This window comes from Pinus tabuliformis, chromosome J, assembly GCF_031772625.1.
Source record: "Pinus tabuliformis cultivar Carrire ecotype Pingquan chromosome J, CPIR1, whole genome shotgun sequence".
Lineage (NCBI taxonomy): Eukaryota > Viridiplantae > Streptophyta > Pinopsida > Pinales > Pinaceae > Pinus > Pinus tabuliformis.
In genome coordinates, this window is record NC_142295.1 from 863,976,728 (window position 1) to 864,120,906 (window position 144,179).

Below are 144,179 nucleotides of genomic sequence, written 5' to 3' on the forward strand. Positions count from 1 at the left end.
AGAAGAAGAACTAGAATAATTAAGTATCACAAGATAATGTCATAATAAGAGCAATAAACTAAAGTAAAACCCTAAGTTGTTGCCTAATGGATTTCTGAACACATCGTCGCGGAGAGCAATCATGTCTCCATGTGTCACTAAATTTCCCAACTATGGAATTTCCTAAGCCTTCTTTCCAGTGACTAAGCATTTTGCAGTTCCAGTGAGAAACCCTACTTCCTTGTCCCTCCAAGTTTCCCAACTACGCAGTTCTCTTCACCAGCTAATCTCCCTACTGCAAATTACAGAATTTCAATTGACATTAAGGCCTTCCTTAGTCCTTGTGATGCCCAACTGCGAAATCCATGCCTCCTTTCCCTTGGGCACTCCTCATGATACTTCACATGTCAGCAAGATCAGTTCCTTGTCCCATGGACTCCCTCAGTTTGCAAGAAGCCCTGTCAAGCCCTACTAAAATATGCATTGTGTAGTTATAGTAAACAATATGGATTCCTTGAGTTCGCACATCCCTTAACTATGGAATTCCCAACCTCTTTCTCTCAACACCCTTGCATGTTGCCTCATTTCAATCAGCATCTTCCATGAGTAAGAGGATGAAAAATAGATGGTTTTTGGACTGACGTTGGCTTGGCATGAGTGGTCTCCCTTTGTAGGTATCATCATTACAGCATGACAGGGTAATGATTAAGAGGGGCCATCAAGGAAAGGCTACAAGAGAGCACTTGAGAAGAATAAGTAGAGTATGCACCATTATGAAGAACATAAAATAATCTTGGATCAAGACAAAGAAGCTAACTTGGAGGATTCAAACATTCACCTAGACCTTTCAAGGGTGAAGATAAAGAACAAGAAAATATTTATCATGAAGAATTAAAGCTCAAAGCAACAAAGAGAGAAGCTTGGTACTGCCACATCATCATGAAGTTCCATGTCATCATTACCAAGTTATGGCTTGGATAAGTGTCATCACATAGTATTATCTGTCCATGTATCTTTCCACATCATCATGTGGAATGTAATGATGCATTTTCAAAGAAAGTCACAAAATGTAAATGTGTGGAAGTCCAAGAGTCACATGTGGAATATGAAAAGTCACACGTGCACTAAAGATGCACTATGAAATGTCCAACAGTCTTTTAAAAGTTCAAAAGTCACTTGAAAGTCCAAGAGTCATGAGGATATGAAAAGTCATTTATCTTGTTATAAATGCACCCTCATAACTCAAACAAAGGGCTTTTGGAGTCATAGACTTTGGAGAGCTAGCCTTGGTTTCTATAACTTGGCATAAGAGAGAGTATCATTATTTGGAGAAGAAACACGTGGCTTAATGTTCCACAATTGGAGCTAGTATCTCACCATTGTAACTGTGTATTTGTATCTTTCACCTAATAATTAGAAGCTCATTGAACCAAAACATTTTCATGCATGTATCATGAATATTGAAGACTATTCTTTAGATGTTTGTGGTATATCTTATGTTCATTGGTACTAAAGAAACTAAAGTATTTCATTGGATTTGGTACTTATCTTGTTGAATGTGTGTTGTACATGCTTTAATGATCATTATGTCAATGTGAACTATTTCGCTAGATAATCAACAAATCTTTCCTTGCTCTCATGTGCATGTCTTAGAATAATGTTATTAATTTCCTTCTATAGACTCACTCTTACTTCCCTCTTGTGAAAGTCTCCTTTTACCCATTGCAATTGGTGTTTCACAGTGTCAACTTTCTTGTTGTTTTCAAAGGTTTTGTGCATACTCTCTTGTGTTATTCATTGGACCCAAGGAAAACCTTAGAGTTATCGTAGTCAGGCTGATACTTTGTATGGGGATTTTATTCCAAAAGTTGTGAGGTCTAATTGGGACTTTGTACCAGGGAGGCCTCCTTGGTTGACACATTTATAGCACCATCAATAGTTGGTGCTAGAAGGAGGGCTAGATGACAAGTTTTCCCATTTAGCCTGTTTTGAATCTCTTATTTTAAATGGCTCATTCCAAAATCACACTTCTAGGGTGTTTTTCCAATAGATCCATTTGTAAAAATCCTTGACAAAACTTTTTATGACTTGTCTCATTTGAGGTTTGATGCTTAGGGTGATGCATCCATAGTCGTTCATATCTTTCATTTTTTCAAGTTTTGTGAATGTTATCAAATCGATTCTAAAGATGTATCTATAATACTTTTCTTCCTCACGCTTAAAGGTAGAGTTAACCGATGGTGTCATACCTTACCATCTGCTTCCATGCATTCATTTGATCAATTCCTCAGGGAGCTTCAGAAGCATTTTCTAGTACGATCACCGAGATGTTATTAAAAGGATTAGTCAACTAAGAATGGACCCTAATGAATAATTTGAGGATTTTTATAATATATTCCTTTACCTATGTTATGGGTTTCATGAAGAATATATGGATTGGATTTCTTTAAGCAAAATTTTGAGCGTTAGGTTCACATCTCTTTGGAACAATGTGAATTTGAACTCCTAGATCATCCTACTCCCCCAATTTTTGTAAACTGTGAGACAGCTCCAATATCAAAGGAGGAACCTCCTATTGCCTTTTTTCCTTCTCCTCCTGTTGTAGGGAAAAGTATCCGACTCGGATGACCCTAACCCACTCTAAGGGTGACAGTTCCTTAGCAACAATTGTAAAACAAACTACTGAAGGTTTACTTCTTTATGAAAGCAAAAGAGGATGGAGAAAGCACTAACCGTTGCCTTGCGCTTAATGTCGAACCCAAACTCTCCTCTTTGGCCGCTTGCTCCTAGCTCTTTGTCCTTCTGCTCACCCAGCTGCAACGAGATCCTACACAATGACAAAGAAGGAAACTACAAGAGGCATGCAATCATAACTGGTTCATGGATTAGTGTAAACCAAACATGCAATCATCACAATACATAATTGAAACAAGAGCACATAGAAGAACCTCAATAGCTTTTATTAATGAAGAAATAAAGGTTCTGAGAGGATTACAACCATTGCAGGCTCCAACCCAGCAACACCTCCCAGCAGAAAGAATTGCTCTTCTTCACCTCTCTCAAACAATCACCCAATAACTCAAGAATGAAACCAACAACATATCATTACTTTGCACAAAATTCCAGCCTCCTGAGCTCATAGGAGAGAGCTCAATATATATATGAATTGAGAAAGGATGAGTCAGCTTGCAACTGATGTGTAGCTGCCTTGTGTCCTCTCTCTCTTCAGTTAATCTTCAGTTGATCTTCAGTTCTTGAGTCCACTTGGTGAACCTTGCTTCCACTTGGAGAAACAAAGCCTCTGACTTATCACAAGGCGAAATACCTGACTCAAGTGTCATTTTTGGAAGATTCCAAAGCAATGACTCACTGTGCCACATGTCCAAACTCGCCCAACGCAGGTGGGCTTTGTTCTACCTGCTTTGCAACGCAGGTACACCATGGAGCAGTTGTGTTTCAGCGCAGAAGCCTAGTGGAGCACCTGCTTTGATTTCAGGATTGCTTGTTTTTGAGTGTTTTCAGGTGGAGAACTGATCTGAGAGCTGTTGGTTTGCTGACCTTGTTCCTCTAGGGGTAGGAACATCATGTTTAGGGAACTTTGGATCCCTTGGATTATTGACAATTCATGCTTATTGCTGTAAGGCACAAAATTGTCTATAACACCGCCTCCTTTCTCAGTACCAATCTGGGTGCCTAATTGTCATGATGTTGAAATGGGGAAATATGAGAATCTAATCGCTGATCTGTCTCTTCAACCTTCATCCACTTTTCTTGATTTAGATCCAATGGAGGAAACCTTCAAATGGTTTATGAAGCCTAGGGTGAAGACTAATCCCTCTATTCCATGAGAATATATTAACACCCATAACACCTTTCCAATTGATTTTCTTGATTAGTTGCTTTCAAACTCTTATGATTCTTAGTTTGCTAATCTAAATAGTGATCAAGTGCAAGGTAGTCACATTTCATAGGTAGAGGAGTAGAAAGGTTAATATTATTTTGACATTTATTCCCTTTTTGAAGATCCTCTATGTCAAGACAATGTTCCTTCATTCTTAGATGAGTTGGAACCTATTCATCTCGATAGTAAGTCAAATGAACTAAATTTCCCTAATCAAGCTACAGTCTTGGTCAACCATCATTCTGATGATGATGACACTATTGATGTATATGATGAATAATGACGCAGTGCATCAACTGATCTTTCAGTTTCTCAAGTTTGAAAAATTGAGATCTTGAACCTGATTCAATCAAAGAAGATGTTCTTATGGAAACTTCCTCTTCACATCATTGTCCCTTATGCTCTACTATTTGTAATTCATCAACTTGTGAAGAAGATGGTCCATTCTCTTTAAGTGCATCATCTAGTGAGTTTAAGCATGAATTGACACACGGTGGTTAGTTTACCCAAGATAAATAATGAAACAATCAAATAATCAAGTGTCCATTCCATCCCTTATCATTTCTAGTCTTGCATGAAGAAAATTCTTTTGTTCATGTTACTCATAAGATTGATCCAATCTATCCATCCTTAGATGTTCAATTAGAAAAGTCTTTTGAAATGGGTAATTTGTTTGTTTAAGATGAAAATTCCAGTCAAATCAGTAATAGAGATGGATTCCATCCAGGCAGTGGTGATCTTATTAAAATTACTTGTAGTATTTGTCCACATACCATGCATGATCTAATCAATCTTTACAACACAATTCTGCAATCCTTGAAAGTTTTGGGACTTGTTAGGAAGTCGAGGCACTTAAATTATTTTTGATGGTTATGTCCATTTCTCACAACTGTAAAAATTTTCCTAAACAAAATCAGATTTTGATTTTCTTGCAAAATTCTTTTCTTTGCATGGTTTCATTGGATAAAAATTCCTTCTTGGAATAATTTTCAGTATTTTGGATATAGTTTTTCCAATTTTCAAGATTCAATTTTTGATTGGATAGAACATTTTGTTTCAATTGATTCATCCTCATGGAAATTCCTTGTATTTAGCTCATTTTTCAAGTGTATTTATTTCATGAATGAATAGAGAAATGAAGATGACCATTTCAAAGATTATCATTGGATGAAATATGCATACCTATTAGATTTTTTTTACATAATCAACTCCTTATTTTTCTTGTAAATGTTATAATGCTAATCATTTTCTTCATGCCACTAAATGTTCTCTTGAGTGTTAATGAAAGCCTGATTTATTTGGTTATTCAAGTTCATCTTTTTGATCCATTACATCCTGACTCGTTTAATGTATTTACCATACTAGCATTTATTTTCAATTCTTTCGATGATTGTAACCAGTTACAAGGAAATGGTTTGTTACATTCAACGCATGATGAAGATAATTATATTATTCAAATCATTTGTAAATTAATTTGTTCAAACTAATATATATTTGTTGTCTAGTAATCAAGAATCACATGCCTAAAACGGTCTATTTGATCATGATGCTGATGCTAGTAATTGTTATTCAACTAATCATTTTCCCACCAGTGTATTGGATGGTAACTGTTTTGCATCAATCAATATTTTTGGTTCATCATCTCACTATTTAGATAATTTTCAAGTAGTTGAGGCACTTCAACCTTCGTTGATGGTTATGTTAGGTCCTCACTATCTTGAAAAGCCTTTTGGACATTATTAGATTCATTTTCCCTTACAAGATTCTCATCCTGATTCCAAGCCATTAATTAAAAATTCATTTTCTTAAGTATTTCGAGGTTTTCAAGGGAATTGTTTTGAATTTTATGATATCATTTATTATTGGTTGAAAACCTCGTACTTAGCAAGCCCTTTTACTTATAACAAGATTGGATCTTATCTTTTTCTTGCTAAAGTGGACAACATTGGTGTAGATGCATTCACAAGAAGCTTTCAAACTTTGTTTGATTATTCTTCTCATCGAAAATGTAATATTGCAGATTGGTTAAGGTTAGTTGTTATGGCACATCTTTCTGCTGACATGAAAGACCTTCAATTTTTTGTGCAAGTTGTTCAAGTTCTTATCCTTCTTTTTGCACATAATTTTACATATTTTTTAATTTCTTGTATCTTTGTGTTTGCAGGTCGGGAGAAGTTATGGTGGCTACATTAGAAATTTCATTACACTTAGCCCTAACCTTCTAGCCAGTTAAATTAGGAGTAGGTTTTGTTGCATTTTATTTTCCCTTGCACAATGATCTTGAATTTTCTCTCAATCTAGTCTCCGCATTTGTATTGTTTTCTCATTTTTGTTTTTCATGTTGCTTTATAGTTTAGTTCTCCGTATATTTTTTTTTTAATTAATTAATTAATTAATTTTTTTTATTGTTTTCTCATTTTTGTTTTTCATGTTGCTTTATAATTTAGTTTTTTGTATTTTTTGTATTTTTATTTATTTATTTTTATTTTTTATTTTATTTTTTATTTATTTATTTTTTATTTATTTTTATTATTAATATTATTATTATTATTATTATTATTATTATTTTTTTTTTTTTTTTTTTTTTTTTTTTTTCTGACTTTGTCATGGCTTTTCTTTCACGTTTTATTTAATAAGACTTTGCATGAAATATACTCTAGTTTGTCTCAAAATACAATGTGGCAAAAATTGGAAAGGGAAACTGTGATGACAAACAATGCCTGAATAACCTGTTATCCTCTTCTTTGTTTTAGGTTTATATATCTTTAAGGTCTATCGTGTCTGAATGGAAAATATGATTTATTCCAGATGAAAAGACTTTGTTCGAACTACGAAGCTCACATGTATATGAGGATCTTCATTCCTGACTCAACCTTGTATTAAATGGTGTTTTGACCTATCAACCCAATCAAATAAAGGAGGGAGAAGATAAAAACTTCAAATGAGCATATTAACTTGAGTTATCATTCAAATCCATTAAACATGGAACCAACCTCTCTTGCAATTAAATAAGTCAGGATCCATCTTCCACCATCAAAGTAAATAAGTGCCTTTCACATTCTATTAGTAACTAAATAAAGAGGTGAAGAAGAGAAAGGCTTCTTACACAGAGAGGTGAAGAAAGCAACTTCACCAGGGTACTGAACGAACCTAATAGTAGCGAATTGATGCTTTTGATTCCTTGACGTGACTCCATTGGAGTGTGAAATAGGATTGCTGGTAGCAAAGCAACACTGGGGAATGTTCTTACTCTGATTATCAAAAGCTCGACATACTTATTATCCTTCTCCTCTATCGAAATAGTTGAGGTTTGACTAGTCTTATGTTGATGTGTTTCAAGTTGAGTAAGGAATAAAAGAAACTATATCATTAACCAGGATATGTGGCAAAGCTGGGGTAATCTACATGGTGAATCAACACTTCCTAAGAGACTGTCACATTTCACTTAAGGATAATGCCTAAACAAAGAAGTTCGAGTTCTACCAGTGTGTCACCAAGTGTTGTCGCTACAACAAACACCCTCCAAAATTTTTCCTACACTTGAATTTTGGAGCTTACTTGTGATCCTATGATATATCATTCATTGATTTCTCATAGTACCTTCATGTTTGGTTGATGTTTCTTAACTTTTAGAGTCACTTTGTTACACATTTTCAACTTTTGATGCATTCACAAGTGCTCTTCTTCCAAAAAATCCGACCAATATTTGTGTATATGAGAGGGTAGTGATTACAAAAATCTGAAGATAGAGAATGTGCGGTCCTTGTTGATAGTAAGTGCATAATCCAAATTTTGACAAATCCCACACTATTGGTTGCAATTGTATCATCTCTCGGGTGAGTTTTCTTAACTATCGATTTTGTGCGCTTTGATTTCTATCAATTTCGCTTTCATTTTTCATGACTGCCATTTTTTATTGCTTTCACTTCTACAAGTGAATATTTTGATTCCTCTTCACTATAGCATGTGTCACCTTCACTTTCTTAATATTTTCAAGTGACATTTCATGTTTTCTTACTATCACAACTCTCACTTTTAATGATTTTCACTCCTCCATGTGACACATCTTAGTGCACCACTAGAGGCTGCTCTAGCATTTTATTTTGTAGTAGTCGATCATATATATCATAAAAATAAGTGTTATACACTTCCCCATAACTTAGTGCATTGATTGATTGCAGTTGAAACTCTTGTCATTACTTGTATTTTAAGTGTCGCAATGTGACATTTCAACTGTCGCACTTAGAAATAAGTGTCACTTTACTATCAATTCAAGGTATGATTGTGATTTTGAGTCCTATTACATGTGTTGACGTTATTTTAGTGTGACAAAACCGTTTCATGACTTGATTTCATGTCGTGTTCTCTCTTACCTCACTGATCCCACACTTGGCTATTTCAGAGCCTTCATTGTCTTTGGAACTTCGTAAATCTTTAGAAAACCTTCCTCCATCATGGAATTGTGCATTGCACATTCCCAGAACACAATGAAGCCCCTCTATCTATTGAAATTATGCACTACAAAATCCTAGAAGATAATCTCCCTCCATCAGCACATTGTGCAACCTTAGAACTTAAGCCCTCAATCTGGCTACCTCACTCTATCAATTATGCATCCTATTTTGCCAAAAAATGCACATTGTGCAATCCTAATGGGTAGCCAGGCCTCCCTATTTCACTAAATTTCCCAATTGTACAGTTTCCTAAGCCTTCCCTCCAGTGACTATGCATTGTGTAGTTCTAGTGAGAAACCCTACCTCCTTGTCACTCTGAGTTGCCCAAATGCACAGTTATCCTCACCAACTGAGATCCCTACTGTACATTATGTAGTTCCATTCAATAGTGAGGCATTCATCAGTGCTTGTGATGCCCAACTTCACAATCCATATATCCTTTCCCTTGGGAACTCCTCACTGTAATGCACTTGTCAACAAGCTTATTTCCTTGCCCCCTGGACTCCCCCACTATGTAATAATACCTTTCAATCCCTCATGTACTATGCATTTTGTAGTTCTATTTAGTAGTATGGCATCCCTGAGTTCATACATCCCAAAACTACGCAATCCCCAACCTCTTTCTCTCAACACCCTTGCACGTTGCCTCATTTCAATCAACATCTTCCATGAGTAAGAGGAGGTAGAATAGATGGCTGTTGGACTAATGTTGGCTTGGCATGAGTGATATCCTCTACAAGTATCATCATTACAATAGGTCAGGGTCCATCAAGGAGAGTCTACATGAGAGCACTTAAGAATAATAAGTAGAGGAAGTACCATCATGAAGAACACAAATGAATCTTAGATCAAGATAAAGAAGTTGACTGGGAATGTTCCAACATTCATCTAGACCCTTGCAGGGGTGAATATAAAGGACAAGAAAATATCTATCATGAATAATTCAAATTCAAAGCAACAAAGACAATGGCTTGGCATTGCCACAACATCATGAAGTTCCATGTCATCATTACCAAGTTATGTCTTTTACAAGTGTCATCACATAGTCTTATGTGTCTTGCCATATCATAATGTGGCATGTAATGATGTATTTTCAAATAAAATGACAAAATGTAAATATGTGGAAGTCCAAGAGTCACATATGAAATATGAAAAATCACACGTGCACTAAAGAGTCACTACGAAAAGTTCAAGAGTCTTGTAGAATTTCAAAGGTCACTTGAACATCCAAGAGTCATGAGGGAAGCTCAAGAGCTATGAGGATATGAAAGGTCATTTCTCATGTTATAAATACACCTTCATAACTCAATTAAAGGGATTTTGGAGTCATAGAATTCAAAGAGCAAGCCTTGGATTCTCTAACCTGGCATATGAGATAGAATAATTCTTTGGAGAAGCAAGAATTGGCTTAATGTTACACTATTGGAGCTAGTGTCTCACCATTATAATTGTGTAATTGGATCTTTCACCTAATAATCAGAATCTCATTGAGTCAACACATTTTCATGCATTTATTGTGAATATTGTAAAACAATTATTTAGATGTTTGTTGTATATGCTATGTTAATTGATACTAAAGAAATTGAAGTATTCCATTGGCTTTGGTACTTATCTTGTTGAATGTGTGTTGTATGTGCTTTAATGATCATTGTGTCTATGTAAACTATTTTGCTAGATAATAAACAAATATTTCAATGCTGTCATGTGCCTCTCTTAGGATAGTACTATTACTTTCCTTCTAGAGACTCTTACTTCCATCTCGTGAGAGTCTTGTTTTACACAATACAATTGGTGTTTCAAAGTGTCAACTTTCTTCTTGATTTTAATAGTTTTGTGCATACTCTCTTTTGTTATTCATTACAGCCAAGGAAAACCTTAGAGTTATGGTAGCCAGGCTAATACTTCGGATGGGGCTATTATTCCAAATGGTGTGAGGTATAATTGGGACTTCATACTAGGGAGACCCTTGGTTGACGAATTTTCAACACCATAAAAAATTATTATAAAATATATTTACACAACATTCCATAAATTTATATTAGTTTGTCGCTAGAGAAACGAAACCAATAATAATGATTTAAAATGTTCACGTTATATGCCAAAAAATATACCATTTAATCGATCTTAGCACTAGATAGACTAAAACAAAATAATATGCATATATGATGTGAAAACCTATCATAACTGAAAATAACAACCTCATTACTGATAGCTAAAAAACAAAACATAATTCTATGAATCATATCAACCATATAGAGAGATCACATGAATAGGATGAGGATCAGAGGATCATTATTTGCACCTATCAGAGTGAATCTATGGTTACTTAGCCTCTTTGTAATAATTGAGAAAATTTCATCTAACTTTTGCACTTTTTGAAAAACCTCATCAATGCACTGTAGTAGCTCTTGTTGAGTCTCTGAACACTCCATTAACACTCATCTCACTAAAGTTTTGATTTGATAATGGAGGTTTATTGTTTGCATGAATTGATTCTAACGAGACTAGGTATTTCTAATATTAGGAATCCAACTACGGGTTTTAATTTCCACATGATAATCATGGATGAATTTTCTACAGAAGAAAACTTCATCCTCCATAGCTGAAATTTCCATCGAAATTTCAATCAGGGTGAAAACACTATTTCTTCATATGGAGCATCAAGCCTCCACCTAGGCTTATGGTTGTGGAGAAACCCTAACCCACCTACCACCATGCCTCTTAGAGGGAACTCTATGATGCACCATCCTAATGAAGGGAAAAAATCAATGATATATGCCCATATTGTCATTAGGACTGAGGTAAAACCTAGAAGGAGAGATTGTTGGAGAGTAGAAATAAAACCACTTTTCACTAGTAGTAAGCTATATATATGGAATGAGAATGAGAGAGATAATGAGTTAAAAGGATATCAAAAAAAGAATTACAGTCATATAATCAGTAAATATAATCATAGGTTATATATCATTATAAGCTCAACATTCATACAATATCAATAAATTTTGAATCTTTTCATCTTCTATTAAGATATATCTTTATCTCTATTCATCATCATCTTTGTTCTCTATATGCTAACATTAATATAAACTCCATACAACAAATCAGTGCCATGGAATTTGTACTTATATTTAATTCAATTATACTCTAGATTTCAATAATAAATAGAGGATAAATCATATCGTTGCTAATATGATCAAATCTATTATAACCAAGGCCCTTGCAACTTGATCCAACCTATTGCATTAAATTCAAGTAGTCTATATCTATGTTTGGTCTCCATTTTATTTTAAACTCCTTATAAAAGATGCAATTTCTTTCAAGATTTTTTGCAACATCAATCGAAGTATTAATAAGTAACAATTATAATTTTAAATTCATCTCTTCATAAAATAATACATATTTTTCAATGTTATAAACCATAATAAATTATGTAATTACAAATTGATGAGTGAGTTTTGTTACGACATTTTATTGATGTTTGTAAAGTGAAGAAACTCTAAACTTGACATAGTTATTATGTTGGTTAGAAGGTTTACCTAAAATATTTCAATTGAAAACTATGAAAAATCGAACATTCTACAGAATATTTCTAAGACTATGCCAAAAAAAAAAGATTTGGATAAGGTAAGGTTAAATATTTCTTATCTTATCATTCCTATTTGGACCAATCTATTGAAGTTATTAATGTTTGAACCTACATAAAAATACCAGAAAAGCTATTGATACTCAATGTCTAGAAAATGGTTAGCATGTATTTGTAATTTAAATAATTGATGCACACACACGCACTCAAGAAGATGGATTTAGAAAAAACATGAAAGGTTCTATTCTCCTTTTCCAGCATTTGTGATGAGATAGACCTTAGCAAAGGTCTTCTTGACCACATTTAAATAAGCCATAAAATTTTTAAATGGACCCAAGTATTAGATTGTGGGAACACGACTTTTTTGATGTAGAACATAATTTCAAATAGGAACATACATAAATCATGTCGCTAGGAAAAATAGAATCCAAAAAAATAAAAAATGGGTAGTCCATCAGGAAAAGGGATGGCATGTAACATATCCACACCTCTTAGAAGGTGAAGAAGAGTAAATTATGGAAAAACAACCATTCCAATACGAAAGTAGGCGCAGATGAACACTAAGGAAACCATGCAAATGAAAGTTTTGAGGATAGTTTCAAATTTTCTACCCACATTTAGCTGGGAATTGTCACAGCTGATATAACATACCAAAAATAATCTTCTGATTATAAATATCAATAAGTGACATGATTTTTTTCATCCAATCTAAAATACATTTATTTCACTATAATTGCTTTTCAATTTAAAATACATTTATTCACTATAATTGATTTCATAACTTCAAGAATTGCATATATTCTTTAGATCTAGTTCTGGTACCTTTGGATCTAGTTTTAGTACCTTTAGATCTAGTTCTGGTACCTTTGGATCTAGTTTTAGTACCTAACTTTGGATCTAGTTTTAGTACCTTTAGATCTAGTTCTGGTACCTTTGGATCTAGTTTTAGTACCTAACTTCAAGAATTGCATATATTCTTTAGATCTAGTTCTGGTACCTTTGGATCTAGTTTTAGTACCTTTAGATCTAGTTCTGGTACCTTTGGATATGTTAAAATTTCATCCTCTTACTATTAAGACAAGGTATCTATTTATTTTTCATAGCTTTATTCAACATCTACTTTTATTTCCTCACAATTAATAACCTTATGTCTTACTCTGCAATGTATTAAGTTTGGATCTCACTTTTAATAATATAGTAATTATAATTTCCATTCTATATAAACACAATGTGTGTTGTTACAATGATTAAGCCTTATCATAATTCGATGAACCACTTCTTGGTATGTATAGCCATACCTCCATACATATATTAACCTTCAATAGATTATGTATTTTAACCATGATATAAATCTCTATTCCCATGTGTGTGGGATATATGGTGTTGGTTTTTAATAGAGCTCGTGGCCCACCATGTACACTTGGCACTACAAGACATGAGCCACGTAGTCTTATCCCAAATGTGTCCATGTGACTTCTTGTACCAACACTCTTTCAATGGTGGAATTCTATGTTGTAAGATAAGAGGGTTCACATCAATTAGGTTTAATCAAATTGACTTACCCTACTCCTTCCTTTTTCATTCGACTTCATTTTTCTTTTGTATCAACCAAAGTGTTGCTTTGTGGTTTGGCCATGTATTATCAGTCAATATTAGATTTTTATGGCCATCTGGGCCTGTATTGCACTTGTAATTCGACACCAAGAAATGCTTGTAACCTCATGGTTCATTCTGGTCTCATGATAATCAAAAGGTACAATATATTTATCGGCTTTCATTATATTTGTCAATTGTTGTTAAATTCTTCTGCCAGTGAGAGAACTTACTCGATTTTTCTAGAATTTTTCAATTTTCTAGTAATGAGAAGAAATGATATCACTGCTAGAAACTAATGCACTTCCACCACGTCACTTGGGGTTCTAATTTCTGATTTAGGGGTAAAATTCGATTCTATTCTTGGTATTTTTTTATATTTTCTTGTCACGGTCCTTAAATTTTGATGAGGGTTTTTCTAATAAGCCCATACCTTACACAGTGTGTGTATGGAGTGTTTGTCCAGGTTGTTCGACTAGTTATTTTGATAAATGGAAGGTAATATAACTCTAGCTCTTTCCTTTTAAATCTTTGGCTTCATAGTTGTATCATAAATTGTTGTTAGGGTTCTTATCCTTCTTGAGTTTCTAGTATTAAAAGTGTCCTGACTATCTTGACTCCTTTTCAGAAATTGTAGACTTTGGATACTATGGAAATTACCTATATTATTTCAGAATAAGGGTTTTTATAAATGAAGTGAGGACGTCATGTTATTTTTAATTAACTGATTAGAATGCTTTCACTAGTTTTGGTTTTTTGCACTAAGGGGTTTCCTTTTACAAACCCTAGTGCTCCTCTTTAATACATATATGATCTAGTAAGGCATTCGATTCCATTTGCACCATAGTTTAATCTTCTCCTTCCCTCTCTAGATTTCTTGTAACTTATGCATATAGGTATTGGAGTAAAGGGTGGTTTCGCTCAAGAAAAAGTATATTTTTTTCTACATTTATTACTTTTTTCATATCTTTAAATTTTGTTTAATACTGAAGGGTCTAACCCTGGCTTGTAATTTGTTGTCTATACGCCTTGACTTTTGGCTTAATGGTAAAGGATATTTGCTCGCCTAGGATTAAAGTTTATTTTTCAACACTGTGAATCCTCCATTAATGTCTTACAGGTCAACCTTCTTTCAAATCCCTATCCTCTATAGGCCTACGTTGAGGCACATGGCCTACTGAATCGGGTTTTCAAAGCCATACACAAGGTTTCCTTCAAGTTCATCTTACTTGTTTAAGTTCAACCCTATTAAGGTTAGATACAAACATTCTAGCTATGGATATTTGTTTTAATTGGATATTATGGATTGGGTCCTTAATTGTGTTAAATTGTCTTTATAATTTGGATTGATATTCCAATACTGTGTTTGTCAAATTCGTAATCTCTTTCCTACTTGACATATATAATATATTTTCACAAAATATATAAAACTAATTATATTTGACATACAAGAACTGGTTACTATGTCATTTTGGTTTGACTATTATGATACATTTTATTTAAGTGTTTCTGTATTCTATACTTTTCGAATGATTTTTTCAAATTCCCTGGGAATTTATTTAAGTTATCCATCAATAGAATTTTGCACTAGTTATTTTATCATTAGTTACACTCTGTATCACTATCATATCCAACTAAGTCAACATGATATTCCTTTACTATATAGATATTATAGTATTTATTTTTATATGTGTATTTAAACAAGTTAATTAAATCATTTTTTGTATTCATATTATATGAAAGATACATTTCATAACTCTTCTATGAAATTCCTCCATTAATGGAGAACAAGAGCTAACTACTCTACATATTAACTTAGTTCCAACACTTTGCTATGATATTACACTATTTGTCATACCTGTAACAATTATTTGGTTACCTAAATTTCTATATGGACAGTATGTCTTGGTGTAATTAACAGACAGTAAAGGATTTTCTAGGGCTTACTAGTGTATTTACTTTATCATTTTGTTGTTGGTATCCTCTTATGCTAATCCTCTTTGTATTGATCACTAGTTGTCTAACTTTAGTTCATTTATCTTATACAATTACTTCTATTGTACCTTTTTTAATTGTGAAGAACGTAAGACTACTAGGGTCTATACGTTGTATAATTAGTACAGGATTAAAGGAAATATATTTATATTCATATTTATATAAAACACTTTGTTATCTATTGACCTTTCTAGCTAGACTTATAAACATAAATTTATAATACATGAAGGAATAGGAATACATGGAAATCTCCAAGTTTCTTTTCTGGAAAGAAATAGATCCACAATGTATATAGATATTCTATTCATTTACCTTGAGTTCTAGTATGATATAATCTAAATTGATGAAATTATTACTACCTTACTACATCTCTTTTCTTTTCAAACGATACCATACTCTTTAAAATTATTCAAACTACCAGTAGAAATACACAAATCATAACATCCGATAATATTTCAATAAAACCTCCTTTTCTAGGAGGGGCTTTCATTTTCGGTCATTATAATAATACCCTTCAATTATGAACCACAACCTTTGTTCTTTCATAAGTAAAATTTAGATCTTAAACATGGTTCGTAAATTATTTGTATCTCTGCACAATACCAAATTTAATATTTGATAAATCCAATACAATTAAATTCAATTATTTGTGCATCCTTTATTCATATTCTTAGATCAAATATTAATTGCAGATTAATCCATCACCATTCCCATCCCTAATAATTTCCTTCAACAATTTTATTCTTCATGGGTACATATACAAATTGTATGCAGATAACAATAACATATAAAAGAATAGATAACCCCTGCATGCCGAAATTATAATATGTATACTGAGCATAAGTATGCATAATTTCTTCTATTCTATCAACACATATCATTGCATGATTATGAATCAACAATAAGAATTAGATATAATTTTATTTAACTGTCACTGCTTGGGGAATATTCAAGAACATAACACATTCCACCCAACCATGAAATATCTCCAATAGTTTCCCTGGAGCTAAGATCTTCTAGCTTCTAGGTATCAACAACCTCTTCGGTTCCTATGTGGTTTTTCTTATAGATTCTTCCCAATATATCTTTAGTAGCATCCTGCTTTAAGGTCTTCTTTCCCTTTTCCTAGACTTTTTAGTTTTAATTTTTGAAAATGATTATTTTATTTTTCTTTAAAGCACAACTTTCTCTCCCGCTATGCTTTATTCTTCATTTCACCCCACTTAGCATTTCTCTCCAGCTAAGTGATTAACATAACATTCTCTCCCATTATGTTAATATTTTTATTTTAACAAAATTTTCCTAGGGATTTTTAGGAGACTTTTAGGCAATGTCCAACATGTGTAATCTAACCACTAATCAACTTTTCTTAAGCTAGCAAGAAGTCTTCTAATAATCTAGTGCTCTTTCGCGAATATTTTCAAACGATTTATTTATTAACTTAATAATTAAAACATAATTACATCATCACACAGTTCCCATTTTGGCTTCCATAGTCATTAAATCCAACAATAGTTTAAAAGCCTAAAAATAGCCAATGTCTAAAAAATAAAAACATAAGGATGTTGCATCTTCCCCCACTAAAAATAAACATCAACCTCGGTGTTTCCTTTCAATTCCTTTCCTCTTGGAACTGTTATAATCCTATACCAATAGGTGTCATATTTCATGATTGACTGGTTGAGCTCTGTAATATGCTCATCCCTTTCCCTGTTGCAAAGGTTTCCATATTATCAAAAAATCAAAAAATGTAAAGCGGGTATGCCCTGAAAGAAAAATCAAAGGGTTAAAAGAATAAAATGGTCAAAAAAGTGAAAGAAATGAACCCCAAACAAAGAAAGACCAGGAAAGTGTGCAAGTCCAAAATGCCACTACTTTTCCATTTTCTGCAAATAAAGCATTATGTGCAGCTTGTTAAACTTTTGCCACAATTGATGAATGGCCAAACAGCTTAATCTTGGCTGGTTCATCTTTGAATTTCCTGTTTTAGAGATAGAGAATAAAATCTGACCAAACTGTTTAATCTTGGCAGATAAGTAGATAGGTAGAGAAGCAAAGGAGCTCAACAGTTTAATTTGAGCCCTTGGATGTAATAAGTGCAGACTTAGGTAGGCTTACCATGCAAAGAAAATAAAAGTTCATGAGGGTTTGCTAGTCCAAGTGTGCCAAAAGAAAGAAGGAAAAAATGCTAGGCAAAGTAGGCGGGGTAGGTAGATTGGTGTTGCAGAATGATACTTGTGATGGATCATGTCTCTCAATGTGTTAACTTTCACTTCCATCACAAGTGCCAGGCAGACATTTCATCTTGGAGCAGCTCAAGCGAGGCAAGATTTCTTAACTAATTCCCCTTCATGTTTTTTCCTAATCATTTACTAATTCCCCCCCAAAGGTATTAAGATCTGCGTAATATCACTAAAATCACTCATCTCATTTCATAAACTCATTTCATTAAGTAAATCCCTACTTTACTTGGGAAAATACATTATATCACCTCAAAACCCCTTTTTTTGTTCATCCTAAGCTTAAGTTCTTTAACATTATAACTTAGCACTTTTCTATTTCGAATTCATATTAACCATTAACTTTTATTATATTAGCTCCCGGATAAAATCTTACCCATCCCCGTATTATTCAATTACATAAAAAAACCCCAAATGCTCTGTATTCCCTCCCCGATCGATTATGACCATATCACTGTTTAAAAAGGGATTAATAGATTTATTTGAAATTTATTAATAACCTTTCCCCCACCGCGCAGTAAAGGGATTAATTAACCTCTGGTTAATTAATAACCAAACCATCCTAAACCAATAGAAACGTGCCTGATATATTAAATAAAAAAGTTTATTATAAACCGGGCTCGCTGCTTAAAATCCCGCCATATTCCCTGCCCGTCTACCATCAGATCTCCGCCATCCATCCGACGGTCGACGATCATTTCATGACCCCCTTCATCGCCGAACGTTAACTCGCGGGAGCCCGGTGATTTTGCTGCCGTACTAAGGACACGCGTCGCACTCCCGCTATGATCGCTCACCTTCCACCCGAAACCACTTGACCCCAAAAGCAGTGCGGGCCAAAACCGCTTACCCACGCCCCCTGTTGATGTCATCTGCTGACGTCCTCCATCCTGTGCTGACATCACCACCATGTCATCTGCCCCCGTACTCTCGCTAACGTCATCCATACTGTGTACGACATCCGTCCTTCAAATCAAAAAATTCCCACCAAGCTTCATTTTGTCGAAAAAAGGGTAAAAAAGGTCATTTTGCTGTATTTCTCTGCGTATTGCACTCTAGGCATAAAAATCGACTGAGGTCGCATTTCCAGTTTCCGACCATAAAGACTACATCGACGAGCTCGCAGACTCCGCTAACCCGCCATTGTACAGTTTCTTCCTCTTCAAACATAGTTTAAACCAAACAGAGGGACTTTTGGGCTTGCAGAAGATAGAAGTGAAGATATACATGGATACTTGCTACCCTGATCAAGTGGACCTTCAGAGACATGAATTACCAGATCAAAGGTGGTGAGAAGACACGTTAGAAACTTTGTTTTACCAGAACACGATGGACAACGATGAACAAAGGAAAGCAAGTTAAAGTGTAGCAGAGCAGAATTAAATAAAGTAGATTAGCATTAAAGAGTATCAGATCACAAGTCAAAGTGTATCAGAGCAATTAAAGTGTATCAGGTCAGAATTAAAGAGTGCATTTAAGACAGACAGTCAGCGTAGAGTTATTGCAGAGGACAACTACAAGCCGAACCCTAAAGGCCTACTTCCAGCACAACATCAGTTAGCTGTTTCTATTTTACTTGTAAACTCTTATTAGTTAAACCTAGATATTATCTCACCGCTGTTATGAGATATTTGTTGTGCATATTTTGTTGTATAAATACCCCCTCCATTAGAGTATTGAGGGTGGTGTGTGGATTCCTAGACTTTGCTGTAATACTGAAATTTTGGAATAAAGAAGCTGTTGGAATCAATTGTTGTTTGGCCTACTGGATAAATAATTGAAGCAGAGGACTTGTCACAGAATTCCTGAATCAACCTCCAGACCAATAAGTCCTCTATATCTTGTGTTTTACAGTTTTCTTGTTTTTATATCATCTGTGTTTCATAATCTTAATGATAAAGAAAATGACTAATTTCAGAATATGCTTGATTGCACTCTGTTTTTAGTCTTTATTGTTCTCTGTGTTTTCTTCAGAATTAGAATAAGCAGTGAAATCTTAATTGCTCTTGTTTCCTGATTCTTTCATGTTGATTATTTTCTAAAAAATTCTTAAAAGCCCCTTATCAGTAATCATCCATTATCTCTCTTTCAATATGTTGAAGGATTGTTAACTGCCCTTCACCCATTTGAGCCCATTCCATCTGTTTCCAGTCTCTATTTGTTCCTTATTTGACTACCTTTCTCTGTGGAGCCATCCTCTGTTAAGAAACCAAATCCAGAACGACATCTTCTTTGACTACATTAGCCCAATGGACTAAACTATTCTATCTTACCTCTCCGTTCTATTGAATCTCACCACCCAAACTCAAACAAAACCCTTGAACTTCATAACTAGCCTAATACCTTTTAAAAACAAAGCTAAATCATAAAAAGACAACCCTCTCTAGATACAGATTGGCTAGATTTTGTATCTAAAATATTGGTATGTGGTTACCTCGGCATCATTCCCTTTCTTACAACTTTGGGGAAAACCTAAATGATAACATCATTGACGATTCCACTAGGGACCTGAATAATTTGTTTGTTAATACTATTTTCTGTATAAGCTACAAACAGAGCCTGAAGTTAGCCAGATAGCCTTTGAAAATCTCTTGCTTTGCAATTGCAGAAGTAAATGAATGCTACTTCAGCCTATCTCCAGTCTAGCTTATATATTGGATAGTTGGTTTCAAATACTTGATCAGTTCCTCTTTTTCAAAAAAAAAAAGTCTTTGGAAAAGTTCAAAACTCCCACATCTAAAACCTCCTAGAAGAGATTGTTAAAATTGTATTGTTATATTTCAAGAAAAAACCAGAAACATAGCTAGAAACTGGCTTCAAAAAGGATTCATCACACCAGATCAAATCCTTATCCTAATGCCCCGCCTGTGTTTGAAAATCCTAATCTGATTTCTAGGATTCCTAGAAGACAAGAGAGCCAAGAAAATTATGCTAGTTCACACCTTGACAGACATTTTTAGAACTCCATTCAATCTGAGCTTACCTCTGAAAGAAAACCAAACCCTTCTGTGATTGCTGCAGCTTCTCCAAGTCAATCATTGGCACCTCAAGCCACCTTTTCCACTCCTCCATCTACAACAGACATTCCCATTGTTATCCCTACTCCTCTAGTTGTCACAACTATTTATGCAACCATGGCAAACTGATATACTCCTCTGCAATTACCTGCCAATCCAGGGGTTATGCCCCAAGACTATCAAAGTAAAATCCCTTCTTTTGAAGGTACTGTCACTTACACAGCTCAACAACATACCAATAAAATGACTAACTTTTTTGAAAGATATGAAGTTGATGATGATGATGTTAGAATGAAAGTATTTGTTCAAAGTTTAACTGGAGATGTTAGAACCTGGTTTAGAGCCCTTCCTGCAAACAGTATCAATGACCCACAAGCTTTTATCAAACCTTCTTGAACAGATGGGAAAAGAAGAAAGATCCTCTCCACATTTTATCAGAGTATGGAAATTTAAGAAGAGGCACGTAAGAAACTGTCCAAGATTACTGTACCAGATTCAATAATGTCTACAATGCTATTCCTCAAAATCTCAGACCTCCTCCAGATTTGGCATTGATCAAATTCCCTGATGCATTTGATTCTGATATGGCATACCAACTTAGGGAAAGAGCTCCTCGAAACTTAGAAGAGATGCAGAGTATAGCTGTCAGTGTTGAGGCCAACTTGATATCTAAACGATCTAGAGCCAGAGCTGAAAGGAGGACACCTTTCAAAGAAGAACCTTATGCCTTTGAATAGAAATTAGATGCTATTATTAAAGGAATGGATAGACTTGGAGATAGAGTAGAAACAATCGAGATAAAATCTCCTTGGGATGGTCAACCAAGCAATACTAGGAGAAATCCAAATTTCAGGAAGAACCAAAATCCTAACACTAGAAAGACAGGGCCTGACCAAAATATTAGGCCCCCATTTCAAGAAAATTATGCTAAAGCCTCAACTTCTGATGAACCAACAGAAGACACTCAAATTAATCTGATGGGACTCAACAATGAACAACAAGTTTTCTTGACCCAAGAGGATTAAGAAGCTCACATTCTTAAACAATTCCAAACTCAGTCAGGTGAAACATTTGACTTTAGGGATGGATATGATACAACCATTTATGAAGTCCACAAACAATACAATCTGAGGAGCAGAAGAATAGATGTCCCTGAAACCAGTAAACAGAGAGATACCAAGCAGCCTAACAAAGGTAAGATCAGTACCCCCCCTGTACATATTCTTTCTAAAACAGATCCTAACCCAAATAACCCAATTGTTGAAGATGTATCGGACAATCAGCCATCTAACAGACAACCTTCCACCTCTATTTCTGCTAAAGGAAGTGTAGGAGAGCCTCTAGAACTTGATTTGGAAACAATTTCAGCCCATAATCCTACTCCTAAAGAGGAGAAAAATGCAGAAAATCTAGTTGTCCGAAATACAAGAACTCAGACCGAAAAATCTTTCAATCTCAAGACAGAAGTAGGCAAACTAAAGATAGCTATTCCATTATCAGAATTAGCTAAACATGTTGTCTACAGAAGTCAAATAAGAAGATCACTCAAAATTTTCATAAACAAAGATTCAGTAAATGTTTTTGATGACCAGCCTGAATTGATATTTGGCCCTGAAGTAAATGGAAAAACAACAGAGGGAGAAGTTCATCCTTTCTATGTGGGTTTAAACATACATGATAAAATACTTCACAATTCCATGTTTGATTCTGGTGCTTCTCATAACTTAATGCCTAAATCTGTAATGAAGAGATTAGACCTTGACATCACCAGGCCATATAAGGACCTTTTCTCTTTTGATTCAAGTCAGGTCAAATGTTTGGGTTTAATCAAAGACTTATGTGTGTCACTAGTCCAATATCCTACCAAAACCATCTTAATGGACATAGTAGTAGCTGATATTCCTCCAAAGTATGGTATGATATTGTCTAGATCTTGGGGTGCAAAGCTTCAAGGATCTCTACAGTTAGACATGTCTTACGTTACTATTTCAGTGTTTGGTCAACCCAAGAGACTATACAGGGAAACCTTAATGAAGTATGTAGTAAGTAGTTAAGAGAAACCTCAAAATTTCCCTATCTACTCAGTACATTCAGATATGGATTCTTTTATCCTTTACAATGCTAAAATTGATCCCCCACATGAAATAAAAGTTTTAGCAGATGAAACAGAAAAATTGCAAATGAAAGGTCTAGGGTCCGAATCCAAGAAATTTCTGAAAATCATGAAACATCAGATAAACCAGAAGAAACTGAAAAACCAGATCTCCCTATTGAATAGATCCCTGAAACTCCAGATACTGATTATGAACATGAAATCCTTTCGTACTTAGAATTTGATGGTTCTGTGAACAAATTAGGAGCAGGAGCAGGAGTCTGGGTGCATAATCTTGAAAACAATCATGTTGAAGGCCATGCCTACAGGTTAAACTTTAGATGCACCAATAATATGGCTGAATATGAAGCTCTGTTGCTAGGTCTTAAACTGGTCAAAAAATTGGGAGCAACTAGAGTGTCAGTCCTAAGAGATTCCGATTTAATCATTCAACAGATAAAAGGGAAGTTCTTAACAAATGATCCCAGATTAAGAGACTATAGAGGAACAACTATAGAGATCTTAAATACATTTCTGGGAAACTCAGCTTGCCAAAATCCCGAGAAAACATAACTTACAAGCTCATAGCCTAGCAATGTTTGCCAACACCTGTAAATTATCATTTGAACCAAATCATCATTTCACAGCTCAGATTAGGCACAGTTCAACCATACCTGATAATGTAAAAAACCGACAAGTATTTGAAAGTGATAATTAGATCAACAATTTTTTAACACTAGAAGAAGAATTTTCCAGCACTAATGTAGATGAAGACACAATTAGTGAGTTTGATCCCACAAGTCAGATAGAAACAGACATTTCAGCATAAAATGAAACTCAGATGCTTCATCCAACGAAATTTACCAAAAAGGAAATATAAGATCTTAAAGAAACAGATGTTGATGAGATTATTGAAGGAGAATCTGAAATTATCAATTTAAAAGACAATCATTTGCCCAAAGGATTAACTCATTTGGAAGATCTCTTTGATTTCAACGATATCCCAAAGAAACCCCAAATGCAACCTCTAAAAGCAGACATTGAAGACTACAATATAGGAACTAAAGAGAATCAAAAAATGGTAAAATTGTCCAAAACTTTGCCCCGTGATCAAAAACTTAAGTATGTTGAACTGATCAAAGAATTCTAGGATTTTTTTGCCTGGAGCTATGAAGACCTGAAATCTTATGACACCTCTGTAATTCAACATACAATACCCCTCAAGGAAAATCAAAAACCATTCAAACAAAAGCTCAGAAGAATCAACCTTGTACTGCTTCCTTTAATTGAAAATAAATCAAATGAATGCATGATGCAGGGATAATTGCTCCAATCAGATTTTTGGAGTGGGTGTCTATTTAGTGCCTACCAGGAAGAAAACAAGAGAAATCAGATTATCTGTTGACTTAAGAAATGTAAACAAGGTTTCTTTGAAAGAAAATTACCCTTTACCTAAGATGGATCATATTTTACAAAGTGTAGTAGGTGCTTCTAGGATTTCACTTTTGGATGGGTTTTCAGGTTTTAATCAGTTTCTGGTTCATCTTGATGACCAAGAAAAGACTGCATTTACAACACCATGGGGTACATTCAAATAAGTTAAAATGCCATTTGGACTTAAGAATGCAGGGGAAACCTTTCACCGAGCAATGGACATAGCTTTTGCAAAAGAAATTAATGATTTTTTGGTTATATATCTAGATGACCTCACTGTGTTTTCTAGATTAGATCAGCAACATTTAGATCATTTGAGACAAGTGTTCCTAAAATGCAGAAAGTATGGTATTTCATTAAATCCTAAAAAATATTTGTTTGGTCTAGAAGAAGGTAAACTGTTAGGCCATATCATCTCCAAAGATAGCATCAGAATTGATCCTGCTAGAATAGAAGCTATTCTGCAAATACCCCACCCCAGAAATGTCAAAGAGCTTTAAGATTTCCTAGGAAAAATTATTTTTTTGAGAAGATTCATATCTAATTTGGCTGAATTAATTAGATTCTTGAACAATATGTTAAAAAAGGATTCAAAGGTTAAATGGACAGTAAAGCCAAACAAGCATTTGAAGAAATTAAAATGGCTTTGACCAGAACACCAGTCCTTACAAGTCCAAAGTTCGATAGAGACTTCATAATTTTCTCATTTGCATCAGAACACACCATAGAAGTTGTTTTACTGCAAAAAGACGACCAAGGATGTGAAAAACCCATAGCCTTTTTCAGTAAAGCACTTAGAGATGCACCTCTCAATTACAAAATCATGGAAAAATAGGCCTTTGCACTTGTGAAAGATATTCAAGACTCGAGAGCCTATATATTGTACTCCCATGTAATAGCTTATGTGCCAAATACTGTTGTCAAAGATATCCTGACTCAGGATGGAATTGAAGGCAAACAAGGTAAATGGATAGCTAAAATATTGGAGTATGATATTGAAATAAAACCTACAAAGCTGATAGAAGGACAGGGATTGGCTAAACTCATGACTGAAACAAACTTTCAAGCCCTGGATATTAATGAACTGGATAATGAACAGGACATTGCGACTCCACAAATCAGCGAGGCCTTCTTAGAATCACCTTGGTATGCTGATATAACTCATGTATTGTTAAACTTGCAGGCTCCTCCAGGGTTATCCAGAACAAAGAAAAGGTTTTTAAAGATGAAAGCTTCAAAATTCTATATTTTAGATAATGCTCTTTTTTGGAAAAATCATGAATGTATTCTATTGAATTGTTTGATAAAAGAAGAAGCTAACAAATTTCTCAAAGAATTTCATGCAAGGGACTGTGGTGGACACCTTTATTGAAATCAACTGTAGACAAAATCCTAAGCGTTGGATTTTACTAGCCAACATTGTTCGCTAATGTAAAGAAGTTTGACATTGCTTGCCACAAATGCCAAATTTTTAAAGGCAAAAGGAAATTGTTACCCTTACCCTTGAGACCAATTTCCACTGAAAAGCCCTTTCAACAATGGGGTTTAGACTTCATTGGAGAAATACACCCTCCCTCTTCTGGCCAACACAAATGGATTCTCACTCCCACAGACTATTTCACCAAATGGATAGAAGCCATTCCTTCTAGACAAGCCAATGATATAGTGATTATAGGATTCTTAGAAACCAACATATTTTCTAGGTTTGGCTATCCTAAAAAAATCATATCCGATAATGCTGCTGCCTTCAAGTCCAAGAAACTGATAAATTTCTATAACAAATACCATATCACTTTAGGCCATTCCATAGCCTATTACCCTCAAGGTAATGGTCTAGCTAAGTCTTCCAATAAAATCCTGATTAATATTATTAATAAATTATTGGAAGAGATCAAGAAAAACTAGCATAAGAAGCTTACAAATGCACTATGGGCAGATAAACTTACTACAAAGAGATCTATTGGAACTAGCCCTTATGAGTTAGTTTATGGCATGGAGGCTGTGTTTCCTTCATCTTTGGCAGTTCATGTGATGAAATTACTACAAGAAGCTCAGGTGGAACCCAATGACATTCAAAGGAGAATAAATCAAACCATTCATTTGTAGTAGACCAGAGAAGAAGTGCACGAAAGATCCCAAGTGTTACAAGAAAAACTCAAGAAAATATTTGATAGAAGGACCAAAGCAGAAGACTTCTACCTTGGAGACAAAGTTCTAAAATGGGATTCCAGGAGAGAAGACAAAGGAAAACATGGGAAATTTGACTTCCTGTGGAAAGGGCCATTTATCATCCATGCATTGCAAGGGAAGAATGCTTACTTTCTGAAGAGCCTGGATGGTACAGAAATAGAAGAAGGACCAGTGAATGGTCGAATGTTGAAACATTACTTTGATCCAATTTTTTGATGTATTCTGACTCTAACATGTACATACTATATCCTTGATAATGTCACAGTTTGGACTGGATAGTAACTTGCTGCAGTTGAAGCCCGAAGAGAAGGCCCTAAGCTTCACAAGTGAGCTATCATATATACAATAAAGCAACCAGCAAAAGAAGATTTCGGAGCACAGTAAGAGTTACTCATAAGGCCATCTGACTTGTTGTTCTTGACTTTCCACCAAGGAAAGCCATCCCCAAGTGGGGCCACTATTATACTCCTATACCAATAGGCGTCATATTTCATGATTGACTAGTTGAGCTCTGTAATATGTTCATCCCTTTCCTTGTTGCAAAGGTTTTCATATTATCAAAAAATCAAAAAATGTAAAAAATGTAAAGAGGGTATGCCCTAAAAGAAAAATCAAAGGGTAAAAATAATAAAATGGTCAAAAAAGTGAAAGAAATGAACCCCAAACAAAGAAAGACTAGGAAAGTGTGCAAGTCCAAAATGCCACTACTTTTCCATTTTCTGCAAATAAATCATTGTGTGCAGCTTGTTAAACTTTTGCCACAATTGATGAATGGCCAAATAGCTTAATCTCGACAGGTTCATGTTTGAACTTCCTGTTTTAGAGATAGAGAATAAAATCTGACCAAACTGTTTAATCTTTGTAGGTAAGTAGATAGGTAGAGAAGCAAAGGAGCTCAACAGTTTAATCTGAGCCCTTGGATGTAATAAGTGCAGTCTTAGGTAGGCTTACCTTGCAAAGAAAAGAAAAGTTCATGAGGGTTTGCTAGTCCAAGTGCACCCAAAGAAAGAAGGAAAAAATGCTAGGCAAAGTAGGCGGGGTAGGTAGATTGGTGTTGCAGAATGGTACTTGTGATGGATCATGTATCTCAATGTGTTAACTTTCACTTCCATCACAAGTGCTAGGCAGATATTTCATCTTGGAGCAGCTCAAGCGAGGCAAGATTTCTTAAATAATTCCCCTTCATGTTTTTTCCTAATCATTTACTAATTTCCCCCCAAAGGTATTAAGATCTGCTTAATATCACTAAAATCACTCATCTCATTTCATAAACTCATTTCCTTAAGTAAATCCCTACTTTACTTGGGAAAATACATTATATCACCTCAAAACCCCTTTTTTTTTGTTCATCCTAAGCCTAAGTTCTTTAACATTATAACTTAGCTCTTTTCTATTTTGAATTCATATTAACCATTAACTTTTATTATATTAGCTCCCGGATAACATCTTACCCATTCCCATATTATTCAATTACATAAAAAACCTCAAATGCTATGTATCCCCTCCCTGGTCAATTACGACCATATCACTGTTTAAAAAGGGATTAATAGATTTATTTGAAATTTATTAATAACCTTTCCCTCGCTGCGCAACAAAGGGATTAATTAATCTCTGGTTAATTAATAACCAAACCATCCCGAACCAATAGAAACGCGCCCGATATATTAAACAAAATAGTTTATTATAAACCGGCCTGCTGCTTAAAATCCTTCCATATTCCCTGCTCGTCCACCGTCAGATCTCCGCCCATCCATCCGACAGTCTACGATCATTTTGAGACCCTCTTCATCGCCGAATGTTAACTCGCGAGAGTCCGGTGGTTTTGCCACCGTACCAAGGACATGCATCGCGCTCCCGCTATGATCTCTCGCCCTCTGCCTGAAACCACTTGACCCCAAAAGCAGTGCGGGCCAAAACCGCTTACCACCGCCCCCCGCTGACGTCATTTGCTGATGTCCTCCGTCCTGCGCTGACATCACCGCCATGTCATCTACCCCCGTACTCCCGCTGACTTCATCCGTACTGCGTATGACAACCGTCCTTCAAATCAAAAAATTCCTGCCAAGCTTCATTTTGTCGAAAAAAGGGTAAAAAAGGTCATTTTGCTGTATTGCTCTGCGTATCGCACTCTAGGCATAAAAATCAACTGAGGTCGCATTTCCAATTTCCGAACATAAAGACTACATCGACGAGCTCACAAACTCCGCTGACCCGCCATTGTACAATTTCTTCCTCTTCAAACACAGTTTAAACCAAACAGAGGGACTTCTTGGCTTGCAGAAGATAGAAGTGAATATATACAGGGATACTTGCTACCCTGACCAAGTGGACCTTCAGAGACATGAATTGCTAGAGAAAAGGTGGTGAGAAGACACGTTAGCAGCTTTGTTTTACTAGAACACAATGGACAGCGATGAACAGAGGAAAGCAAGTTAGAGTGTACCAGAGCAGAATTAAATAAACCAGATCAGCATTAAAGAGTATCAGATCACAAGTCAAAGTGTATCAAAGCAATTAAAGTGTATCAGGTCAGACTTAAAGAGTGCAGTTAAGACAGGCAGTCGATGTAGAGTTATTGCAGAGGACAGCTGCAAGCTGAACCCTAAAGGCCTACTTCCAGCACAACATCAATTAGCTGTTTCTATTTTACTTGTAAACTCTTATTAGTTAAACCTAGATATTATCTCACAGCTATTATGAGATATTTTTTGTGCATATTTTGTTGTATAAATACCCCCTCCATTAGAGTATTGAGGGTGGTGTGTGGATTCCTAGACTTTGCTGTAATACTGAAATTTTGGAATAAAGAAGTTGTTGGAATCAACCGTTGTCTGGCCTACTGGATAAATAATTGAAGCAAAGGTCTTGTCACATAATTCCTGAATCAACCTCCGGACCAATAAGTCCTCTATATCTTGTGTTTTATAGTTTTTTTGTTTTTATATCATCTGTGTTTAATAATCTGAATGATAAAGAAAATGACTAATTTCAGAATATGCTTGATTGCACTCTGTTTGCAGTCTTTATTGTTCTCTGTGTTTTCTTCAGAAGTAGAATAAGCAGTGAAATCTTAATTGCTCATGTTTCTTGATTCTTTCATGTTGATTATTTGCTAAAGAATTCTTAAATTCCCCTTATCAGTAATCATCCATTATCCCTCTTTCAATATGTTGAAGGATTTTTAACTGCCCTTCACCCATTTGAGCCCATTCCATCTGTTTCCAGTCTCTATTTGTTCCCTGTTTGACTACCTTGCTCTGTGGACCCATCCTCTGTTAAGAAACCAAATCCAGAAAGCCATCTTCTTTGACTCCATTAGCCCAATGGACTAAACTGTTCTATCTTACCTCTCTGTTCTATTGAATCTCACCACCCAAACTCAAACAAAAACTCTTGAACTTCATAACTAGCCTAATACCTTTTAAAAACAAAGCTAAATCATAAAGAGAGAGCCCTCTCTGGATACAGATTGGCTAGATTTTGTATCTAAAAGATTGGTCTGTGGTTACCTCTGCATCCTTCCTTTCTTACAACTTTGGGGAAAGCCTGAGTGATAACAGGAACAACACTAAAAATGCCTCAGGCATTTTTTCCTCCATCTGCTAGGTAGCCTCCTGTGGGGTAGGTAGCCTCCTGTGGGGTAAAGTGCTTCCATTTCACTTTAACTTGGGCAATGACTTGATTTAGGAGCATGGTTTCTCTTTGATCTAATATTTGTAGTGGTTCTGCCTGGTAAAATTCTTCTAGTTCCACCTGCACCACATTCCAATCAATCGTCTAATAAATATCATGAACATATCTTTTCAATAAATATAAATAAAAAATATTATGCACTTTTATATGGTTGGGAAAAGCTAATTGATAGCCATTGACCCAACTCTAGCTAGTTTCTCAAAAGGACCACAAAACCTTGGAGCTAGTTTAGCACAAGTTCCTAGTCTCAAAGTGTTATTCTTTAATTTTACATTGATATACACTTGTTCTCCCACTTTGAATTCCTTGTCCATTATCTTTTGATTTGCGTAGCATTGTTGTCTATCTTGAGAATTTTTCAAATTCTATCTTATTTTCTTTACTACTTGTTCCATTTCCTAAAGGACATCAAGGCCCAATGTCAATCTGTCTTTCGGTTAACTCCAACTTAATGGAATGTGTCACTTCATTCCATACATAGATTCAAATTGGCTGATTTTTATAGATGCCTCATAGTTGTTATTGTATGAAAATTCCACCAAGAGTAAGAAATCCTCACTTATTGGGCTTGTTCATAACATACAGCCTTATCATGTCTTCTAAAATCTAGTTCATCCTTTCTATTTGACCATTTGCTTGAGGATGGTAGGCAGTACTAAAATTTAGTTGCGTACCCATTCTTCCAAACAATGTCTTCCAGAAGTTAGAAGTGAATTTACCGTCTCTATTTGATATTACTACTTTCAGTATTCCATGTAACTGAAATATTTCCTCCATGAATATGTTTACAATATGTGATGTTCCAAATTTAGAGTGAACATGTATGAAATGTGTTGCTTTACTTAATTTTTCCACAACAACCATAATAGAGGCATGTTGTCTTCTAGTTCTTGGAAGAACTATGATAAAATATAAAGAAATAAACTCTCACTTCCATTCTAGAACGGGTAATGGATTTAATAGTCTAGCTATATGTTTTTTCTCTACCTTCACATGCTGGAACTCTAAGAATTTAGCCAAATTATCAGCCACTTCTTTCTTCATTCCCGACCAATAAAATTATTTTCTCAATGCTGAAGTTATTTTTTGATATCCAGGGTGTCTTACAAAAGACTTCTAGTGACGTTCATTCAAAATAAGTTGTTTTAGTGCATATTCATTAGGAACATAAATTATGTTCCTGAAGGTTAGCATTTTTTCTTTATTTTTTGCATCGCTAGGTAATTATGTATGTTGTAATTTTTGTTATAATTTCATATAAACTTCATCTTTCTATGCTGAAATTATGATTTGTTGTGCAAAATTTGTTTTGGCACTACTAACCAAAATTTCATTTAGTTGATTGAAATTCATAGTTAGGGGATATGCTACTTTATTCTCTTTACCTTTAGTTTTCTTTATGTCAAATTCAAATTCAATTAAAAATTCCATCCACCTAGCCTATCTAGCATTCAAATCAGATTGGATGAAAAAATAATTTAAGCTTATATGGTCAGTGACAGGTATAAATGTTTTTCCCAATAAATAATGCCTCCACATCTTCAAACCATGTATAACAACATCCAATTCCAAATAATAAACAACATAGTTCTTTTCATGAGGTTTCAGTTTTCTTGACTCATAAGTAACCACATAGTTTTCCTGCATTAACACACCTCCCTGCGCCTCAAGGCATTCATCTGTACATACCACAAAGTCTTTTTGTGGATACGCAATCTTAAAAATTGGTGTTACCGTGAGTAAATACTTTAACTAATCAAAACTCTCTTCACATTTGGTTGTCTAGTTAAATTTCACTCTTTTCATTTGCAAGGAGGTGGTGGAATAGGATAATTTCGAAAAACCTTCAAGTATTGGCGAATTTAAAATGCCCTTAACCTTTTCAAAATCAACAATTATGCCTTCTTTAGAGATAACATGGCCCAAGTACTAAATTTTGCATACAGTTGGTGCTCTCTAAAAGTCTGCAATGCTATTATTAAATGTTCTTCATGTTCCCCTTCATTTTTTGAATACACCAAAATATCATCTATGAATACCAATACAAACTTATCTAGGTACTTAATAAACATGTTTTTCATTAAAAACATAAAGGTAGTAGGTGCATTATTAAGACCAAAGGTAATACTCATAGTGTATTTACCTTGTTTTGAATGTTGTTTTACATATGTATTTGTATTTTATTCTTAACTAGTGATATCATGATCTTGGGTTAATTTTTGGGAACATTGTTGCCCCTATAACTTGATCAAATAGATCATCAATGTGGGGTAATGGATAATTGTTCTTGATTATCACTTTATTCAATTGTTGGTAGTCTATGCACATCTTAAAAGTTCCATATGTTCTTTTAATAAAAAACACCAAGGCTCCCCAATGGGAAACACTTGGTATGATATAACCTTTGTCTAGCAATTCTTGTAGTTACATTTTCAGTTCTAGTAGTTCAGTAATGCTCATTCTATAAGGTGCCTTTGATACCAGTGTGGCTCCTCTTATCAAATCAATTGACAAGTCAATGTCTCTTCTTGGTGGTAATCCTTGAATTTCTTCAAGGATCACATCTTTGAATTATATGATTACAACTAGTTCATCTATACTTGATCTTTCTGATTTCTAATTATTTTCTTTAATTTGGACAAAAAAGAGTTTATAGCCCTTGCATACACTTATTTTAAGTTGTAAGGCTAAAATATGTCTGACAAAAATAGGAATAGGTATGCCTTTAATTATTTGTTGAATTCCTTCATCATTTATGCAGGTTACAATATTTTCTGATCAGTTTATTACAACTTTGTTTTTCTCTAACGGATCGATTCCTATCAATAGGTTAATGAACCTAGAGTAAGTATGTTTAAAATTAGTTCAATTTTTCAACCATTTAATTGTATAGTACATTGTTTTACCCAACTAGTTACTTTTATCTTTATCCCTTTAGCTAACTGGACTAACCATGCATTTTTTTTTTTTTTTAGCTTTTAACTTGCACTTTTCCACCACTTTTGTACTAATATAACTAAGACTAGCTCCTAGATTTACTAATATAGATACATGTTAGTCTAGTATATTACCCTCAATTTCGATCATGGTTGATTGATGCTCCACTTGTCAAATTTTTTATTAGCTCCTCTTGTTCCTCGCTTGCTTTCAACAAACGTCTATGACCAAATGTAATGTTGTCCAATTCTTGTCTTAAATCTCTTACGATATCAAAAAATTGAGTTGTTAGTGGTGTATTTTCCCCTTCCAACTCAACATAAACCTCTCCTCCCTCACCCTGAGGATGTTAAGAGGCTTCTTCCATTTTTCACTTTCTTTGTTGCTTACTCTTATAACTTATTACACAAAAACATCACTTAAGCTTTTTCACATGTACTAATTTTTGTAATTTAATTTTTTGCTATTTTTTTCCCTTAGGCCTAGTATTTAAACCTACGTCTTTGATATCATATGTAACATACCTAATTTTCACATAAAAAAAAAAAAAAAAAAAAAAAACCTTCTTTCATTAAATATCAACTAGTGACATCATTTAACTTCACCACATTGATTGGATTTTGAGAAACGCCGAGGGTTTTGAGATATTTCTCTGCAATGATATGGCACCCCTTTCCTTTGATTCAAACACAGTTTTTCCACAAGAGAAATATACGAAGCTATTCATCAATGGAGAATTTGTGGATACAGTTTCAGGAAAAACATTTGAGACAATCGATCCTCGAACAGAGGAAGTGATAACGCGTGTATCAGAGGCTCAGAAAGAAGATGTGGATTTGGTTGTAAAAGCAACTCGTGCTGCCTTTGATCACGGGCCATGGCCTCGCATGTCTGGTTATAGATCGAAGACTTGCTCACAAACTTCCCAGATCTGGTGATTTGGCGCACAGACGTTTCTCCCGCAACGTAAGAAAATGAGGGCGATGCCAAGAATCTGCTCTGCCCCTTTTCTGCTACGACAAACAGGGCTAATTTTAGAGTCCAGAGTAGCAGGCCAAGGATTCAGCCATGGATCTCTGTCTCCTCCTCATCCCTTTTTCGCGGTCGGATGGATCCAGATCTCATCTCTGCCGTTAGCAAGTAGCGAGGCTGCTCCTCATTCTTGCCAAATATGCTTGCAAAGGTTCCTCTCCTGAACCAGCCAGATCTGCCTGAAGAATCATAGGCATTTCAGATCCAATTCAATCTTTTGGGCAAGATGAGGATGAAATGGGTTCACGCAACAGATCTAGTGCAGGACCTTGTGCAAAATCTCGAATGCCAGTTGGGGATCCCCTCCTCTTACCTCAGATTGCTATATAAGGGTAAGAAACTTATGAATCCACTTCCTCTCTCCTCTTACAACATTCATAAGGACACTTCTATTGGGGCTTCTTTCTGTTTAAGAGGGGGTTCCTTTGGGCAGACCTCCTCTACCTCTACTTTCTCTTACAAAGACGCAGCTTGCAAAGACGCTGCCCAACCTCAGTTCTCTTCGAAGGCAGCCCAACCAAATGGTGCTCCAAAGCCGTTTCTGGTATACAAATCAGAGGAAATTCCCTCCATCAATTTTTCTCATCTTGAGATTGAAGATCGTTACCAGATACTTGTAGAATCAGCACTCATATGCAGATTTAATGGGCTTTGGCCTCGTACAACAGAGCTTTACCAATGGGTCCATTCCTCTTGGACTAAAAAATGAAAGATATTCTTATGTTCAAAAGGATTCTTCTTGGTGGTTTTTGACTTAAATGAAGACTACCAGAAGGCCTTAACGGGAGGCCCTTGGTTCTGGGGTTCGGCTGGGTTTTTTCTCACCCCTTGGTTTCCAGACTTCGACCCTTCTATAGCTGTCATCTCCAAGCTTCCCATTTGGGTCAGGCTCCCGAATCTTCCGGCTCATTTATGGCATTTCTATGTCTTCTTAGCCATTTGAAATACTTTAGGACGCTACTTGGCTATAGACACCTCAAGAAAGGAAAATGGTCTCTACACCTACGGCAGACTGTGTGCAGAAATAGATATCAGCAAAGGATTGCCAGATCAGATTAATCTCAAGTTGGAGATTTCCACTGGACACAGCCCTTGGATTACGAGAACACAGCCTTCCGCTGCCGCCATTGTCATCAAACGGGGCACCTTCAGAGTACATGTTCCCAGTTCATCGATAAAAAGAAGAATATGAATCGCAAGCCCAAATCCAAGCGTTGGAATCCCTTTGAGCCTCCCCGTCCTTTGGATGATTTAGATTTCTCTAGTTCGGATGAGGAGAAATCTGAAATAGATATGCAGAATGATGAGGAAACTGAAGCTGATATGAAGAATGATGAGATTTCGATGGTCGCTCCCTCGGTCGTTCCGGTGGTTCCCTCTGACCCTCAGATTTCTCAGATATGTTCTCATTTATCTTTGTCCTCAGACTCTGATAAGGATATTCCACCACTTGAGCAGAATAGTCTACAACTTGTTATGGCTCAACCAAACTCCACTGGGTGGGTCAAAGTGAGCAAGAAAAAAGGCAAAAAATGCCGTGTGGCAGGAACTAACCCCTCGGGGTAGCTTTCTCTGGTTAGTTCTATCTTTTGTATTCCAATGTTTTCTATGGCCCTTTCCTTGACTGTCTCTAAGGAGCGAGGTTGATAGCCTATCACCTCCGGCTCCCTTGCTTCTCTGCTTTGCTTGTATGCAAGCTTGATTGTACTATACTTTTCTTATCGTAATAGAATTAGTCTTTATTCAGAAAAAAGCTAGTGACATCATTTTTATTTCGTTCAATCTCAAATACATTTATTTCACTATAATTTCTTTGATGACTTCAAGAATTGTGTATGTTCTCTAGGATCTAGTGTTGTTACCTCTCGATATGTTAAAATTTGGTCTTCTTACTATTAAAATTTGGTATCTCTTTATTTTTCATAGTCTTATTCAAGATCTAATTTTATTTCCTCGCCATTAATAACCTAGTGTATTACTCTGTAAAGTATTGAGTTCATACCTCATTTTTAATAGTACATTAGTTATAAATTCCATTCCTTAGAAGCACAATGTGTCTTGTTATAATGATTAAGCCTTACCATAATTTGATGAACCACTTATTGGTGTATCTAACCATACCTCCACACATATATTAACCTTCAACATATCATGTATTTTACCCTTGCTATAACTCTCTATTTATATGTGTGTGGGATACATGGAGTAGGTTTTTAATAGAGTTAACGGCCTACCATGTACACTTGGCACTATGAGACATGAGCCACGTGGTCTTGTCCCATGCAGGTCCATGTGACTTCCTGTATGAACAAACTTTCAACGGTGGTGATCTCTTTTGTAAGATAAGAGTGTCAAGATCAATTAGGGTTAATTAAATTGACCTATGCTACTCCTTCCCTCTTCATTCAACTTTATTTCTCTTTTGTATCACCTAAAGCACCACTCTGTGCTTTGGCCATGTATCATTAGTGAAGATTAGATTTTTATGGCCACCTACGCCTTTATTACACCTGTAATTAAACGCCAAGGAATGCCTGTAATCTCATGGTTAATTCTTGTCTCATGCTAATCAAACAAGTAGGATATATTTAGGGTTTTTCATTATATTTGTCAATTGTTATTAAATGTTTCTATCGGTGAGAGAACTTACTCGATTTTTCTTGAATTTTTCAGTTTTCAAGTAATGAGAAGCAATGAGCCTGCTACTATAAACTAATGGACTCTGGCTGCATTACTTAGGGTTTTAATTTCTCATTTAGAGGTAAAATTTGATTTGGATTTCACTAATTTTTTTTTCTATTTTCTTATCACAGTCCTTAAATTTTGATGAGTTTTTTTCTAAAGAGCTAATACCTTACACAGGGTGCATCTGTAGCATTCATCTGAGTTATTCGGATAGTTATTTTGATAAATGGAAGGTAATATAACTATAGGTCTTTCCTTTTGAATCTTTGGCATCGTAGTTGTATTAGAAATTGTAATTAGTGTTCTTACCATTCTTGTGTTTTTGGTATTAAAAGTAGCTTGACTCCTTTTCAAAAATTGTCGACTTTCGATATTATAGAAGTTACCCATATTATTTTAGAATAAGGGTTTTTATATGTGAAGTGAGGATGTCACATTCTTTTTAATTAATCGAGTAAAATGCTTTCAATGGTTTTATTTTTTGCACTAAAGGGTTTCATTTTTCTAACCCTAACACTCTTCTTTTAATACATATATGATTTAGTAAGGAATTTGATTCCATCTGCACAAATGTTTAATCTTTTCCTTCTCTCTCTGACTTTCATGTGAATGGTGCACACAAGTATTGGAGAAAATTAGGTGTGGTATCACTCATAAACATGTATATTTTCTCTGCATTTCCTCCTTCGTTCATATCTTTAAATTATGTTTAATACTTAAGGGTCTAACCCTAGCTTCTAATTTATTTTCTGTAGGTATGTCTTTTTGCGTAATGAGAAAGGAGATTTTCTCAACCAGGATTAAAAGTTTTTGTTTACACTTTGACTCCTCCATCGTTGTCCTACAAGTTGACCTTCTTTCGAACTCATATCCTCTGCAAGGCTACACCAAGCCACACAGCTTGTCGACTAGGGTTTCCACCCCACACATGGTTTCCTTTAATTTTATCTTACTTGTTTGAGTTCAACCCTATTAAGATTCGATATAAATATTCTAATTATGGAATATTATTATAATTGGATATTATAGCATGGGGCCTTTACTGCGTTAGATTGTTGTTATAATTCAAATTGTTATTCTAGTACTATGTTTGACCAATTCGTAATCTCTTTCTCTCTTGACATATATAATATATTTGATGACAATATATAAATTTGATGTATATTTTCTTTGCTATAAAAGAACTGGTTACTATGTCATTTTGGGTTGACTGTTATGGTTCATTTTATTGAAGTGTTTTTGCATTCTATAATTTTCTAATGCTTTTCTCAAATTCAAGGTATCCATCAACAAAATTTCATTCTAGTTATTTTATGGTTAGTTACACTCCCTTTCACAATGATATCCAATGTAATTAAACTTTTAGCATGATATGCCTTTACTATATAGATATTACAGTATTTATTTTTATATGCGTATTTAAACTAGCTAACTAAATAACTTTTTCTATACATATTATATAAAATATACATTATATAATTTTTCTGTGAAATTCCTTCATCATGGAGAGAAAGAGCTAACTACTCTACACATGAACTTAGTTCTAACTCTTTGTTATTATCTTACACTACTTTTCCTACCTGCAACCATTCTTCGGTTATCTTAATTTCTATATGGACAATTTGACCCATTGTACTTTATATATAGTAAAGGATTTTCTAGGACTTGCTAGTATATTTACTTTATCCTTGTGTTGTTTGTATCCTCTTATACTAATCCTCTTTGTATTGATCACTAGTTTTGGAAATTCAATTCTTTTCTTTTGTACATTTACTTCTATTATACTTTTTTAATTATGAATAACATAAGGCTACTAAGGTCTATACTTTTTATAATCAGTATAAGATTAAAAGAAATATATTTGTATTCATGTGCATATAAAAATACTTTTTCCTTTATTGACCTTGACGCATTTGATATCGAGTAAATGGAATGTTATTATGATTAATAAATAGGGTCATGGTGTTGGAACTTATGATAAAAAGTGGACTAATAATTATTCCTTGTCTACGTTGACTAGAAAATATACTGATATGATGAATGGCTTTGAGAGCTCCTAGCCAACCATTCCTCTAATGTGTGGATTCACTAGGCACCCCCTGCTGCGTGGATCTCACAAGTCTTTTGATTAATTGAAAACTCCCAAGTTTCATCATTGAGTATTGTGTCTCTTGAATGAATGGTTGCTAGTTTAGAAAATCCTATTTCTCACGCAGATCAAGCAAAGGTTTCCTAAAATGTTGTGTTGAAATCTAGATATGCTCTTTTGATAATTCAATAAGGTAATGCTTACAATGTCCCCTGGAGGATGAAGAGTTTATCTGCAGTTCCTTTTTTGTTCTAAGCTCATTTGATCTGTATATTTAATGGGTTTCGGTTGTAGTTGATTGATATTCATAATTGGATCTTTGAAATTTGGAAACCCTTAGTGTCTTAAGAACTGAATATCTGCCTAATGGCTTAGGGATTCTTTGTTTTTGTTTTTTTATTCTTCTAAGAATAAGAAGATTATTTTTTATTTCGAGCCTTAGTTTCTAGGTAGTTTTGGTATCTTCATGCAGTGCTAGACTCCTACTTTTGACCTAGTTAAGCATCTATCTCTATAACTCTAGTTTGGGTAAGGCTCCCAAATATTCCATTGCATCTTTGGAATCTTCCAATGTCAACTTCTATTGGAAATGCAATAGTAAATTTTTATTTATGTAATTCAAAAAATGATATTTTTTGTAGATCACTTGTGCTCGGATATGCATGAATATGGATTTTAATAAGGGGTTCCTCGCTGAGATAAATCTAATGGAACTAGAATAGGTATAGGTTCAGAAGATTGATTATGAAAATGTTTCATTTCGATGTCAAGTGTGTTATGAAACATGGCACATAATAAAAAATCACCCCAAGCAATTGTAGAATAATAGAGTCAAGAAAAGTAGCCAAATGTATACAAGGAAGAAGAGACCCATAATAAGGAAGAGGAAAAAAACAACCATGAAGAAGTTCTTTCCCAAAATGATTCATTGAAGGAAACAAAAAATAGTGAGGAAGAAGTGCATGTTAAGGAGGATTGTTCAGGCCTAATGATATAGGATGCTCATATTTATTAATACCTTGTGAACTTTGTAACTTCCTTTGAATTCTTAGGAAAGAAGGTCGGAAAAGAAACATATTGAGATGATTAGGCAGATGGGGAAGAAGAAAAAGAAACCTAAGAAAACAAAGATCACTCCCAAATGATTAACCTCTCAGATTTAGCTGAAAATACATAATGGATTTGATGCAAGAGCACCGGGACTTAGCCAACAATGTGAAAACTTGTTCACATGTTGTGGCTAAACAGGTTGAAATTAATTAACTGATTGGTCGAAAGCGGTTTTTACTGAGAGGGCTGGATCTCTCAAGGAATTAGTTATAATTAATTATTGTAATAAGTTAGAGACTATCTTATTTTAGATTCAGAGATAGAGTTGTTAGCATAGGTGTGAAGAAGAGCTAGTAATTAGAAGATTGCTGTTAGATATGGTTAGAGTGTTTATCGATTGATAAAAGGAAGGAAAATGTAATGAGTGAGGGGGAGTGGAGCGAGAGCATAGAGCGAGTGTTTGGAATGCATTTTTTTAGGAGACAAAGGTCTTTTTCCCTGTGTAATCTGGACTAAGGCTGAGACTCTATTATTGATTATTGTGAATAAAAAAACATTGTGTGCATCATTCTATAACTGGCCCGTGGAGGTCTCAAATGCTTGGTTTTCCTCTGAATTCAGATAATATTGTTGCTGGTCTATGTTTTTCATATGTTTTAATGGAGATCTGGTGTTAAAGGATCAATTGGTGAGCGCATTCCATCGTTCTGGTTTCGTAGGCAGAAAAACCCAAATACACCAAGTATCAGGCTCAAAACACATTTAAATAGAGAATCCAGACTTCAAATCCTTTAGATGGAGGTTTTGAATGCCCATCGGGTCCGTAGAAGCCCAAATCACATCACCCTGTGTATTTCCTTGTCGCATCACCGAAAGCCTTTTACAAAGGAAAATCACGCTAAACACTTAGTGGATTTAAGAAAAAGGACTTGAAATTTTATGCAAGGGAGTTTTGGGCCTTATCGGGTCCAGCATATATGTCGCATCGGCACTTCAGAGCGGGAGTGGTAAAGCGTTAAGCAGTCATTGTAATCGCTGAAAGAGATTAGTGATATCGCATCAGATCTCCACCGAGCACTAGCGCTGATAGCGTGGACCACTAGAACCCAATTGCCAATATTGCGATTGGATCCTGACCGTCTCATCGGTCAGATCTAGATCCACAGTGCTAATGCATATAATTGGTTGAAAAGGCATTAAAGTGTAGTTTTAACATTATTGAAGGCTTTTGGGTCCCGAAAGGGAAAAACCTCATTTTTAAGCTTTTTCAAAGGCTTTTCAGTTCTGATAGGGAAAGAGCCTATATTTTGTGGAAAAGGGGTGTTCGGCGGGGTGATTTTTTGGTTTTATAAATCCATTTGCAGGTTTTATTAAACCATTATTTCCATTGCACCATTTTTGGTATCATAGCAGAAGAAAGAGTTGTTTGCAGTGAAGATGCTGCCAAGGAGAGGAATTGGTCGAGGAAGACCAGATCCAAATGCAATTCTATTGGAAGAGGTGTGGAGTTTGCGTGCACGAATGGAGACAATTGAGACTACTCAGAGAAGAGCGCTCGATGAAGGAGATGAAAATTCTTCAGAAGAATCTCCTGTAGAGGAGGCAATAGAAGAAGACAATGAAACTGCCAAAGTCATCAAGATGCTGGCAAAAGTAGGAGGAAAACCCAAGATGGAAATCCCTATGTATGAAGGGAGTCTGAACGCAGAGGAGCTTATGGATTGGATCATATCCATAGAGCAGTACTTTGACTATGAAGAGGTTGAGGAGAAGAAGATGGTGAAGTTCACAGTCACCAGATTGAAGGGTCATGCAACCATATGGTGGGAGGAGGTACAAACATCAAGAACGAGGAAAGGGAAATCCAAGATCAAGCAATGGGACAAAATGGTAAGTAAAATGAAAGCCAATTTTTTTCCTAAAGACTATCATTTGAATCTTTTTAAGCAATTGCAAAATTTAAAATAGAAAGGAATGTTTGTTAAGGAGTATACAAAAGAATTCTATAGATTGAGTATTATAGTAAGGCATGTAGAAGATGATGTGGAAAATATAGCTAGATATATCAATGGTTTAAGGTATGATATACAAGATGAGATTATCTTCTTAAATCTGAAAAATATTGAGGATGCCTATTAAGAAAGTTTGAAGGCAGAGGAGAAGATCTTGAGAAAGCAGAATCATAGAAACAGAGGAAGTAGCTCAGTGAGAGGTAGAGGAGCTACTAGATCCAGAGGATAACAACATCAACCTAAAGTAGGAAGCTCAAGTAGTAGACCACCATAGAGCGGAGAAGCTAACAGAGGAAGATTTGTGCCCAGAGGAAGAGGGTGAGGAAGAGATTTGCGATGTTATACATGTGGAGAATGGGGACATATGTCATGGGATTGTCCTCATAACAAATCAGCAAGTCAAAGGAGTGCAAATGTGGTTGAGGCAAAGCCAGAACCACCTCGACTTGTGGAAAAGGAAGAACCCCCTGAAGAAGGTGAATCACTGTTATTGAGAAGAACTTTGCTTAGAGCAAAGAAGGAGACTGGAGAGCCTGCGCAGAGGAAGAACTTGTTCAGAACCACCTGTAAATCAAAAGGTAAGTGCTGTAAGGTAATAATTGACAGTGGAAGCACTGACAATCTTGTGTCCACAGAGATGGTGGATAAGCTTGGGTTAGCAAAGACAGTACATCCTGCACCCTACAGAGTGTCTTGGTTACAGAAGGGGCATCAAGTCATTGTGACAGAACAATGCAATGTTGAGATACAAATTGGTACGTATAAAGATGTGATTTTATGCGATGTAATGCCCATGGATTTATGTTATATACTATTGGGGAGATCGTGGTAGTTTGATCGGAAAGCAGTTCATGACAGAAGGAGAAACACCTATACCATAGAGAAGGATAGAACTAAGCACATGTTGTTGCCATTGAAGAATCATGCTGATAAAGGAAAGGCTGGAAATAGTATTATGTTGATAAGTGGAAAATAATTGCTACAGGAGGTAGTGAAAAGCGAGGAGTTGCATTTTGCTATCATAGGAAGGCCAAAGGTAATCTTAACCTCCACAAATTTAGATGACCTGCCTGAAGAAGTTAAAGTTTTGTTAGATGAATTTTCTGATATCATTGTGGATGAATTACCGAATGCCTTACCACCGATTAGAAGTATTAGCCATCATATCGATCTAATACCAGGGGCAAGTTTACCAAATAAAGTTTTGTATAGACTAACTCCTAAAGAAAATGCAGAAGTTGGAAGGCAAGTATAGGAACTGATGGATAAGGGGCTGATCAGAGAAAGTCTCAGTCCATGTGTTGTACCAACAATACTCAGTCTGAAGAAAGGAGGAGAATGGCGCATGTGCATATATTCCAGAGCTATCAACAAGATCACAATCAGGTACATATTTCCTTTGCCACGCATGGATGATTTAATGGACTGTTTAAGTGGATCAAAATACTTTACTAAGATATATTTGAAGAGCGGGTATCATCAGATAAGGATTTGGGAAGGCGATGAATCGAAAACTGCCTTCAAAACAAATAGTGGACTGTATGAGTGGTTAGTGATGCCCACTCACTAATTCACCCAACACATTCATGAGGTTAATGAACGAAGTCTTGAAGGAGTATGCGGGTAAATTTTTCATTGTTTACCTTGATGATATTCTAGTTTTTAGCAAAAGTAAAGAGGAGCATTTAGAACATCTTAAGCTGGTCTTGAGAACTTTGTAGAAGGAGAAACTACTAATAAAAATGAAGAAGTGTAGTTTCATGAAGGAAGAGCTAGTGTACTTAGGGTTTGCAGTTTCTGAAGCAGGATTGAAGATGGATCCAGAGCAGGTCTAAGCAATCTGGAACTGGCCTACTCCCAGAAGTATATTTGAGGTAAAAAGCTTCCATGTACTTGCAAGTTTTTACAGAAAATTTATAAGAGGGTTTAGTCAAATTTGTGCACCAATCCTTGAGACAATCAAGGAGATCAATCAGCCATTTTGATGAATAGAAGCAACAGACAGAAACTTTAATTTGTTGAAGAAGAAGATAACAGAAGAGCCAATTTTAGTATTGCCTAATTTTGAGAAAGTCTTTCAAGTAGAAACAGATGCTAGTGGGGTAGCAGTTGGTGCAATTTTGAGTCAAGAGCAAAGGCCAATAACATATTTTACTGAGAAACTGAATGATGCAAAGAAGAAATATTCTTCTTATGACAAGGAGTTTTATGCTATTGTGCAGGCTTTGAAAAAGTGGAGACATTACTTGCTGCCAAAAGAATTCATCTTATATTCAGACAATCATGCTTTACAGTTTATCAATAACCAGCCGAAGCTGAATCAGAAGCATGCCAAGTGGGTATAATTTCTGCAAATATTTACTTTTGTAATAAAGCATAAGAGTGGTAAGTCTAATAAAGTAGCAGATGCATTGAGCATGGTAAGTTTTATTATGCAAGAGTTCAAAGTGCATGTTGTAGGGTTTGAGGAAATGATAGAAATGTACAAGGATGATGAAGATATTAGAGATATATACACAACAATTTAGAATCCAATGAGCCATAAAAAAAGTCAGTGGATGGACTACCTCATTCAAGGAGGCCTATTATTTAAAAGCAACAAGTTATGTATTCCCAAATGTTCCATGAGGGAGAACATAATCAAGGAGAAACATATTGGAGGGTTATCTGGTCATTTTGGACAAGATAAAACCTTCGCTCAGGTGAATGCTTTTTATTATTGGCCCAAAATGAAAACTGATGTTAAAAATTTTGTTGAGAAATGCAGGATATGTCAGCATGCCAAAGGAAGGAGTCGGAAAACAATGTTGTATCAGCCATTGCCCATACCAGATCGAACGTGGGGGATTTTTTCTGGGATTACCAAAAACTCAGAGAGGAAATGATTCTATTTATGTTGTAGTAGACAGATTTTCTAAAATGGCACATCTTATTGCTTGTAAGAAAACTAGTGATGCAACACACACAACTAATTATTCTTTTCAGAGATTGTAAGATTGCATGGTTTACCTGTAAGTATTGTATCAGATCAAGATACCAAGTTTGTAGGGCATTTCTGGAGGACACTTTGGAAGAAACTAGGAGCTAACCTCAGTTTTAGTTCAACATACCATCCTCAAACAGATGGACAAACTGAAGTAGTGAACATGAGCTTGGGAAATATATTAAGGAGTTTAGTATATCAGAATCCCAAATAGTGGGATCTGGCACTAGCACAAGCTGAGTTTGCTTACAATGATACACCAAACCAAAGCACTGGAATGAGTCCATTTCAGATTGTCTTTGGAATGCATCCGAGAGGTGTGTATGACCTTAGGGATTTGGGAAAACAGGAAGCCAGGAGTGCAAGCGCTAAAGAATTTTTAAAACAGATGCAGAGGTTACAGGAAGAAGTCAAAGGCAAATTACAGGAAAGCAGCAACAAATACAAGCAGAGGGAAGATCTGAAAAGAAGAGAGAAAGAGTTTCAAGTGGGAGACTTAGTGATGGTGCATTTGAGGAAAGAGATATCTCCTACTAAAACTTACAACAAACTGAAAATGAAAAAGATAGGACCTTGTAAAATTATAAGGAAATTTTTGGCCAATGCATATGAGATTGAGTTGTGAAAAGGGATTGGAATATCCCCCATTTTTAATGTTGCATATTTATATCCCTTAAAGGAGGCAGAAACGGAATTGCAGGAGGAAGCTACAGGAGATGAAGTTCAAACCGTGAACTAAGAGGAACAGGTACCAAAAGCAGTAAAGAAAGAAGTTGAAGCTATTTTGGATCAAAGAGTATCCAAGAAAACTAGAGGGAAGACATATTTCCAGTATATAGTCAAGTGGAAAGAACATCCAGTGGAAGATTCCAGTTGGTTGACAACAACAAAACTACAAAAGTATGGAGTAAGTCCTGAAAGCTTGAAGGGCAAATATTTTCTTCTCGAGGAGTCTGATGTAGGAGCATCGGGACTTAGCTAGCAATGTGAAAACTTGTTCACATGTTGTGGCTAAACAGGTTGAAATTCGTTAACTGATTGGTCAAAACTGGTTTTTACTGAGAGGGTTGGATCTCCCAAGGAATTAGTTATAATTCATTATTGTAATAAGTTATAGACTATCTTATTTTAGATTCATAGGTAGGGTTGTTAGCATAAGTGTGAAGAAGAGCTAGTAATTAGAAGATTGCTCTTAGATCTATTAAAAATAGAGATTTGTTGTTAGATATGGTTAGAGTGTTTATCGATTGATAAAAGGAAGGAAAATGTAATGAGCGAGGGGGAGTGGAGTGAGAGCATAGAGCGAGTGTTTGGAATGCATTTTTTTTGGAGACAAAGGTCCTTTTCCCCGTGTAATTTTTCCTAAAGCCGAGGCTTTGTTATTGATTATTGTGAATAAAATAGTATTGTGTGCATCATTCTATAACCAACCCGTGGAGGCCTCTAATGCTTGGTTTTCCTCTGAATTCAGATAATATTGATGTTGGCCTGTGTTTTCCATATGTTTTAATGGAGATCTGGTGTTAAAGGATCAATTGGTGAGCGCATTCCATCATTCTAGTTTCGCAGGCAGAAAAACCCAAATACACTAAGTATCGGGTTCAAAACACGTTTAAACAAAGAATCCAGACTTCAAATCCTTTAGACGGAGGTTTTGAATGCCCATCGGGTCCATAGAAGCCCAAATCACATTGCCCTGTGTATTTCCTTGTCGCATCGCTGAAATCCTTTTACAAAGGAAAATCACGCTAAACACTTAGTGGATTTAAGAAAATTGACTTGAAATTTTATGCAAGGGAGTTTTGGACCTTATCGAGTTTGGCATATATGTCACATCGGCACTTTGGAGCGGGAGTGGTAAAGTGTTAAGCGGTCATTGTAATCACCAATGGCAATTAGCTATATCGCATCAAACATCTGCCAAAGACTAGCGTCGATAGTGTGGACCACTACAACCTGATCGCCGATATTGCGATTGGATCCTGACCGTCTGATCGGTCAGATCTAGATCCGCAGCGCTAATGCATATAATTGGTTGAAAAGGCATTAAAGCACAATTTTAACATTGTTGAAGGATTTTGGCTCCCGAAAGGGAAAAACCTCATTTTTAAGCTTTTTCAAAGGCTTTTCGGTTCCGATAGGGAAAGAGCCTATATTTTGTGGAAAAGGGGTGTTCAACGGGGTGATTGTTGGGTTTTGTAAATCCATTTGTGGGTTTTATTAAACCATTTTTTTTGCTGCACCAGGATCCAAGTTGGGAAAAAGGCAAAAAATATATCATCGAATAAAATGAGATGTTAGTGAAAATTTAACTCACAGGTAGTGAGAAATGGAAAATAAATGTGTCTAGATTCTGGGAGTATTTTGGAAAAATTTTAGCTAGAAACAAAATGATTTTTTTTGCATATGGATTGAACCATCGTGCTCAATCTCAAATCCAAGAGATATAGTGATCATGTTGAAGAAATGTAATGGTTCTGGGCCAAATCCCATATCTCTTTTTTTAATATAAATCTTCATATCCATTTCATTAAAAAGAAAAAATAATTCCTTGTTTAAGTTGTTAGTGCTTTTAGGAAATGATCATGTTTATCTCTTTCAGAAGTGATCATCCAACAAAGGGGAATTGGAAGAATATATTAATTGTTATGTTATGGTGGACATTTATGTGTTTGTCTAGTGTCATGAGTAACTTAAAAAACATTTAATTAAACTTGGCCATTAAATATTTAGAAGAAATTCAAGTGCAAATTGTGAAATTTAGATCATAAAATAACCTTATTTTCTATAATGTATTAATTTATCATAATATTTCTTCCCAAATTAACAATAATGTTAAATAAAAAAGACATACCATTATAAATAATACAAAGTACACACAATCTTATTTCCCACTGGAGTATATATATACTATAGTTTGACAAGTTTGCAACTCTTTTGCAACTAGGATTATATGCTTCAAATAGGAGGAATTTTTTTTCAATATATTATTAAACACCAAAATATTAAATGAATATATAATACATGCATGTACATATTACTTAAAATCTTTTACTTAAGAAGGAGAATAAATAATTCTAAAAAAATCTCATATTCAAACATTCAAAGTGATATGAAAAAAATTAAATCATGGATATCTAGAAGGCTAGTTCATTTAGTTAGGCTTGGAAACTAAGGTGCCTGTGAAAACATGCATTCATAGGCGTATGTGTCTTGTTCGAATGCATATAGCCCATGTTTTAAGTAATGCACTACATGCTTTCACTGTGGAGCTCCATATACCCACGAATACCCCGAAATATCTTTGGATCTAAGCTAAGAAAATAACTTACATCTAACTGATATATTGAGTTACACAGTTCAACAAACAACATGAAAGAATGATAGCATGAAATATGGACTTCATTTACAATGAGTCTTATAAAATACATGTGACAAACATGGTATCATCAACCTAAACTATGCCCGTTCTATTTTCCATTAGTAACCTACAATATTGTTTTGACAAATACAGAGTTAACTAAAAACATGGTTACCTTGCTTCTTAAATCATTTATGCATGATCAATGGCATGCCAATAAAGTGTTAAGAGAATTAAAAAAAAGTGTGATGCATAAATTTATAAATTAGAAGGATAAAATAATGGGACATAGTTCATTTATTACATATTCTCATCAATAGTGGAGATGGGATTTAGGTTCCTGGGAGGGTGTTAGAAATATGAAATTATTATATTTTAGTTAAAAATAATGGAGAAATGGTTATATGGTTGTAACGTATCTCCTTAGTTTAGGATTAGTTCCTAGAGTTTAGGAGGTTGTTTACAACTACCTATTTTTCAGTGATGTATTTAATATTGTAATATTCATTTGATGTAATGTAGAGTGAAAGTGAGTGGGAGTCTCCTCTTTTTTTGAGTGCAGTCTCCCAGGTGCCATACACACCTGTGAGCTGCAACTCCTTCATTTTAATTCAAAGTGTGATTTTTATCTTTGTACCAGAGCTTAGGATAGAGGTAGCCTCAATTTTATTTTTTTTAGGGATGTATCATTAGTTACATATCTGTAGTGGTAGGAGTGCATGTAAATGTATTTTTGTGACCAGGTGGAACTGCAGTAACACCTGGAGCGAAGGATCTCAGATGACTGATCATCTCTGAGTCGAAGAAAGGGTTGGAGCAAATTTTTTTTAGAAGCAGCAGCAGATTGGCGCGGATTTTGTGCAGACAGTCGCGCCAATCCAGAACAAAATAGATTGGCGCTATTTTTTAAAGAACAGACATGCCAATTGGCGCTGGTTTGGGGCTGATAAGGGCGCCAACAAAATTATAACTAAATTGGCGCGGATCCGTGGCTGTTAAGCGCGCCAATTTCCGTGGACACCGTGAATTTTTCTTTTCATCAATTGGCGTGGATTTGTAGCTGTTCAGAGCGCCATAGAGCCAACCTCTTTCTCTCTAGAAATCTGCAATTTTTCGTTGCAGATCGGAGTTTCCCGGTGGTGGCACGTGGAGATTTCTGCTCAGTGGCAGTAGATTTGATTTGCCCGGTGGTGGCAAATTGAGGTTCCTTGATCCGCTTGGATCGGACCTGCCCGGTGGTGGCGAATTGGGGTTCCGTGATCCGCTCGGAGGTAGCAGATCGGACCTGCCCGGTGGTGGCGCTATGCAGCTCCTTGATCTGTTTCGGTGGAAGCAGAACGCCTTTGCCCGGTGGTGGCGTGTTGGAGCTTGCTTGTTGATCTGTTCGGTGGTAGCAGATCAGTTTTGCCCGGTGGTGGCACAGTGAAGTCCCTGATCTGTTCAGTGGCAGCAGATCGGACTTGCCCGGTGGTGGCACAGCGAAGTCCCTGATCTATTCGGTGGCAGCAGATCGGACTTGCCCAGTGGTGGCACAGTGAAGTTCCTGATCTGTTCAGTGGAAGCAGATCGGACTTGCCCGGTGGTGGCCGATTGGAGTGTTCAGTTGGGTGAAAATGAACAACAGCATAGAATAATACCTCCACGAGTCTGGAAAACTCGATGGAACGAATTTCTCCAACTGGAAATTCAAAATGCAAACTTTGCTGGAGAGCGTAAATGCATGGGCGATCGTTGAAGGAAATGAGCCGAGATTTGGAACAGGGACGCAAGAACAAAACTGGGATAAAAGAGAAACGAAAGAAAAAGTTATACTGAAGATGTCTGTTAAGGACAATATTATCCCACATATCAGAGATTCCAAGTCAGCGGCTGATCTATGGACAACGATCAAGAACCTGTACGAGACTCAGAATACAAATCGTGTTCTGGCACTTAAGGGAAAATTGTTTGCATTGAAGATGGACGATAATGAGTCCGTTGGTGGATTCATGGCCAGAGTCAAGGATCTGAGAGACAAACTGGGAGCTATTGGAGAAAAAGTGTCTGACCCAGATCTAGTTACACTCACATTGAACAGAATGACGGATGAATATCAGACATTCATCACAGGACTGTCAACGAGGGAGAAAGCCCCTTCATTTGATGAGCTGACAGCGATTCTGCTCCAGGAGGAGGAGCGAAGACATAATCTGAAAACTCAGAGCAATGACCTAGCTTTGATGGCGAAGAGGCGACAGTACAGAGGAAAGCAGCACCAACACCAACATCAGCACCAGCAACCCCAGCAGCAGCAGCAGCAAAAGGGGGCCAGCTCTTTTCAAAAGAGACCATTCAGAGGTATGACTGATAATTATGTTAAGAGATGTTTTTATTGTGGGAAACCTGGTCATCAAATTAAAGACTGCTATAAGAGGCAGGCGGATGAAAGAAAAGGCAAACAGAGGAAACATCAAGGCTGTTTTGCTGGAGAAGAGGAGGACCACAGCCATGATCTTCGACTATTCACAGTTGATTGTGCTCTTTCAGCATCAAAGGGAGATGAGGACGACATATGGTATGTCGAATCTGGCGCATCCTCACACATGACCGGTAAGAAAGACTGTTTTGAATTTATTGAAGAATCTGCATGTGGATCAAAAATTTATCTAGGAGATGACAGTGGGTATGAGATCAAAGGATGTGGAGATATTCCTATGAAGCTACCTAGTGGCGACATTAAACATCTTAAAAATGTATTATATGTTCCAGGAATTAAGAAAAACTTGATCTTTGTCTCAATGATTACAGACCAGGACATGCAGGTGCAATTCTTTAAGAATGGTTGTGTCATTAAGGATAGCCAGATGGAAACAGTTGCAACAGGAGTGCGCGTGGGGAATTTTTACAGATTGGATGCAAAGAGTATGCCACGACAAGAAATGGTTACAGTTGGATCAACAGTCGAAAATCTCTGGCATCAGAGATTTGGAAATCTCAATTTACAAGACCTCATCTTACTTCAGAAGAAAGGTATGGTCGAAGGACTCCCTGTTTTTCATAATGTCAAGCTGGAATGTGATGGATGTGCATTAGGGAAAATGCATAGAGAAGAGTTCCCTTTGCTTGTCAACAAAAAGGAAAGAGACATCCTAGAACTAGTGCATACAGATATCTGTGGACCTATGCAAACCAGGTCCCTAGGAGGTGCATATTATTTTATGTTGTTTACAGATGATTGCACTAGGTTTTCATGGGTGTATTTTTTAAGTAAAAAGAGTCAAGCCTTTTGGTACTTTAAAGAGTTCAATTCTATGATAGAGAACCAAACAGGAAAGAGGATAAAGATTCTTCGCTCGGACCAAGGGGGAGAATACAGGTTAGGAGAGTTCATGAACTTCTGCAAGTAGCATGGGATTATGCAGCAATTCACAGTGCCACACACTCCACAATAGAATGGAGTAGTAGAACGCAATAACAGAACTCTTGTGGAGTGCGCCAGAAGTATGCTTCAAGGTAAAGGTATATCAAATGGTCTTTGGGCAGAAGCCATTAATACTGCTGGTTATTTAAAGAATAGGAGTCCTACTAAATTTCTAGGCTTCAAAACCCCCTTTGAAGCATTGTTTGGACTCAAACCAGTAGTTAGTCATATAAGAATATTTGGATCTAAAGCTTATGCTCATATACCAAAAGCAGATAGAAAGAAGTTAGACCCCAAAGCCTTGAAATGTATATTTGTAGGATATGGCACAGAATATAAGCATACAAGTTATATAATCCTGTGACTCATAAAGTTTTTGCAAGCAGAGATGTTGTTTTTCATGAACAGACTGAAGATGGAAAGGAAGACTCTAGCAATGACAGCCACATTCCATTGCTGATAGAGATGAACAGTGATGAAGATGAAGAGTAGGAGCAGGAGCAGAAACAGGAAGAAGTAGCAGTAGATAGTGTAATAAATGATGATGCAGGCCCGGAAAGTGCTGAAACAGATAGAGTTGAGGTAATTCCTCTACCTAGAAGATCAGGTAGGAAGACTAGACTACCTTGAAAATTGAAAGGCTATGCTTTAATGTCCAAAATTTTAAACATTGTAGAACCTTCAAACTATGAAGAAGAAAGTAAATCAGATGAATGGAGGGCTGCAATGCATGAGGAAATTGAGTCAATATATAGAAATCATACTTGGGATTTAGTTGAGTTGCCTAAAGGAAAAACCCCTATAGGTTGTAAGTGGCTGTATAAACCTAAGATAAATGCAGATGGGAGGGTATAAAAATTCAAAGCAGCAAATGGTTATTCACAGCAAGAAGGCATAGATTTCGATGACACCTTTGCCCCTGTAGCTAAACTAAATACAATCAGAATGCTAATCTCTTTAGCAACAAAACATAAATGGAAGCTACACCATCTAGATGTTAAGTCTGCATTTCTGAATGGAGAATTAAAGGAAGAAATTTATTTAGTACAACCTCCTGGTTTTGTGAAAAAGGGGCAGGAACATTTAGTGTGTAAATTGCATAAGGCACTTTATGGTTTGAAACAAGCGCCCAGGTCATGGTATGAGAAAATTGATTCATTTTTTATACAACATGGTTTTCATAGGAGCCTCAACGACCCAAACCTGTATACCAAGATAAATAAACAGAGGCAAATCATTTTGATTTCTTTGTATGTGGATGACATGATTATAACAGGAAATGCAAATAATTTGATCAAAGAAATCAAGCAGCAAATGTCACAGGTATTTGAAATGAAAGACCTTGGAGATCTTCATTATTGCCTAGGTTTGGAGGTGTGGAAAGATTCTGGTCAAACTTTTCTAACTCAAGGAAAGTATGCCAGAACCCTGTTGGAAAGATTCAGAATGGAACAGTGTAAAACAGCAGCAACACCATTGCAGCAGAATCTCAAGTTAAGCAGTGATGATGGCACAAAACAGGTGGATGCCACTTTGTATAGACAGCTAGTGGGAAGTTTGATATATCTCACGACAACTAGACCTGATCTGGCATATTCTGTTAGTGTGCTGAGCCAGTTTATGTCCAGACCACTTGAGAGTCACTGGATTGCAGCAAAATGTGTGTTGAGGTACCTTAGTGGTACTTGTAATTATGGTATTTTATACACTGACATTTTTGATGTTACTTTAGCAGGTTATTGAGATTCTGATTGGGCAGGTGACCTAGATGATCGTAGATCCATCACAGGTTATTCATTTAGTATTGGATCTGGGGTTATTTCGTGGAGTAGCAAAAAGAAAAGTACTGTAGCTTTATCATCATGTGAAGCTGAGTACCAGGCGTTGTGTGCAGCAACATGCGAAGCCATCTGGTTGAGGAGATTGCTTAGCGATGCAGGCGAAAGTTAGAAAGAAGCAACCAGCATCAAAACTGACAACCAGAGCACAATAAAGCTTGCATACAATCCAGTTTTCCATAAAAATACTAAACATATTAACACTCAGTTTCATTTTGTTCGAGAAAAGATACAGTCAAAATAAATATGTGTGGAGTATTGTAACACTTGTGATAATTCCGTTGATATTTTTACTAAGCCTCTAGGGCGAGTAAAGTTTGAGTTATTTAGAGGGATGTTAGGAGTGAAAAATAACCCTTTCTCCATTAAGAGGGGGAGTTAAAAATAATGGAGAAATGGTTATATGGTTGTAACATATCTCCTTAGTTTAGGATTAGTTACTAGAGTTTAGGAGGTTGTTTACAACTACCTATTTTTCAGTGATGTATTTAATATTGTAATATTCATTTGATGTAACGTAGAGTGAAAGTGAGTGGGAGTCTCCTCTTCGTTTGAGTGCAGTCTCCCAGGTGCCGTACACACCTGTGAGCTGCAACTCCTTCATTTTAATTCAAAGTGTGATTTTTATCTATTTTGACTTGTATTCAGTTTTGGTTGCAAAACAAAATTTGATAATATGATGATCCTCTTGCACGTAATTCTTTAATGTGTAACATGCTATGACATGAAGAGACAAGACGATACATGTAACATTCTATCACATGAAGAGACAAGAAGATATGACGTTAAGAGAGGATAAAATATACTTAAAGAGGATGCGACGAGTATGGAAGTTTTTTTGTTTTTGTTTTGGTTTTTTTGGTTTTACCACTTTTTTTCCATTTAATGTGAATTATCAAAGAAATCCTAGATTAGCTTCGTCTAAATCTGTTATGCTTTCGAGTTTTTGTGGAAATTTGGTGAATTTTTTTTTGTGAATATATATATATATATATCTATATATATATATATATATATATATATATATATATATATTCAACACTTTGAAAATTTTATGGGTATTGAGATTTTAGAGAGTTTACAACTCAAACTTATGATTCCAAGAAATTTGTATTGGACAAATTAGATAGGAAAATTTGCCACCCTCCAAAACTTAAAATATGCTCTAAAATAGAATTATTTGAGTAATAAAATAATAGCAGCATGTATTTAGTAAGCATGTGAACTCTATAGGGTATAGTTAAATTCGTCTACTCATGGTTCCCTCGTGTAGCCTATTCACATGTCAATTGGGTGACACACACAATTTACTAACATATTCATATAAATAAAATGACTGGTAAACATCACAATTCATAATAAGCATCAAAGCACTTCCTAACAGTTCATCTCACCTTGTTAAAATTAAGAGAATCATAAAAACTCACTAAGTTATAACTTTATTTTAAATTACTAGTAATAATGTTATATAATAAAAAGAATTAATATACAAATTGAATATATATAGATATATATAACTGGAACAAGATTCTTACTTATGGAGAATTATCAATACCATATCAAAGAAAATAATTTATTTGGAAATAAATAATAACCTTTGAGTTTTGTATACTACAATAAATATTTTAGAATATTTTGTGAAGGTTAAATCTCTACCATCTACAAAATAATTATTAATAATTAAATTAGAATTGTGGAAGTCATATTCCAACCTATCACGGTAATTAATGGATGACAAAGTAAGGAAACATGGAAGGCAAAGTAAGGAAACAATGATGTAGTTATAGCTGAGAGAATGCTAACACTAAGAGGCTCTCTCACCCTCATCACAATAGCATCACAATCAACATAACTAGGTTTGGTCTTCATGATGTGAATGATGTAATTTTGTATCAATAATATTTTTATATTATTGCTTGAGACATGGGTTTCATGCTCAAGAAGTTTCTGCATCTAGTTTTGGCTCCAATTGAGAGCCTTAGATGAGTCATGTAAAATGAAAGAAGTCATGTATTGTTATACTAATAAATGTATTTGATGTAAGTCATAAATCCTTCTAAATCATCAAGGAAATACTGCAACATTTACCCACAAAATTGATGCAAAGAAACCGCTTGAAAGAATTCTGGAAACCACTTATTGCGTCGACCTAATCAAAGGGATCATGACATCCTAATCAAAGGATCACGTGGGCCTAGAGATGAGGAGGCAAGCCTACTTATAGAAAGCGTTGATGCCTCCTCTCAACACATTCATTCTCATTCGAATAGCGAAGTGAAAGGGTAGAAGAGAAGGGTAGCACAGTCAATGAGGAAGTCTATTCCCTCATCCAAGCTCATCATCTAAGCCTGTTCTCTCATGCGACATTCCGATCTGGTCTAGGGTATCATGTTATATGAGCATATATTCGTGTTAGAGGTTTGATCTAGCCGCTGTTTGAAGGACGAAGGAATTGTCATAGAGATCGAAGTCATCGAAGGTCTAGAAGAGCCCTAAGTCTCCTAGTAGGTGTGCCTACATTCTGAAGTGAAGGGTGTTGTTCTCGTTGCTCTAGAACAATCAATCGTTTGCCATCACAAGATCTCAGATCAAGAAAAATTCAAAAGGTTATGACATACATGATGTGTGTACAAGAAGTGTGAAGGTAAGAAGAGGCTAGATGAGCCTAACCGAGACCATAATTGTTGATTGTCATATCCTTGTTGCAGACCTTCTATACTATCTAGAAGTGCAGATAAAGACAAAGTGTTTGGTTACATGTTTGGAGGTATTGTCCTTGATGTTAAAGGTGTTGTTAAGTTAAAGTTTGGGTCTTGGAATTCCTCAATAAAGATTCTATAAGAAATATTTCAAAGGGTTTTTCCTCTCACGTTTTGGAGAGGTTTTTTCTCTGGCTTGGTGCCAATCTCTTGTATACTTGTGCATTTTTGATCTTCTTGTTTTGATAGCTAGTTGATGATGATAATACCTATTAACAATAAGAAACAGAGTCTAAGGGGATAATATCACAAGAAGTTATCATAGTTTGGAGAAAGTGAATATTTAAATTGCTCTTAATTTCTCAACAACAACAACAACATCTTGAATTTATAGAAATACAATTCAATTCAACAATTTGAACAAATTCCTAAAAACAAGTGTTGCAAGGTAGCATAGTCCCTTCCACTTAAATGGATGCTATGTTTTTAGAAAATTTGCAAATTGATATATAAATTGGAAAAGTTAATTGTTTAAGGGATAAGGAATTGCATAAATTTTTGGTGGTTAGTAACCACTACTAAGTTTGCACATTTAGAATTTTACATTTACATTTTTTCTCCTACATGTTAAATCGTTGAAGAAAACGTACATAATTCCAAAAATTCTATATTAAAAATTGAATGAATTAGACATCTTTTTTCTTACTATTGTTATAAAGTAATTTATTTCTTTTTTCAGTTATTTATTCTTTCTAGATATTTATCATAGTTTTAAAACACACATATAATTTTCTCTATATACAATTTCCATTTCCGTTTTACTTCCAACCATAGACCCTGTTAAGAATTTCTGATGGGAATCACTTAGAAGAGGAAAAATCTCATCTTCTGAATTTTTTTGAAAATAATGGCTATAACAAGCAACATGGCCTCAGAGTTTTTCAAAGGGTTAGAAAAGAACCAAATGTTAAACCTTTTCGTGATGATATAATCTCTAGTCTTCATCTTCCATTTATCGAGGGGACCTTGATAAGATTTCTCATATTCTAAAAAAGAACAAAGTCTTTGCTACCTTCAAACCCCTTAATACCAATATACATTCTCTTAGATCTTTTAAAGACCTTGTAAACCCTAAAGACATGAGAGGATTCTACTCCATCCCTTGTTCTTGTGAGATTCCATACATTGGGGAAACGGGTCACTTCATTAACCAAAGAATCCAAGAACATGCAACTGATATTAAGCACAAACGTCCCTGTTTCTCAGCTTTAGTTGAACATGCAGTGAAATCCAAACATCTTGTATGCATTGAGGATTCTTGGGTCATCGCTAGGGTTAATGACTTCCATCATAGGAAGCTTAGAAAGGCCATTGAAATTGAAAAGCAAACTATTAATCTTAACAGGGACGATGGTTGGAACTTGAGTAGGAGCTGGATCCTATTAAAATATTCTCCAATATTTCAATATAATAACATTTAAAACTAATTGTTGAATATTATTAATCTAAGTTTTAATGGCTAATTCCTAAAAGCTAAGTCCTAACGACTAACTCAGGAATGGATTGATTGATTTTTTCACATTTGTCCTCAGGATGAACCACATTAGATGGTTCGAAATACCAACCATCAACTTATGATGTGATTAATCCTAAAGACATTATCAATATCTCAATTATATCATCAACTTTCAATGAAAAAATCAAAATATAAAATAATTAAACAATAGTTTAAAATATATCTTGAAGTGCATTCACATTCTATTCATGAGTTTTTTAAAAGAAGAAAGTATCATAAAAGATTCATAATAAGAGTTTCTACAAAGCCTAATTTCGAGTTGTCCGTGGTCTAAATCACGTTCTTTTTATTATGATAAGATAAGGATAACATTAGATATAGTTTCACCTAACACAACATTGGCCTTTGCATACACATTACAACCTTAAGAAAATGAAAAGTATTGGCCTTTTAATAAAATTTATCTTCATATTGTCCATAGGAACACTTTATGATATATGCAAACAAGGTAATATCAAACCCTGAATTCTTCTATCTTCTACTAGGCTAGATAAAACATCTATTCAACAACCTAAATGATTATCAAAATTCATCGAAGAGCATGATATAATTACAAGTTCTATTATTGTAATATTCCAGATTTCTTGAAGACACAAACACCATAACACCACAATTCACAAAGTACCGAGAAACTTATAGAAACAAAACAGTGATAAAATGTTGCTTGTTGTTGCATGAAGAAACAAAGACACAAGAAATGCAACCATATATGAAGGAATGGAACACAATAAATGCAAAAGCAAACACATGAACATACCAAAAGAAAAATCTACATCCAAACCATTAGGGAAACCATTTAGATTTTAGAATTGTAACATGAGCATTGTTCGACATAATTGTCTCAACGAGCCTTGTTGCATACATGTTGAATTTATTTTTTTGGAGAGAAGCTTCTTTTGTTTGTCATGTTGTTTTAAGTACATGAACAAAATATTATTATTTTTTATATCCTTAAAAGCATTATATAAAAGAAACAAAATTGTTTATTTTCAAACATGAAAAGTCTTCATCCTTTAACTTCCTACTAATGGATAAGGACTTGCATAAATTTTTGGTCTACTAAGTTTACACATTTACACATTTACTCCTACATGTTGAAGAAAACATAAATAATGGTATGGAGAAACTCGTATACTTATTTCCATCTCGTTCTTATTCATTTTTTATGCAAATACTTGCTTAAATTACTGTGGGTAGTAAGTAATGGCAAATACGTTCTTTACATGAGTATGGTCTATTTTCAAGGATTTTGATTTTATGTGTTCTTGTTATGAAGTTTAGAAATGAAAATTCATTACACAAATATTTGAAAATAATGGCATAAATATTGCAATTACATCCAAAAATTATGACAAAAAATTCTGAGCCAGTCATCCACATGGCACAAAGGCTGTAATAAAACATTCAAAATTATAGTCTAATGAAATGCGACACAAAAGCTGTAATAAAACCTTCAAAATTATAGTCCAACGAAATACTAGACTAATAGTAGTTAACGGGCAAGTAGACTGTTATAGTCCTACCTTGGAAAAAACTAATAACATCACCTATTAAAACAAATAATTTGAATAACACAATAACAATGCTTAACAAAACTTAATAATAGTTATTAAAAAATCTCTATTATTTACTAACATATTATACTACCAATCAAACTTTAATAATATTGTTCATATATTTATAACATTATATCTTTAATAACCTTATAATGGCAACCAATTGAAATAAATTTATTTTTAATAGATAAATATTATTAAAATAATTTATGTTATGATTATGAATATTTGTTTTTTTTTTTGACAATAATGGGTAGTTTTTATTTATGATTCGGCAAAACAGCTGCTGAGGGCTTTAACAGGGCTTCTCTGTAATTCATTGTTATAGATTTGTGATTGATTGCTTGAAAGTGCTCTTATCAGCAGATTTTTGTTATTCTTTTTCTGCTATTCCTTTTTTGCTGTTCATTTTTTGCGGTTCCTTTTTTGTTGTTCCTTTTTTGTTGTTCCTTTTCTACTGTTCCTTTTCTGTTGTTCCTTTTCTGCTATTCCTTTTTCTCGATGGAACAGCTCTTGCATTTCTTTGCTGTTCCTTTTCCAATGGATTGGCTCTTGGATTTTTCGACTGTTCCTTTTCCAAAAAGAATAGCCCTTGCGTTTTTGCTATTCCCCTTTGTTAACTGATCACAGGTGCAACGCATCAACCTTGGTGAAGATCCGCTGCTTTTGCTTTCCGAGATGAAGATCTGCTTCCTAGTTTGCAGAGAGGAGACCCAACGCGGGGAGAGCTAGATCATCCCAGGAATCACTGCGATTTCTTTTTGATCTGGTGGAGCATTATAAAGAGTTCAAGAAACCCAAGAGTGGAAACTGGTCTTGAGGAGGCCCTCGTGAACTCCCCAGCACCTACCCAGACGCAACAGTGATTTCCAACAATGAACAGAGATCGAAATGCCGAGGTTGCGTTCTAAACTTCCCTTGTGAGTGAGTCTGCGGATCCTAACAGTGGCCAACATAGAATGGTTCGGTCCCGAGGTCTAGAGAATCTGAATCAGTGAAATTCTCAAAGGAACAGAGGCCCAGACATCTCCAGAATTAAGGAATGCTGCAGTCCGATTCCACATCAAAAACTAATAGAGATCTCCTACTCCTGAGAGAGCCTAGGTTGGCTGCCAAGTCCGCCTGTGAGTTTAACTTCCTCAGAACATGATAGAAGGAGATTTTGTGGAACTTGGGCAACATAAGTCTGATTTTTTTGAGGATGGGGGCTAACTGCACCTGAGAAGGGATCTTTTGAGAGTTCATAGGATGTATAATTAGCCTGGAGTCTCCAAATACTGAGATGGAGAGTAGGTTCCTCTTGAGAGCCAGATTTAGACCCTGCCACAGAGCAAGAGCCTCTGCTCTGTTGTTTGTTTCATGCCCCAGACCCCAAGGAAAACGCAACTCAATTGAGCCACCTGAGCTTAAGATAACTCCACCGCCACCCGCCTTTCCTGGGTTGCCTTTAGAGGCCCCATCAAAGAAAAGGTAGTGATCATCCAGAGCAATTCTCCATTTGATGAATTCCTGTTCTTCCAGACGAATTTCCCAGTGAGAGGTGGCTTTAGCAGGAGGAATGGGTCTATTCTGGTGATATGGGAAGAGCTCTTTTAACCATTGATCTTCCTCGCTATCTATAATCATGCCATTTATTATGGTGGGGTTGGTTTCTAAGGCCTCCCCCAACAGAGCTTTGATCTTAGTGATAATTCTGATCGGGTTACAACTCTCCTCCCTAAAAATTCTGTTGTTCCTCTCCAGCCACAGTTTCCAGCATGTGAATTTGGGGATCCACATCCAGGCAGTCTTGAGAAGGCTTTTTTTGGAGAGACAGAATGGGGATAATTTGGCCCAGTTTCTTAGCAGGTCCTGAGTATTTCCTGGAAGCTCTATTTTGTCTGATCCTAACATCAGGACACCCCTCTAGAATTCTTGAGCAAAGGGGCACAATAGGAACAGGTGGTTAGTTGTTTCTTCATCCGAAGCACAAAGAGGGCACCTGAAGGGACCTTCCATTCCACGCTTCCTCAGGCTATCTCTAGTGAGGATACTTTTATGCACCAGAGTCCAGCAAAAGAAGTCAATTTTGGGGAGGGCAGGGAAAGACCAAATAAATTTCCATTGAGTTGGCTCTGGGGGGATGCTAGGGACAGCCACCATACTTTTGTAACCTTCTACTGCTGAGTAAGAGCCTGAGAGAGAACCCCACCCTCTTTTGTCCTTAGAGGAGGCCTTTAAGGGAGGTTTTCCTTGGAGCAAGTCCAACAATAAATTGGCTTCACCATCCAGCCAATGGGGGACCTCCCCCAAATTCCAACCATCCCATAGACTATCAGCACCATTTTTCCAATTGGAGATGTCCCAAACAGTTTCCAGATTGCTAGCCTAAAGCCAAACTCTGATATTTTCCAGTTTTGCCATCTGATTCAAGGGATGATCTCCAAGAATCGAATCATCCCAAATTTTTATTTTTTTCCCATTACCTGGGATCCAATAAACCTTATGACTGAAATGTTTCAAATCTGTGAGATAGAGTTTGAAAATTGGAGATCCTTTGGAAATTCTTAGAGGCTGGTCCAAGCACCTCAAACGTTGCCCATGAAAATATTTTTTCCACAGAACTCTCTTGCTCCAACTGGGATTCCCAGAAACAATGTTCCAAAGGAGCTTGGAGCCCAGAGAAAGATTTTGGGCTGCCATATCCTGCATTTGGAGACCTCATTCCAAGAATGGCTTCTTAATAGTGTCCCAATTTACTAAATGGAGCCTTCTTTCATTATTTTTCGCTCCCTCCCACATAAATCTTCTCAGGAGACCATCCACTTTGCTAATAAAGGTTTTAGGGGAAAAAAGGATGGAGTTCTGATAAAGCGAGAGACTTATGAGAACATATTTCATAAGGATTACCTTCCCAGCGTTATTCAACCATGAGGTTCCCCAAGCTTGTATTATGAGTTTTAGCTTGTCTAGCAGAGGCATCCAGTGAGCAACCTTAGGATTTGATTTGAAGATTGGGATCCCAAGATACTTAAATGACTCCCAGGTCAAGGTTCTTTCCATTTCTAAAAGCCTGGCTATGTCTGTCAAATCCTTGATCAAGCAATTCCAGCCACAGATCGTGCTTTTTAGATAGTTAATCTTGCTGCTCGAAACCTCCTTATAAATGTCCAACTCCTTCTTGAAGGTTCTAGGAGAATTTATGCTAGCTCCTCCAAGCAATAAAGTATCATCAACAAATTGGGCAAGACTTATGTCTTTAACATTGTGAGCCATTCTCAGGCTTGGAAGAGTTTGGATCTATTGACAGTAGTCTAGCTGGAAGCTGAGCACCGAAGCTTGAATGGCGTAGAGAAGCGGGGACAAAGGGAAACCTTGTCTTAGCCCCCTTGAGGCCTGGAAGAATTCCGTTGAATGACCATTAACCAGGGGCGCTATCCAAGGGGAGGCAATGCAGGCTTTCACCCAAGTTATGAGAACTTTTGAGAAGCCAAATTTCTCCATCACAGAAAACAGGAAATCGTGTCTCACCCTGTCAAAGGCATTTGACAAATCAAGCTTAATCACCATGCCTTTCTCTTTTCGATGACAGCTTGAATGAATTGCTTCTTGCACCAGCACAATATTGTCAAGAATCTTTCTCCCTTTTATGAATCCTCCTTGGTTTTCATGGATGACGACCGACAAAATTTTATTAATACGGTTGGCTATTATTTTTGTGATCAACTTATAACTTGTGTTACATAAAGAGATGGGCCTGAATCTGATGAAATCGGTGGCACCTTTGTCTTTTGGAATCAAGGCAAGGAAGGCCGACTTGGTACTGCCTCCAATCTTGGTACAAGTCTGAGATTTATGGATCATTCTCAGAATGTCTTTTTTGATTGTAGGATAGCAAGTCAGGTAGAACCTTGCTGTGAACCCATCAGGGCCCGGGGCTTTGTCGGGGTCCATGCAATCCAAAGATTTTTTAATCTCATTCATACTGATTGGAGCAGTCAACATAATATTGTCAGAATCTTGAACACAGTGAGGAATAAGATCAATCGGATAGGCTTGAGACTCAATATGAGGGTCTTTCGGGGCAGAGTAACACAAGTGCGGTCCCGCTCTATGCTAAAAGCAAAGGTGCGGATAGGTACACACTGTGTCAAAAGGCTAGGGTGCAGTCCTCTCCCAAAGCTATGAAAAATGAAAAATAACCCTGGTTCTACAAACTCTACCCAATTTTACACACAACAAGCCAAAAACAGAAACAAAAACACAGTTTCTCAGGTCAAAGCAAAAACAAGGAAAAAATCAATTCCCCAGTATGGTCGCCTTTTTGTCACATGGAATAAGTCAATCTTGCGGACAAGATAGACCTTCCTAGAATCTAAAGAAGACCTAATGACAAGAAAACCAACCAGACACTATCTTTCTCTAAATATGCTTTTATAAACAAAGGAAAACAAGTGTTTTTAGGGCCTACCTTAGGTCCAACGCAAGTTTGTGGATGCCCTCGCTCCTTCGATCCAAATGAGCTCCTTTGTCGCGAATCTGTAAACACAAACAAGCAAACAAATTAAATAGCACCTGAAGAGCCAATATCATAAAACATATTTAACATGAAAGTCAAGGAGTTCATGAAACAAATAACATGAGATACTTGTTGAGAAAATGAGTTTGATTGTATTAATTCAAAAGAAGAAGAACTTTACAACCTGTGCCTTGACGTTGTACAAGCTCCTCCCAGGGTCCAGCATGAAGTCTCCTCTACTTTGACAAGTTTCACTCACTTCACAATGAAGCCAAAAAGGTATGTGATCTCTCCTCTTAAGCTCAACTAGGAAGTCTTAATTTCACCAGAATTTACCCTCAAAAATGTTCAGCTTCTAACCTCCTTAGCAACCAGCCCTAATGCCTGAATTTATAGTGCAATGGAGGGAGGTTACTAGGTCCTCCTTCAAAGGGATAAAGCCCTCCTTCAAAGGGATAGCTCCTCTCATCAAGGGATTAGCTCCTTCTCTTTTGGGATGCATGAACCACCTAAGAGCGACAAATCCACGTCAAAATTCCTTCTAGAATCATCTAGAATTAACCCAAAGTGAGCTTTTTAGAATAAAATTGCGCCTTTTTGACTTTCACAGGGGTCCGCACCCACACCTTTAGGGACAGAGCGGGCAGGTCCGCAGTTTTTGTAAACAGAAGGTGCGGGACCGCAGGTGACAGTGAGAGAAAGTGCGGAACCAGAGTTTCATTGATTTTTAATGTCTTTCTCTTATTTTCAAAGCTTGACTTGAAGAGCTGAGGTCTGAGACTTGCTTAGGAGGACAGTACAAGTGATGATAGACCCATACTGACTGCAAATAATCATGGTGATGATATTTTTGTGTAACAGATTGCTCCTTAAAGTGCGAAGTCTGTAGTAGATGAGGATTTCATTTATCATTTAGGAAGAGTGAAGTACTTTATCATTTCGAGGATAATCTTGTGGAGAGCCCGGTTGGAACCTGTAAAAACATTCAATGCAAGATATATATATGAGATCATATCATCACTGAGGTAGGCATTCCCATACTCAGATCAAAACTGACTTAGAAAACTAACTACTGCTCTAATACAGGAATGATCTTGTAAAACATCACAAATATAGACTCCTGTTGACACAGTATGGGCGCAACCATCTGTTTATGAATAGTCCATTATATAATTAATACAAAATTCCTCGCAGCCTGGATTGTGGAAACTAGATCCAGGGTCTTCATTTCTACTTCCCGAAACAGTACGATTCTATCCATGCGAATGAATGTGTTGATGTCGAACATGGTAGAAACCACTTGATTACCAGTCATTGATGTAAACTGTTAACAAGTGTGAGAGAAACCACCAGTGATGTCAATGGCTCTCAAAGTACTCAGTACAATCCATGAAATGTGAATAAATGTGTTGATGTCGAACATGTCACGAAATCCTTTGATCGAAAGTCAATGATGCAACCTGTCGTCAAAGGTGAGAATCCTGCCATTGAGGCATGCAGATCCCAAGGTACTGACGATTTCTAGATCATCTTTCTAGATAATGAGCTGAAGTCGATAGAAAGCGATCCGTCGTAGGCAAGCCCACAAAATGAAATCATAGATCAAGTTGAAGAAATTTAGTTGCAAGGACTGACTCAAGGATGGTCAAGATGGATGACAGATATGTTGCAGATGAATGGCTTATTGGCAGTGACCTCTTGAACACATAACGACACGACAGATGGCTTGGTGACAATTAACCCAAAGTTAATACCCAGAAACCAGCTGAAGACTTTCAATGTGGTTTGATCAACTGTTAGGCAAAGGATTTCGCAACCCAGGTGAATAAAAGCGTCGTGTTCAAGAGCGGTTACGAAGTATGACAAACAGACTCATTTTTCTCTCTTTTCCCCCACCATTTCTGGCAAGTACCTCTTTATTTTTGACAAGCTTGAGGAGGATAACATTTGCTTGATTATAAGCTCATCCTTCAGATGAGTCCAACTTAGTTTAAATTCGAACCCTAAGAAGGAGTGGTTCATTCCTGTTTGTAATTGAACAGGTCCTTTACTGTGAAATTTTAACGAGTCCAGTATAGGATAAACTCGGCGGTTTTCAATTTTAGAGAGTCCGAAAAAACTTAAGAAAACTCCAGGGTTGACCTTTTTTGTAAATTTGTGTCTCCCAAGCCTGAAAAAGTATAAAATAATACTTGAGAGAACCGCTTGATCTTTTACGACCAAGGATTAATTTTCGTCATTAGTGCCCTTGACCCGAAAAAGTAAAAAAGCGATCAATGACACGTCGTTTTATAACCAATATCGAATTTGAAACAACAAAAATCTGGCAATCTTTTCATGTTTTTACGGTCGGAAAAGAGCGGTAAGTGGACCGTCTTTTAATTTCATTTTAACGAGTTTAAAAGAAAAACTTGGCGATATTTTCATGTTTTAGGAGTTAGAAAAGAGCTTAAAGGTGACTCTAAACGTTTTTTCGTCGAAAACGATAGATTTTGCCTGAATAATCCGTTATCCTGAAAAAAACGCAAACATTACTCATACCTGTTTGAAATGGATAAAAATGTCGCAAAAATACCTTTCCAAAGTGAAACATAAACAAATTTTCAATTTATTTACTCAAAAAACTTATAAAAAGGGCCTTCGTCAATTCATTTTTACCGTTTGAGTTTTGGGTTAGAAAATAGTGCTTTTGTTCAGAAAACTTCCCGTGAAGATTGCGGACAATCCAACCGTCGGAATCGAACGTCGTCTTCTCCAGGTAATCCACATCATCTTACTCTTCATTTTTAACCGTTTCCATTTTTGTTTTAGTCATTCATTTCATTTTTTGGGAGGGTTTTTAGGCTTAAAACCTGCGCGCGGGGGCCCGCAGGTTTACCACTGCTGGCCTGCGGACCCCGACTTTTTCTCCATTGGGAAAAAGTCAGGGGTCCACACCTTCCATGTAGACAAGGTGTGGTCCCACGCACTGTGTCTAACCCGGAGGGTGCGGTCCCCGCCGCAAGGGTTTTTAACCCAAAAATTCTCAAAATTGGACCAAACAAAATAATTTCTAGCATTTTAATTTATCTTTTTACTTGATGCAGAGAGTACATCATGCTAGATTGGCGTGAACGAGAGCATGAGGACGTGGATGCTGCCACATGGAACCATCAACCTTCACTTGATGCTTTGAGGGCGTGCGGCTTGTACAAATTCTGGGCCATTCCTGGCATGAGGGCTCAGGTGGATTTCTTACAGTGGCTGGTTGACAGATGGAGCATACAGGACCAGTGCTTCTTCATTAGTGGCCACCAGCTCGAAATCGAGCCGGCGGACATATATTTCTTGACTGGTTTGCCTAAGAGAGGCGAAGACTTGACTCTGTTTTGGGCTAGGCCAGGTGGCCAGTCTGTCGATAGCCTCCGACTAGAGTTCTGCAACAGCCAGGCTAGAGACAAAGGGATAGACATAAAAACCATACCCTGTCCTGAACTCATGGTGATTGCGTTTACTGTCACCAGACTTTGCGGGGCTACCGCATTACATATTGCCACCGGATCCCAGATGTGTATGGCAGTTGATTGCTTTCGAGGCACCATCTTCAACTGGTGCAATGCTGTGTTGGCCAATGTGAAAGGCCAACTGAACAGGGCCAAAAATGGACAACTAAAGACCTTTGGTTATGGGGCTTTGGTTGTGAGTTTTGGCCTGGAGAGGGTTCCCATGTTGATCTCGAAGCACCTTACTGTTGGAGCTGGGCTTCCTCGAGAGCCCAAACTGATGCGATGGGTCGCAATTATGGCTCGTCACCCGGACGAGAGGACAGAGGTTGCTCGATTCAAGCCTGAGTATTTCCAATGGTTGGAAAACCAGGTCTTTTCTATTCAGGACTTCCCTTATGCTGGGGTAGATTTTCGTGGTGACCCGGACATGGTGTTGGAAATAATACTGAGAGGGGGGGTGAATCAGTATTATCAGATTAATCAAACTTTTTAAATGCTCAGAAACATATACGCTACTTCAGTTAAGTGAACCAGCGTGTACAGGCTACTGTGACGAAGTAAAACAGCGTATAAGAAGAAAACTCTCAATTTAGTTAGCTTATTCTTCAATTAAGTGCATCAGGACATTATTCATCACATTAACAGTAAACATGTGCAGTATAACAGAACAGATAAAAAGCCACACATATGAACACCAAGATATAAGGTGGAAACCCAATGTGGGTGAAAACCACCTGCTGCAAGTTGTCTCTATCTTTCTTTAATATGAAACTTCAGTTTACAATCTTTTGTACTGGTGCAGCCTTATACCAGTACGCAGGCTACAACCTGCAGAAGGCTTCAACCTTCTCTCGTTCTCCAAACTTCCTTGGAAGGGAGCTCCAACCCCCTTTGCTCTTGTACTAGCCAAGATACTAGTACGTAGGTGCTGATCTACAATCTTCCTTCTTTCAGGTATCACTTTTCATACATTTTCAGACTTGGATATTCCTGAAGCACAACATTACAATCTGAAGACCACAATTCATTCAATTTCCACAACAGATCATTGAAGCATAAAACAACCAAACTTTGAACCACTGAACCACTGAACCCTGTCAATCACCAGTTACCAGAACACAGAGCAGACTACAGAACTCTGCAATAACAGTCAGACCCCACTGTAAACCCAAAATCAAGCTTCAAAAGATATACGCTACTTTAATGAGAAAAACCCGCGTATACACGCTCTTTTACCGAAGCCAACCTGCGTACAGATCTAAAAATAAACTTTCTCAATTTGCAGCTGTACCAGACATTAGTTAGACCCAGAACATAATATTGCGACAATATGCAGATCTAGAAATACGCATAATCAACCATATCATGATAGTGCATTTCAAACCATTAGATCCCGATCTATCCTTAGATCTCGTCTTCCATCAACCGATGTGATCTCTCCTTGGCTTAGATCAAGCAACTCAGAACCTGCATATCAGATCTCTTTCTCTCTTAGATATTCAAGCCTTGTCGAAAGATGATTTTGCCTAATGATCTTCTTCTCCTTATATAGTTTTAGGCCTAGCTCAATACCAAGAGCCAAAACCATAGTAACACAATACCATCAACTTTAAAACTAGGGATCGACACGCCCGTCGAGACATAATGGTCCGAAATCATAGGCACAACTTCCAAGGACTAACCACCATGGACCAAAGGAACCTTTCCACATACACGCGCTTTTTCTGAATCGAACTCGCGTGTACACGCGACTTGGGCTTAACGAAACGGCGTGTATGAGCTTCCTTGGCATGCTGTACTGAGATCTGTCTTCTGATTAAGTTGCCATCACCTGTACCAACCTCTGAGTGAGTTGCCATCACCTGTACCAACCTCTGAGTGAGTTGCCATCAAGGACAACACTTAAATCATAATGCCAACAATCTCCCCCTTTGGACTTGATGGCAACCACCACACCAAGTCACTCTCCCCCTTTGACATCAAGGGCAAAGGGCTGTGCTCCCCCTGAGGACATGCTGATACCTCTGCTTGGCTGTGCTGACTCGTGCTCCCCCTGACAGTAGGCCAGATCAGCAAAAGATGTTCTTCAACAAGAACCAAGACTTATACACCATAAGGGACCGTCCTATCACCAAAAGACTCAATACATACATCCATACTCCCTACCAAGAGGGGACATATCAGAAACAACCAATTATATTACAGCATTCATCCCAGGCATAGTGGGGAAACCAACATAGGCCGTTACATGACCTTGACACCATAAAAGAAATATGACAAGAGAGATACATGACATAGAGACAACAGATCTAGACCAAGACTTAGGAAAGGCACCAGCAGCATCTGATAAACATCTTGTTAGATCAGCAACCAGGATTTCTTTCTGAGCTCCTTCTTCTGAAACCAACAACCAAAACATCTGAATGCCAACAATGCTTTATGAGACTTTTAAGCTGCTCCCCCTGAACCTGTGCCTGTTGCACTCCCTGAAACTGTGCCTGAAGAATTCTGACATTCCCATTGCTGTTCAGAACTCCAGAGTTTTCCCTTGCTGTTCAGAACTTCATATACGCGATTTTTCCTGTATAGAACAGCGTATGTACGCGGATATACTTTCTGCAACAAGCGTCCAACATATACGCGACTTACCCATCATGAAACCGCGTGTATACGCGCATATCCCTTCCGTAACCTGCGTATACCAACTTTCTGTAGAACAAACAAACTTCAACAACAGGATGAAGCATCAACTACTCCCAGCTTTTGTCTGAGATATTCAAAAGTTTCCCTGGGCAGTGGCTTTGTGAGAATATCGGCAACTTGCTCCTTAGAAGGAACATACTCCAACTTGACCTTCTGCTCAAGCACTTGTTCCCGAAGAAAATGGTACTTGATTGGTATGTGCTTGGTCTTTGAGTGCATGACTGGATTCTTTGAAATGCTGATTGCACTTGTATTATCACATAAGATAGAGACAGGTGGAGTGCAAGTGATTTGAAAGTCCTGCAAGGTCTGCATCATCCAAAGAAGTTGTGTGCAACAAGATGCTGCAGCCACATATTCTGCTTCAGCTGTAGATAAGGCAATCGAACTTTGTTTCTTGCTGAACCAAGATACTAATCTGGAACCCATGAAGAAAGCACCTCCACTTGTGCTTTTCCTATCATCCACACTTCCAGCCCAATCTGCATCTGTGTAAGCATGAAGAGTGAGATCTGTATTTCTAGGATACCATAAGCCATAGTTTTGGGTCCCTTGAAGATATTTGAAGATTCTTTTGACTGCCTGAAGATGAGTTTCCTTTGGGTTGGCTTGAAATCTTCCAACCATTCCTACTGCATGTGTAATATCTGGTCGAGTACCTGTCAAATAAAGCAAACTCCCAATCATGGATCTATAAGTGGGTTGGTGGACTGCTGCTGATTCATCATTTGCACTGAGGCTGCATCCTGTAACCATGGGTGTACATACTGGCTTTGACTCTTCCATGCCATACTTCTTCAAGATCTGCTTGAGGTATTTGGTTTGAGACAAGAAGATACCTCCTTCATTTTGTTGGATTTGCAATCCAAGAAAATATGTCAATTCTCCAAGAAGTGACATTTCGAATTCTTTCTGCATAACCAAGGCAAAGTTTTGACTCATAGTCTCTTCATTGCTGCCAAAAATAATATCATCTACATAAACAACAAGAATTAGCAATTTGTTATTTTCAACTTTTATATAGAGATTGCTATCTGCTGATCCTTTTGAAAAGCCTTGTTGGTGAAGATATTTGTCCAACCGATAGTACCAAGCCCTTGGAGCTTGTTTGAGCCCATAGAGTGCCTTTTTCAATCTGCATACAAGGTTTGGATCATTCCCAAGAATGAACCCATCTGGCTGCTCAATATATACTTCTTCTTCTAAGTCTCCATTCAGGAAGGCTGATTTCACGTCCATTTGAAATACCTTGAAGTTTTGAAAGCTTGAGAGAGCAAGGAACATTCGGATGGCCTCTAGTCTTGCCACAGGAGCAAAGGTCTCTTCAAAATCTATTCCTTCTTGCTGTGCATACCCTTTACAAACAAGTCTGGCCTTGTTTCTAATTACTTCTCCATTTTCATTTAACTTATTCTTGAAGACCCATTTTGTTCCTATTACATTCTTATCTTTTGGTCTAGGAACTAATTCCCAAGTGTTGTTCCTTTCGATTTGCTCAAGTTCTTCATCCATTGCTTTGACCCAACATTCATCTTTGCATGCTTCTTTCACATTTTGTGGTTCAATGGAGGAAAGTAGAGCCAAGTAGCTTGAAGCTTCTGCAAGTGTCCTTCTTGTTTGTACTCCTGCTTCTTTCTGCCCCACAATCTGAGTTTCTGGATGATTCTTTTGGACATATCTGGATGGAGTCTTCTCTTCTATTCTTGTTGCTCCTCTGGTTCTTCTTGAGATTCTTCTTCTTCTTGAGGTTCTTCTTCTTCATCATTTCGCCTTTGAGAGTAACCTTCATCTTCTTCAATGTCTTCATGATGAACTTGCCTAGGAATATATCCCTTCTCATCAACCACTATATCAATACTGTCAACAATTCTGCCAAGTCTTTTATTGTAGCACTTGTATGCTTTGCTATGTGGAGAATAACCAAGAAGAATGCCCTCATCTGCTCTAGGTTCAAGTTTGCCAAGTTGCTCATCAGTATTCTTAATATAACATTTGCTCCCAAAGATTTTGAAATGCTTCACGGAAGGAGTTTTACCACTCCAAAGCTCATGAGGTGTTTGAGTGCTGTTTACTTGGACATTTGTTTTGTTAAGAATGATAACAGCAGCATGTGCAGCTTCACCCCAGAAGGTTGCAGGAGTACCTGATTCATCGAGCATAGCACGAGCCATTTGTTGGATAGTTCTGTTCATTCTTTCCACAACCCCATTTTGCTGAGGAGTTCTAGCTGTAGAGAATTCTCTTCTTATCCCATGTTCATCGCAGAAATCGAAAAATTCATTTGATGTGAACTCCCCACCTCTGTCAGATCTGAGGCACTTAATTTTGTGTCCTGATTCATTTTCAGCCAATGCTTTGAAGGATTTGAATTTTTCGAATGCTTCATCTTTGTGCTTCATAAGCCCTAACCAAACAAACCTTGAGAAATCATCAATGAATAATATCAGATATTCTTCTCCTCGAGGTGTCCTTTTCCTAAATGGACCACATACATCTGTATGGACTAGCTCAAGAGGCAAGCTAGCTGATCCTTCCTTCTCTGGAAAGTTAGTTCTGGTTTGCTTTCCAAACTGACAAGATTTGCATATGGTGTTGTCTGGAATTTTGATATCTGGAAGATCGCGAACTGCCTGATATTTGCATGCTTTCCTTATTTGTGAGAAGCTTAGATGTCCCAACCTTCGATGCCATAACCAGTGCTCTTCATCCTTGCTAAGATAGCATTGTTGTTGTCCTTCTTCAAATATGTACAGATTATTTGGAGTTCTTTTGCCTTTGAGAACTGTTTTACCTGTATCAAGATCACGAACAAGACATCCATTCGATCTGAAAATAACCTCGGTTTTTTGATCACACATCTGGCTGACACTTAGAAGATTATGCTTCAATCCATCAACATACAAAACATTTCCAGCCTTGACCTTTTCTTTCAAAGGAGCAATACCTTTTCCTTTTATAGTTGCAGGAGTATCATTTCCAAAAGAAACTTTCTTTCCCTTTTCTAAAGTAGAATAAGATTCAAGTTTTTCTTTATCACCTGTCATATGTTTCGAACATCCACTGTCAATGTACCATAGATTTTCCTGTCCTTCTGCATAAAACGCTATCCCACATCTTTCTGTCTGAGGTTCTTTTATTCTCCATTTTTTGGTGCTCGTGGCTTGTTCCTTTTTCTCCTGAAACCTGCTCCTGCATTCAGATTCTTTATGACCAAAATTATTGCAAATAGAACATTCAACTTCATTTTCAAGAACTGAAAAGTTGTTATAGGTCCTCTTTGTAATCCCTGTCATACTTCTTTGTTTTTGAGCTTCCCTAGTCATGATTGTTTTATATGCAACACATTGAGCTGCTTTGTGACCAAAGTTATGGCAAGAAAAGCATTGTCCATTGAAGAAGCTTCTGCGGTTATTGAATCTACCAGCCAACTGATTGTAATTTCTATTTTCATCTATTCTTGTGCCAAACTGAGAAGATTTTACCTGTGGTTGGTTGTAGCTTTTGTTCACCCTTAAGAAGGATTGTCCCTGATAGTTTCTGTTTGTAATTCGTCCCTGCTTTACCTGATTATCTTCATTGTTCTTCTGCTCATTTCTTCTTGCTGCATCAAGATAACTTTTTGAGGTGGATGCTTGAGAGGTTTCTCCATTATAGCCCAAACCTGTCTTGTTTAGAGGAGACCGCTGCACATTGATAATCTCATCCAAAGTTTCAGATCCTTTGACAAACTTAAGATTAATAGTTTTTGTTTTCTCAATTTCTTTTCTGAGACCAACAATTTCACCTTCTAGTTTTTCAAGATGTTTTTCCTTTTCATCAATTTGAAATTGCAAAGTATCAATGATCACACTCTTTTCTTCTATGCATCTCTTGAGTCTAGTAATTTCATTATAGAGATTATCCACATCTACAGCATCCTCATAATCATCATCTTCAAATGCCATTAATAGCTTATATTTATTACTTTGTTCATCTTCATCACTGTTTGATAAGCCATCACTATCTTCATGGGTGTAGTAGCTTTTCTTATTTGCACTTTGTTTCTTATTCCATCTAGCAGGTTCTTTTCCTTTATCCTTATTAGGACATTTTGCAGCATAATGACCTACTCTTCCACAAGCAAAGCATTTGAAAGGTAGCTTACCTCTGAACCTTCCAGCACCCCTTTGAAGATTTCTGACAAAATTTGATTCTTCTGTTGGCATTATGATTCAGGTGTTGTCCTTGATGGCAAACTCATTCAGGTGATAAATCAAGAAGGACGCAGAAAATATGTTCAGCAAGTGCGTCCCCGCAGGTAGACCATGCAGAACCCGCGTCCAGGGACGCAGGCCAGCCGTTCAGGAGGTGCGTCCGCCCAGTGCACACATTTCAAGGCAGAGAAAAGCACGTGGGGGTTTCTTGTGTGGTATCTAGCCGACGGTTTTTGTGTTTCTATGGTGTCGGCTCGTGGTATTGTTCCACGCTTTGGGGAGAAGCTTGCCTATATAAAGCAAAGGAGTTCATTTGGATTGAGCATCATCTTGGTTGAATATCTCTTGGTGAGATCTAGTCCAAATCTATAAGGGCGAATCTTCTAATGGACTACGATCTATATGGCGCATGATCAGATCTATGGATCTGAGTGTTTGGGTTGGTTCTGAAGTCCTCTTATCTTCTATATCTGAAGGGACGTAGATTCAGTGAAGGAAAAGTGCGCCGGGACGCAGTACAGTAAAGGCTCAGGTGCGTCTCTGAAGCGAAAGACGCGGCGCGATAGTGTTGCTGGGTGCGTCGGTCGCAGAAAAGCAAAGAGGAACAGTGCGTCTGCACGCAGAACAGCATAAGGTACACTGCGTCCAGTCGCAGGCCACAGAAAGAAAATATGCGTCCCTGTCTTAAGATGATCTGTTGACTGTATATTTCTGTCCATAAGGTGTTCTGGGTTGTTTCTGTAATTACTGATCTGATATCTGTAGTAGACTGTATCTGTTGTATACTTGTTGATCATTTGATTCTTCATGAAAAGAAGTAGGGGGTTGTAGCTCCCTTCCAGGAGAGACTGGAAAACGAGAGAGAGTTGTAGCTCTCTGCAGGTTGCAGCCTGCGTGCTGGTAAAGGACTGCACCAGTACAAAATCATTGTAAAAAGAATTTCTTGAAAGAAGAGAGAGACATATTGCAGCAGGTGGTTTTTCTCCCGCATTGGGTTTCCACCTTACATCTTGTGTTCTTTGGTGTGACTGTCTATTTTCTTTATTCATGCTCATTGTTTTATGGTACTGATATGCAAGAATATTTCAAAAGATCAAATAAGGAAGATTTGGTAAATTGCTAGATAATACTGATTCACCCCCCCTCTCAGTATTATTTCCAACAATTGGTATCGGAGCAGGTCCTTCAGAAAAGCTTGATCGCTTGAAGGTAGATCGTTCATCATGAGCAACTACGAGAGAGAAGCATCAATCAGGCCACCCATCTTCGATGGGACAAACTTCAATTATTGGAAGGTAAGAGTTACTGCATATCTTCAATCTCTTGGTACAGAAGTTTGGAACATTGTAGAATCAGGTTATGCCTTTCCTTCAGCCACACCTACAGATCCAGCTGAGAAAAAGCAGTATGAAACAAATGCAAAAGCAGTCAGTACTCTATTAGGAAGTATATCTCAAACAGAGTTCATGAAGGTCATGCACTTCAAATCAGCAAAAGAGATATGGGACAAAATGATCACTAGCTATGAAGGAGATGAACAGGTAAAAGAAGCTAAACTTCAAACTCTCAGGATTCAATATGAGACTCTCAAGATGTATAATGATGAAAGTGTGGCTAATTATTTTCTTCGGGTAGATGATATTGTTAATTGTATGAAAAATTTGGGTGAAGAAATAAAAGAGACTATAGTAGTTCAAAAGATTCTAAGATCTTTATCCCCCAAGTTTGAATCTAAAGTATCTGCAGTAGAAGAAAAGGAAAATCTCCGTGTTCTCACTATGTCTCAGCTGCATGGAATTCTAACTGCTTATGAAATGAGAAAGGGAGGTCCATCAGACAGAAGGGAAGCTGCTTTTAAAGCATCAGGCAAAGAAGATCACTATGAAGCAAGTCATGTTCCAGAAGAAGAGGAAGAAGAATCAAATTTTGTCAGAAATCTTCAAAGGGGTTCTGGAAGGTTCAGAGGTAAGCTACCTTTCAAATGTTTTGCTTGTGGAAGAGTAGGTCATTATGCTGCAAAATGCTCTTATAAGGATAAAGGAAAGGAACCAGTTAGATGGAACAAGAAACAGAGTGCAAATAAGAAAAGCTACTACACCCATGAAGATAGTGATGGCTTATCAAACAGTGATGAAGATGAACAAGGTAACAAATATAGATTGTTAATGGCATTTGAAGATGATGATTATGAAGATGCTGTAGATGTGGATAACCTTTATGATGAAATTACTAGACTCAAGAGATGTATAGAAGAAAAGAACATGATTATTGATACTCTACAATTTCAAATTGATGAAAAGGAAAAACATCTTGAAAAATTAGAAGGTGAAATTGTTGGTCTTAGAAAAGAAATTGAGAAAACAAAAACTATTAATCTCAAGTTTGTCAAAGGATCTGAAACTTTGAATGAGATTATCAGTGTGCAGCGGTCTCCACTAAATAAGACAGGTCTGGGCTATAATGGAGAAACTTCTCAAGCATCCACTTCAAAAAGTTATCTTGATGCAGCAAGAAGAAATGAGCAAGAGCACAAGGAAGATCATCAAGTAAAGCAGGGACAGACGTCAAACAGAAACTATCAGGGGCAATCCAGCTTAAGGGTGAACAAAAGCCACAACCAGCCACAGGTAAAATCTTCCCAATTTGGTTCAAGAATAGATGAAAATAGAAATTACAATCAGTTGGCTGGTAGATTCAATAATCGCAGAAACTTCTTCAATGGACAATGCTTTTCTTGCCATAACTTTGGTCACAAAGTAGCTCAATGTGTTGCGTATAAAACAATCATGACTAGGGAAGCTCAAAAACAAAGAAGTATGACAGGGATTACAAAAAGGACCTATAACAACTTTTCAGCTCTTGAAAATGAAGTTGAATGCTCTATTTGCAATAATTTTGGACATGAAGACTTTGAATGCAGAAGCAGGTTTCCGGAAAGAAAGGTACAAGAACAAAAAAAGGAACAAGCCTCAGGCACCAAAACATGGAAAATAAAGGAACCTCAAACAGAAAGATGTGGGATAGCATTCTATGCAGAAGGACAAGAAAATCTATGGTACATTGACAGTGGATGTTCAAAGCATATGACAGGTGATAAAGAAAAACTTGAATCTTATTCTAATTTAGAAAAGGGAAAGAAAGTCTCTTTTGGAAATGATACTCCTGCAACTATAAAAGGAAAAGGTATTGCTCCTTTAAAAGAAGATGTTAAGGCTGGAAATGTTTTGTTTGTTGATGGACTAAAGCATAATCTTCTAAGTGTAAGCCAGATGTGTGATCAAAGAACCGAGGTTATATTCAGATCAAATGGATGTCTTGTTCGTGATCTTGATACAGGTAAAACAGTTCTCAAAGGAAAAAGAACTCCAAATAATCTATACATATTTGATGAAGGACAACAACAATGCTATCTAAGCAAGGAGGAAGAGCACTGGTTATGGCATCGAAGGTTGGGACATCTAAGCTTCTCACAAATAAGGAAAGCTTGCAAATATCAGGCAGTTCGCGATCTTCCAGATATCAAAATTCCTGACAACACCATATGCAGATCATGTCAGTTTGGAAAACAGACCAGAACTAACTTTCCAGAGAAAGAAGGATCAGCCAGCATGCCTCTTGAGCTAGTACATACAGATGTATGTGGACCATTCAGAAAAAGAACACCTAGAGGAGAGGAATACTTGATATTATTTATTGACGATTTCTCCAGGTTTGTTTGGTTAGGACTTATGAAGCACAAAGATGAAGCTTTCGAAAAATTCAAATCCTTCAAAGCTTTGGTTGAAAATGAATCAGGTCACAAAATTAAGTGCCTCAGATCCGACAGAGGTGGAGAATTTACTTCAAATGAATTTTTCAATTTCTGCGATGAACATGGGATAGGGAGAGAATTTTCTACAGCTAGAACTCCTCAGCAAAATGGAGTAGTGGAAAGAATGAACAGAACAATCCAGCAAATGGCTCGTGCTATGCTTGATGAATCAGGAACTCCTGCAACCTTCTGGGGTGAAGCTGCACATGCGGCAGTTATTATTCTCAACAAGACAAATGTCCGAGTGAACAGCACTCAAACTCCTCATGAGCTCTGGAGTGGTAAAACTCCTTCGGTAAAGCACTTCAAAATCTTTGGGAGCAAATGCTACATCAAGAATACTGAGGAGCAGCTTGGCAAACTTGATCCTAGAGCAGATGAAGGAATTCTTCTTGGCTACTCTCCACATAGCAAAGCATACAAATGCTACAATAAAAGACTTGGCAGAATTGTTGACAGCATTGATGTAGTGGTTGATGAGAAGGGATACATTCCTAGGCAAATACATCGTGAAGACATTGAAGAAGATGAAAGCTACCCTCAAAGACAGAATGATGAAGAAGAAGAACCGCAAGAACAATCTCAAGAAGGACCTCACGAAGAAGCAGAAGAAAGAACAAGAATAGAAGAAAAGACTCCATCCAGATATGTTCAAAAGAACCATCCAGAATCTCAGATCATGGGACAAAAAGAAGCAGGTATACAAACTAGAAGAACAGTTGCAGAAGCTTCAAGTTATTTGGCATTACTCTCCTCTACTGAACCACAAAATGTGAAAGAGGCATGCAAAGATGAATGTTGGGTGAAAGCAATGGATGAAGAACTTGAGCAAATCGAAAAGAACAACACTTGGGAGCTGGTTCCTAGACCAAAGGATAAGAATGTTATCGGAACAAAATGGGTTTTCAAAAATAAATTGAATGAAAATGGAGAAGTAATTAGAAACAAAGCCAGACTTGTTTGTAAAGGGTATGCACAGCAAGAAGGAATAGACTTTGAAGAAACTTTTGCTCCTGTTGCAAGACTTGAGGCCATCCGAATGTTTCTTGCTCTCTCAAGTTGTCAGAACTTCAAAGTATTTCAAATGGATGTGAAATCAGCCTTTCTGAATGGAGACTTGGATGAAGAAGTGTACATTGAACAGCCAGATGGTTTCATTCTTGGAAACGATCCAAATCTTGTATGCCGATTAAAAAAGGCTCTCTATGGTCTCAAACAAGCTCCAAGGGCTTGGTACTACCGGTTGGACAAATATCTTCATCAACAAGGTTTTTCAAAAGGTTCAGCAGATAGCAATCTTTATATAAAAGTTGAAAATGACAAATTACTAATACTTGTTGTGTATGTAGATGACATTATTTTTGGCAGTAATGAAGAAGCTATGAGTCAAAGCTTTGCCTCGGTCATGCAGAAAGAATTTGAGATGTCCTTGCTAGGAGAACTGACATACTTCCTTGGTTTGCAAATCCAACAAAAGAAAGGAGGAATCTTTTTATCTCAAACCAAGTATCTCAAGCAGATTTTGAAGAAATATGGCATGGAAGATGCAAAACCAGTATGTACACCCATGGTCACAGGATGTAGTCTCAGTGCAAATGATGAATCTGCAGCAGTACATCAACCAACCTACAGATCTATGATTGGAAGTTTACTATATTTGACAGGTACCCGACCAGACATCATGCATGCAGTTGGAATAGTTGGAAGGTTTCAGGCAAATCCAAAGGAGACTCATCTTCAAGCAGTGAAGAGAATCTTCAAATATCTTCAAGGGACTCAAAATTATGGCCTATGGTATCCTAGAGATACAGATCTCACTCTTCATGCTTATACAGATGCAGATTGGGCCGGAAGCGTGGATGACAGGAAAAGCACAAGTGGTGGTGCATTCTTTATGGGTCCCAGACTGGTATCTTGGTTCAGCAAGAAACAGAGTTCAATTGCCTTGTCTACAGCTGAAGCGGAATATGTTGCTGTTGCATCTTGTTGCACCCAACTTCTTTGGATGATGCAGACTTTGCAGGATTATCAAATCACTTGTACACCTCCTATTCCTATCTTATGTGACAACACAAGTGCAATCAGCATCTCAAAGAATCCGGTTATGCATTCAAAAACCAAGCACATACCAATCAAGTACCATTTTCTCCGGGAACAAGTACTTGAACAGAAGGTCAAGTTGGAGTATGTTCCTTCTAAGGAACAAGTTGCTGATATTTTCACCAAACCGTTGCCCAGGGACACTTTTGAATACCTCAGGGAAAAGCTGGGGGTTGTTGATGCATCATCTCACTATTGATCCTCTTCCTATTGATGGTATAGGCTCAGGGGGAGCACATAATGCATTGTTGGCATTATGGAGAAGGAGATCTTGGAAATAGCTGCAATATGTCTCTGTCTCCTTCATGATGGATTTCTGGTTACAGATCTGGAGAAGCATGAGCATAGGGGGAGCATACCCTTTGCCCTTGATGTCAAAGGGGGAGAATGATGAAGCTGAAGATTATGTGGTTGCCATCAAGTCCAAAGGGGGAGTTTGTTGGCATTATGATTCAGGTGTTGTCCTTGATGGCAAACTCATTCAGGTGATAAATCAAGAAGGACGCAGAAAATATGTTCAGCAAGTGCGTCCCCGCAGGTAGACCATGCAGAACCCGCGTCCAGGGACGCAGGCCAGCCGTTCAGGAGGTGCGTCCGCCCAGTGCACACATTTCAAGGCAGAGAAAAGCACGTGGGGGTTTCTTGTGTGGTATCTAGCCGACGGTTTTTGTGTTTCTATGGTGTCGGCTCGTGGTATTGTTCCACGCTTTGGGGAGAAGCTTGCCTATATAAAGCAAAGGAGTTCATTTGGATTGAGCATCATCTTGGTTGAATATCTCTTGGTGAGATCTAGTCCAAATCTATAAGGGCGAATCTTCTAATGGACTACGATCTATATGGCGCATGATCAGATCTGTGGATCTGAGTGTTTGGGTTGGTTCTGAAGTCCTCTTATCTTCTATATCTGAAGGGACGCAGATTCAGTGAAGGAAAAGTGCGCCGGGACGCAGTACAGTAAAGGCTCAGGTGCGTCTCTGAAGCGAAAGACGCGGCGCGATAGTGTTGCTGGGTGCGTCGGTCGCAGAAAAGCAAAGAGGAACAGTGCGTCTGCACGCAGAACAGCATAAGGTACACTGCGTCCAGTCGCAGGCCACATAAAGAAAATATGCGTCCCTATCTTAAGATGATCTGTTGACTGTATATTTCTGTCCATAAGGTGTTCTGGGTTGTTTCTGTAATTACTGATCTGATATCTGTAGTAGACTGTATCTGTTGTATACTTGTTGATCATTTGATTCTTCATGAAAAGAAGTAGGGGGTTGTAGCTCCCTTCCAGGAGAGACTGGAAAACGAGAGAGAGTTGTAGCTCTCTACAGGTTGCAGCCTGCGTGCTGGTAAAGGACTGCACCAGTACAAAATCATTGTAAAAAGAATTTCTTGAAAGAAGAGAGAGACATATTGCAGCAGGTGGTTTTTCTCCCGCATTGGGTTTCCACCTTACATCTTGTGTTCTTTGGTGTGACTGTCTATTTTCTTTATTCATGCTCATTGTTTTATGGTACTGATATGCAAGAATATTTCAAAAGATCAAATAAGGAAGATTTGGTATTGCTAGATAATACTGATTCACCCCCCCTCTCAGTATTATTTCCAACATCTTCTTCCTCTTCTTCTGGAACATGGCTTGCTTCATAGTAATCTTCTTTTCTTGATGCCTTAAAAGCAGCTTCCCTTCTGTCTGATGGACCTCCCTTTCTCATTTCATAAGCAGTTAGAATTCCATGTAGCTGAGACATAGTGAGAACTTTGAGATTTTCCTTTTCTTCTATTGCAGATACTTTAGATTCAAACTTGGGGGATAATGATCTTAGAATCTTTTGAACTACTATAGTCTCTTTTATTTCTTCACCCAGATTTTTCATACAATTAACAATCTCATCTACCCGAAGAAAATAATTAGCCACACTTTCATCATTATACATCTTGAGGGTCTCATATTGAATCCTGAGAGTTTGAAGTTTAGCTTGCTTTACCTGTTCATCTCCTTCATAACTAGTGATCATTTTGTCCCATATCTCTTTTGCTGATTTGAAGTGCATGACCTTCATGAATTCTGTTTGAGATATACTTCCTAATAGAGTACTGACTGCTTTTGCATTTGTTTCATATGCCTTTTTCTCAGCTGGATCTGTAGGAGTAGCTGAAGGAAAAGCATAGCCTGTTTCTACAATGTCCCAAACTTTTGTACCAAGAGATTGAAGATATGCAGTAACTCTTACCTTCCAATAATTGAAATTTGTTCCATCAAAAACCGGTGGCCTGATTGATGCTTCTTTCTCGTAGTTGCTCATGATGAATGATCTTCCTTCAAGCGATCAAGCTTCTCTGAAGGACCTGCTCTGATTCCAATTGTTGGAAATAATACTGAGAGGGGGGGTGAATCAGTATTATCAGATTAATCAAACTTTTTAAATGCTCAGAAACATATACGCTACTTCAGTTAAGTGAACCAGCGTGTACACGCTACTGTGACGAAGTAAAACAGCGTATAAGAAGAAAACTCTCAATTTAGTTAGCTTATTCTTCAATTAAGTGCATCAGGACATTATTCATCACATTAACAGTAAACATGTGCAGTATAACAGAACAGATAAAAAGCCACACATATGAACACCAAGATATAAGGTGGAAACCCAATGTGGGTGAAAACCACCTGCTGCAAGTTGTCTCTATCTTTCTTTAATATGAAACTTCAGTTTACAATCTTTTGTACTGGTGCAGCCTTATACCAGTACGCAGGCTACAACCTGCAGAAGGCTTCAACCTTCTCTCGTTCTCCAAACTTCCTTGGAAGGGAGCTCCAACCCCCTTTGCTCTTGTACTAGCCAAGATACTAGTACGTAGGTGCTGATCTACAATCTTCCTTCTTTCAGGTATCACTTTTCATACATTTTCAGACTTGGATATTCCTGAAGCACAACATTACAATCTGAAGACCACAATTCATTCAATTTCCACAACAGATCATTGAAGCATAAAACAACCAAACTTTGAACCACTGAACCACTGAACCCTGTCAATCACCAGTTACCAGAACACAGAGCAGACTACAGAACTCTGCAATAACAGTCAGACCCCACTGTAAACCCAAAATCAAGCTTCAAAAGATATACGCTACTTTAATGAGAAAAACCCGCGTATACACGCTCTTTTACCGAAGCCAACCTGCGTACAGATCTAAAAATAAACTTTCTCAATTTGCAGCTGTACCAGACATTAGTTAGACCCAGAACGTAATATTGCGACAATATGCAGATCTAGAAATACGCATAATCAACCATATCATGATAGTGCATTTCAAACCATTAGATCCCGATCTATCCTTAGATCTCGTCTTCCATCAACCGATGTGATCTCTCCTTGGCTTAGATCAAGCAACTCAGAACCTGCATATCAGATCTCTTTCTCTCTTAGATATTCAAGCCTTGTCGAAAGATGATTTTGCCTAATGATCTTCTTCTCCTTATATAGTTTTAGGCCTAGCTCAATACCAAGAGCCAAAACCATAGTAACACAATACCATCAACTTTAAAACTAGGGATCGACATGCCCGTCGAGACATAATGGTCCGAAATCATAGGCACAACTTCCAAGGACTAACCACCATGGACCAAAGGAACCTTTCCACATACACGTGCTTTTTCTGAATCGAACTCGCGTGTACACGCGACTTGGGCTTAACGAAACGGCGTGTATGAGCTTCCTTGGCATGCTGTACTGAGATCTGTCTTCTGATTAAGTTGCCATCACCTGTACCAACCTCTGAGTGAGTTGCCATCACCTGTACCAACCTCTGAGTGAGTTGCCATCAAGAACAACACTTAAATCATAATGCCAACACATGGCTCTTCCACTAGGAGAGCAGTGGGATGACTCAGGTAAAATCATTTTCAACATTTTTCTTATTTAATTTTTTTTATTATTTTTCTATTGTCCCAAAACTGATAGCAAAAGTTTCAAATGCAGATGTGGGTCCACATCGACTAGCCGCTTTCCGGCCTTACGAGAGGAAACAACTAGTTGCAGCCGCGCCAGCCCCAGAAGACGAATCAGCAGAGGTTTTGGCCGAGTTGGAGGGTCATCTCGAGCACTTGACAGGAGATATTCCGGAGACCACTATAGATGACATTCCTCGTCGACTTCAGCGCTATGTGATTGGGGTCCCGGGACCTTTTAGGAGGTTCCTTTGCAAGGTGGCCCGTGTAGTGGTTTCTTATCGAGATCATCACCAGTGATAGGATGATCGCCTATTGTGGGCACATATGACATTTTTGTTTTTTGTACTTATCATTTTTGCCGATCATAAGGTGTTTTTTCAACCTATGATCGAGGACGATGTATTTTTTGACACACGCCTATATATATATATATATATCACTATTACCGGCTTATTTTGTAAATCATGTTATGGAATGGTTTTAAATTTACATGTATGATTAACGCAAATGTCTACTTAACATTTGAGAAGCAATTGCATCTGCTAATGTATTTAAAGATCTTGGAATATGCTGATATTCAATATAATCAAATTCACGTTCCAAGAGACGTACTCTAAAAGATAATCTTAATAACACTAGATTTCTAATGGCATACACTCTATTAAGCTGTAATACAACGAGTTCAGAATCTAACCTCACTATCAAACTCCGAATCCCAAATGAAATAGATTCAGATAATAACTCAATCACTGCACTATACTCGGCAATGTTGTTCGTTGTTTGACCAAGGCTTACCCCATTCGTAGATACTAACTCATCAGAGGGTAAATAGATAACCCAAGCTGCGGAAGAAATGTTCTGTGTATTACGACAAGCACCATCGGTGAAACCAATGTATGTTTGGAGAGGCATCGACATCTGCAATATCAAGAGTAAAACCAAGAGAAGCAGGAATAATGACGAAAAAACACTCTCTAAGCTAAGCACACTGTTTAAACTAAAACACACCAGCTAGAAAGAAAAACTATCCTAATTAAAAATCTCCATACCCATTCTTTAAGCATAATACCTCTTTAAGTAAAGACCATTTCTGGGTTTACCCAAAGAGTCCACATCAAAGTCTACCAATTCATAGGCCCCTTTTGCTAGCTTTCGCTTGACAACATAGGGACCATGCCACATAGGAACGAATTTTCCAGCGCTTAATTTATCATTAGCTTGATCGTAAACTAAGACTAGATCTCCTTCCGAAAAATTTCAAGGGGTCACATTTCGATCATACTGAGCTTTCATACATTTTGCGTGAGTCTCGATTGCCAATGCAGCATCACGTCGATTCTCATCTAATTGAGCCAAGTATAACAAACGCTTTTCCTCTTCGGAAGTGGCTAGAAGTAACTCGATGGCCATTTGCAGTGACGGGATTTCGCATTCAATGGGTAACACAGCTTCCATACCATAGACTAGTTGGAAAGGAGTGAACCCTGTTGATGTTTTTACTGAAGTTCGGTACGCCCAAAGCGCTGAAAATAGCATGTTATCCCAATTCGACCGATGAATCCCAATGATTCATCAGATCATGATGACTAAAACATTGTTGATGGATTCAACCAGACCATTAGCTTGTGGATAATAAGGGGTTGAATTGTCGTGACGCAAACCAAGATGGCTTGTAAGTTCGGTCATCATAACGTTTCGAAAATGACGCCCATGATCAGTAATTATCGCTTGTGGGACACCAAACCTAGCAATTATATGATTGAACACGAAAATTGCAGCTGTCTTGTTGTCTGCCTCAAATGTAGGCATCGCCTTGGCCCATTTGGTAAAATAATCTACCGCAAGGATGATATACGCATGCCCCCCGGCCGAGTGAGGGTTACATGTAATAAAATCGATACCCCATTTGGCAAAAGGACCAACGGCAATTATAGGGTGGAGAGGAGCAGGTGGAGCATGCATCTTTCGATCAAAAATTTGGCAGTTGTGGCATTTCCGGACCACAGTAATACAATCTTTAAACAAAGACGGCTAGAAGTAGCCAGCGTGCAATATCTTTTGGGCTGTGGCATACACAGACATATGACTGCCACACGCTCCAGAGTGACAGTCATTTAGAACCCTTTTAGCTTCCTTGTGAGTTAAGCAACGTCGAAAAACAGAGTCCGTCCCACGGCGATAAAGAGTATCTTCAATAATCCTGTACTGTTGGGACTGGAATCGTATTTTCCGACATTCTGACCTTGAAATTTCTGGCCGAAAGGATTGGGTCTAGAGATAAACGATGATATCCTCATACCACGGATCTAAAGTACTGATTAGAAACAAGGATTCGTTCGCAATGGGCTCCTCCGCCATAGTTTCCGTATTAGTACACGGGAAATCATACATTAACTCTGCAAAGACTAAAGATTTCTTAGACTTAGATTTCTCAAATTCCAAGTCGAACTCCTGCAGGATAACAATCCATTTAGAGTACTTGCCCCCTAGCAATTGCTTGGTCAAAATGTAGATCATAGGGTTGCAATCCAAAATTATTGTAGTTTTACGTAGTAAAATGTAGTGACGAAAACGTTGGATAGCTTGAACAGCTGCCAATGCCAATTTCTCCACATGTGAGTATTTTAGCTCAGTTGGACTTAAAGTTCGACTAAGGTAATATATCACATGCTCATTTCCGAATTCATCTTCCTGAACTAAGACCATTCCAATGGTGGAATGAGAGGCGGTGAGATACAAGAAGTAATCCTGGTTGTAGTTAGGAGGATGCAATAACGGTGCATGGGTGAACGCGTGTTTGAGTGCATCAAAATATTTTTGAGCTATCTCGTCCCAATAGAATGGAGTATTCTGTTTCAACAACTGGGTAAAACCCTTTGTAACCTCGACGTAGTTAGGAATGAATCGTCGTAAAAAATTTGCTTTCCCTTGCAAACTTTGGAGTTGGCGAAGACTCGAAGGAGGAGGAAATTTGACGATAGCTTCGACCTTCAAGGGATCGACGCGAATGCCGGCTTTCGAAACTACAAATCCCAGTAATCGACCCATTTCTATACAAAAGACACATTTGTGTGGGTTCAACCGAATCCGATAATGCCTACACCTCATGAAGATTGCTCATAAATGGATGAGGTGATCAGCTCGATGTAATGAATGAGCAGGCAAGTCATCGAGATAGGGTTGCACAATGTGCTTGATGTCATGAAACGCATAAGACATGGCCCTTTGAAAAGTTGCTCCGGCATTCTTGAGCCCAAAAGGTAACTTGCAATAAGAAAATGTGCCCCATGGACAAATGAAAGTTGTTTTTGGTTGATCGGCAGGTAGAATATTGATTTGATTGTACCCGGAAAAACCATCCATGAAGGAGAATATTTCGCTGCCGGCACAATCATCAATGATTTGATCGATATAGGGAGTTGGGTAATTGTCCTTTGGACAGGCTCGATCGATGTCCCTATAATCAATGCATATTCTTATTGTTCCCTGCTTTTTGTCAACCGGAACAATATTCGATACCCAATCCGTTAACGGGATCGATAAATGAAACCTGCTTTGAGTAATTTTTCAACTTCTGCTTTAATTGCAGCAGCTTTTCTTGGGTGTATCTGACGCAAATGTTGCCGGACGGGTTTAGCATCCAGGTAAGTCTTGATCTCATGAACAACAATCGCGGGATCAATTCCTGGCATTTCCTCATAGGACCAGGCAAACACGTCGCGGAATTCTTGAAATAGGGCCTTATGTATTTGAATTTTGTCATTTGTACACGAGGCACCTATATGAATGTTCTCAACTATTCCAGGCTTAACCGAAATGTCAATAGGAATAGTTCGAGAGATGTTTCCCAAATTTAACTCTGAATTGGGATGTTCCATTGGATTCTGAGGTTCCTTGACATATTAAGTCGTAAAAATTGATGAGTAATCATTTTCAAAACGATCATTCTCAGGTAAAAATGAAGATCTGCGATGGAGATCTTCCCATGTTTAATCATCTACACATAGGATTTCATGAATTTTCTCATCAGAGTGAACAAGTTCAGAAAACGTGATTAAATACGAGCTTGATGTGAAAAGTGATTCCTCACGAACCACATTCATGAAGTCAATTTCGGTTGAAGATGGGTCGGTAAATGATTGCATGGCCTCATACGCAATTTCATATGGACTCAAAGGCATGACATCACCAAATGAGTCTATCTCAGATTCAGAAGGAATGATCCAAGGATCATCATAAACAATGGTGTCTGACGTAATCATATGAATAGTTGCAAATGAAGATGATGCGTTGATTGAAGGAAAAGGAAAAGTTCCCAGTAAACCGACATCTTCAACTAATCCTACTCCAACATCCTTATACGGGATAGTCGTTTTACCGACATGCTGAATGCTTTCAGAAGAGGCTGGGTCGGATGAAAAGTAAGCCAGCTGGTCTATTGTTATGATCTTTCCATTATGAGGAAACTTTATAACCCGAAAGACCGATGAAATGACTGCTGTCATAGCTTAATACCAACTTCGACAAAAGAGAAGGTTGTAATCTAGAGGGGCATCAACCACCCCCACATCTAGATTAACGGTTTTTCCTTCAACCCCTATAGGCAAATCCTGTAGAATGCCAAAAGGATGAAACCCACGGCCATCAAAGGCCTTTAGAATCGTCAGGGATTGATTTAGAGAAGGAAAACCAAGCGATCTCCAACACTTTATTGACATAATACACGTTGAGGCTCCCTCATCAATCACAGTCCGATGAATAGGCCTGTTTTTTACTATCACTGGGATCTGGAAAGCCATTTGATGAGGTAAAAGCAGTGTACTATTTTCTAGATCGAAAATTATTAGGTTCGAGTCCTGAACATCAATAGCTCCTATAGCCGACAAAATTAATTTACGTTGTGCTGGACATGATTGCAGCACTTCCAAAGCCGACATTGCTGAGGGTAAAACAGCTAAATCCTCACCAATGTTATAGTTCTGAGCTGCTTTCGCATGTGGATTGAAAGCTGACTTTCGAAGTATACCCTTGGCGGGCGGTTTGATTACCAAGTCTGGATTAGGTTTCTCGATCTGTAGTGGATCGGAACCGAGAGCTGAGGTTGATGGATTAGAATGAGAAGATTCTTCTTCTTTACCATCAACAGGACTTTTACTACCATAATCTTGCGATCAAGTCACAATCCGAACATGGGACATCATCAGTATGGGTTCTTCATTGGCACTCGAGGAAGAACCTATCATCTTACTGTCTTGAGCTGGAAAAGGATCCTTCAAAACAGCAGGAGTTTGGGAACCTTTGACAATCTTCGCAACCTCTGCACGATGAGGGTAGTCTCTTGTAAAATGTTCATTGTCACAAATGAGACAAGGATAACGAGGTTTGCACTTTTCGTCATTGGTTTCCGATTTTTCAGGTTTCTCCTTTGAATTTTTGTCTGTTTTATTCTTCTTCTTTCCTTTCTTCTTCCCACCAGATTTTGATTTGGCTGCAGATGACTCTACAACGTGAATATCGGCGGAAATATCTGCAGAAGAATCTCCTGTTGGGGAATCAGGCAAGGTTATGATAGGAGAAGAATTCTTGGAAGATTTCTTCTTAATTTTAGTGTTAACCGTACCAATCATACCATCGGCGGCTTGAGATCCCGAAGGAGCTGCAACGATTTGATTTTTCTTGGGAAGATCGGGGATTTTCTCGTGTAACGTACCTGACTGAGTATAGACCAAGTCAAGGTACTGTTCTTGAGCAATTACTTGCTCCTCAGTAACAACTCTGGCTTTAGCTACATCTTCAGTGATCTTTAGCAACAAAGATTTTACAAACCACTCAGCCAAGATCTGATCCGGAATAAAAACCTTCACTAAACGCCGTCGACGTCTCCACTCATGAATATGATCTGAAATGTAAGTGGATGTTGATTGTTTTAACGAAGTTAACAATTCCGTGCCATTGTCATATCGGACTGGCAACTGAAAATGAGTTAAAAACGAGGTAGCTAGCTGACTAAAATTATAAAAAGTTCCTCGCGGTAACTCAATGTACCACTTGGCCGCGAAACCAATTAGAGTGCATTGGAAAAGTCTAAGACGGATTGAATCATCTGAAATGGAGTTAGATGCACACCAGAGGTGGTAAGTCATCACATGGTTTGACGGGTCCTCTCCTGATTTACCTTCGAACTTAGGAATGTCACTAGGCAACTTATTCGGCATTGGCGGCCAAAACGGAAGATAATTAATGGGATCGTTCGTTAGGCGCGACAAGTTAGGTAAGTCCAAAGTTGCGATAAATGGTAACTGACGATTAGGGTCTCTAAAACTCTGGGTCATGAGACCAGCCCCAGGAGGAGGATATCCAGGATAACTAGGAATAGGAATTGCATTTGGGATATTGTATCCTCCCGGAAAACCAGGATTAACCGAACTGTACTGGGGTTGTTGAGGTTGTTGATAAGTGTATCGAGGGTACGGTTGATACTAATAGACTGGCTGCTGCACAACAGGACCGAATTGGTACTGTCCCTGGTACGGTTGATAAGTAAATTGTGGTTGACTTGTAACAACCGTACTTGAACCAGGTTGTCCTACAGGAATCTGAACCGAAGTTTGAATCGTGGATCCAGACGGTGGTAAAGATGTCTGAGGAGTAGATACAGGAATAGTAGAAACCAGAGCTGTCGATACTCCAGAAGTAGGTGGGGTAGATTGAACAAATGTTGCGGCAGTTGTAGCAGTCTTTTGAGGCGGAGTACAAGGCGTACTAGGCCCAGGCTGAGAAACTACCGAAGGTACAGAAGTTTGAATGTTAGACTGGACTGGTTGCTGGGGTGTACCAAAAACTAAGGGTTGTTCAGTTTGAGATGACAACTGTATATTTGGCTGCAACACCTGTTGAGTTTGCGATGGATCCCACACTATGTTCATTCCGGGGTACGGACCCATAACAGGTTGAGAATATTGAGGACCATAACCGGGTTGAGGGTAGGATTGATAATTTAAAGGTACATTTCCCGTTCCTTGAACATACGTTTGACTGGAGGGTGGTTGGAAACCTTGGTTCGAGTACTGACCTTGGGGTTGATACCCTTGAGGCACGTACCGATACTGGGGTTGACCTTGAGGTATAAATTGATACTGGGGTTGACCTTGGGGTACATATTGAGTCTGGGGTTGACCTTGAGGAACGTACTGTCCCGTAGGTATGTACTGTCCTTGAGGTTGCCCCCCAGATGCAAATTGGGTACCTTGAGGTTGCCCCCGAGGCGGTAACTGGCCACCTTGAGGTTGAGGATTGGGAATAGAACCTGACATCATGAGAATGTCTTCTATGCTCAACGGCTTAGTACCATTGCTTCTAGTTAATAAACCTTGCTCAATGGGTTGAGGCGATGCTCCCGAAAAAGTACCAGAAAGTGACTGATACCCAGAGGGAACAGAAGGATCGTCGTACAATAAGGATTCGGGTGATTGAGTAAACACGGACGACTGCCTTGACATATTTAATGGAGGATAATAACCTCTAGGTGTTGGGTGATAAGGAACGCGAGGTGGTGAAAAACTTAACCCTGGGTTTTCTAAAAAATTAGTCAAAGAAAGATACCAAGTACTGCTCCTAGGCGGACTGTAAAAAATTGATTCATGCTCCCTTAGTTCAATAACATGTTGATTTTCAGGGATAGGGATGCCTACTTCTTCTTCCGGAGTAGCAAGTTCTTCAATAGCTATAAGTCCAGAAGGAAGATCTTGGGTGATTACTCTTTCTACCCTAGGTGAACCAGGACCACTAGAAGCTGGAGAAGCAAACCCCGATGTCGGAGTAGCAACAAATTCACTTTCAGGCTCGGATATTACAGGTTCCTCACCTATATCACTAGTAGATGAAAAGCTACCAGCAACTTCAGAAACAGACATTGACTGTGGATTATAATCTGCTACTAATGCTTGAAAATCAGGATGTACTATCAAAGAATATTCTCCTTCTTCAGGTGACCCAACTTTACTGTCTCTAGGAGTTACGAGGACTTTCAAGCCTTCAAGCTGGCTCGGTGAAAACTCAGGAGGTTGGCCCCGAAGTCTACGGGACTTCCTTGGTAATTCAGCCACGGTTAAAAACTTTTAACTACTTCACACGCAAACAAAGTAAAATCTCAATAAAAACCACCTAAAGCCTCTAAAGAACCAAACAAATTTGAATCACACGCCTAAAGAATCTAGAAGTTCAAACACACACAAACAGTAACTTTCCGTACTGAAAACACTAGTTGGTGATGAAATCCAACGTCGCAGAGTTCAATACAGAAATGGCGGTTGGAATAGTTACGCCGGCAACCTGCTTAATGAATACACTGGCACAAGTTCCTCCACTTAACCATCTCGAGTGAAGAGAACCCTCCAGAAAATCCAAGTGAGTTTAGCCGATGTCTGCTCCAGGTACAGTGGGATCTTCCCACCACTGTCACCTCAGGAAGAATCCTAAAGAATATGGCCATTAAGGTTACCAACTGAAACAAATATACCTGGGGGAATAGTCTACGATCCGATACGCACGCAAGGGCAGAGTAGCAAGCTCAATCCCCTTGAAGGCTCCTTGACATAATCCACGGTTTACCAACAAGTGACCCCAGGCTCCTCGACAATGGTTAATCCGAGGTTTACTGTTTTTAATACGTGAATATCTGGCGTCGTTCCCAATGAGGAAGGATTGATTCCCACACTGGTTCGGACACGATCTCGTGCTTCTCCTTTAAGAGGAGCTTTCCCAGAGCATAAATGCAACAATTGGACTTCTTCCCTACCACAAGATACAACTACTTGTTTGTTTTTACTGTCTTGGAGAGTTAATTACTCTCCTACTCCAAGACACTAGCCTAAGCTAAGTTGGTGTATCAGAGCCCTAGAAATAAAAATGTTGCTAGATGAATTTTACTTTAAGCATTATTTTTTATTGGTTTTTGTTTAAGTCAAAAGGTGCGGAGATGAAACTTGTGGTATGAAGACTCGGCTCAAAATCACTAAAAATGCACCTAAGATGATTTAAACAATCTTTTCTCTTCGATGAACTTCTAAACTAAGAGAGAGTTTGAGAATGAAAATACTTTTGTAAACACAAATCTTTCTTAATCAAACAAATTAAAAGAAGAGTTTTTGTCCTTTCCAATGCACTCAAAACGAGACAACTAGTTATTTCACAAAAATTTCCCTTTTCCGTTTCAAAGCACTCAACCACTACAAAAAACAAACTTTTTTCCAAAAGAGATATTTTTTTTTTTTTATAAAACACTCAAAACTATGGAAATGACTAACTTTGAGATCTATAAACTATAAAAACCTATTTGAAGTCAAAGCCTACAAGATGTCTTTTTTAAGGATGTTTTACTTAGCTAGATGTAAGCTAAGGACCAATTTATGCAGAATCACAAATCAATCAAGAATAACCAATTTTGTTTTCCTTTTGAAAATGAAAATCCAAACTTTTAAACACAAGCTTTTCGAAGTTTTGCAAAGAGAAAACTCAAAGCGGATTCCTCAACAAGGGGAGATTTCATAAATGTTCAGACTCATAAGAAGGCTGGTAGGCACCAAGGTGATCTGAGGTCCCTACAACTTCTAAGCTCAGAGCCACTACAAGACCAAAACGAAAAACAAGCCCATCAAGCAAAACTCCTAGGAATTTCACCTAAAACCCTAACACTAATGAAATCAACCTAAGGAAAGCTTCTGACAAGTTATATGCAGGTCTGGGCAGTGGATAATAACTTCTAAACAAAAATTAAGCTGACTAACAGAGGAAATCTTAGGTTTTTCAAAATTTTGACAGGGTCCGCAGGCCCACAGTTAACGCAGGTGCGGTCCCGCTCTGTGCTAAAAGCAAAGGTGCGGATAGGTACGCACTGTGTCAAAAGGCTAGGGTGCGGTCCTCTCCCAAAGCTATGAAAAACGAAAAATAACCCTGGATCTACAAACTCTACCCAATTTTACACACAACAAGCCAAAAACAGAAACAAAAACACAGTTTCTCAGGTTAAAGCAAAAACAAGGAAAAAATCAATTCCCCAGTATGGTCGCAATTTTGTCACACGGAATAAGTCGATCTTGCGGAGAAGATAGACCTTCCTAGAATCTAAAGAAGACCTAATGACAAGCAAACCAACCAGACACTATCTTTCTCTAAATATGCTTTTATAAACAAAGGCAAACAAGTGTTTTTAGGGCCTACCTTAGGTCCAACGTAAGTTTGTGGATGCCCTCGCTCCTTCGATCCAAATGAGCTCATTTGTCGCGAATATGCAAACACAAACAAGCAAACAAATTAAATAGCACCTGAAGAGCCAATATCATAAAACATATTTGACATGAAAGTCAAGGAGTTCATGAAACAAATAACATGAGATACTTGTTGAGAAAAATGAGTTTGATTGTATTAATTCAAAAGAAGAAGAACTTTACAACCTGTGCCTTGACACTGTACAAGCTCCTCCCAGGGTCCAACAAGAAGTCTCCTCTACTTTGACAAGTTTCACTCACTTCCCAATGAAGCCAAAAAGGTATGTGATCTCTCCTCTTAAGCTCAACTAGGAAGTCTTAATTTCACCATCATTTACCCTCAAAAATGTTCAGCTTCTAACCTCCTTAGCAACCAGCCCAATGCCTGAATTTATAGTGCAATGGAGGGAGGTTACTAGGTCCTCCTTCAAAGGGATAAAGCCCTCCTTCAAAGGGATAGCTCCTCTCATCAAGGGATTAGTTCCTTCTCTTTTGGGATGCATGAACCACCTAAGAGCAGCAAATCCACATCAAAATTCCTTCTAGAATCATCTAGAATTAACCCAAAGTGAGTTTTTTAGAATAAACTTGCGCCTTTTTGACTTTCACAGGGGTCCGCACCCACACCTTTAGGGACAGAGCGGGCAGGTCCACAGTTTTTATAAACAGAAGGTGCGGGACCGCAGGTGACAGTGAGAGAAAGTGCGGAACCAGAGTTTCGTTGATTTTTAATGTCTTTCTCTTATTTTCAAAGCTTGACTTGAAGAGCTGAGGTCTGAGACTTGCTTAGGAGGACAGTACAAGTGATGATAGACCCATACTGACTGCAAATAATCATGGTGACGATATTTTTGTGTAACGCCATGCTTGCGCTTAGATCTGGTATTCATCATTCCTTTGAGAGTTTTCTAAGAGCCTTGGAGGACATCTAGGTAAGTTTTTTCCTCTCTCTGTTTCTTCTTGGACTTTCGACCCCTGGGTGACTTGAGAGGAGTGACTTGCGAGCTGTCTGAATCTGAGACTCCATCTTCTGAATCTCCCTCAGAGTTGGAGCCCAGATTGATGTGCTCCTCATTTTCTTCTTTTTCCCCTTGTTCAACCTCTGCTGGAGGAATAGTTAACTTTGCCTTAGCTTCTTTCACTTTCTTCGACGGGTCTTTTGGATCCTCTTGGGTCCTAATGACATCTATCTTTTCCCCAGAGGAAGAACCCTCTTTTGGAACTTCTTTGGCTTTTGGTTTGGGCTGGGGCTTCACCAATGGCCCTGAATTTTTCTTCTCAGTTGGTTTTGGATCAGAAGATTGGGGAACCGGACCTAGACTGGGACTTCTTTAGGGGTGTCGATTGAGGATCGAAGTCGGGGGTCCACTTATTAAGATACAGACTCTGATTTCCCATAAAATACGGACCGTTTCTGAAAACAAAATCTCGATCTTCTTTGGAGGTGAACTCAAAAATGAAATACCCTCTTCCGACAGCATACCAGATCACATTGTTTTCCAGTAGGGGCCTCCAGTTCTGTTGGATCCAGTCGTCTGTTGTTTTTGTAGAGGGCCAACGTCCCATAAATTGTCCTACCAACCCTCTATCAGCCAATGCTAGTGCGATTTTCATCGGTTGTCCTTTTGGTAGGGCGATCTCAGGAATTTCCTCCAGTTTTTTGATGAATTTCACGACTTCTGGAGTCAAACGCTTCTTCCATTTCTGCGAGAGCAGTCTTCTGAATGCTTCTTCTGAAGAGATTGGTGGGGTGGGAGAGGGCTCCCCACCCCCAGGCGCATTCATGGCGGCAGCTATGCTCCTCTACTAAAAACCAGAGGAGGAAGGCAGAGCCCAATTGCGGGGATGCCGGGAAGGAATGAGGACCCAATAGTAGGGGCTGCCAGGCAGGAGGCCTGCGGAGGGCCGCAGGGGCCAAGGAAGCAGGGGCGTGGGAGCTCAGAACGCGCATGCAATAGCATTCGTTTATGAATATTTGTTATTTAGCTTTTATAATTGTATTATTTATAGAAACTCAATTAACATAAATGATAAAAACTGTCTTTTATCATTAATTTTAAGGTTTTTTTTTTTTAACCATAAAATATCTAAGAATAACTATCAAACTTTGAGATTACCCACCCATATCTATCCATGTAGATTGATGTTCTCAAGGGATTTGAACTTATAATGCTGCCTAACGATGCTTTGGAGACCTAAATCCTCATCATATAGAGACGATTTTGTTAATTTAATATAAACTAAAAGGTGAAATATTGACCATGGAATTGAGACACAAATTATGGTTTCTAAGGTTGTAAAGTCTCAACTGGTGTAGTTATGCTTTACACTCACAATTGTTTTCATGTGAAAGGATCGAGATGAAGAAATTTGTGGAGGTATAATAAAACTTCAAAAGCTGCCATCACAAAATCGAAGACAGTATATCTTCTTAAAATGAGATGTCAGAAAAGAGAAGACAATAACTTCCCCAAAGCAAGGAAAAATATGATTACCTATTTATCTTCCCTTAGTCCCTGCCGCAAGGCAGTATGGACTCTTTTGATAGATTTCTGCAGTTGCCTTTAGTGTGGCTCATAAACCAAAGAATTTAACCAAATTTTCTGGACTATAATTTCTGCCAAAGCATTTAACCAAAGTTTTTGGACCATAAATTTTGAAATACTTTTATTAAGTCTATCAAAGAGTTACAACATTCCATTTTCAACCATCAATGATTTTAAGATTTTATTTTCTAATAAGAGAGGTATTTATATGAATCTCTTCCGGTGGATTAATGCTATTTTGGTGTTAGCATTAATTCAAATGTATCTTATTTTACATTGCATTAATTTTTAAGTGTTTAGAGATTATATTTGTCCAACTTATAGTTTGCATGAGATTTTTTCATGCTATTTCTATCGAATGGAAGCTTGCAAAGTGCTTTGCAGCTTGAATCTCTACTTCTGCCCAGAGCGATTTTATTTATTCCATATAGCATTTTTGTTGATGGCATCAACGCTTTTTCATTTTTCTTTATAACATTTCTGTTGACAACATCAACACTTCTTCATTTGTCTTTGTGCTTTTGTGTCCCCCCTAGTACTTTTTGTTTTTGCTGGATAGCATTTCTGTTGATGACAACATTTGTGATGATGACATCATTTATGTTGATGGAAATGTCCATAACCTTCTATGGAGCTTTTTGATGTTTATCCAATTCGCCCAGGTAAGCATTATTTCACCTCTGTAGGAACATCTTCAATCTTACATTTTGAGTACATTTTATCACAAAATTTGTAATTCTTGTCATAAAATTTAGTTTGTTTTGACAAATTTGTCACCTTGTGTCTTATAAAGACAAGTTCAGTGTCTAGATAATACATCACAAATTTGAGGCAAAAATTTTCACACACACAAGCCATTCTCTTGCAATAAAGACACCTTAAATGAGAGGATCTTAGGTATTTCTCTGTCAAATTCATCTAAGAATTATTAAAAACTATTCATAAGATAAAAAATAGAAGAGAACGGCTTTCCCCTACCCCGCCTAGTTGGATGCTCTAAGTGTCTGTTGAGGCTACTAGTAGCTCTCTTTACTGTGAAATGCTTCTTCACTTGAGAGAGTCTATGTCTTTCTATTGTGGGTTGTGTGTGATACCCAATTAACTCTACTAAGAATACCCACTTCTTTGATCAATATGATTACATTGAAAGAGATTAGAGGGATGCCCACAAAATAAACAAAGGAGGGAGGAATATATAAGGCTTTAGAGAGCTCGGTTATGAGTGAGTTGGCTCTTTCCATCCAGAGATGGAATTGTCTAGATGATCAACATAAAAAGCAAAGAGGTTAGTATAAGAAGCAAAGGATGCAAATAAACTCAATTTGCATGTGTTTCATTTTGGGGAGATACGAGGGATATAGTAATATTGCAACAATATCTACTATCTAAAATATCTGTCACACAATAACAAAACAGAGACAAAGAATGTTTGTTGAGTATCTAGAGCATTGTTATCTTCCTTCCCCAACCCCGCATGTCCACCTAGAAAATTTCTCATCCCATGGCCTCTTCAACTTGCCTCTAACTACATTGCCTATACAAAAAAAGGTTATCGAACCACTGGTCAAGAGAAAACCCCTAGCTCCTCAGAGTTTAAAACAACAAATGAGAATTTGGTGAAAAGAGTTATCTAACAACTAGGCGAGGGAAAACCCTGATCTCCTTAGGGAATAAAGCAACAAACGATAATATGGTAAAAAGGGTCATTGAACAGATGGATGGGGACATTTATAAAAACTATATTCATGGAAACTATTGAGCTTAGGGGTGTTTCTAAGAACTACTATATTCATGGGAGTTTCCAACGACATAGAGGTGAAGGGAGCGCCGATTTTCCAACTACACACATGTGAAGGGCGCGATGGTTTTCTAGGTGCACACATAAGTGGAGGGCACAAAATGATAAAAGATTGTCAATAATGGCCATTGGTATTTTCATTTTATCTATTTCATGAAAGCTGCATCAAATAACAATTGTTTGAGGCATGAAAATAAAGACAAGTTTCATCCTCTTTGACCATGTGGCCTTTTTCTTAACTTTATGGACACATCTTCACAACTGGCATTAATGAAAAGTTTGACAGTCTAATGTCTAACGGTTCCCTGAGAGACTAGGTGGTTTTCTGAAAGTCATAGTGGTTAATATTACTTTGCATCATTTTATATCATTCCTTAAATATTTGATTTGATCAATTTCATCACAAACATGTATGAATAAATGCCTGATTTGATGAAATATTAGAAAAAAATGTTTATATTACCCTGCTCAAAATATCACAATAATTATAAAAGTTAATAACTATTTGTTACATTCAAAATATCTATATCCCTAAATTTTATATCTGATTAAGTTAAAGATCCCTCTGCCTAAAGATGTTCTCAATAAATATTTTTTATTTTATTTAAAATTGTCCAAATTTAGCATAAATATATTTTTAGATATACATTATTGTATTTATTTTTACTTCAAACTTATATAACTTATATACCATAAAACAAAATATTGACAAGCCCATGTATATCTTAAACATCCTATATTAAATTTTGTTTATAGTTTTACCACGAAATATTTTAAACAGTTTTAGTGGCCTATAATTTAAAATGTTGACAAACCGATGTATATCTTAAAAATCGTACAGGACAGGGACTTGCTCCCTTGTAGCTTGCCTTGTATAATTTGTAAAATCCTCATCAAGAAACATTAATCAATCTTCGAATTTATTATTATTATATCACTTTTGTAGAAACTTCAAGAAAACGAAAAGATTTTATGTGCCTTTGGTGACATGCAGATGATGTGATAGCTAGAGGGGATGAACTCAAAAACAATGTATATATGATTCCTTGCAACTCGGTGGTTTGGATGGGCACCACCTAGTATTGTATTGTGTCATTTTCAGTAGATGCTTCAAGAAAATGAAAAGATTTCATAGGACTTTTGGCAACATGTAGATGAAATATGTGACATTTGAGGGAATAAATTCCATGGAAGGAACTGTATCCACCACCTTTATTTATATTGCTAGCTACAAGTATTATATCACTTTCTGTAAATATTTCAAGAAAATGAAAAGATTCCATCTGCCTTTGCAATATGCAATCGATTATGTGACAGCTGAGAGGGAATGAATTCCACTTGAAAGAACTGTGTCCAACACTCCTTTATATTTATCTTTGTATATAAAAATATAAATAATTGCTTGCAACTAAGTGGTTAGGATGGCCAACTACAAGTATTATATCACTTGGTGCAGATACTTCAAGACTTCATGTGCCTTTGGCAACATGCAAATTATGTGAGAGCTGAGAGGAAATGAATTGCACTATAAGGCATTGTGTTCAACACTAATATGATAGTGGAGAGGAAATGAATTCCACTTGAAGGTATTATGATTTTGAAGGTACTATATTCAATCATGATGGTTTTTAATAAAAATAATTATTTTCTTTAAAAATTTGAATAAAATTAAATTTTTAAAATGATTGAATAATTATATAAAATTATAAATTTATAGTTATTATAATTTTTTTTAATATTAAAATAATATTTTTTAATATAAATTTAATTTATTTAATCTATTTTGTTTTTTTTTTTAATTTATTTATTAGAGATTATTTTTTGTTGACTTTTCAATTTTCAAGGTGGAGATTATATTGTAGATTTTTTCTAAAAATAATTGGGTAGTTTTTATGAAAATATAGATGTTTCTAGTGGTAGATTCACCCATCATCACCAAGACATAAAGATATTTTATGACAAATGGAAATGGAGGACCATATTAAAAAGAATTAAAAAACTAATAGTTAGGTGAAATGAATAGAGAAAAAGTAATTAAATTTGATTGCAATTAAAGAATTTATTAATAATTAAAGAGTTATATTGTTCTTGGAGTTGATTAAATGGGATTTAATTTGCAGAAAATAGAATTTCATATCCCATTCAAAATTTTGTAAACTTAATAGTTTTCAGCATTTCAAGATCGGGGCATGGAAATGTTTCTATTGGATTCTATCAAGTATAAGGGTTTGGAACTAGCATTTAATGAAAATTCCCAAGAGAAAAATCACCAGATTTCCCCTTCAACTTTGTGTACTAACCATTGAAATAAAAATTAAAAATAAACAAATAACAAAATCAAAATTAAAATTAAATTAAAACTAAAAAGAAAAATGCATAACAAATATCAGAACCTAAACTAATTTGCAATCCCTAACTCACTCATTCGACTTACCAAGCTCACCTCTACTTGGCTTCACAGTCAGTGCTATCTGAGTATTGCCTCTCCTCCCCCACAAAGCTTCTTCAATGGTCATTGCCCATTTTAATTTTCAGTTTGAGTCTTGACTCTAGATATTGATAACATTAGATTGATTTTTTGACTTGTCACTCTTTACTATTTTTGAGTTTTAGTTATACCGATTTACCATTCTAGTCTTCCGACTTTAGTATCTACTAAACTCTATTTTTCTTAGTGCTAGTTAAATTCTAGAATAATTAATAATAATTTAAAATTTTAATCAATTGAAAATTGAAAATAAGGAATGATGAATTTAATTTTTAACTCAATGTAAATTCTAAAATAATGAATATAGATCAATGTATTTATACTTGCAATATATATATATATATATATATATATATATATATATATATACCTACCTCAACATTCTAGTCTTGAAGTTACTCACATCTTTATGACTATAGACAGATTGTCCCAGAATCTTGATAAAACATTGGAATAAAATTTAAAAAAGAAAATTATAATAAAAAATAAAAAAATAAAGATTTATAATACACAATTAAAATTAACTTTAATATATAATTAATATTATAATTAATAAATAATAATATTATTATGAATTAAATAATTGATTACTAGGTATTAATACCTTCGACTGTAAATACCCCACAAATGTAATCTTGGAAACACCAGAACTTCACCACAATCGTAGCATGTGTATGGATTAAATTAATCTTTCTTGGACCTTTGATTTGGTTAGAACCCTATTCTCACGATCATATTCAATGTTTTTCCCGATGGCTATGTTGTTCCACGGAGAAAAATCCCCAAATTTTGTGGGTGCTAGGTGTGTATGTCCGTTTGAAAGCGTGTGTGATTCACTCTGGATACATGCTTGATTATGTTTACAAGTTATATGGATGTTTATGCCGGAATTTGTGGAGACTGTTTATTATGGAAATAAATGAATATAAAAAACATTTAATTAAATAAATGATAATATTATTGATTAATTTATGTTAGGGTATATTTGAATGGAACTATTAATTTTTTGTTTATAAGGTAGATGTTCTTCCATTGAGCTAGCACCTTTTAAATAATTATGTGAGTTATAATAATCTTTGAAATTGCATATATAGATATTGATTTAAAAAAAGATGCTCAACAAATAATACCATTGATTAAAATCTATAATCATGCAGTCCCTATATACTCCCTCTCTACACAGGTCTGGGAAGGCACCCCTAAGTGACTCGACTAGAGCTAAGTGAGCTATCAAATCCAGTAAAGCCAATTCATTATATTACCTCGCTTTCATAAGACATTTCAAATTTTGCGCCTTATGGGTGGAATCTATTACGTATAATAGGATAGGTAATGAACTATCTTCCATTCCTATTCTATTGCAATAGATGACTCCAATTGGTTAGTTCATTCATTCCAAAATTCTTATATAGATCGGCTTAGGTTCATCTTGCCGGGAATTCTCTATGGAAAAAGAATGAGGATTATAGCTTCAGTGGGGCTTATATTACTAAAGGTAGTGTTGGGGATGATACAAAGTCATATTTGATACTCTACTTATGCCTCTCTTTTGAAATCCAGTCTCAATAAGAGGATGTTTTCAAGAGTAAGTAATAATAATTTTGTTAACTACAACTATAGTAGTTTCTAAGGAACTCACTTTACTTATCTTGCTTTCGATAAAATTACCAAACCTGCAAGAGAAAGTAGAAACACTAGCATTGTTAGTGTTAGTATTCAAGTTTTGAGGGAAATTTACGGATTCTGGGTAAATTCCAAGTTCATATGGGTGTTGTGTGTAGCCAAAATCCTTCCTTTGTTCATGCATCTTTGTTGGCAGCTCTATCACAACAACATTTTTCATTTTTCTTTGATATGAACTTTGAATGGGTACTCAGATGAACTTTGGATGGGTACCAACAACTTTAGGGGAAAGATAATACCAACATTATTATCACTACAGTACAAAGGGATACTCGAACAAACAAATCATTTTTCCTTTGATTTTAGCCAATATGAATGATAATTCCTTCAATTTTATCACCATATTCTTGTAGAATGGTCCTTGGTAATGACTCCATATATCTACCGAGTCAACATATTGAAGTCAAAATGGAGTACGTTCTCTTGCTTGTTTTCCATAAGGGAAATGCCATGAATATACTATGGAATTGGTCATCCTATGTTCTTCATCATGGTTAGCATCATCATCAAAGATAGGAGGGACACCATAGTTTATGGCTAGCAAAAGTCCTGAAAACATAAAAATGTTATGCCAACAGATAATTCCTGTAATCTTTTGGCAACAAAATGCCATGGCACCCATCGTACCTCAAATCAATTATGCACAATTAATCTCAATTGTTGAACTTGTATATGCCATGAGAAGTTCTCTCCATTTTTAGTTTCTCCATTAAGTTACACAATGTAAAGTGACTTGAAGAAAACAAAGCCCAAAATTTGAATATTGCAACAAAATGAATCATAATTCAAATGCCCTTGGAGGGGAGAAAGTTGGCTCATAACCGAAGGAGATCTTAGACTTCATTAAATGAATCAAATTGAGGAACTTGAACAATGAATTTACCTAAAAGGATACCAAACAATGTAGGGACAAGCTTATGGAAGGATTGTTGCAACCTTAGCTAGGTTGTTGAAGCATGTTGATATTTGCAACAAGAAATGCTAAAAATAGCACTGCTATAAATAGCCGGGCTATAAATAGCCGGGCTATAAATAACAATTCAACCATTGGAGATCTTAGCAACAATGGGTGAAAAGTGAAAGTGCTAAAAATAGCTTTTCTAAAAATAGCAGTTCGGGATCCCTTCTTATTTTAGTCATTCCTTGGACTAAACATAGGAAGTAAAATTCGAATTTGACATCAACAATAGTTTGAAAATTAATTAATTAATTAATATTGAGTTAATTAGTTAAGGAAAATCAAACTTGAAGTCTATGTGAGGACATGCAACAGTTTCTCCTTTGATTGAGGAATTTAACCTTCAGTTAAAGAGATAACGATGAGTTGTAATTAGTTGACTTAGTTTAACTTAGTCAAGTCCAGTTAGATTAATTTAACAGTTTGTTAAATTAATGAGAGTTCAGTTAGTTAATGCTTGCATGCTTGTAACTACTGTAATTCAGATAACTAAAGATTCACTCATGGATAACTCATGTATGTCAGTTCAATTAGAGACCCAGTTGAGATGAGATGGAGGGATAGTGTACTATCAATTGCTAGGATATTCGTTGGTGAATATTCCTTGCATGTAGAAGGAACATTATTCCTTATGGATTGCGCAGTTGGACCTAAGGTTATAGTGAGTGTGATGAGGCCAATTCACACATGTGATATCATTGGACCCCAATCAAAACTGCACAAGGAAATAGGAGGCTTGAAGGGCTTGAGGAAGATATGTTCTATGCCTATTGAGTCTGTGAGTTGTATTGTTTGATTGCAGAGAGAGCAGGATAGCTTGAGAGCTGATTCTTTTTGTAACTTGAACAAGAAGTCCAAAAGCCAACTGATGCTACTCAACTAGCGGAATGGAAAGAGTGTGTGGCTAGAGCAAGGAGAATCCTCCTGGAGGGAGTACGAGATCACATATTCTTGAGCCTCCATGGGAATGAGACTCCGTTTTCAATGTGGAAAACATTGAAATATCTTTATCAGAATAGAAACGATCAGAGGAAGCTGGCGCTGAAGGACAAACTTCGAAAGATCAAGTGCGAAAAGGGCGACACAATCTCTATGTTCCTGAACAAGCTCACCACCTGCAGGGATGAGCTTGCAAGCGTAGGGGTCGTGATAGCTGATGACGACATGGTGAGTCTAGCACTCCTCGGTCTTCCTAAGAGCTGGCGTAGCTACCAAGACTCGGTTAATGGAAGAGAGAAACTACTAGATTGGGAATGACTTTGGTCGGATTTGATGCAGGAGGAGATAAGGCGTAGCACCAGGGATGGATCTTCATCAAAACAAGATGATGAAGAAAATCTAGCTTTAGCGAGTAAAGCTAAGAAAGAGAAAGGGAAGGCATCCTAATCAAAATCTTCTCATGGTGGGAAGAAGGTTGACAAGTCGAAGTTGTGATGCTTTCATTGTCATGAAGTGGGCCATTATGCTATGAATTGTTCACAGAAGTAATCCAAGAAGGGTTCCTCAAAGGGATCTGATGGTGATGCACTAGCTTCACAATTTGAGCCGGATTTCTCGCTTATTGCATGCATGGTTTCATCCATGATGGGATGTGTTTGGTACCTGGACAGTGGAGCTTCTTTCCACATGTGGAGGAGCTTCCTAATGATGTAGATTAGCCACATGCAGAGGATCCAGTAGTGGAGACCACAACTCATGGAGAGTCTTCCAGAGACGGGCGTAAACACTCGTCGGAAGTTGATAGATTGGTGCAGGATGCGAGAGAGAATGTGGGGCAACCATCCTCTCAGCACAGAAACACAACTGTACCTTGACCTGATTGAGTCTCAGGTGAAGGTACAGTTGTGTTTCAGAGGGAGCATGGTGCTCCTCTCACCTTATCTATTGCTAAGTACGTACCAGGTTTGAAAAAGAATCTTTTGTCTATTGCTATGCTAGAAGATAAAGGCTATGATGTAGTCTTTAGTAAAGGAAAAGTTTTTCTAAGGCATATCGGCACCAGACAGACCCATCGAATAGGGATTCGAGTAAAGAATATCTACAAGCTGGAGGTAGATGACTGTGTTGCACTGAGTTCCAAAGCACTGGTGGTGCAAAGCCAAGATGTTGGCGAGCTATGGCATAGAAGATTGGGCCACTTGCATCACGGGGTCTTGAAGATCATGTAGCAAATTTTGACCGGCTTACCCAAGGGAAAACTGGAGCAAACATATACATGAAAAGGTTGCACTCTGGGTAAGTATGCGAAAGCTTCCTTTCAGGATCGGGATAGTAGAGCTGGAGCAATCCTAGAGCGAGTTCACTCAGATGTGTGTGGACCATTCTCTACAGCCTCCACTGCTAAACAAAGGTACTATGTTATTTTTGTTGATGACTTTTCTTGTAGATGCTAGATCTACTTTATGCAAAAGAAGGATCAAACCTTCTTGAGGTTTTGTGAGTTTAGAGCCTCGACAGAGAAAGAATCTGGGAAGAAAATAAAATCCTTGTGTAGCGACAATGGTGGAGAGTATATTTCCTAGTAGTTTAAAGACTTCTGTGCAGCAGAAGGAATTAAATGGGAATTGACGGCACCCCATAACCCACAACAGAATTGGGTGGCCGAAAGGAAGAACATATATATTGTGGGAGCAGCTTGAGCGATGTTGCATGACCAAGGCCTACCACTTCATCTGTGGGTTGAGGCATGCAATATAGCAGTGTACATTCAGAACAGAAGTACTCATCATATTTTGGGGATGAAGACACCTATGGAGGCTTTTTCGGGGAAGCGACCAGATGTGAGTCACTTCCGCATCTTTGGATCACCTTTGGATCACCAGTTTTCTGTCATGTGACCAAAGATGCTCAGAAGAAGCTTTACCCAACAACTAAGTTTGGGATACTTGTGGGGTATAGAGATACACCCCACAACTATCTTGTGTTTCTGCCTACTAGTCAGAGGACCGTAGTGCGCAGGGATCTGAAGTTCGACGAGCAGAGAGCCATGCCAGTGTCACTTGAGAGGGAGCTCAAGTTGCATGGCGATGAGGAACTTTTAGTTCCAAAGGAGGAGGAGCCTCCTGATGATGTGGATTAGCCACATGAAGAGGATCCAATAGTGGAGACCACAACTCATGGAGAGTCTTCCAGAGACGGGCATAAACGCTCGCCGAAAGTTGACAGATTGATGCAGGATGCGAGAGAGAATGTGGGGCAACCATCCTCTCAGCGCAAACAGAGGAGATCTCCCGAGAGATACACTTGCTACATGGCCTTGGTTGGGGAATGTGTAGCGACCAGACCTTTTCTTTTCAGGAGGTAGTGCAGCAACCAGTCTGGGTTGATGCAATGGTAGAAGAATATGATTCTATCATGCAGAACAGTGTGTGGGATGTTGTCGCTAGACCTGGGGACAAGTCAGTGGTTAGTTCCCAATGGCTTTACAAGGTAAAGTAGGTAGCTGATGGAAGTGTTGAGAAACACAAGGCAAGGTTTGTTGCCCGAGGTTTCTCACAGGTTGAGGGGATCAACTACGATGAGACCTTTGCTCCCGTAGCAAGGTACTCATCTATCAAATCAATGTTATCTCTATCAGCACAGATGGTTGGAAGATCCATCAGATGGATGTGAAGATGGTGTTCCTCAATGGGAAGATTGAGGAAGAGGTATACATTGAGTAGCCTGAAGGATTTGAGACCTTCGATTGCGAGTCGCATGTCTGTTGACTCAAGCGAGCACTGTATGGGCTGAAGCAAGCACCCCGTGCTTGGTATACTAGGATCGATAGCTATTTCACCGGATTGGGCTTCACCAAGAGTGAAGAAGATGCGAACCTTTACCACATCATGGTAGAAGGTAAGCCATTTATTATTGTACTTTATGTTGATGATCTAACTTTGACAGGTGATGATCAGCTGATCAAATCTTGCAAGGAGGACCTTGCAAGAGAGTTCAAGATGAAGTACTTGGGCCTCATGCACTACTTTCTAGGCATGGAAGTGTGGCAGAAAGATGGGGAAGTATTTGTGTCTCAAGGCAAGTATGCCAATGAGATACTTAGGCGCTTTCACATGGAGAAGTGCAAGCCCATGCAGACTCCTCTAGTTGGGAATTGGAGGTAGGAGGATGCTACTTCAGGTGAGGTAGTAGCTGCTACTGTTTATCAGCAGCTAGTGGGTTCACTTATGTATTTGGTGAACACATGACCCGACTTATGCTTTGCGGTGAACCAGCTGAGTCAAGCTATGGTTCAGCCTACCAAGTTTTTTTGGAAGGTAGCAAAGCATGTGTTGAGATATCTTAGAGGCACTACACAGTACGGATTATGGTACAGATGGATAGAGGGAGTGAAGTTGCATGGCTTCACAGATGCGGATTGTACAAGTAGTCCATCAGACCAAAAGAGCACTTCTGGAGGAATCTTCAACCTTGGTTCAGCTGCAGTTTCTTGGTATAGCAAGAAATAGAGGTTAGTTGCACTTAGCTCAGCAGAGGCTAAATACATGGCTGCTAGTCAAGTAGCATGCATGGCCATTTGGATGTGGAATATTCTAGTGGGATTGTTTGGTTAGATGATGGATCCTACGGCGATATACTGTGATAATCAGAGTTGCATAAAACTCTCTGAGAATCTAGTGTTTCGTGATAGGTCCAAGCATATAGATATTTGTTACCATCATCTACGGGACTATGTGGTCAAGACGATCATGATGTTGTAGTATGTTTCGACCGATGAGCAGGATGCAGATATTTTGACTAAGGCATTATCAAAATGCAAGTTCGAGTTCCACAGAGACAGGACTAGGGTTACTGATAATCCCTTTCTTGTTGAGAGGGAGTGTTGATATTTGCAACAAGAAATGCTAAAAATAGCACTGCTATAAATAGCCAGGCTATAAATAGCAGTTCAGCCATTGGAGATCTTAGCAACAATGGGTGAAAAGTGAAAGTGCTAAAAATATCTTTTCTAAAAATAGCATTTCGGGATCCCTTCTTATTTTAGTCAGTCCCTGGACTAAACATAGGAAGTAAAATTCGAATTTGATATCAACAACAGTTTGAAAATTAATTAATTAATTCATCTTGAGTTAATTAGTTAAGGAAAATCAAACTTGAAGTCTATGTGAGGACATGCAACAGTTTCTCCTTTGATTGAGGAATTTAACCTTCAGTTAAAGAGATAAATATGAGTTGTAATATTGAGTTGTAATTAGTTGACTTAGTTTAACTTAGTCAAGTCCAATTAGATTAATTTAACAGTTTGTTAAATTAATGAGAATTCAGTTAGTTAATGCTTGCATGCATGTAACTACTGTAATTCAGATAACTGAAGATTCACTCATGGATAACTGATGTATGTCAGTTCAGTCAGAGACTCAGTTGAGATCAGATGGAGGGACAGTGCACTATCAGTGGCTAGGATATTCCTTGGTGAATATTCCTTGCATGCAGAAGGAATATTATTCCTTATGGATTGTGCAGTTGGACCTAAGGTTACAGTGAGTGTGATGAGGCCAATTCATACATGTGATATCATTGGACCTCAATCAAAACTGCACAAGGAAATAGGAGGCTTGGAGGGCTTGAGGAAGATATATTCTATGTCTATGGAGTCTGTGAGCTGTATTGTTTGATTGCAGAGAGAGCAAGATAGCTTGAGAGCTAATTCTTTTTGTAACTTGAACAAGATTTCCACTTGTATGATAATACAGAGTTGGGGTTTTAGGCTGGTGCTTTCCCCAGTGATATATCTTCTGTGTTATGGTTGATTACTTCTCATTCTAAGTTATATATATTCATGCTTGATGTTGCTCATGTTTGATTAAGCTTCCGCTAAATTGTTTGTAGAAGTAGATCAGGTGTTTTGCTTTAGTACATTGCATTACAGGTGATCTACAGTGGGAATTTCTACAAAGCATTGAGAGGAGTTGCTTGAGTTTACAAGGAAGTTAAGTGAGAGGACCAACCTCATCCAATGTCATTATGAAATAACACCTTGTTGGTCTTGAAAATATTTCAGTACACCTTAATATAGAATTGTTATGAGAAAAATGGAATTTAGAAGTTGTAAGATGATTACTCCATTTTTGTTGGCACCATAATCTATTGTATTGGGTGTGCTAGCTTCTTCACTTTCATTTGTAGACCAACCATGAAAGGTTCTACCTTTTTATTATGTAAATTGTATCCCAGACAAGTTTGATCGCATACATTGTAGAAGACAATATATCTTGCACATGTTGTACTTGTAAATATCTGTATGGATTAGAAGGTTGTATACTTCTCTTTTTTGTAGTAGAAGATTGCAATCTAGGAGGGAATAGAGGGTCATACAAATTATGTCCACTGATAGTGTGAGATTGGTGATCTGCACTCACATTAATCCTAGTGAAAAGTATAAATTGAGATCTATTGTGTGAGAGGAGGAATGTCCTTATGGTTGTGCAACCTTATCCTATAAGGGCTCTAGATTATAGCTCAGAAAAAAAAAAAAGTAATTTAAATGAGTGAGACAAAGGTGATATATATACATTTGAGCATTGAAATGAGTTATATAAGGACCACCTTTTGATGGTAACAATTTTCAAAGTATATCTAGGGTCTACCTTACAATGTCGAATTTAAATGTAGTGAGCCAACTCAATCTATTGTACTTATTACATCCATGGGTGAAGTGTCTTTGAAGCTGACTTGTAGAGGTGGAAATATATTGAGAAGCAGGATAATTTTTGAAAACATGACATTTAAGGGGATTGCTGGTGTGATCATAGGGCATATCAAGTTATCGACTAATTGATTTTAGATGGTTATGTTGGTTCAATTGCAATGTTCACTTGGAAAAGATTTGAAGGTGTGCTAGTATTGCAATGGAAAAAAATTATAGCATTTAAAGAGCTTTGGACACTAACGAAGACTCATAAATCCCTTTCTTATCATCACTATGGGGTTTATCCTGTATTGTGAAATATTTTGCACCCATCTTGGAGGGAATTTGGGGGCTTGTGTGCCCATAATGGAGGATGCTTCGATGGCTATGGTAGCAAATTTTAAATGTTAAAAATTTAAGTAATTGCTTGAAGAATTTAATGTTACCGTTAATTATGTAAAATTTGTAGGTTCTTAGGGTTGACTATTAGGCCACCCCACTCAGAAATTATTGCTTTATAAAACAAGTTTGAGTTTCATGGCTTCTTAGTAACATTGTAGGAAGTCATACAAACTCTCTAGTTCAGTGAAAAATATCATTTGTCACTGAATTGGCCTTATCTGGTTCAGATCCACTGGTCGGAGTGGTTTGGCACTCAAAAGGGCCTCACGAGATTTTCTCTCAAAATGGCCAGACCTGTCAATTCAACTAGTTCCAGTCCAGTCCAATAATGTTGGTGCTACTATTTAGAACATTTCACAGTTACCTTTGGTGGTACAAGGGAAGAGTCTGGAAACATGTGACATAGAACTCTTATTGGTGAAGCAAATAAATCTACTGTGCAACTGTTGTTCAAAACAAGTTGTGATTCAAGGCATTGCAGGTATGGCTAACATTTTCATGTTAGGTCTTAGGGAGTGTAAACAATCATAGGGGGCTAGTTGAAATGGTACAAAAACATATTCCTAGAAATGTTGACTTTCTCTTTAGTGAAGTGTCAACATTTCTAGGAAGATGTTTTTGAAGAATAAGTTGTCACAAACATGCAAGTGATTCAGTCATTATGACAAGTTACATCTTGAATATTACGAAGTTTAGAGATCATCACTTTTCCATTGGCATGAAGATAGAAGTGTCTATTGCACTAAATGGCTTTTCCCTATTTGGGAAGCCTTTGTTCAAATTTTTTGCATGTGGGGTACCCTCCCAACTTATGAGAGGCTTGAGGATGTATTTTCCCAAGAAGGAATAAGATAATAATGGGTTGTTGCCCAAAAAGAAAAAATGTGTGAGACTGTGTTCTCATCAAGAAGATGAAGAAATGATGGAAGAAGAAGAAATATGCAAAAGATAAGATAGAGGCATCTTCCCTTGACTCTGGTTCTAGGAAAAAGAGTCAAGTGATTTTTGCAAGTTTTAAAAGAAACAATACTATGATAATGAATGCTCAAAGAAGAAAGTATTTAGAAAAGGTAATGGTAACAACCACAAAAAAAATTGTAGTTAGTGCAGATAGTTCAACTAAAGTGAATGGGTTGACATCTACACTAAACATCACAATTTCATCCATTTCTACATATTATCACTTGGAAATACATTTCATATTTCAACTAAAGAAACCAATGTTGTCTGGATAAATATTAGGAACCAAGTCCCTCTAAATGATGAAGCTTCCTATGACTTCAGAATTGGTGATATCAATTTGAGGGGAGTCTCCCTGGATTCTTTAAGACTTCAACTTTGGATTCCCAGGGGAAATTGGCAACCCAAATCTTCAATAAAACTTATCGATCTACAACAAGATCTTAAAATTTTGTATTTTTTCTCTTCAAATTAGTGATAAAAAACTTTAGAGTGATTAGACATGTCAAAATAATGCAGAAAATTCACAAAGTTGCTTTAAACTCCCTTTGTTTCTGGGATAAAAGTAGTAGAACCACTGACAAAATTGACCAAAAACACAATGAAAACTCTTTGCTTCATTGTTTTATTGTTGATATGAGATATACCTCTATTAGCACTTGAAATTGAGCAACTGTTTTGTAACAAAATCAACAAAGAAACTTAATGTAACATTAGGAAATCTACTCACACTACCACCTTGGTTGTTTCATCTCACTATGGGCTGGTCATTTTCTAGTGTTGGGCGGGGGAGTGGGGGGTGGGTTGCTAGGGGGTCTAACTCTTAGATACACATTTTTGTTCATAAATTAGACCTTAGATTAATGAAATAATTCATTGATGTTTCTAATTAGGAAATTAAAATCATCAAGCTAGGTTGCAGACAAACACTAAGGTAAATCCGATGAACTGAGTTCTCATTTAAATCTGTTACAAGGAAGTTTAAATTTGCAATGGTCTGTTGCATATATGAATTGATTATACTAAACAAGGAAATGATAGAAGATGTGATAAAGTGGTAAACACTCTCCTATCACCTATGTGGACTGATGCCTTGATGGATTGGACTGATGGAGAAAAGAGAGTGGAAATCTGCTACGCAAACTTATTAAGTTCTATTCTTGCAAATGAATATGAAAATAATAATGAGAAGTAAATAATAAGAAGAGCACCATAATGTCACATGCTGAACATAAAACATTGAAATTGATAACCATAGGGAAATTGATAACCATAGGGATATCTAAGCATTACCAGCATAAAAAATACATCTAAAAATTTGATAAAACAAAGACCAACTCTGCAAATTCGATAATACCACTTCTCTGCTCTCCTCCTCCCTCCTTAATGACACAAGTGATATAATGGGAAAGAAGAGAAATCATAAATGATCAAGGATCTTCAACTTTGTATATTTAAAATATCCCAGGACACCTAAATAGGCACCATCCTAACTATGGAAAGGATCTTCACGAGTTTGGAGGGAAATCTTTTAATGATGCTCCACATGTCCTACCATTTATGAGGTATATCTCAGAATTAGAAGAAAGACATGAAGATGTCATGATAAAATTATTTAAACTTTCTTTGGGATAATAGCGTAATGGTTGGCTCAACAATTCTTGCAACCCAAAGAGGATACATTCTCTGAAAATCTAGTTGAATACTTCCTCAAACATTCTCACCCAAGATTTTAGAAATTTGATGATCATGACTAGCACTTATTGGCAGCCTCACACTATGAAGGCCACATTTGTCTTTTTGTAGGGAATGATGACATCCATGAAGATAATGATGGAGATTTTGAGGAGTAAGAAGAGCCTGTCGTGCTAAGCGAAGGAATGGATGAAGATGAAAAGGTATTGTAAGAAGAATATCTTCATCATCTCCTTTAAAATGGTGATCATCCAGATAAGGAAGACAATATGGAGTGTGAATATCTATACTGTGATGGTGTTGCTATTGATATGAATAAAGTGTTGGTCTCAAAATTTGAGGAAGTTAGTACTGTTGGCATCATTTAAGAGGCTACTAGTCTACTACAGATCTAGAAGAAGAATAACACAATAGACCTGCTATAGATTTGATCTAGATTCATTATTTGCGTAAAGAAAAGGAATATCATATGTTGTGTTTTTTGAATCTAGTCATATCTATGATGAATATGAGCATACAAATTACATTAAATAACGTTGCTCAAATTCGACTATGAGCCATTTTCTTTTCCTAGGACATAATGTCAACACAACTAGTGTGACGTGTGATTAATCCAACCCCAAGGCAGAGAATGACATGGATGTTTATGAAGAGGACAATCAAGAAATTGCTAAAGGGGGCATACCAAATAATCCTTTTGATGAGGTATTAATTCTACCTTTATATTTTGTAATCATAAAATTCTTACCTCTCCATTTGATGACATCTATGACAAATATGAAGAAAATCCGACTTTGGAGACATCGAATCATATGCATCAGGGAAATTGCAGGAGTACAAAGCACTATACAACATGTAATGATAGGATTTTTCTTGTTTTGGAAAGTGCGAGCAAGGTTTTCTCATAGTCTCACAACAAACAGTAAGGTAAAAGGAGACAATGAATGGGATGAATTTGTTTCTGTTTAGTTATCATATATCATAGATGGCTTGACAACAATGATTACTGGAAATTTTAGTGAAGAGTATATTGTGTTTAATCATATAGTCCAGTGAAATTGCTCAAAGAGACCATAAATTCTTGGTTGACATCTCGCCCCTCTGTGGAAGAAATTGACATTCTCATGATGTTGTTACATACAATAAAATTATTGGGAATACGAGAGTTATTGAAAATTGACCATTCATTTTGTTGTAGCATTTTTTGGTTTTGATAAGGTAGAATAAAATAGTTAAAAAAATAAAAATTATTTTGAAAAAAATGCTAAGTTAGGATATGGACATAACAATATTGAATAAAATGTTAGTGAAAAACCCAGTGTAAAACCCTTAAGTTAAAATCAGTCAAGTACTGCATTATAAATGTAAATTTATACTGGAAAGATCCATTGAATATTTTATTATTATGTTTAACAGAATCAGAAACTGAAGGAATCATTGATCAGTTTCATACAGGATTTTGTGGGGGACATTATGCTTGGAGAGAAACAACATACAAGATCCTGAGGGGAGGATTTTATTGGCCTGCATTGTTCTTACAAGTAGGGGAAAAGGTCAGAGGTTGTGTTCCTTGTCAAATGTTTGCTGGTAAACAAAAATTAGTAGCTCTTCCACTTGTTCCATCAATAGTTTCAGAACCTTTTTCTCAATGGGGAGATTTTGTTGGAGAGATTCACCCCACTTCAAGTAATCAACATAGATGGATCCTCACTGCAACAGAATACTTTACTAAATGGGTGGAAGCAATTCCAGTCAGAAATGCTACTGATGCAATAGCAATTAAGTTTATTGAGGAGAATATCTTATCTAGATTTGGTTGCCCAACTCAAATTGTTACTGATAATGCATCAACTTTTTCTAGTGTTAAAATTATTGAGTTTTGCTAGAAAATTATTGAGGGACAATATTCCACTTATCCAGTAAATGGAAGGTTTCTCAAACATTACATTCAGTACTAAGAAGTTGAAATATATTTCATTGTAAATACTCAGGTTTTCTTTACTTTTCAAGATGTTAGAGTGATTTTTTTTACAGCAAGGACTCCATAGCCTGAGGAGAAGGCAGATGGATTTGTAGGTTCTCTACATTCTATAGGAGAAAGCAGTCCCCAATTGGAGCCAATGTTGTAGCATTTTTTGGTTTTGATAAGGTAGAATAAAATAGTTAAAAAAATAAAAAAATATTTTGAAAAAATGCTAAGTTAGGATATGGACATAACAATATTGAATAAAATTGTTGGACACCTAATCCTCAATGGGTTAGTGTGGAAGCCGAATGGAAAAAAGGAGTCCAAGAGACCTTGGGATGTGAAACCCAACGGTCACCACATGTACTATAAATGTATATCTCTTGTTAATAAAAATTGTACTGCATGTTTTATCTTTCATGTTTCTGGTTGCCCATGTGTGTTTAACATGGTATCAGAGTAGGCGATCGCTGGTCCTGCTCCAATTTGAGCCACTTGTTTTGTGGTCTCTATATATATGTCAGTTCTGCCTTTCTCCTAATCAGAATTGAACAAAATTTCCACCACTGTGTGCAGACCTGCCAGTTCTGTCCATTACCTATAATGCTCCATTAATTCATTGTCTACCAGAAATCTGCTGCCTCTCCTACCTACCTCTGGCATTGTATACGCTGCACTTGACTCAGGCTATTTTAAGACTCTCTTCTGCGTTACCTGCTATCATATACCTGCGCTGCTCCTCCTTATAATTAGCTGCGCCCTGTCTGCCTGAATGACCTGCTCCATGCAGTAACCTGCTCCACCCGGTGCCGTGCGTTTGTCTATAATTTACTGTCCATAAACGTTGGTGTCCGTGGTCTGACACGTTCCTTCACTTCCCGCTTCCCTTCACTTCTTCTCTCCGCGTGCCTTTCCAGGCTGCCCTGTTGTTCGTTGGATTCCCTGAGGTTTTGCTTCACGGGAGGATTTTGGGATCTCAGTCTTTGGCAGCTCTGTTGGGTGGTTAACCTCATATATCTGTTCTGCAAATTTTGGACCTGCAGACCATTTTATTTTGGGTCACCAAGTTCATTTGGGTTGGTTGGAATCTGCCATAGGCGGATTTCTGGAACTGTTTTTCACTCTTCGGCTCAAAATCTGCTGTTTATACTACTGAAAATATCTCCCCCGTGAGCGGTGGCGTTGTTAAAATCTCTTCTGCGATCAATATATGATAGAAGCCTGCAATAATTCTGGAGGAAATTCCGCTGTACAGTTTTTCGACTGATTCAAAGAATGAAATTTTCTCCACGATGAAATGTGAAGAAAATCTATGACGCACCCAGATTTTGCAGCACGAAAATATCTTCCCTACTGGGCATCTTGCACATGATGCATGGTTGAGAATGGGAGGAGTTTCTGGCCGCTCTGTACTATGGAAGTTTTGAACGATTGGCTCCAGAAAAGCTTGAACGATTGGTTCCAGAAACGTAGACACACTGTTTTGAACGCTGTATACACTGTATACGTTGGCCTGTCACATATATACGCTATATACGTTGGCTGTATACGCTGTTTTGAAGTTGTAAGTGTGGAGTATCTCCTGCAGACCGTTGTTGATGTTGCATTGCATATACAATACATCGAAGAATCGAACCTGAAAGGATTGGGCATTCTCCGATGAGCTGTTGACGACGCAGAGCGCTGGGCTTTGGGCTGTCATTGTAAAGACGTTCCAGAGCTTCCACCTATTCTGCTATATACTGAATGTACTTGCCCGCTTCCATTCCAAAAGATTGCGCAATGTGTTGGTATTAGCGTTAAACATTTTTTGCTGACAGTATGATGCCTCTGCGTTAAATATTTTTGAAGACTGGTATTTTTGGAAGGATGAACCTTGTTCATCATTTTCTGGGCAGTGGAAATTAGTAATTCTGTTGATGGATCGGCCGCGGCAGGAAACATAGTGAACTGTGACAAAAATGTGATTATATGATGTGTTCCACAAAGCTTCTTGACAGACGTAGATTGAAGACCAAATGTGTGTCTCTGTATTATAGTCGTGGCCATAGCAGTCAAGAAGGTGAGACATAAGACCATCTGAACAAATATGGATACAAACGTTCCTGCAGAAACATGCTGATCAAACGCCTCCATGGCAGATAGATTTTTCTTAGTAACTATATCCAATACTAGAAGAGCCCGCAACAGAAATGTAATGAACTCCATATATTTTGAAGCCACAACTGAGGCCCGAGACGGATATAGTTGTGGTTGGGAGAGAATGTGCGCAGTCACATTCCTGCGACTGAGCTGACTGGTGTTAACCATTCATCTTCTTGGGTAAACAGTACGCAACAGGCTCATCATCCTACAACGGAAAACCCTCTCCCTACATCATTCGACTTGAATCTTCCGGCGCATCTGTCAATCAATTTCACTCTTTCCCCATCAGCAAAAGAGAATGATCGACATGGGCGTTCCCTACTTTCACTCGATAGCAAGATCAGGACCGAGGGCAGTGCTTCCATCAGCCATGTAAGAAGAGGCGGCGGTGTGATAGGCAGAAGATATCAAAGAATGCACAACAAGGAGGCAATTCCATTTCTTGGGCAGTGCACATTAGAAACAAATGTTGAGGTGCCATTTTGGGCAGTGATAATTGCATATGTACTAATTTGTGTTGGTTATCATTTAATTATCAGGTTCTATCTTCTAATCTGCTCATTGTTTAGTTAAGTTTTTGAATGAGAAAAGTCCATTATGTTGGTGCCATCACTTAATGGCTATTGCATTTAATTTCTGAATTTGCTATTGGAAAATATAAGTTTATTTGGAGACTGTTAAAAACAATGTACAGTGAATAAACTTATGAAAATCACCTACTGTGGAGAACATTGTGGCAAAAATCATTTGCATATCAGGGTTTATCTATTGAGATAATGGCCAGACTTGAAGATGCATTAAAGTTATTGAATATCCTAATTCATTCCACTATTGATGGGATGGTAAAAGTCAACAAAGAAACTCTTTTTGACATTCAAACTTATTTGCAAAATGCACATGAAAAGATAGAGTTTCTGCAACTTGAATCACAACTGCATCAAGAAGAACTACAACAATGGAGTCATCATTCTGAACCTGTTTCTGTTCAGAAGATTGAAACAGACTCCCATAAACAGAGAGTCAATAATGTTACAGTTCATTCAGATAAAGCAACAAAGTTACATGTAGATGCAGAGGTTCAGCTTGCACTTCCCAAGCCCATCATCAGACCTTGGGAACAGCTTGTCCACAACAAGCATAGAACTGGTCTTGGATATGACAAAGACTTGTCCTTTCATATTCCAGACTATGCCAAGCCCATTCAGTTTCAGAGTGCTGGATTCATTCACGACAGTTCACCTGCTCCTCATGACAGTTCACCTCCAGCTGTTCTAGATTCTACCCCTCTTCCACAGCAGCAACAACAACAACAAAAACAACAGATCGTGAAATGCCAACACTGTGACCGAGTTGGCCATTTGAAAGATCACTGTTTTGATCTTCATCCATGTAAGCACTGTCATAAAACTAGTCATTCCTCACACAGATGCTTCAGAAACAATCGTCCTGCAAGAACAAAGATTCATCTTGGATGGATCGCTTCTTGGCAATGGGCATCAACAGCCAAGAAGATATTCCAAACACATGTCAGAACTTGTTCTAGAGTATTAAACAATCTTGCAGTTGAGTTTTCTCCATCGTCTCACCTTGTATCTGACAAGGGGGAAATTATGGTCATCTACAAGCTTCAAAGCCACATCAAGCGAGCCTGAGCCACAACCTGCCACACCAATTTCAGAGTTGTAGCAAGAGACAAAGATGCCCATGAATATGCCTTCAGTTGGTAATCTGGGACTCTTCCTCTAGCAGAAGATTTCAGCTTCTTTCCAATTTTGGAAGAATTCCAAGAACACAATTGAGAACACTTCCTCTAGCAGAAGACACCAGCTTCTTGCCAGATTTGGAAGAATTCCAGGAATTGCATTAAGCATTCCAGAGTTGTTGGTCATCCTTAAACCATCACAAGTTGAGACTTCCCTTTTTAGGTTGAAGTTTTCCCTTTTATGCGAGGTGAGGCCTCCCTTTCATGGTTGAAGGTTTCCCTCTTTAAAACAATAGGATCACTTCCTCTAGCAGAAGACTTCAGCTTCTTGCCAGTTTTGGAAGAGTTCCGGGAACTGCACTAAGCATTCCAGTGTTGGTGGTCATCCTTAAACCACCGCCCTTTATACCAACATTTCATAGAGCACATTCAACCTAGTGCTGCCATGCATATTTGCACATTTTGTATTACAACTCTCTTCTTGGACTCATACATAACCCTTTGGATTAAGGGGGGGAATGTTGGACACCTAATCCTCAATGGGTTAGTGTGGAAGCCGAATGGACAAAAGGAGTCCAAGAGACCTTGGGATGTGAAACCCAATGGTCACCACATGTACTATAAATGTATATCTCTTGTTAATAAAAATTGTACTGCATGTTTTATCTTTCATGTTTCTGGTTGCCCATGTGTGTTTAACAAAAATGTTAGTGAAAAAATCTTGATGATGATGTCCATGTCAAAGAAAATGTTAGGTTAGATGTCCTAAAAAATAAAGAAAAAAAGAAAATGTTAGGTTAGAAAGAAAAAGAAAACAAATAACTCTGAAAGTGAGCAAGTCTAAATGCCACTACTATTGTTTTTGCAAAATAATGGTTGTGTGTAGCTTGTTTTAAAAGCCACAACCCATGACAGTCAAATAGTTTAATCTTGACTACTTCATGCTTTAAATTTGATGTTATAGTTAGAGAATAAAGATCTGGCCAAACTGTTTAATCTTGGCAAATCAGTAGTTAGGTAGTGAATAATAAGGTGCTCATCAGTTTAATCTGAGCCCTTGGAAGTTATAATGGTAGATTTAGATAGTTTGCTTTTGTAAAAATAAAAAGAAAGGAAAAGGGTTTGCTAGCTTAAATGCACCCATTAAGTGAAGAAAAAATGATAGAATAAGCAAAGGGTAAGTAGAGAAAGGTTGTAGAAGTTTGATTATTCATTGGACAAAATGTACATTTATCATGTTTCATCATATGTTTCTATGTCCATGAAGCAATTACACAAAGCAAATGAAGATCAATTAATTAACTTCCCCTTCATCTCCATTCATCCCTATACTCACTAATTTCCCCTTCCCACCTTCATACATTCATATCCATTCATTTTCCATAAAAACCCATTTTCCTAAGGTCAAAACCCTTTTTTCCTAGGAAAAGTGAAAAACCCATGTAAAATCCCTTTTTACCATGTAAAATCCCTTTTTACCTGAAAAACCCACAAAAGGTGTTTTAGCCTAAGTATATATATATATATATATATATATATATATATATATAAGCATAATACTTAGTGAATTTCCCTTTCCGCCTATAATTCCCTTTTCCGCCTATAATTCCCCTTTTCGCATATATTTACCCTTTTCCGCTCATATTTTCATATTAACATTAACTATAGTATTAAACCCCTAAAATCCCTTTTCCCATATATTATTAACTCCTTTAATAAAATATCCTGAAAACCTTAGTTTTATAATAAAACTATGTATTTTCATATCGCATTGCAATATTGGTGGATCACAAGCCTTTCAACGTGCATCCACTTTCCCCGATTGCGATATGCGATCAACGATGGGCCCAGACCTGACGCTATATATATTATAACTCATTGCCATATCGCATCCCCCTGTATCGCAAGCTCGACTAAAGCACATACCTTCTGCCATTGTGATCTCCGATTGTGATTGGGACTTGGACCCGATCATATATCATATATGGTTTATTTCCACGTTGCGTCCGGCACCTATCGCATTCCTTGCGATGGGCCATCCTTTTCTAAACTCCGATTGCGATATGCGATATTAGCTCGGACCCGATATTATTATCCACCCGAGTTAATAAAATTTCAAGTCCGCCATGTCTTTTTTGTGAAGGTTTTATTTGTTAAATCATTTTTACGATTTAAACAAAGAATTAACCTTAAACCTCCATTTCATCGCTAATCTGGGTTTTAAGCCATAATAAAGCCATTACTTCCATCTTTAATCATTCGTACCCTCCGTACTGCTCCTTCACTCCACCACCGTCTGATCCAATGCGTTCAGATCCAATGTCTCTCGGCGATTTCGGGTTAGCTCTCTGTACGAGCGTTACCCACCCGAAAAGTGGTATTCCACCATCCTCCATTGCTACGTGTCAGGCTCAAGTTATTTTGGGTGACCCCCTCCTAAAACCGCCCATGCCTTATAAGCAGTGCGATGAAAACCGCCTTCCGCAAAACGAGAAAATGGTTACTGTTCACTATCATGCCATATTTCAAAAGAAAACTGTTTTTCCCATTTAAACGCCAAAATGACCATTTTTCTATGTTCTGCCTGTTTTACACAGCAAAGCCTCCATAATGCCTCTGCGACCAATTAAACCATTGTTTCACCTTTTGATACACTATGGACTCCTTCCAATGTCCTTTCAAGCTCTATAAAGCCATTGAAGACCTTCTGTCACCCTTGTTTTTCTTAACAGTTTTTGTGTTTTGCAGGTAAAGACTTAGTGTTCCAGGCTTACAGAGAAAAAAGCCTGCGTACAGTTGGAAGAAAAATATGAAGATCATATCAATTTACTTTACCCTGTAACATAAAATCAAAAGGATTTACTGTTGAAAAACACAGTAAAAACCTAAAATGCATAGTAAAGGTAAAAGGAACACAGTAAAGGTTACTTAGCAGGGTTAAAGAATATTTACAGAGTTTAAAGAGTATTAGATGAAACATCAAATGATCAAATCAGCCAGCACAAAGGATTCAAACAGTAAAGTAGCTTAAAGGGGTAAAATATCAAACAGAAAAGCCAGCACAACCTGAATAAAAGGGACAACAAGAAGCAGTTCAATTGCTGCCACTATCTTCTTGCATGAAGATATTTTCCTTTCCTAGAATAAATCTTAATCAGTTTTAGGATATTTCTTAGTTTTATTATTGTATAAATAACTCCCTTTTCAAGATGTTGTAGGTTTGAAGTTCAAGATTCATTTTTCATTTCTTGTTAAGTCTTGACTGTGAATTCTACTTTGAACCCGGAAGCCACTTTTGAAGGAAGCTTTTGTAGACACTTGATGTACTCAGTCTTTATGGAACCTTAATACAAAGCAGAGGATTCTGAATTTGGTTTTACACAGTTTGTGTTATCCTATAAGTTTTTCCAGTTATTAATCATTATGTTTTTCTTCATATGCTTATGACTTATAGAGATATCTAGGTAGGAATAATTGTCTCTCAATTAATTCCTATAAGCTCCTGAAGTGATAATCTATTAAGAGAATGGATTAATGAACTGTCTGTTTAGCTAATCCCCTCTAATCAATAAATCATCAGCATCTTGTGTAAGCATAAGTATACTGCCTTGAACCTTTGGAACGTAGTTTAGAAGGTTTTCCAACTTATGATTGTTCTGTTTTATAGTCTGGAAACTGTGATAATCATACTTTTTTGCTGTCTTCTACTCACCACTATTTTTTATCTATATCACTATGTAAAGTCTTATAGCAACCCTTTGCTGAGATATTAATATAACCCAAAGTATTAATTACTTCAATTCTACATCTGTCTTCATTCATTGGTCTTCCAAAATTAAAACCAAAAACCCCAAAACAATTATTTTAGATTCTCTAGCATTGGTAGCTGACATACTATTATCTCAGAGGTACAACATCAGTGTGGCACCACTACCGAGGATTCGAATTTCATTTAAGTTTCCCTTTGGACAATGATATTCATTCATTCTTTTCCTTTAAAGGTGATTAAAGGTTTAGAAAGGTTAAAATCATTCACCTAGGTGACTCCACATTCCCAAGCTGGCACCTTATAAACATACCAGATCTCATTCAGAAGCTGACATAGTTAAACCTTTGTCAGATGCTGAAAGGCTTCTAAGCAGGGAAAATTTTAAGAACCACCCTAAATTTATATGTATAATAAATGGGCTAATCCCCATGATACATAAGAAAAATGGGAGGTGATTTTATCAATAATATAATATGTATATATAATTTTTTTGGCGAATCTCTCACCAGATTATATTATCTTGGACAGTGATCGAGAATCTTTCACTGAATTATAAAATCTTGTAAGATCTTGGCAAATATTTTACTGAATAATAAAAAATTGTGAAGCCTTGGTGAATGTTTTGTTAAAGTATGAAACCATATATAATAATAAGAAAACATATTCATTAAACTATAATATACTAACATACATGTTTGGAAAAAAGAAACATAATTTTCTCTTTCTACAAACAATGTTCCAAGTTTCAGTGGTCGTGTTTGTCAAGGTTCTTACAATACACTTTTTCATATTCTTCTATTAGTTTTGATAATATTCCACAACAAAGTTCTTGTAGGTGTTGATATTGACCATGAGTTCTGTCAAGGTAGGAGAGATTAATCTTTTCTCTACAACTTTTGTCAAGCTGCCACCTTTTTCAAATTATCAAATTTCCTTCTTATTCCATAGACTCCAACTGCGAGATAAAAAAAACACATCAAGTTTTTTTACCCCAACATGCCAACAAGTAGCAAGCCCCAACTATATATTATAAGAAATTATTAGGTATCCCAAAGGCTTGAAGGGGATCTAATTGAAAGAAGTGACCATTGTGAGAAGCCTTCCAATCAATATGTGAATATATAAATGTAGATTTATTATTATTTTAATTGGAAATCTTCAACTAAATAATAAAATTTAATTACGTCTCTCCCAATCTAAATTTCTTATTAGCATAATTCACTACCCTCATAAGTCTCCCATTTTTTAACAGCGTTGTAACATGTAGATTAATTTCCTTTTTGGTGAACAATCTCCACCTTTTAGGAAAATATGGTGTAGTGGCTCCAACCCCTACAGATGATTAGGACAAACTAAGAATAGCACGAAAGATGAAAGGTTGTACAAACCAACTTATTTTTCAAACAACTAATCCAACATCAGTACCTAAACTTTTTCATGAAGATATCATATTGAGAATGTTTGAAAAATGGTGGGAAATATCCTGCGAGGGTGATGCGGAAAGAGTGATAAGGTTTCACTGTTTTGAATTTTTTTTTTGAAATCAGAAAAACCATTATTAATGGAGATATTGGTATTTTTTACTAAATTTTGTGAAGTGACTAAATGTAGCTTTAACCATTCACCTTAAGATGTTTTTACAATATATTTCCTAAGTCTATTTAATATAACTTTGGCATATAATCTCCATTTGATATGTATGTTACCTTGTTATAAAGATATATCCAAGGAATACAACTTTCGACTGCAAACCCATACTATACGTAATGAGCATGGGTTTTCATGTTTTCCAAAAAAACGTTTTTTAAGGCCTCAAAACGACTCTAAATGTTCAGGACTTAGAAAACCGCCAAAAATAGCAAATTGTGTTACACTTAAGGAAGCTAAAAGAAACAGTGTTAGGTGTCCAAGTGAAATAGGTAGGTGGCCACCAATATCCACTTGGATAAATATGAGTGGCATGATCATTTTTATTTATTGCATAAGAAAATGATTATAAATAGTAGAAAAATGGGGACAATGTTCCTTTAATCGGGTGGGGATTGTAACAACTTCATTTTGAACCCCAAGAGTATTGTAAATAATTGTGTAGATAAGGCCTATATCATAGTATATTTATGATCATTATGATGGTTTAAAACTAGATAACTTAGAAACAATGTGTATGCAAATACTTCTCCATTAATTAAAATTGTTGAGCGGTTGACTAGGAATATGAGCATCAATATGGAATATGATACGACACATGAGAGGTAGTGAGGGGGTTGTGGTAATTATCCATGCATGGAGTTTCCAATAAAAAACCACTGGAATATTTATGCCTAGAAGTTTGAATTTAAAATTATTTCCATACATTCCGAGTAGCCCACAACTCATGAGTGAAGAATTAGGTAGCTAAAGCAACCATATGCCACTATTATGACAGTTGGGTGGCGTTTGAGAAGCTCCCTTCTATTTCAATGGGTAGTATTGGAAACTACATATCTTGGAGTTCAAGAGTTGACCCATGAATGGTGTGGAGAACTGGTGAAAATAATGATGAACAATCATTTACATGGAGATTCATCCATTCAAAACTCAAGAGAGGGATCCAGAAATGCTGAAAATAATTATGAACAATCATTTGCATGGAGATTCATCCATTAAAAACTCAAGAGAGGGATGATCAAGTGCTTGGAAAGGTGAATTCACAAGTAGAGTGCATCCATTCCTAAGTGGAATTTTTTCTAGGTAATTTTGATAGAATTGAATGTTATTTGGGTGCCCAAATATAGCTAGAAAAGCGTTTATCACAAATTGGATAATTATGACTATGTTATATTTTATACAAAACTTTTTTCCTTCTTATTAACACTTGTAGAAGAGCTCTATAATATAGCTAAACTAAGGGGGTCATGATTTAATGTATGTTTGTAAAGAATTATATAAATGTGGCAAGGAAATCATTAAAGAATTATGGAGAAATGAAGATATTTGCATAATTTCTTTGCTAGCTAGTCGAGACACATATAGATATCATGGAGGCCCTAGGCTCACTAGGGGAGAGGATTCCATTGAATATATCTTTTTTTGGAAAGTTTCCTTCACCCATCCAATTTCATGGGTCTCAATAGTTACCCTTGAGGCATCATGGCTTGTCTATGGGTTGGCCAACTATAGAAAGTTGATGTGTAGTTGAGCTAGTGGTTGGGTGGAAAATGCCTCTTCACAACTTATTGGATAACACACAATAAGTTTTGTTTCTTGTGCTTATGATTATTTTTCAATTTAGTTGAATGTAGGTTGTAATTGTAAATAAATTTATGCTTTATGTTGCACTAAGTTTGAGAGAATCATGCTATATGTAATATTTCCTCTCTCCTCTTAATATGAGTTGTGTTCTTTATGTAGGGGGAAATTATGATGTAAAAACTGATATCTCTTGAGTGAATGGTATTATCATTGATTTTCGGTTGAATGGTATTCTTGAGAGCACGATGATAATTATATGTTGCTATGACATGGAAAAGACCAATGGAATTTTTATAAATGCATATGTGATACTTACTACATGCAAATATTTATTGAGGAGCTGCATTGAATGCTCCCTTATTCTTGAGTTGTATTAGGGATTTCTAGTTAAGGGACATCCACCGCAAATATTTGAAATTGATATCAAGGTGTTGGGAGACTAGGGTAACCATGTGTATCCTTGACTATCCATACTTTCTTATATTTGGGAACCCAATTCCTAGTTGTTGAAATTATCCAAATTTATAACGAAGACTTAGTGAGGTTGGTCTTCACAAAACATCTAAACCAAATATGCAATTATATATATCTTTACTTATTAGCTAAGTGTCTTATTTGAGTATTTAAGGTTGAATGGTACACATGGGCTCTTATCCCCTTATATGAATCCTTACACTTCATGTAGAACTAAATAAATTTGAACAATGTTGTTTGTTTAAGGAGATCTAATAGATCTAATGAGTATGGATTACTCCTCCTTACTTTGATTTCTTGATTGATCTAGACATTGCTAGGAAAACAATAATATGAGTTAGGAAGCCTTCTTTGGCTCCATATAAAGGACACACACACATAATGTTTATGTGTGTGTGTGTGTGTGGCCATATTCAATCACTCCATTAACATATTAAATATACTCCATATTATGTTATTTAACCTTTTTGGGGCTTAAATGACGTCATTTATGTATGGTGGATGCAATTGTCTTGCATGAGCTCTCCTTAATTGATACATACTTATGCATGAACGAAAGAAACATAGATATAAACATAAACACATTGATGCAACAAAACTAAATCTTAATTTTGTTAATATCAAAGAACTAAAATATGCTTACATACATAATGGAAATAGACTAGCTTGGGCAATGGTAGCTTATCTCTGAGAAGAGATGTGGAAGCTAGATGCCTTTGAACTATGTTGAAATGAGACTCGAAGGCCTATCTATTATTGAGAAATAATGGAAAACCCTAAACATCCAAAACCTTAATGCTAGGATATGAAGCGCCAAAACTATGGGCCCCATTGGGGTAAGTTTGTACATCGTCCCAAGGTCATAACTTTGGCATACAATCTTTGTTTGGTGCGCCCAATACCTTGTTAGAAATATCTATCTGAGGACTACAACTTTCAACTACAAACATCAATCTACGTCAAAAAATTTCCTGTTTTCCAAAAAGAACGTCGTTTAGGGCCTCAAAATGGCTCTGGAAGTTCACAACCAGAAAAATTGCCAAAAATAGTAAATTGTGCTACAATTACATAATCTAAAATAAATAATGGTACAATAGTGGGGGTCCAAGTGGAATAGGCAGGTGGCCACTAATATCCATCTGGATCAGTCCTCCCCTCTGAGGAAGCAATGGACCTCATGAGATGGAGAAACTTCTGCTAAATTTGGTCCCTGGTGAGCCACTTTCCTTGGTGCAAGAGTTGGACAACTTGGACAACCCGATAGAGTTGGATCTTTTGCTGGTGAGTGTTCTTGATCTGTGTGTCTATGATCTAGTCAGTTGTAGCATGTTCCATGCAATCTGGGTTTAGCTCTGTTGCTGTGAGTTGTTTTGCAATGTCTGATCTGTCCATTAATGGTGGAAACTATGGTCGAAGGTGGTCCACATTAAACACTAGGTGAAAACCAAGCAATGGGGGAATTATGATCTAAAAAGCATCACCTCCCACAGCCTTGGTAATGGTGTAAGGCCCATATGGGAGTGGTCTGAGCTTCCAATGACGTTCTTTATGAAAATGAAACCAAACTTTGTCACCCACTTGAAACTTGTGTGGCACCCAATGTTGATCATGTCACTGCTTGTACTTAGCATTGGACTTCTCCAAGATGTCATGAACCTGATGGTGGATGTGTTGGGTGCATTCAATAAATCTGGTTTTTTTTATCAACCTTAGACTATGCATATGTGGATTTTGTCTGTGTAGTCGCATGAGGCATCGAAACATCAATCGTACACAATGGTTGAAATCCTAGATCCACTTGAAAGGGACTACGACCAGTTGAGCTATGGAGATCTTTGTTATAACTATGTTTCACATAGGGAAGGCTCTCATCCTAGGTTCATGGATGCTTGGAGTTGTACATGCGGAGTATGTGCACCATCATCCTACTGACGACCTCTTTCTTTCCATCAGTTTGGGGATGGAATGCAGCTGACTTGGTGAGATTTGTGTCTGACAGTGTCCAGAGGCTTGACTAGAATGTGCTCAGGAACTTGCTATCCCGATTTGATATAATTTTTTGTGGAATCCAAAAATGTACCCACACTCGTTCAAATAGTAGTTTGATAGTGTCGTTTTCTATGATACTCTTTTTGCAGGCCATCAATATAGCCATCTTAGAAAACATGTACATGACCAAAAATACACAGTCATTACCATGCTTCGTCGGAGGGAGGCCAGATAGATATTCCATGGAGAAGAATTTCAAAGGCTGGTTGGGAATAGAAAGAGGACTGTACAAGGCTATCTTCATGATGGTTGGCTTGGCGATGATGTAGACAGTGCGGGATTTGATATATTTCCCAACATCCTATAGAAGTTTCATCCAATAAAAGTACTTTTGTAGTAAAACTACAATTTTCTCCACACCAAAGTGTCGTGCGACCCGACTATAGTGCGCCTCCCAAATCAGCTTGGCACACTCTCTTGAAGGAACAAAAAGGTGGCCCAGGTAGCATAACAATGTGTCATGGAGGTGGAAATTAGGAACTTGCTTGCCATCCACTAGCATTTGATATGTGGAGGCAAAATTTAGATCATTTTTGTATAGTTGTGGCCATCGAGAGGTCTCATGGCCACAAGAGTTGAGAATAGTAGCCAGTGCTGCAACTGGGGGCCGGCTAAGGCAGTATGAAACATGATCGGTGCTACCGTTTTTGTATTCAGTGCCCGCTTGGAATTGTTGCATATATGTAGACCACATATGATGGCGATCATTCTGTAACTTCCCTTGTGTCTGTATAAACTGAAGAATTCGGTGATCAGTGTGGATGACCATATCCTTCCCCAAAATGTGATTCTTTCATTGTCAGTAAGCCTGCACGATGGAATACATCTATTTATCATAGGTGGGGTACTTCCGATTTGTATCCGAAAATGTCTCACTATGATAGGCCACTGCATGCCCGTGTTGGGTGAGAACTACACCAATAACATAGTTAGAGGCATCTGTCTCAATTTTAAATGGTTTCCACAGGTCTGGAAATGTGAGTATTGGTGCAGAGAAGAGGCGGTGCTTCAACTCAACAAATGCCTTATGTTGGGACTTGGACCAGGAAATATTTTCTTTTGCTCTTCCCTTGGTAATATGACTCAAAGGCCAAGTGATATGGGAGAATCCCAACACAAATATCCGATAAAAATTTGCAAGGCCCAAAAAGGTGCAAAGCTCTGTTAGACTGTTAGAGTGGTCAGCAATGGCCAAACCCAGATTACTTGGATCTTAGTTGAATCCACATGCATGCCTCACTCATCTATGATGTAACCAAGATATTGGACTTGGCTCATGCCAAAGATGCATTTCTCCAAGTTGGGACATAGTTTGAGTTGTCGTAGGGTTTGAAGGACCTACTGAATGTGTTGCAAGTGTTCTTCCCAACTCTTGGTGAAGATGAGGATGTTTTCTAGATAAAAAACCATGAATGAGTTGGTGAAGGGCGGCAATATATCTTCCATTATCCTCATAAATTTAGAAGGGAATTTGTCAACCCAAAGGGCATAACCAACCATTCAAAAAGTGATTCCTTAGATTTGAAGGAAATATTCTATACATTTGTGGGTTCTATTGGAATCTGGTGATAGCCAAACTTCAGATCAGTCTTGCTAAAATACTTGGACCCCTTGATTTGGTCTATAAGGTCATAAATCTATGGGATTGGATACCTATTCCTGACAGTCATTTTTTTTAGTGCTGATAATCAATGCAGAGGCTCTAAAAGTCCCATCCTTTTTTTGTACAAGTACAATTGGGCTCCCACAAGGAGAGGAACTTGGTCGGATGTGCCATTTTTGTAGAAAATGATGTATTTTCCTCTTGATCTCTTCACTTTATATAATGGAAAGACGATATACTGGCTCGTTGGATAGATGTGCTCCAGGAGTCAGATCGATTGAATGCTTGACCTAACAGTGCAAGGGTACCCCCGTGGGTGAGAAGAAGATGTCTCTGTATTCTCACATGACTCTATCCACCTGCTTCTATTGTGTGGAGGAACCCTTCCTGAGGGTCATGGATGTGGCTATGATCTTCCCCTTACTTTGTGAGCGAATAAAAAAGAAAACAAATTTCCCGATCTGGGGGATGATCTTACTGCATTACTTAGCAAAGATCAAAGAGATGACAGTAGACGGGGCTACCTCTGGTATCTTGTATAACTTATTTCATAAAGAAATAATAATAGTGTGAGGCCTCGACTCATACACGACATGATGCTTCCACAAGTATGGTTGGATTAATAATACATCACAAACTTCAAGACGAGCAACATCACAAAATACCTCATCCGTGAAGGGCTTCATGCTATAGGGAAGGAAAAACTATTGGATGATGCAAATATCTAGTTCTTGGTGAAGACACATAATGGTGTATGACTATAGGTGCGGTGTGGTTGATAGGCCCAACCACTTCACGACCTCTGCTAAAATTATGTTCTTTTGGCTCCTGTCGTCGACAATGAATTGTAGCGGTGAACCCTTCACTCACATCTGTGAGTGGAAGAGACACTCCCCATCCTCTGGATCTCACTAGGGGATTTTTGAGGTCTAAAATGCGCCTCCTAAGGAAATTATAAAATAATAGCGGAAATAATAAAATAAGATTAGATTACATCATCAAATTTTAGAGGGAAAAAAGGAAAAACTATTTTTTCAACTCGTATTTTCAACTTATCACCCTATGGGTTTATTTAAATTTCGAGCAGAAAATCTTGTTGGGTGCATAATTTGATTCCTCATCCAAGGAGTACCCATGTTGCATACTTTTGATGGACCCTACTACATGAAAAATGAGAAATACATGAAAAATGTGATTGCAAGCACGTTTTTCATGTATTTCTCATTTTTCATGTAGCACGGTCCATCAAAAGTATGCAACATGGGTACTCTTTGGATGGGGAATTAAATTTTGTATCCAACGAGTACTCCCGCTCGAAATTTGAGCAACACCTTAGGGAGATAAGTTGAAAATATGAGTTGAAAAAGTAGTTTTATTATTTTATTATTTTTTGATCTTTTTACTTTTTTACTCCAAAAATGGTGAATCATTCGCCATGGTGGACATTATCATCTTGAATCCTATTGGTTCTTATAAAGTTTGGTTTTACATTTTTCTTAGGATCTTGGTGGTGGGAATAGTGGTGCTATGTTCCACATGAATAATCTGTTTTCCTTTGTCATTCCCCTTGTTGGGTTCTGAATTTGAGTAAGAACATGTATCTGACTCTAAAACATTCAGCTCAGACACCTCTGATTGCTTGACTTGACACTCACTTTTGTTGTGAGTGGGGCTCTTATAGAACTCACACCACTTTCTTGTGTCCTTTGTCTTCATGGTGTTGTTCTTTTCTTGTGGCTTTGACAGTTTGTCTTGGGTCACCTTGCCTTGGATTTGTCCTTTGTTCTATGGTTTTGGGGCACCTTTCCCTTGCTTCAGATTCACATATACAAAGTCTCACTTCTTCTATTTAAGATTTTGCTCGATCTTCACAATGTATCGGTCGGTGATACCAAGCAAGGATATTCATGGAACTTCATCTTGTCTTGGATGTATTTGTGTAGACAACTGCGGTACTTGAGTACCAGATGCTGCTCAGAATCCCTGATACCTAACTTGGTACGAAGGGTATGAAAAATATCTGTGAACTCTGACATGTCTTAGTCTCTTCCCTACCACAATTTGGTCTATGTTATGTACTTATCTTCATAACTATCAATAGGGTAATGCTGCTCCTTGATGGCTTCTCAAAAGGAGTTCCAAGTGCGTGTGGCAGAAAACAGTGAGGGTTCCATCTCTTCCCTCTACTCACAGTAGGTTTCCCACTAGCCCTTGATGTGGGGGGCGACTTTGAGGAGTGAAAAAGTAATCTTTTCCTTATTGGAAAAATCATGAAATGAAAAATACCCTTCCAACACTTTTAACCATCTATCTACTATGTCTACATCTATCCAACCTTCAAATATGGGAATGTCAAAGTGGACTTATACCTTGAAGGGAGTGGTGCCTCCAGAGTGGCTGCTAGATGAAGATGCCCCACCTGTGGGTGTTCACTGAAGGATCTGGGAAAAGTTGTCTATCATCGCATTCCTTTGTAGCTCGAGGGAAATTTTGAGCAATATTTTGAAAGGATGTCATACTCTCTTGTCATTATTTTCTTCATTTGGGGTTTGTGAGGCCGGTCCTGCAAAGGTTCAACTTGTTCGAGCCCTAACTCCTTATACCCCGACCTCGTTGGGGACATGTAGAGAAATAAGAAAGAAATAGCACATCACTCTAATACAACTGATCCAAACTTATGCAAGAACAAAACAAAATACATATGTAAACATAAACACATATATCAAACAGAAATAAATCTTCATTTCATTAATATGAAGGAATTGAAAGATGCTTACATACAAAATGGAAATAGACTGGCTCAGGCGATGATAACTTTTCTTTGAGAAGAGATGTGGTGGATACATGCTTATGAACTCTGTTGTAATCAGGATTGAAGGCCTATTTATTATTGAGAAATAATGGAAAACTCTAAACATCCAAAAACCTAACCCTAGGAGATGAAACACCAAAACTATGGGCCTTGTTGGGGTAAGTTGGTACATCAATGTCCCGGGGTTGTAACTTTGGTATACAATCTTCATTTGACATGCACAATACCTCGTTAGAAATATCTATTTGAGGACTATAACTTTCAACTGTAAACATTATAAATTATTTTTGGCCGTTTTCCAAAAAAATGTTGTTTAGGGCCTCAAAACAGATCTAAAAGTTTAGGACTTGAAAAAATCCCAAAAATAGTAAACTATGCTACAATTACGGAAAATAAAAAAAAATAATGTTACAATGGTGGGAGTCCAAATGAAATAGGCGGGTGACCACTAATATCCACCTCGATCATTACTCATATTTATTGCCCATTTAAAGACCTTTATTTATGAGGTTGAGTGAAATATATTACTCTGATACTAACTAGTACTAACTAACTGGTAACATCAAAGTGAGATAATATACTTCTCATGCTTGTCATCTTCTACTATCAAGCCATGTCAATTAATTAACCAATTGCCTACCAAGTTGGGTCTCTCTAGTATTAATACTTAGTTTACTTCATAAGTCTGAAATCTTCATTAGTTTGAAAGCGTAATTCCCTAGGGTCACTGCAAGTAGTGGAGATCTACTCCCCACACCTTTTAGAAGATTCTTTAATAGAACGTTAAAAGATTCTTCAGCGAAAAGTTGGTGCAAAGTGCCAAAACACTATGTGTTTCACACAACTTAATTGTGTACCAAGTAAATCTACAACGCACAACACATTCTATGGTGCACTTTAAAGTTGCCATCTATGGTGCAAAGAAAAGGAAATAAACACATTAATGATGCCATCATCTCAATGATGCTGTGGAAACTTAATGATGTCGACAACAAGAAACATTAAATAATCATTGAATTTATTACATAGGACAGACAATCGTCTGATGGTAGATTGATGATTCTAATAGAGCCATCATCCTTTTGGTAGGATGATTATCTGTGCTGACATGTTGTACATTTCAATGTCTTTATTTTCCTGAATATATATCGCAGCCCGGATGGATGAAACTAGATCCGGGGTCTTCAATCTCGTCCGATCTTCACTCGAAGTACAAGTCGATCCATGTGAGAAATGTTCTGAAGTCGAACATGGAAAGACATCGCTTGATTACCAGTCAATGATGTAAACTGTTAACAAGTGCGAGAGGAATCACCGATAATGATGATGACCCTCAAGGTACTGCAGTACAATTCACGTGGTGTGAATAAAGGACTTGGCGTCGAACACCACGCAAAATCTTTCGGTCGAAGGTCATTGATGTATACCTGTCGCCGGAAGTGAGAAACTTGCCATTGAGGCATGCAAGCTTCAAAGTACTGAATGGGGTGTTCCTAGATCAACTTCTTGGATAATGAGCTGATGTCAACAAGAAGCGATCCGTCAAAGGAGGGCCTTAATGAATCCCACATCAATGACACGGAACGGAGCAAATGATTTTGATGGAGGTGAAAACAGTTTGATGATATACGGTTCAGGATGGCAGTCATGAAAGAATGAAGTATAATGTATGGTAGTGGATGGGACACAGGTGACTTCTCTGGATGACTTCTCTTGAACATGTCGGCGACACTTATGTGATGGATTGGTAGCATTTACCCCGAATGTGGATGGTATGGCGTGACCATGGTGATGTGACCGGTGAATGAAACAACCCAACCCGACTCAGACACGGAGTGGAAGTGTCATGTTCAAGGGCGACTTGCTAACAATAAAGGTTCTTTAAGTTTTCTTCCCAATTTTTCCCCAGTCATTGCTGACCAGTACCTCTTTATTTTTGTCAAGCTTGAGGAGGATAACATATGCTTGTTCTATAATTTTCCCTTCGGGCAAACCCATCGCTATATTTTAACGAGCCTAGCGATAGTGAAACTCGTTCTCGTCTAAAGACAAGTTTGTCGCTATTAATCTTTTTAACGAGTCTAACGACAAAGATAACTCGGTCCTTTTCATTTTTAGAGAGTCTGAAAAGGTACGTAAAGGTAACTCCAAAATTCCTTTTTCGTCATCTAATCCCTTAAGTCCGAAAAAGTATAAAACAATACAGAAGGGATGAATTTTCGATAGTTTTAACGAGCCGAACAAAACAAGCGCTCGATCTTTTTGTGCAATAATCCCTCGGGTCCAAAAAGATTAAAATCTAGAGGAGGGATAGCACTTCCCGTCGCTTTAATGAGCTGGAAGGCCAAAACTCGGCAATCTTTTCATATTTTACGAGTCAGTTGAAAAGAGCTTAAAGAAGACTCGTCTTTTGAGGAACGAGTGATAAAATGGGTATCAGATGATTCCAGGTAAGGTTTGGAATTTCCAATCACGGCAGTGTCACAAGGATGGCTAGTGAAATCACTCTTTGCAGCTATTCCTCAAAATGGGTAAACAATCAAATGGAGGTGAATGATCGGCCAATGAAAAAGTGGAGGTGACGGTGCAAACACGACCAAGGCTTTAATGGCTGAAATGCTAAATTCACGGTGGTTATTTACCGGGGAATAGTTCATTTTTTAACGAGCTTAAACGCGGGTGGAAACATTTGCTCATGTCTTATGTTTATTTTTTAACGAGCTTGAACTATGTGCTAAAACTGCTCGATAAATCCAGTCATATGATAAGAATGTCTCATATAAAAATGGCAATTTTTAGATTTTTTCCCCACATCCTTTCTTTATGCAAGTTAGGAAACGACTAATCCAAAAAATAGATAAATAATCGCTCTTTGCTTGCACTCCGAAAGGTTTGCATGCCCCCAGGTATAAAATATGGTTTCAAGGTTACCCCTCAATTTGCAGACAAAACATTTGTTCTATCAGGAGAGGCCTACATCTTACAGGTTACCCAAAGATTGTTCTATTCGCGGTGCAAACAAAACACTTCTTCGGCGATGTCTACCGAGATAAACAAAGGTGAGCGACGATGCCCGCCAACTCACATAACTTTGACAAGAGAATCTTATTCTAGAATAACCCCTCTTCCACTGACGGATGGGGTACAGACTAGTCATATTCTCCCGCAGAAACCTACCCTATACCCGAAGTTTTCCTGTCGAAGCAGACCAGGATGCATGCCCCCTGGGTTTCAGTCATATCCCTCCGAATTACTCGCTCTCATCAGGAGGACGGACCGGGGATTGAGACATTTCTTGCGTGAAAAGACCATTTAGGGGCGGTATATGACTATTTGCTATGTGTGATCTGGGAAATGAAAGCTGGTCCACGAGCTTGACCACTCTTCCTTCGTGCAGAAAACACATTACTCTAAAGAGTGAGGAGACGATGGCTCCCATGCAATAAATATAGTCTCGTCCAAGGAGTAGGTTATAATCCAAGGGTCCTTGAACTACCATTACGTTCATGCGAACTGTCTTCCTTCTCAATGTTAGGGGCACATCGAGGAGGATCCCTAAAGGTCGACTGGTTCCTTTATCAAAGCCTGTCAGATTTCTCATTTCAGGCAAAAGCGATGGCGAACCAAGCGCTTTCCAAGCAGTAGAGGAAAGGATACTCACAGAAGCCCCTTCATCTATGATGGTACTAGCCATGACCATTCTATATATTTGAACGATAATTCGGAATGGTATGCTTGCTAGTAAACGGGGTTTGCCTAGTTGATTCCAGTCGAAGGAGACAACTAGGTTGCTTGGAGGTGGGACCGAATAGACGGCCGGGTATGGCTCTGACGAATTTCCTTCCTACGGAAAAGGAATGGGTATATTTCCCCCATGTTCGTCGGAGTCTGTGTTGATGAAGAGAATTTGGACGGTGTCATCTTTGTTCTCTTCAGTGACTGTATCATCTGAAGATAAAACCTCTTAAGGCAAGGCCGGGTCAACTACCGCCTCGACCTTTTGACTTTCGTCTGGTATGGATTCAGTTGGTTTATCTTCAATGATAGGCACTTTAGCCGACCACTTGAGAGGGCCAGCTGGATTCTCAACTAGCGACGGACTCGGCAAGAGTTTTTTATATCCAGGAGGAAGTCGTAACGGTGAAACCGGATGATCATCCAAAACTCTTTTAGCTTCGTCTAAGAAGGGACAATGGTAGACGGCATGGTTGCCTTCGCACAGTTTACAAGGAAATCTAGCTTTCCCTTTTTGTCCTGGGGCTTCACTTTCGCTAGTTGACGGTGTGCTTTCAACATGATCATCAGAGGTTGATGCCACCAGATTGTGCAAACGAGGAGATCAGTCCCTTAGTATCCGGGGGATGCAAGGACAATCTCTGTGAAAGTGGTCTCCTTTGCAAATGACACATGGCGATTTAGGCCTGGTCGGTGCAGTGTGTGGATTTTCGTTAGACGACACTCATTTTCCCCCATTCGCCTTTGGCTCCTTCTTCTTCTTCTCTTTCTTCTTCTTTTCCTTCTTCTCCTTAGGAACTTGACTTTTGGCTTTGCCAGCCCCATCAAGCGAAGAGGAAGGAGGAGAGGAAGAATTAGAGGAAGTAGAAGGTTGGTGGGCAACTCTGGACTCGTCTAATTGCTGATTTGATTGTTCAGGAATAGTGGTGTTCTGAACGACATTGGTTGAGAAGAGCCATACCAGCAAGCCAATTGTCAGTCTTGGAAGCGACAATGTGGCCATATGGGGTGCACCAACATCTCCCCAAGAGGAGAAGGGACTAGGATTTCCACCAAGGGGAATTCCTTGGTTGGTGGACTCCATTTTCTCAACCTAAGATCAACGTAGGAAAGGGGTAATGAATATTCCGTTTAAAATAAATTTTTAGACACTTTGACACAACTTGTTTTTTCAGTTTTTAAGAGTCGAGAAAAAACAAAAGATGACTCTAGTCTCCTTCAATTTTTAATGAGCCTGAAGTGACAAGTGCTCAGATGGACCTTTTCCGTTAAGGAGTCTGAAAAGGAAGGAAAGGGACTGCTCTGGAGATCTAGGTAGAGGGAGTACCAAACCAATCGCAAAACTGCAGAATACTTTTTACGGTACGGCAGTCAATCTTCCCGAATGTTGTGTTCGGTGCATTACGATCAGTAGGGCGGCCGACACGGCTTCCTATGGATAAAAGGATTTAAGCGTATAGGGGTCTCCCAATATATACTCGACGATACGTGGGAGCACAAGTCTGTACTGACACTTATCGTCTCAAAGTGGAGGAATCACCCAACCATCAGTGAGGACAACAATTACCAGGCTTTACGACGCCGGAATACGTCTCTAGCCTAGACCTCTAAATGTTGTGCGTTAAGTTCCAAAGCATTGTTAGGTTCATTGAATTTATTTTAAGTTGATCTTTCTTATGAAGTTTGCCTTTTGGGTTCACCACGAGATGTAGATGTAATTCCTAAAATGCAATCTAAAGATGATAAGCAAATTTTTATCTCTTTTCAGCAATGAAAATCCTAGCTACAAGGGGAAAAGAAAGACACAATCTTTTCACAAAGAGCAAAGAACACACTGTAAATGCACTTTCCTAAATCAAGCCAAACAGACTGTCAATATGCAAATGCACATGTGCATGTATTTGTTTTTCACTTTCTTAATATTGATGCCTAAAGAGAAAGTTGATGTACAAATCTGAATTTGCTTTCAAGTGACCAACACAAACAAGCTTCTTTTCGAAATCAAAAGGTAGAGATGATTACGACACTTTATGAAATAAATACTCGTTTCGACACTAGAAAGTCTCAAATTCAAACCAAAGGCAAAAGTAAAAGCATAATCGGCTGTCAACAGCAAATAAACTTTCTCCTAAGATCAAAATCGACACTTGCGACAGATCTAAATCAAAGGACGACAGTATGACTATTCTACTTTTGCAATGGAAAACTGTAAATGACGCAACAAACACACAAAAACATCTACAGTATTTTTGTACAAAGGAGGCGGAATTATGGCAAGGAAAAGGGGTTTTTAAACAGACACATACACTGATCACAGGCTGCAAAAATCAGAGACAAAACTGAAAAAAATGAAGCAAAGAACCTCAGCTGCACAAGGCTAGGCTGATCAGCGCACCTGTTACATAGAGAAACTGCATTGCAGCGCAGGTAACCCTCTCGGGAAGTGCGTTGAAATGCAGAACCTCTTCACAGAGCTTGCGCTGGGGCAGAAACGAGAATTCTATCCGGGTTCTGGGTCACGGTTTGCAGTTTAATCTATGGTTTTTGGCCGAGTAAAAGCAATCAGTAATGCACAATCAGAGGGTAGATTTAAAGGAGGTCTAAGAGCTATCACAAAGGGCAATCAGATCATTTGTGAATCAACCGTTCAAATCATAAACAGATCCAGTGAATGGATTGAAGTAGCAAATGTCTACTTTGCATTTGTTAATGGCAAATGCAGTTCAATTGCTACTTCTAAGTTTATGAAACAAACAACAAGAGAAACACAAACAAACTAATCAGACAATCGTCCCCAGCTGAGTCGCCATTTTGTTAACGGGAAAAGTGTCTATTCAGAACGACCCTATCCCACTAAGGTGTGACAGTGACCTTAGAAACAAACATAGAAAACTACTTTTGTATTCTTCTTTATGAACTATAAACAAAGAGGAATAGGATGAACCAACCTGTGTCTTGCGCTAGTCCTTTGATCCAATCTCTCTCCTCTTTGACAGCTTCCAGCTACCTGCTCCCTTACTTGCCCAGCTTCACCAAATACCTGCAAGATCACAGAAGAAGGAAACTATACAAAGACATGGGTTTATATTCATAAAAAGCTTAGGATCAGATTTAAGCTAAACATACAAATGTAACAAACATCAATGATACACAAGCATGAAGGAGAAACTCAAATAGTTTTATTGATATAACAAGAAGATCTAGGAGGAGTTACAACCGATGATTCCTGATCCAACATCAACCTCCCAGCAAAGAAACCCCTCTTCACCTCCAACAAAGCATAAATCACCCAATACTCTGATATCTATCTCAAAACCAACAACAATTCTCTGCAATGTACAAAATTCCAGCCTCTGGATCTCTGGGATGAGGGATCCATATATAGATGTACGCAAGGAGGATGAGTCAGCTTATGATTTGACTAGTGGCTTCTCTCTGTTAGTTCTTGCTTCCACTTGGAGACTGAGAGCCTCTTACTCATCCTTGGTAGAACTCAGTGAGGCAAGTGTCATTGGAGAAGATTCTGGAAGCTTCCATTGTCTTTCCACCTCGCGGAATGGCACTGCCATTTGTCATTTCCCACTCAACGCACCCTGGTAGTGCATTTAGGTGCGTTGCAACGCACCTAGCTAGTGTATTTGGGTGCTATGCAATGCGGCTAGCCAGTGGAGCAGCTGAAATGATCTTGATTTGACTGATTCTGAGCAGTTTCTGGTGGAGAACTTCTGGGAGAAGCTGTAATTTGTTGACCTTGTTCCTTTAGGGGTCGGAACAACACTTTTAGGGACTTAGGATCCCTTGGTTTATGGAAATTTCATGCTTAGAGCTGTAAGGCACAAAAATGTCTATAACAAACCCCCCTACTTCTTTTCTTTCAAGGACCAATTTTCATAAAATTTTCAAACTGGATCCATAAACATCAAGAGATCATCAAGTATAAGTAAATCACCCAGTCAACTGCAATAACCAGATCAATAGTAACAGTAAACTAAACCTAGAACACCTTATCAATAGAGAAAAGTCAGTCAAATAAATGCCTTAATATAGATCCGCAGTTTTCCTTTATCTGGCATGCGTTGCTATGCACTTCACCTTCTGCACCTCTGCGTATCCCCGCAGAGAGCCTTGAACTGCACTGCGTATCCACACACTGTTCCTTTAAATGTGCCGCATACCTTCACTGTACCCCCGCACCCACTGCTTCTATCACGCCGCGTACTTTGACTGTGCCTCCGCAGTTACTGCTTCTATAGCGCCGCGTACCTTTACTGTATCTCCGCACCTGCGGCTTCTGTCGCACAGCGTACCTCCGCGCTTCTCCTTTCTCTTCACTGCGAACCACCGCACCTGGACTTCTGTCGCGCTGCGTACCCATGCACTGCTCCTTCTTCTGGGATGCGTACCCACGCACTTGCACCGTTAATCGCCTGTGAACCTCTGATTAGGGCCAAATTGGCAGTCCACTAGTGTGCCACAGATAGTCAGATGCCTAGATCTGATCATGCGCCCGAGAGATCACACTTCATAGATTCACTTTCAACTTCACTTTTATATAGATCAAGCTTTTAAACCGATAACCCAATCTTTCAGATCTTAAGATATTCAATTTGCAAAAGATACATTAACTAAGTGATCTCCTTCCCTATTTATAGTCAAGCCCTTATTCACACCATGGGACAAAACCATCGATAACCAATACAAGGGATCCAAACCGGGGCTAAATTAGATCCTATACCACGGGCCAAACATAAGAAACCCCACGTGAGCGTGCTTCTCTGCCTTGAACTAAGTGAACTGGGGGTCCGCACCTCATGAACGGGTAACCTGCGGGTATGTACACACTTTATCTATGATATTCCTGCAGGTCCGCAGCTTTTGTACGGTGTACCTGCGTACCTCTTATTTTCCAACATATTTTGAGAGCCTGAACAGAGCATTGCCACTTAAGAGAGTTGCCATCAAGTACAACACCTGTAACATAGAGCCATACCAGAATCATAATGCCAACAGAAATCATTAAAGAATTGTGGAGAAATGAAGATATTTGCATAATTTCTTTGCTAGCTAGTTGAGACGCATATAGATATCATGGAGGCCCTAGGCTCACTAGGGGAGAGGATTCCATTGAATATATCTTATTTTGGAAAGTTTCCTTCACCCATCCAATTTCATGGGTCTCAATAGTTACCCTTGAGGCATCATGGCTTGTCTAGGGGTTGGCCAACTATAGAAAGTTGATGTGTAGTTGAGCTAGTGGTTGGGTGGAAAATGCCTCTTCACAACTTATTGGATAACATACAATAAGTTTTGTTTCTTGTGCTTATGATTATTTTTCAATTTAGTTGAATGTAGGTTGTAATTGTAAATAAATTTATGCTTTATGTTGCACTAAGTTTGAGAGCATCATGCTATATGTAATATTTCCTCTCTCCTCTTAATATGAGTTGTATTCTTTATGTAGGGGGAAATTATGATGTTAAAACTGATTCTCTTGAGTGAATGGTATTATCATTGATTTTCGGTTGAATGGTATTCTTGAGAGCATGATGATAATTATATGTCGCTATGACATGGAAAAGACCAATGGAATTTTTATAAATGCATATGTGATACTTACTACATGCAAAAATTTATTGAGGAGCTGCATTGAATGCTCCCTTATTCTTGAGTTGTATTAGGGATTTCTAGTTAAGGGACATCCACCGCAAATATTTGAAATTGATATCAAGGTGTTGGGAGACTAGGGTAACCATGTGTATCCTTGACTATCCATACTTTCTTATGTTTGGGAACCCAATTCCTAGTTGTTGAAATTATCCAAATTTATAACGAAGACTTAGTGAGGTTGGTCTTCACAAAACATCTAAACCAAATATGCAATTATATATATCTTTACTTATTATCTAAGCGTCTTATTTGAGTATTTAAGGTTGAACGGTACACATGGGCTCTCATCCCCTTATATGAATCCTTACACTTCATGTAGAACTAAATAAATTTGAACAATGTTGTTTGTTTAAGGAGATCTAATAGATCTAATGAGTATGGATTACTCCTCCTTACTTTGATTTCTTGATTGATCTAGACATTGCTAGGAAAACAATAATATGAGTTAGGAAGCCTTCTTTGGCTCCATATAAAGAACACACACACACACATAATGTTTATGTGTGTGTGTGTGTGTGGCCATATTCAATCACTCCATTAACATATTAAATATACTCCATATTATGTTATTTAACCTTTTTGGGGCTTAAATGACGTCATTTATGTATGGTGGATGCAATTGTCTTGCATGAGCTCTCCTTAATTGATACATACTTATGCATGAACGAAAAAACATAGATATAAACATAAACACATTGATGCAACAAAACTAAATCTTAATTTCGTTAATATCAAAGAACTAAAATATGCTTACATACATAATGGAAATAGACTAGCTTGGGCAATGGTAGCTTATCTCTGAGAAGAGATGTGGTAGCTAGATGCCTTTGAACTATGTTGAAATGAGACTCGAAGGCCTATCTATTATTGAGAAATAATGGAAAACCCTAAACATCCAAAAACTTAACGCTAGGATATGAAGCGCCAAAACTATGGGCCCCATTGGGGTAAGTTTGTACATCGTCCCAAGATCATAACTTTGGCATACAATCTTTGTTTGGTGCGCACAATACCTTGTTAGAAATATCTATCTGAGGACTACAACTTTCAACTACAAACATCAATCTACGTCAAAAAATTTCCTGTTTCCAAAAAAACGTCGTTTAGGGCCTCAAAATGGCTCTGGAAGTTCATGACCAGAAAAATTGCCAAAAATAGTAAATTGTGCTACAATTACATAATCTAAAATAAATAATGGTACAATAGTGGGGGTCCAAGTGGAATAGGCAGGTGGCCACCAATATCCATCTAGATCAGTCCTCCCCTCTGAGGAATAAATGGACTTCATGAGATGGAGAAACTTCTGCTAAATTTGGTCCCTGGTGAGCCACTTTTCTTGGTGCAGGAGTTGGACAACTTGGACAACCCGATAGAGTTGGATCTTTTGCTGGTGAGTGTTCTTGATCTGTGTGTCTATGGTCTAGTCAGTTGTAGCATGTTCCATGCAATATGGGTTTAGCTCTGTTGCTATGAGTTGTTTTGCAAT